The sequence below is a fragment of the Calonectris borealis genome, chromosome 17 (assembly GCF_964195595.1).
Source record: "Calonectris borealis chromosome 17, bCalBor7.hap1.2, whole genome shotgun sequence".
Lineage (NCBI taxonomy): Eukaryota > Metazoa > Chordata > Aves > Procellariiformes > Procellariidae > Calonectris > Calonectris borealis.
The window spans coordinates 3,703,312-3,843,876 of NC_134328.1; the positions used below are offsets into that span (position 1 = coordinate 3,703,312).

The window sequence follows — 140,565 nt, forward strand, 5'->3', positions numbered from 1 at the left end:
GAAGGTGCAGCCAAATGCAGGTTCAGCACAGCAGCTTCGTTTTCCACCAGCCGGTCCCACTGCCTCTCTCGCAGCCCGGCTCAGTGCTATTTATACCTCGCTCCACGGCCACTTCACGGTGCAGAAAGGCTTGGTGGAAAAGCTAAGGAAGTGAAATTACTTTGGGGAAGAAATGACACTACCCGTTTATAAATAACCGGGGTTTCATTGATCTTTTAGATGCTCTCTTGGCAGAGAGTCCAATGTCATCGCTCCAGCAATGCAGACAATACTTGGGCATTGTTTTATTCTCAGTTACAGGGAAAAGGACAGCACCAGCTGCCTTTCTATCTTTAGCCCATGAGAGCACCCTTCAATTGTTCTGCACTTCAAACAATAGGCACACGTGTGGGGGGTTTAAGATTGCTGGCCTTACCAGAGCATTTCGCATCGAAATGCGGCCTTAGAGACAATAGATTTCTTTCATGCCCTGGCTGAAGCTGGTATTTATACGACAGAGAAGCCAGGGTGCAAGAGCTCTGCCTTGTTTTTCTTGTGCATGATGGGCCAGCGAGCGGTTCGGCTCCCCAGGGAGCCCTCTGAACTCTCTTCCACGAAAATAGCCGTATTGTTCTCTCTTTATTTGGCTGGTGCTGAATTGCTGAACATCACATCATCCCCTCCGCTCACGGGGTCAAGTTAATGGCTTTGGTACCACTCCGTTGCAAAAATGAGTTTCTGCATTAATGCACAAATATCCTGAGATACAACAGCATTGGCTAAAACCTCAGACTTGGCTCTGTTGGTTTTGGAGCAAGTGAAGATTGGGGGATTTTTTTTGCCCCCATTACAGGGTACCGAGGATGCGAGCGCGCCTGCGTGCGGCTGATGAGCGATTCTTTGAAGGCACGGACGGGTAGCCAGGAACCCAGCTCTGCAACCGGCCCGTCAGCTGCAATGTATCAAATGCCCGTGCATAACTCGGCAGCGTCGTGGGCAAACAATCTGCTCGCTTTCTGGTGGCTCTGCCAGCGCGCTCGGTGCCGGGCTGCCTCTGCCCTGCAGGGCTGGGGGACCTGGGCTGTGCCATGGGCATGCCCCGTGCAGGATGTGGCTGAGTGGGGGACGTACCTGCTGCAAAGCTCCCATTCGTGTATCTGGCTCTGAAGAGTTAGAAAAGCAGGGTCTTGTCAGAACTATTTATTCTCCTCCGTCGTGGCTGATGTTGTATTGAGTTTCAATTGTCTGAGCCCTGGGTAGCCTTTGAAAGGGGATGCGACATCCCAAAGCCACAAAGCCCATCTTTGAAGGCTCTTTAACAGCCAGAGGAGAGGTTTACAAGTATAAAGTGCTTTTCTTTTAAACTTTGCAGGACTCTATTTTTAGCAAATAAAGATAATGTCCCAGTTGCTGTTGTTCATCTTTTGTTGCATGTAACATGCCAAATACTTACCATGTCTGCCATATTTTTTTATCATTTAACCTTCTCTGAGCTGCATTGCAGCTCTCTTACGCTATAGCAGAGATTATGGGCTATCTGCATGTACAAATCCATCCCGGGCTACTGGATTACTTTGAAAAGATCTCATTCTCCAGACTGAATTTGGAAAAAGGCAAGCCAGAGCTCTCTATAAAAAGAGTTTTCCCAGTCAGAGGAGGGTGTGTTCGTCCTGGGAGCTCCCGAGGACAGGGCAGCACTTTTTTCCAACTTACTTACAATGAAACTTGACTATTTTTTACAATGTTTTGCTTAGAAATTCAAGCTTTTTATTCCCTTTCTTACCCTCTCAGAGCAAATGGAGAGGAGAGGGGACCCAGGACCCTGCCAGGACCAAGGACTGAGAGGGGAAATGTTTCTGTTTGAGTAAACTCTGTCCTTCTGCATCATCATTAAAACTCTTGGACTTTGATCCTCACTTCCATCCCTCGACCAACACACGGGCGAACAGCCCTTGCCCCGTGGAGGGGTCTAAGCAGGCTCCCGGTGCAGGGCAGTTTTCCAGCGAGAAAAGACTGGATCTACCAGTCCACTTCCAAATTCACAGCCTGGATCTGTATTAACTGAGGTGTGAATCCACAGTTACTGATCAAAGGGACGGCAGAGAGGAAAGAGTAGGACTCCCGAGTCCAGAAAAGAGACACGGTGGGTGCATTAGAGAGCTATAATCACAGAGCTTTATTTCAGAGATAGATCTCTAAAAGCAGAGCTAAGAGGCTTGCAACAACCTGGACAACTCCTGGCACTGGAAATAGGATGAAGAGCCGGTTGTCTCTCGGCTTGGCCTGGTGACCAGTGATGATCCATCTGTGGAGGGCGATCGAGTGTAACAACAATGCTTGCTGGAGAAATCCCCCCACCACAGGCAGGCACGTCCCAGGGTGGGAGGCTGCCTTTGCACCCTCCTCTTAATGCATCCCACGCAGGGTCCCCCTGCCTGGGGCTTTCCCTTGCTGCCCCAGGGTATAGGCATGGATGAGGGCATGAGCAGCACACGTGTGAGCACAACATGTGTGTGTAAGCTTGGCACCCACCTCAGCTGTCATGCTCTAGGTTAATATATATGTCTGTATGTATATATATACAGTCTTAATCCACCCACAGCCTCTCTGCAGGTTAGATAGGTCAGGGACTCTCCTGCACAGACAGGCTCCAGGGTGAAGGGCTTGCTGCAGGGCTTGGTACTTGGTGCACTTCGAGACTTGGTGCTGCTTTTGGTGCTGGATAACAGTAGCTCTTAGGGCAGATGGGAAACTGAGGCAAAGGATAAAGTCACTTGCAAAAAGTCATCAAGTCAATGGCCAAGCAAGGACAGGATCTGCTCTTCCTCCCAGGCACTCCAGCGACGCATCTTACAGCCCTGGGACAGGTCACCAAGGAGATGGGGACGTCTCCATCCTGGGAAGTTTTCAAGGCTTGGCTGAGTAAAGCCACAGCCATTCTGATCTCGTGCTAGGGACGGTCCCACTGTGAGCAGGAGGTTGGATTAGAGACCAGCCCCTTCCCTCCCTGACTCCTTGACATGAGGAAATGTCCGAGCTAATGCCCGGTGGTAGAGCAGACAGAAGAAATTAGTATCCGCGGGCAGCACACTTAAGTCAATGAAATAATTCACAATTTCCCAGTTTTGTGATTGCAGGATCCAAGCATCATACATGGATTTACCTGTTCTGCTCCCAAAGCTGCATTAGTGAAAAATTAAGTCCAAATAAAGATGCAGATCTGGGGCTGGTGTTCAGCCCTTGTTCTGCTGGCTACACACAGGCGTCACACAACCCTCTCTTCACCAGCAATCGACGATTTCAAACGTTCATAATACAGGGCGCAAACCAAGTCCAGCCCCACTGCTTTTTCTGGAGCCTCACAGCTGTATCATAAATGCGCTGTGAAAATGCTTAAGTAATTATATTACTCCAGTATGTACACAAATGATTGCCTTGTGATGGCAATAAATCTTTTTTCTAGTTACGCTGTTGTGTGGATGGCACCTTACTGGCAAACGTGTTAAGGTTGTTTCATTTTATTACACTTATTGTAAGGGCACAGCGAGTTAGGACTGACAGTTCCTTTGTATATTTAAACAAAAAAGTAGGAAGGACCTGGTTTGGTTTGGATTTATTTACACATCAACAAATTTTATCTGTTCCTAATACAAACACGTTTCTGCAAAAATAACCCTCTTGATTTGTCACACTGCCATTTCGAGCCCTATTGCTGGGAAATCAATGTCCTGCAAGTATATGAAACTGTTCTGAAATCTGAGATTTACCAGATGTACTCGACTGAAGAGGCACAGAACATCCCCCAGCCTCGCATCTGTCTGAAACGAGAGCAGAGAGCAACCCTATCTCCTGATGAACCGAGACAAAGTGAGCGTAAATACACGTCTGAAGTGGGAGAAAAATATCAGCTTGCATTACGCCGCAGGGCGTCCCAAAGACCGCCGAGGACTCGGGAATCCTCCCTACCGTGTCACGGCACACAGCCGGGGATGTCACCCCTGGGGCACCCGGGTGCACTCAACAGCCTCTCTGGGAACAACAGGGGGACATCTGCGATGGGGGCTGCCAACGGGCTGGGCTGCATCGAGGTACCCCCGGCCAGCCCCTTTTCCAGGTCCTGTCGGTGCAGCGCAGCACAGAAGTTGTTGAAGAAATGGAAAACATGGAGGTGTTTCCAATACCAGTTCAGTTCGGGTTCTTTAATTTCCAAAGCCAGGCTTGCAGTTCCTCCGTCTTCCCCTGCCTGCAAAGGGCGAATTTCAGCCCCTGGCAGCACAGGGCGGTTTTCATTAGCTCGAGCCCCCTGCTGCGGGCGCGCACCCCCAGTGCCCACCTCCCCCGACCCACGGGAAGCCCCCGCCCTCGCCTGACATCACAGCATGACGTCACACCTCCCCGTGACGCACTCCCGCTCCGGGGTACCACGCCCCCCTTGCTCCAGGCACGCATGCGCGCTCTCAACTCCTCCCACCGCCCCCAGTCAGCTGCATTGGCACGCGGTCGTGTCCTCTCCCGTGCTGATAGGTCGGCTGCGCTGCCAATCCGTGTCCGAGGCGGGACGAGAGTGGGAGGCCTGTCCAATCGCGTGGTGGTGGGCGGGGCGGGCCGGAGCGGCGGGCCGGAGCGGCCGGGAGCAGGTAGGGGGCGGCGGGGCCGCTCTGGCCTCGGGGGCCAGGGCCCAGCGAGGGGCCAGGCCCGCTCCCCGCCGGGCAGGCCCGGTGCTGGGCCGGGCCCCGGCTGCCCCAGGGCGGGCCGGGCGGCGCTGGCGAGGGGGTGTCGCGGCCCGGCCCTGCGCAGGCCCGTGCCCTGCAGCGCCGCGAGGGTCCCGCACGGGCCTTCCTGAGGCGAGCCACGGCCTCAGGCGGTGGCAATCCGCGGTGCCGGCTCTGGAGGCAGAGCAGGGCTCGGGTTCGGCTGGGGGTGTGGAGGCGCCTTCATCCGGCGCGGGGCCCGTGTGCAGCCGGTGTGCGGTGCCTGAGCTGGGCAGCGAGGGTGGTGCTGAGCTCCGTGCTGCCCCGGCCCGCCCGTCCCCGCTGCGAGGGCAAGGCCAGGCTGCCTGTTGGGAAAGAAGGTGAGGCTCTGGGGGCCAGGTGGGTGACTTCTGCTCTGCCTCCTCAGCGCTGGCCATGGCTGCGCCGTGGGAAGACGTCCTGCGTAACGAGCCGGCCATCCAGGAGGCAGCGTCGGTGGCCGTGGACGCGGCGCTTCTGGAAGGCGTGCTGATGCGGACCGAGGGGGAGCCCAACGCCTCGGACGTGAGTGCCAGAGCGGAGTCACGGGACGTGTTTGATCCTGGCCAGGGTGTGAGTCAGCAAAGCGAGAGGAGCTCGGGGAGGAGCCGGCTGCCATCCCTGGGTTTGCTGAGCCCTCGTCAACGTGCGCTGCTTTGCAGTGAGCACCCAGCTTGCCTGGCTGAAGCACGACCGACCTGGGGGCTATAACTCACACCCCATCCTGCTGATGAGTGCATCTCCCCGAGAGACAGCCCTGCGATACAGCTCCCCTTTTCCAAGGAGAGGGAGAGATTTGGGAAGGTTTCGGAAGTTGCTGGGAGCCCTGCGTGTGTGCGGTGGTGGGAGTTCATCCCTCTCCCAGCCTCTCACCACCTGTATGATCCTTTGAACCAGGGGAGCGTCTCTCGGAGGGGCCTCTCTTTTTGGCGTGCTCCCAGCTACAAGTCAGCCTTCGCCCCATACCTGGGACAAGGCGACGGGCATGGCTGATGCGTGGGATTACCTCTGGTGAATCTCTTTGACACTGGCTGGGGCGGGGGCGCTGATGAGGGATTCGGCCCATTGGAGGGGGATGTGAGGGGTCGCGGAGGAAGAAGTACCCCTGTGCGACAAGGGTGGGACACCATCGGGGATGGGTCCCTGAGGAGCCTGCGGGCAAGCAGGCAGCTGTGCCGGGAGCTGGCAGAGGTACGAGGAGGGAGGTCTCCACCAAGGGGGCTGCTCCTTGATGTAAACCCCATGGTCAGGTCAGGGCTCTGAGGGAACCTCGAAGGGTGAGAGAAAGAGGGAGCCTGGGAGGAGAGGCCAAACATGCTGCCAGTGTCCCTTGTCTCATGTAAAAATCAAGGTGAATTGGGAACTTCTCTCTGGTGTAATATTTTGGCTTTGAAGGTGGCCCTCTGCCTGAGCTGTAGGGTGAACCAGGGGTCCAGAGTCAACCCTGGGACTCAGTGAGCAGGGATCAAAGGAAGCGACTCTGATGGCCAAAACCCAGGACTGGCAAATTCACCTTTTCTCTGAAACTGAGACATTTTGGAGACAGTGCTCTCCAGTTAAGGTGGAAACAGAGCATCCTTCAGAAGGAAGCACTCAGCCCAGCTTGAGCTCTGGAGCAGCTGCTCCTGCCTCCGCTCTGTGGACGGCTTGTAAAGCAAAGCCCTCAAAAGTCAGGGGTCAGCAGGGTTGAGGCCATGTGTCTGTCCAGGGTGAACTGGGGAGGGCTAGGGGTGGCTTCAGACAAGCAGAGGAAGCAATTCTTTAGCCCCACTTAAACTGCGTAGACCTGAGTGCTCTGCTGCTGCATCCTTGTTCACAGGTGGTGAATTATGCTCCCTTCACGCTGCTCCCGTCTGCAGTACCAAGTGTCCTGTTTGAACAAGCGTACGCTGTTCAGCAAGATTTTAACCTGCTGGTGGATGCTATTAGTCAAAACAGAGAATTCCTGGAGCATACTCTGGCCAGGTAATTTTATTGCAAGTTGCATTTTAATGAAATATTTTAAATGTAAAGCATTTATCACCTTTCAGGCATTTCTATCTTCCATCCATTCGTGTCCTTCAAGCTGAGGTGGGCACTCCTGTCCTCTGCAGAAATTGTCTCCTTTGCGGCATTATTTGTCCTAAGATTAATTTCCATTAATTTCCGTCTCTGTGTTTTGAGGTCTCCTTTGGGCCTCGGAAGATGGGACATCTGGCCAAGAGTTGACTCCCTGCAATGATCTTCAATTTTGCCAGTGTTTCAAACTTGTGAATTCTTACTTGTGAGCTTGTTGGCCCCTGGGCCTTAAATTCAAATTGCTGGAGTCTTCTTTGAGTCCTGGATTTAGCAGTCTCTTTTAGTCTTGTTTTGCATCTGCCTGTATCTATCCGATAACCACCAGCTCTGCTGCCTGCCCACAGTTATGAGGAGAAGGTGTTTGTTCCTTCCCCCACACCTACCTCTGATCAGTCACCCCGTGTCCCCTGCTTTCCCAGCCATGCCGGGAAGGTGACCCACAAGCTCTGGGTGCTGGAGGACTGGTCAGCTCTGGCTCGTGAGCTCTGCTGGATTTATCTGAGGCTGTTGCCCTGTGCTGGAGCAACCATCACTGACTGTGGCCCCCATAATCTGTAAGGCTGATGCTTCCACAAAACCCATTTCCCTTCCTGCTTCCCGTTCTGTGCTGCCTGTCTGCGCAGGTGCTGCTGGCCCTCTGGCACCAGGACAGAGCAAAGGAGACTGTTTCCCAGCGTCCTTTTTGTTTTGCTAAAGCCTGACCCCTCAGAGCTGTTTTAATGTTTGCGCCTGTCCCAGAGCTGGCTGCAACCAGAGTTTGTAGGGGCATGTTTATACCTGTGGTTAAGGAACGCAGCGCCTGTCCTGTGCCTTGGAGGTGCTGCTCACAATTAGCTCAGGGATTTGGGACCCTGAAGAAAAGCCAGACCTACTCTAGCAGGGCCACTGAAGCGCTTGGCACCACAGTGTGCGGGATTTGGAGCCCAACAGGACAGGGGGGATTTGATGAAGCTTATGAGGCTTATTCTATGAACTGTGTGTGCAGGCACAGAGAGAATTCTGATTTCTTTCATGTATCTGCAAAATTCTGCTGCATTTCTTTTCTTTTGCTTGTCCTGTCTCTCTGCCCTGCAAATGAAAGTCACCTCTGCACAGCGATGCTTTTTGTAGAGTGGCTGTGCTGAGCAAACTGGATTTGCGTTATGGTTATGCACTGTGGCCCATGATGAAGAGTGCATTCATGATGAGATGCTTAACAATGCTGTAGGACTTGGTCTAGCCACAGCTCTGCTATTTGTGCTGGAGAATGTCCCTCGTAAGGGTTTTTTTTCTGGTGAGGAATTAATTTTCTTGTTCCTATGTGACAGCGTAAGGGAGCTGATCTGGTCTGTCTTTCTCTCTAGCACCATCAAGGTAGATGACTTCACAGCTCGACTCTTCAGAATCCACATGCAAGTTTTGGAGGAAGGCTTGGCTCAGGTACCTTGGCAGGAGACCCCAGTGGTCAGCAGCTGCGCCCCTTTGCATTGCGGTGGGATTGCCTGGTCTCTGTCTGCAAGCTTGCTGCTGTGGGCTTTGAACTGTCCCGTGGTCAGGCTGGTCGCTCCCTACACTACGATGTCTCGGTTACAGCCTGTGAGCTCAGGACCTTGCCCTATTTGACAGTCATGCCCTTTGGTTAGTGCTGCTGGAAACAGTCAGGCCTTGACTGGGAGGATTTAATATGGTTTGTCTTTGTCCTCTGGGAGCCTCGGGAGAGTGCAAGGATGTGTGCCGTGTCGGGACCTGCGCCGGACAGGCTGTCCCTGCAGAAGCTCCTTTACTCTCGCGAGTGTTGTAAACTCCTCTGGAGTTTTGAGGAGGACTGTGCGCCCTGAGCAAGGGCCAAAGCACCCACGGGCATGTATTGCAGAGGTTTTTATCAAAATGAAAGTGACTGGATCTGCCCCAGGAGAATTTTGAGGTGAGGTCATCAAAGGGATTTGCAGTCAAAGGCAACAGGAGAACCCACTTCACCTCCCCTCTGTTTCAGTCTGTGTTTTTAGGCATAAACCGCTCTGATTACATGTTTGACTGCGGTGTGGATGGGACACCGGCTCTGAAGCAGATAGAAATAAACACCATTGCTGCCAGCTTTGGAGGCCTCACCTCCCGCACTGCAGCGGTCCATGGGTAAGGGAGCATCTCTGGCCCGTGCCACCAGGCGCTGCAGCAGCTGTACCGCATGGCCTGATGCACTCTGTGTCTGCGTGCTCTCCAAACTCCTGCTCCCTAGGTCCAGTCGGGGGCTGTCACAGCATTTACAGCTTTTTTTGTTCCACAGGCGGGTGTTGAAAGTGCTGGGAAAGTCTAAGGAGGCATCGCGCCTGCTGCCCAACAACCCTTCGATAGGGCTTGCCTTGGGTATTGCGAAAGCCTGGGAGCTCTACGGTTCTCAAAGGTAAGGAGAGAGGAGGTGCTAGAGGCTGGGTTATCTTGTCTCCCCTGGGACGCCCATGTTTGGTTTTGAAATTGCGCTTTCTGAAAGATGCTTGTTCGCTAGACAAGCTGCTCTCGAAAAGCCTGCGGCACCCTGGGAAGAGCAATGCGGTTGTCTGAGTCGCAAAGGCAGAGAGGTGCAGAGGGACCCTGGAGGAGTTGTGTGGTTCAACCACCCTGCACAGAGCTTGCTTTTTCTCCTGCCCTTGTGCTTATGCCCCGCACTGGTTTGGTAATTACGCAGGATCAGAACTGCTCTCCATTTGCATGCTGACCCTTAGAAACACTGGAGAAAACGAGCAGGAGCAGTGCAGGAAGCCTGAATCACAGAGTTCAAAAGTTGGGGATCCTGGGTGCATGTGGAGTGTTTCTGGGTTTAATGATGTCCTTGGTATCTCTTCCAGTGCTGTGGTGATGTTTCTGGTGGAGGAAGTCCAGAGGAACATTTTTGATCAGCGATGTGTAGAAAATGAGCTTTGGAACAGGTAAAGGTTGAATTTCCCTCCCTTCCTGATGGGAAGGGAAGGAGATGGTACAGTTTTGGAAAAGGGAAGCAGAGCAAACTGCTGCTAGATGATGGTGTTTCCCTCAAGGCAGCTTATGGGGTGTCTCCAGGCTCTCCAGCAGGCACAGCATGGTGGCAGGAGCGTAGGAGCAGGCCAGGGAAAGATGGAGATGTGCAGAATCCATTTGCTTTTCACTTTGTCACCTACTCAAGGATAAAGTCAAAACACTTTATAGTTTCTGGGACTGTGAGAGGGCATGTCTTGGTATGCAACAGGGCGCCTTTATCTTGGACTTATCTCTGTGGTCTGTTATGCAGCTCTCTTCAGCGTTCCTTGGGTGGCCTCCTGCCTAGCCTCAGCACCCACCTTCATCTTCTCACCAGCCTCCCAAAGCCTCTCACCAGCTCTTCGCTGGAAATACCAGCAGCCATCAAAGCCTCTGGTCTCCAGGGCTGATTCCTTGCTGATTTTGTGCCTGTGTAATCCTCAGAGCTGCACCAGTGGTAGCTTTGCTGTGGGCCAAGACTCTTAGAGTCAAGAAGGAGCAGGGCGGGGTTAATGAGGGTCCTGCTTGCTCTCTGACTTAGGATTGGGCACAGGGTATTTCATAAAAGCTTAATCAACGAAACTTCAAACCGATTGTGAAAGATCTGGGCAAAGTAAGCAACGCGGCAGTGGAGTAAAGGACTGGGGAGAAGGAGGTGTTTTGGTAAGGTCCCTGAGCCTGTGCTGGAGCAGTGGGAGGTGTGTCGATCAGCAAGTCCACACTGCCGCTGTGTGGTGGAACGACTATAAAGCGTGAAGGAGATAAAACATGCAGGAGGCCACTCGTCTGTCTGCAGCTCTTGGCTTTGAAGCCAACAGTGAGTGAATCTGTTCTGTAGGGATAAGAAAACCCAAAATATTGACTTCCCTTAGAAACACTTTAGGAGGTGAAAGGAGAAATGGAGAAATCCAGGGTGTTTAGGCACGTGTTCTGATTCCTACAGTAGTTGGGCTGGAAACGTAGGACAGATGCTAAAAACAGGGACTGTTTTGGACTGTAGGATTCCTCTGGCTCCACACTGCAAAGCTGGAGGTTATTTCTGAAGGAGCCTACAGATCCTCCTTGCTGGAGCCACCAGTTCCACCTGTGATTTCTCGCTCAAGTACTAAGGCCAGCCTGGTGACTCTCCCACTCCTCTCTTAACAGGAACATTCGGGTCATCAGGAAGCGATTCAGAGATGTGTTTGAGAAGGGGTCTCTGGATGATGCCAAGAGGCTGTATATGTGAGTATGAGCCCAGGTGCGCGTTCCTGGCTGTGTGTTGGGCACACAGGACTGTAAATGGGAATTTTCAGCCAAAGCTGGTGGTATGTTTTGAGTGTAAATAGTGACTTTCTGAGAAGGCAGTTCTCTTCCATGCTCCAGGCGGCTGTTGCTGCTTCCCCTTAGAGCTGAAATGATTTTGTTTTCACAGTGGTGAGATTTTGCATACATACATCAGTCCCTTTCAGCTGGAAACATAATTTCCCTCCTTCAAGCTGCAGCCTTCAGAGGACTGGGGGATCTTTACTTCCTCCACATACATCTGCTACGAAAAGTCCTGGCTATTTCGGAGGCTTCCACAAAGACGTTTCCTGTTTACTGTTCACGTGATGCTCTGCCGGTGGGAGTTGGGCTGGGTTATTAGTGCTAGAGGAGGAAGCATTACTTGTCCTTATGTTATCTGTTGGTTTTGAATGCACTCAGCGTCTTGCTCGCTCCCTGTGGAGGCCAGGACATGCGGGTCGCAGACTCCCAAGTGCTGGCAGTTGGTCCCAAGTGTGACGTTTGTCCTATTTCCAGGGTAATGTGCTTGGAGCTGTACGAGCCTAAAGGAAGATACGGTTTCATGCCAATGTTTTTTCTGTAGTTAGGCTAATTTTTCCATGGTTTGACCTTTGGTGCCTCTGCTGTGCTTAATTAACAAATACATTTGTCATCGCCAGACAGTTAAGGGGAAAGTGTATCCACTGTACTTCCTCCAGAGCATCCTCTCCTCTTACTGATGAATGCCTTTACAATTACGCTGCCTGGCTGCCAGCAGTTTCTGTGCTGCTTTCCCTGACCACACGCACAGTTTGTGTGGCCAAAGCTTGGGTGTGTGGTGCTGCAGGTATGCTGACAGCCCTGCCCTGGCAGGATGTTTTGGTGGCCTGGGCAGGTTGTTGAGTTGATGTCCTGCCTTGAATTGCCACCAGAGAAGGACCCTGTTTCCTCCCAGCTTCCACAATCTCCGAGGCTTTGCTCCCAGTGGCAAAAGCTATTAAAAAATTAGGTTCTTACCTCCCTGCTGGGCTGGGTGCCTGAATTATTGAGACTTTGATTAGTCAGGGCAGGGACCAGGTGTCAGCTCCCTGTGTCTCAGGACAGGGCAAGCCAGCTGGGGCTCCGAGGAGAGGAGCCAGGGCTTGCAGTCCTCAGCTTTCTCTGGCAGAGCCAGCCAGGAGCAGAACAGCCCAGGAGGCCACGGAGAAGGGACAAATGCTGTAACACGTTGCCTGCCTGACCCCGTTGCAACCCCCTTGGTGCTGGGGGGTCCGGGCAGAGGCAGGCAGGGGCTGGCCTGGTTCTGTGAATGCTTCTGGTTTCTATTCCAGGGACGGCCAGGAGGTAGCAGTGGTGTACTACAGAGAGGGCTACGTGCCAACGAACTACGACCAGCAGGTCAGTACTGACCGCTCTGCCCCAAGAAGCCACCCACGCTGTGGCCTTGCCCAGTGAGTTTGAAACGCCCCGTGATCCCAGGGGCATCTGTCCTGTCCTGGGTGGGTGATAGCGTTGGGAAGCTGTGACTCTGCAGTGCGTGTGGGTGTCCCGGGCACTCATGCAACAAGAAAAATGAGTGGCTTTCTTCTCCAATAACCACTCCTGGTGACCTCTTACCACAGCACTGAACTGCTTCTGTACAATAGGGGTTAACACAGGTATTAGCACCTGCTTAAAGGGTTTGGACTTGATCTACAGATCACACTCTGTCCTCTACTAGGACTATCAGGCTGCAGGTAGTAATAATACAGACCATATCTTGCTGTTGTCTGGAGGTGGCAGCACTGGACAAGCTGGGGAGGGGGTGCAGGCAAAGGCAGTGGACTAACCTGGCTGTGCTGTTTCCAGAGGTGGTGGGAAATCCATGTAGGCCTGTCTCTTGTCTCTGGAGTGCTGTTCCCTCTGGAGGCAGATCATATGTCAATAACTGAATAGAAAAGAGTGGAGAAAACCTTTTGGTCTTTTTGCTGACGGGATGGTTGCTCTCTTTCTGTCTCAGAACTGGGAGGCACGGTTGTTGCTGGAGAGATCAAGGGCAGTGAAGTGCCCCGACATCGCTACCCAACTCGCAGGCACCAAGAAGGTCCAGCAGGAGCTGAGCCGACCAGGGACGCTGGAGAGATTACTGCCCGGCCGCGCCGAGGCTGTGGCTCGAATAAGAGCAACGTTTGCTGGACTCTATTCCCTGGACATGGTGAGTGTGAGCGGGGCTGGAGCAGGAACGAACATGCAGGCTGTGCTTGGCCTGTGTGATGTTTCTCTTTGGTTAAGAAAATGAGAAGGCTTTATTGTGGTCCCTGGGGGGACCCTGTTGATCCTGCTCAGGGGGGTCTGTAGAGGAGGCCCTGCTCCTCCCTGATGCTTTGCTGTTGCCATCGTTTCCTGCCAGGGCGAAGAGGGTGACAAGATAGCTGCTACGGCTATCGCTGACCCCGACCGGTTTGTGCTGAAGCCGCAGCGAGAAGGTGGAGGTATGAGCTGGACTGGGTCCGTGCGGGTTTTCATTGCAGTTCATGCTCTTATCCAGGAGAGGCAGTAGCTCTGTGATGGCTCCTGGTCCTGCGCTAAGGGATAAAAGGTGGGGTGGGGTGGCTTGTAGCTACTTGTAGCCATGGGGACTAGTCATGGCAGTGAGGTGCTCCTGGAGGAGCTCCCTAGGCCCCAGAGCTGGGGTGCGGGGAGCCCAGGCAGCACATGGGGAGGCAAAGGCTGGGTCTGTTTGGGCTGCCGGGGCTGCACGGGATGGTTGCACAGCTGCGGCCAACGGCTTCTGCTGTGCTGGGAAGTGCTTGACTTGCTGGTTTTGTTGTCAGGGAACAACCTCTATGGTGAAGAGCTCAGGCAGGTTCTGGAGAAGATCAGAGACAGCCCTGAGAGAACCTCCTACATCTTGATGGATAAGATCAAACCACAGCCAGCAATTAATTACTTGCTGAGGGCTCACAGTCCCCTACAAGCGTCCGAGTGCATCTCAGAGCTCGGTATTTTTGGTGTCTACGTCAGGTGAGAAACGTGCTTGCGTTACGGGGTGGTTACCTGCTCCAGCCAGCGCTTGGGTTGGGAGCCTTCAGCAGTAGGGCAGATGCGCAGGGGACAGACGTGACCATTCAGTCCCTGTCCCCGTCAGCAGCTCTCTGAGCACTGTGTTCCGACGCTGAACTGCTGCTCTGTACCTGCTGCCAAACGAGTTGTTGAAAAACCGCAGAGCCGGTGCTGGCAGTTACTGGTGTAATGGCCACGTGGAACTGGTGCATCTCATCCCTGATTTCTGGGAGTACTTCTTAGATTCTGGATGCAGCCACATGCTTTTCTGAAGCCCTGGCGATCTCAGAAATATCTGAAGGCTTAATGCGGTCATGTTCAACCCTAAATAGCTGCTGCTTTTGTTTAAAACCCTCGTAGGCCTGTAGAAATGTTTCCATAGCTTATAAATTAAAGTCCTTGTCGTACAGTTTTAGAAACAAATGTACTCTGGCAGCGTTCAGAACTTGACACTGCCTGTGTGCAGAGCAATCAGACCAAAATGGCCTGGCTGAGAAAGGGCACTGTCGCTGGCAGGCACAAAAACAGGCGCAGCTCTGTGTCTGCAGACACCTCTGCATTAGCCCTGGGGCTTTTACGTCCTTGTTACCTGCCCTGCGCTGCGGCAGGGAACGTGCATCAAATTGCCAACGTGAAACGCCACAAGCTTTCTGCTCTGCATCTGCTCAGTTGCCCTTTTCTTTGCAGACAGGGCAAGGAGATGGTGATGAACAAGGCCGCCGGCCACCTCCTGCGGACGAAGGCGATTGAGCACGCAGACGGCGGGGTAGCGGCTGGGGTGGCAGTGCTGGACACTCCTTACTTGGTGTGAGGAGGCGATGCCCCATCCCCCTACCTTGCTCTGCTGCCTGAAGAGCTGATCTGCCACAGCGATGTTCTCCTTAGGGTGCACTTACCAAGGTCTGATGCGTTGGAGACGGTGAGGAGGGACTGTGTGGACGCAACTGCTCAAACGTCCTGCGTGCCAGCCCCAGCTTCTCCTCTGCAATTCCTCCTGCAGGAAGAAGGGGCTCCCTTGCTCTGCCCGCTCAGGGGACCCTGCCCCGTGCGCATCCCAGCTGCGACCTCGCAGGACGGCATTGCTCTGGGTGTTCCCCGGGGGTCTAGCCTGCAGGCAGGGGTACGTACAGCAAAGCTGAGGGGTGAATGTGCCACAACAGGCACTCACGCTGTTCCCAGTTTCGTGCTCCTTGATGCTGCATTACTTCTGGAGACGCACAAACCCAAAGCCTAGGGAATGGGAGGAGAAATGTGTATGTGCAAATAACAGCCTTCATCTCTGGGATTTGTGGCCCAGTGCCTCAGTGCTTACCACGTTAAAGAGGGGAGCCCAGCTCCACATGCCCATGGCCCCTCCAGCCCTCCTTCAGGTGCTGCTGCTGCCCCAATTTCTACTTTTCCCTGTGCCTGAGGATCCTCAGGGTTCCAGCACAAGCGACAGCTGCCCTGGTGTAATTTGCCCAAGGGCCTCTTGCTTGCTTTTGCTTTGCCCAACTCCTGCTTTGTTGGACTGCGTACTCATCCCAAATAGTGCCTCTATGCCTCACAAGGCAGGCAGCAGTGCAGAATGCATCTGGCAGGCCATGCCCTCCCCATGGGAGGGCTGCATCTGCTCCCGTTGCCTCCTGCAGCCTTGGCCAACAGATCCCCAGGGCTTGGCAGAATAATCCTTCAATGATGGTGGCAGATCCCAGCGCGATGCTGAACTGGAGCCTTGTGGGGGCTGTCTGTTGATAAACGCTGAATCCCCACGGGCTTGTGCCAGTGCATCCCACTACAAGTGACGCACCGAGCAGTTCCCGCCTGGTCTGCCGCTGCACCTACAGCCCACGAGCGGTGTCACAGAGCCCAACTTTGGTAATGGTCCTGCTGGGACATGGGGTGGGCTGAGACTGGGAGCTTTGCAGTGGGAAAGTGATGGAATTGCAGGAGAGGCTGCACGAGCATCACTCCAGCTGCCAAGCGCTTCACTCTGGGACCAGCACCAGCGGCTGATGAGCCGTGTCTCTCCCAGCTCATGTCTTTCATGGATCAGTGAGAACAATGCAGCAGTGGAGGGACAGAGAGGAGTGCAGGCTCTTCATCCCATGGGCTTTTGCCTCTTCCTCCAGCCCCTCTTCCTCCTCAGCCGAGCAGTTCAAGGAGAAACATAAGAGGCACCTTTCTGGCAGTGCCCTGGTAAAGCACCCAGGCAGCCTCACCTCTACCCTTCTAGTGACACCAAAGAGAAGCAGCATGAAGCCAGTTACTTCTGAAGAACGAACGTGCTGATTGACAGACCTGCACCCTGCCAGGTGCATTGGTGCTGTGCGGCAGCGCTGCATGCTTCAATTGTCAATCTTTTACCTTGGAAAGAGTTCAGTTCCGTAAGCGTGACCGATTCTGTGATTCCTGGGTGGTTGTTGGGGGGTGTTGATTACCCTCACCCAGAGATTAAAACGTGCACGCAATCTGAACACTGCTCTTGTGCCAATTTTGTCCGAGACTAGATGCGGAGGGGAGGTGTTGGCCTCCTCCCTGGCCAGGCATGGCTTCTGTACACCTGTGCATGGCCCTTTCATGTACCTTCACACTGGGGACAGCTAACGCCAACCCACCGCTGCACAGCACCGTGTTGGAGATGCGTCCTGGCACTTGGCTCTGCAGCGCTCGCCCAGCACAACCAGGGGATGGAGAGCTGGCGTTGAGGGGTGCCAGGTAAGAGAGGCTCCAGGCGGAAACGCTCTCAGCCTGGAGCTGTGACTGCAGTTTGCTGGAGCAGCAAGGGCCCAAGGTCAGATGCAGCTGTGAGGAGCAGGCAAGCACTGTAGCAGGGCCCCCGAGCTGCAGGTGACACTGGGGACCACAGAGCAGAGGCTGGTACCCATTGCTGTGCCTGGGTGAGGATCAGGCAGCTATCACAGCCCTGAGGTTCCTTGGCTGCTCACAGGGGTGCTTGTCTGTCTCCCTGGTGTTGGTCCTGCATGGGGGGCGTTGGTGACAGATGGGTGTCACGCTGTCTTGTGCTTTTCATGAGCCTTAGTAGAACAATGTTGGCTGGAGACCAGGGAGAAACTGAGGCACAGGCTGCAGCCCCGGAGCCAGAGCTTCTGCCCTTGCCCTCTTGCAGAGCAGCAGCACAGACTGAGTCACAGGCTGTAAATCCCAGTCCAGGAAAACGCATCACCCTGGCAGTAACCTGCCCCTCACCATCCCCAAAAGCCTACCCCGGTTACGGCATGGCCGAGCACCCCCCCATCTTCCCCAGCAGATAAGCACCTACAACCCATGCACATGCTCTAAGCCTGTTTCCATTTTGTTTCCTTGAACTTTATTCCATTTTGCATAAAATTCTAGCTGTTTCCAGCCAAAATTACATAGCAGACAAACAGTAACAGAGGAGGAGAGATGATGTAGGAATCCTTGTCAACAAGGTGGCACAAGCCAGTGGTACAGAGCCATGGGGGGCACATGGGACACTGGCACGCACTGAGGTTATAGATCACAGACAAGTGCTGTGCCAACGAGAGCAGCAGGTAAGAAGTGAGACTTGGGACTTGGACAACAGCCCACCAGCGCACCCGCAACACCTGCCCCGGGCAACCCGCCTCAGAGGGGCAGCTGCCTCATCCTTTGCAGCCCAGCCAAAAGTCAGCTCAGGTTGCAGGTAAAGCCTGTAGGTTGGCAGTTGCCAAAACAGCTGTTGTAGCCAGTTTTAAAGCCCATTTCTCCTTTGGTTTAAGTGCAAAATCAAACAGTTCACATGCAATTTTCATACAGACATTACAAAGGAGGTATCTCTCCCAGCTCAACCCAGGGCTGGAGTTAAGTGTAATTCATTTGAAGAACGGCTTTGGCAGTACCCTTGTGATGTTCGGGCTCTTGGGCTACGAGGTTTTGGGGTTTTTTCCCCTCTCATCATCATAAAGCCATGTCAGATTTAAGCAAAAGATAACTTTAAACATCTTCCACTGTTTTTTTTCCCCTGGTGAGAAAACATCTAGGACTAACGCAGCCCTGCCTGCCTTGGTTTCTTTGCTGTAGCAATGGTTGTGGCGCGCTATAACCCAGCGCCTGGTTTGCCTGCAATGGGAAAGGTGCATGGCTTTGTTTCCCCTCCATCCTTTGGTATCAACAGCACCCACTCCTACCCCAGGATGCAAAAGGAGCATCCATTTGCGCAGCCTCCGAGTCCAGCTGTGAGCTGGCGGCAGCAGAGCACGGTGGAAGCGGTGCACCATGGAGCACGTCAGACCAAGACCCTTCCTCCCAGACCACACATGGCTCCCTATCGTGTCCACGGCCAGTGAAGGACCCTGGATTGGGAAAAACCCATCAGCTGGCACCATGGTACAAAGCTGCTCTAAAAAAACCTGTTTAAAGCACAGAGCTCCGTTGCCCCACCCCCTTTCAGGCTAGGGGACCTCTGCTAGCAACAGGCTTGGACAGTGGACGCAAGACTAAAACTCAGCTATACAGTTATGATGTGAGGGTGTTTCTAAGTTCTCCCGCAGCTTGCAGCGCTCCAAGTAGAAAAGGAAGCTTAGCTGGGGTGTGGGCAGCAGCCGATGCACCTCCCTCGCCTGCCTGCATTGAGTAACTCCAGCACCACTTCCCCTCCAACCCCCGAAGTTCCTCCCCACTGTGCGCAAGGTGCCAGAGCCCCTCAATTACGTGAGGTTAATTAACACCCCCCCCACCCCCAAAAAATAAAATTAAACATCAAGAACCAGGTGCTCAAAAGGGAGGAGGACGAGTCCCTCTGTGCACGAGGCTGAACCTCAGATGTACGATACCCATCTGGAACACGATGCCCACACTCCTCCAAGGCATGGAGACGCTAGCGAGACATGGCCTCTCCTGAGCCAGCCTTTCCCTCGTTCGTAACGTTTGTACATTCAATTCAACAGGTGAAGGTTTCCTTCCCAGGGCAGGCAGCGGTTATTCAAGGGACCTGCTCATCGGGACAGTGCTGCTGCTACAGTTCTGCTCAGCAGGGACAGGTCATGCTGCTACTGTTTAGTGTCACATCTGCTGCTGAAAAGATGTTTTATGATGCCCGGGTTTGCCAAGGTGGAGATGTCCCCCAGATCTTGGTCATTTTTGGCAATCTTCCTTAATATCCGTCTGGTAATCTTTCCTGTAACGGCAGCCATGAAAGGAAAGCAGGAATCAGGATCTCTTCAGCATCCTTAGCAGGAGTGGGGAGTGCCCAGACCTGCGGTATCCTGCTTGCCCTGAAGTTGCTCCCCCCTGAATTTGAGTGGCCCCAGACAAGCCATGCAGGGCCGGCTTCCTTCCACTGGCAGAACTACTCAGTCCTCCCCAGCACTGTCACTGGGCCCCTTACCTGAGCGGGTTTTGGGCAGGCTAGGGGCATGCTGGATGTAATCAGGCGTTGCTATCGGTCCAATTTTTTCTCTGACTGCAAAAAAAAAGATTTTCATTGCAGGTACTAGGAGATACCACACACATCCTTTTCAGGCAGGGTGACCAAGTTAAGACATGCAGAGCCCAGCTGCATGGTAGGGCGGCGGCACCCCAGCCTCCTGTGGGAGGGGGCAGCCAGACCTGCAATGCCAACGGGGCTATAGGCACATCTTCCCAAAGGCAAGAGCACTCATTTTTTCATTCTCTCCGGCTTCAAGAGACCTCTATAATGGCTACACCAATCACCGATACTATTTTGACAGAGCAAGGACTGATTCAGCATTGGGTTCCTACAGCGGAGAAACTGCCATGGGTCCATTTCATGTATGAAATGCTGCAGTCTGTTGTGGCAATGAAAGAGCTCCCTTGAGACCAGAGCACAAACACCTAGAGCACTACCCCAAAGCAACCGAATGATCCTCACAGCAAGTCAAAATCTGCCAGGGAGAGCTAAGGGAGCCGTGCCCACGCAGGAGAGCACTCCTGCAAACGAAAGCCTGCCGGGTACCCCACTCCTTCACGCGGCTGCCAACTCCCAAGAGGTAGAGATGGCATCACATGAGCAGCCAAAGGCCAGGAGGACTAATTTTAGTCTTCACCAGCCGTGCTCTCTAATCAGAGGGGGCACCTTGTCGCAGTTGTCCACGCTGCATTCCCCAGACTACATGCACCCTCGTTCAAGCACCCAAGCCTTTAACCCCTCCATCACCTGCCCAGCACTGCCCTCCCTCTCCCTGCCACGTAACCTCCCAAATATCTAGCTGTTGCTACCTTGTTTTTTCAGCTCATCCGTCAGGTTCTTGGTGAACTCGTGGCCATCTCTCAAGGTCACGAAGCAGTAGAGGCACTCGCCTTTCAGGGGGTGTGGATGGCTGACCACCGCGGCCTCTGCAATGGCAGCATGCTCGAGCAAGGCTGACTCCACCTCTGCGGTGCTCAGCAAGTGGCCTGGAAGCAAGGAGAGGCAGTGCTTTACAGACCCGCACGGAGCTGGGGTCCTGCAGCCTCCCAGCAGCTGGGAGGAAGAGGTCTGCAGGTGTAAAAGGCCCTAAACAATAGGTTTGAGAGCATCGATTTAATTTGCTTGAGAAAAGACAACAGCTGGAGAGAGAAACTCGTTTCAGCAGTGCAGGGGCTGGGCGGCCCGAAGGCTGCCAGGTATCGCTCACCTGCAGAGCCAGGCCACCTCCCCTCGATGTTCTCCCTCCCACCTTTAAGCTTCTTTCTTTAACAGATCATGAACTGTTCACAGCCATGGGATTAAACAAAGCAGAGGCTGAGGAGGAGCTGGATTTGGTAAGAGGAGACCTGCCCACATGGTCAGCTGGAAGGTGCGGAGGAGGCTGGATCTGCAGAGCCCAGGAACCGGCCCTGCCATGCACTGCTCCAGCTCATCGCTGTGGGGAGATGAAACGACGCTCCACACCTCAGGGCAGGGGCACAACTCGCTCCTGTGCCCCTCTGCTCCTGTATCTGAGCTCTGACATTCCACCCTGGGACTGTTACAGAAAACCACAGGAAGGTGGTCAACTCCCAGAATGATCAGCTGGTGGAGGATCAAGTACTGCTGGTCAGATGAAAAGATCTAGTTTGATCCAGGGACAAGCACAGCAGCATCTCACAGCAGCAGTAAATACCCGAAGGCTACAGCCTCCAGGAAGGGAGGGAGGGAGCTATTAAACGCAGTATATGGAAAAGGAGGGGCTGAGAAGCAGCTGAATCTCAAAGACTCAGTCAAGAGAGGTGGAAGAATCTCCATCTCTGTAGACACAGCTCTGAGCAGCCTGATCCAGCTTCGAGGTTAGCCCTACATGGAGCAGCAGGTTGGATTAGGGACCACATGGTCCTGCCCAACCTCTGTGATTCTCTGTGGCCTTAAATCCTTCAGCACAGAGGCACCTTGGCTGGTTAAAGACCTCCTCTAAGAGGTTACAGAAGGTTCCTTCCCTCCAGTGCTTTGTCTCCAGAGAAAATGATGCAGAAAGTCACCAAGTCACAGACTCGTCTGTCTTGGAAATAACCCCGACCCAGCAAATAGATCCACTTTGAGGACAGGTTGCTGGGCAGAGTCACGGATGCAGAAGCACCCCCCATAAAGCAAGGTGGCTTTTTAACTAGTGTCAGAAACGGATGCAGAAGTGTCCCCCATAAAGCAAAGTGTCTCTTAACTAGTGTCAGAAAGCACATCGGTCCCCACTGAAGACAAAACTTGTTCTTACCAGAAACATTCAACATGTCATCAATTCGCCCTGTGATCCAGTAATAACCATCTTTATCTCTCCTGCAACCTAAAAATAGCCAGAATTGACAGTGTGAGGAAGCAGTGCCAGCCCTCGGAGCAACTGATAAGGGATTCTGAGGCCAGGACATGGCAAGATTTAAATTGCTCTCCCCAGGCCCCTGCAGCCGCCACACACTCCCCCGACAACCTTACCGTCGCCTGTCACATAGTACCCAGGGAACTTCTTGAAGTACGTGGTTTCAAATTGCTGGTGGTTTCCATACAGCGTGCGCATTATTCCTGGCCAGGGCTGCTTAAATACCTGATCGTGAAAAATGCAGACCTGAGTCAGTGAGAGCAATAACCCAGGCTTTGCACCACGGCCGCAGAGGCATGCAGTCTTTGCGTGCGGTGACAGAGATGCTAGAGAGACAGCCACGAGTGATGACACTCAGACACTTGCTGCCCACTGCTGATCTACTGGGAAAGTCTCGCCAGGCTTGGCATGGGGGAAGGAGCTTGGCTGAGAAGTTGTTCCCGTCCTCCTGGCTTGCCCATGTGTGCAAGTGCATTTAACGATCAGTTGAACAGTTTGTTTACAGCATAAAGCTCCCAGCGAGTTACAGCAGTGAAGGGAGTTCCTACCACCCAAGGGGGTCCCTTGTGTGGACCCAGAGTAAGCGGAGACGTGTGTATGCTACCAGGAAGGTCCCGGAGCTCACGGGGATCGGACAAAGGGTGGGTGGGGAAGATCAGCCCTTCTTTACCAGGTAGCCTTCTGCTTCTCCTTCCAGCTCTTCCCCCGACTCGTTCAAGATGGCAGGGACCACACCGAAGAAGGGGAACGTCTGCCATGGGGACCAGAGAGCAAGAAGACATGGAGGTGAGCCCACGCATTAAAACCCCATGAACCAGAGGGAGTGGGAGGCAGAGCGAGGGCAGCTTTGGAGAGGCTGCAGCACATGGGGCCCGTAAGCGCAGCTGCACGGGGCCAGGCCTGGGATTTTGGGTGGTGGCTACCTCCCTCCACGCATCACCGTCCCACGACCACCCTGGCAGGCTGATAACCACCAGGCCATGGTACAGACAGTGCCAGCTGCGGCTGCAGTGCCTTGCCCCCGGGGAGCCCTCCCTGCCCCTGGGGAGGAGAACAGAAGTACTCACGGCAGAGCCTGGCTTCATGGGGGTGGCGGCAGGAAGGGGTGTCAGCATGTGGCCGCCCTGCGAAGAGAGGCAAAAACAAGTCAGTTTGGGCCATGCCAGCCCGTCCCACAGCTGTATGCATCGGCTCTGGTCACATCACGTCCCAGCCAGAGGCAGGCTGCTCAGGGCAGTTGTGGAGACGGGGCCTTGGGACGGATACGGCAGGGGACAGGCAGCCTGTGTTTGGGCATGAAGCTTTGGAGCTGCTGGGGGAGAGAAAGAGGGGGAGGACAGCAGGGTCCAGAGCAGATCTTGGCAGGGACCCTTTGGAGAGGAAGGTCTCCCCTTGGATCCTGTTTGAGGTCCAGAAGAATGAGAAGAAGGGGAACCAACACTTGCAGGCTACGCCGGAGTCTCCTGGGCAAGCAAAACAACTACTCCACATAGAACCAAAGAAACGCTACGGCAAACCTGCAAAGACACCCTGCAGGGAGCACAAGGGAAAGAGAGGTCCCAGGGACACCCAGGCAAGGACTCACTGTCTCTGTCTGCCAGAACGTGTCCACAATGGGACACCTTTCTTCTCCCACTACGTGGTAGTACCACAGCCAGGCTTCGGGGTTGATGGGCTCGCCGACGCTCCCCAGCACCTTCAGAGACTTCCTGCTGTGCCTGCAGAGAGGAGGGGGCTGGCAGGGGCTCAGCAGGCCATGGAGAGCAGCAGCCATGAGCCTGCTGCACAGCAGAGCCTGCAGGAACCCCTGGGCCACCCAAAGTGTACTTGGGGCTTCCAGGCATGGTTCAGACCCTTCTCAGCCCTCTTCCACAGGGGAAGAAAGGAGACCTCTGTGATTTTGGTGTCTCCCACTCCAAGCTCCCACTTGGCTCTGCTCCTTCCTGTCCTTGGGCCAAGGAGCAGCACACAGAGGGGCTCTCTGCCCAGCACACCTCTGTGAGCTTTGGGTCAGGAGCAGGGAGAACCTGCAATCTCTGAGCTTAGCTGCAGCTTACGGGGAAAGGGGAGGACCTGCTCAGAAGTGTCATAATGAAGTTAGTTCTGGGAGTGCAGGAACATGGCCGTGCCTATTGCTGCACAGAAGGCAGAAGATCCTGGTCTGTTCAGAAAACAGACTGGGAAAGCTGCTGCTCAGCGAGGAAGCTGGGGCCCCTGGTCCCCCATTGGGAGCCTCTGGCTGTGCCAGAGCCAGGGATCCCCATGCCACTGGGGACTGGCACTCACTTTTTGACGGGCTCTTCCCCGTGCTTCATCAGCAGCCGGATGGCTGTGGGTGCTGTGTAGAACTTGGTCACCTTGTACTTGTCAACGATGCTCCACATTCGCCCGACATCCGGGTAGGTGGGGACACCTTCAAACTGAGCAGGAAACAGGGCAGTGACGCAGCCGTTCCTTACTGCTACTGACCTGCAGCGCTTTCCCAAGCAGGAGGAGCCGAGAGCAACAGGGAATAGCAGCTGGATCCCAGCGTGTCCTTATAGAAATGCCGGGGCACCACGCAGTGAAACCAACCCAGGCCAGGAACCTCTCTTACTGCTTCCTTGGGATGGATTTGGCATCACCCCACCCCAAGTGTCCTAGCAAACGTCCCCCGAAACACCCTAGCAGCACAGGCACTTGGGTGGCTACCACAGTGAGACGCTGCCACCAGCCCAAGTGACCCTGCCCATAGGGTAAAGGGCAAGCGGTCCAAACACAGTGACAGAACCACAACCAAAAGTACCAAGAACCCCAAAAAGGACTCCCCCAATGTGACAGTGATTTTCCTGCTTGCATTTCCTCAGGGAGTCTTGGACACAGGCCTCTGGCTCCCTGATCTGTATACAAGTTACAGCCGTACACTGCCAAGGGAGATACAGGCACAGGAGTTAAAGGCAGGTTGTCAAATCAGCATCAGCAGTGAAAACATCACTCCCTGCTCCTGATCCAGCTTTCGCATTACCCCGCAGCAGCCCTGGCTCCCCCGGTACACAAGGCTTGTACTTCTAAGGGAAAGAAACAGGGGAGCATTTGAAAAATTAAGCACCCAAAAGCCACACACGAACTAGCCCCCCTGTCTGCCACCGAGCAGTCACCCATACCCTCTCCCTGGGGACTGCCACTCTTCCTCGCAGAGCCCAGGGCACTGCACGCAAGTGAGAAGCACGCTCATCACAGAGCAATGCAGAGATGCAGCTCAGCACCACGATCTCCACTTTCTTGGAGTAAAAGCACCCAGCTGCCATCCAGCACTTACTAACACACTAGTTGCTCCGTTTGCCAAGGGTCCATAAGTGAGGTAGGAATGGCCCGTTATCCATCCAATGTCAGCTGTGCACCAGTAGACATCCTCAGGTTGGTAATCAAACACATATTTAAATGAGGTGGCAGCAAAAAGCATGTATCCACCCACCGTATGCAGCACACCCTACAAGGAGAAGGCACGCAACTGTCAGGGCAAGCTCCCACCATGGCCCTCACCCTCCCAGGCCTCACCAATCCACTGAGCTCGAACAGCAGCTGACCAGCAATGACCAGCACAGCCCCTTTCCCAAGACCTCCATAGCTCCTGTTCTTACTGGGGCCTCCCAACGTGACCCTCACCAGTTCCCACAGCTGAGGTCTTACTGCAGTTCAGCCCAGCCCCGTGGGCGGTGAGCTGGGAAGCATACCTTGGGTTTCCCAGTTGAGCCGCTTGTGTAGAGGATGAAGAGTTCGTCCTCCGAGTCGCACCACTCAGGCTCGCACTCTGTGCTGGCACTGCTCATCAGCTCGTGCCACCACATATCCATGGCTGGGTTCCAGGGGGTCTGAGAAAAGCAGAAGATTAGAAACAGGCCCACCCAAAAGCAAGAGAGGGGGGAACGAGGGGTGCAGCCCCAACCTCATCCCCCTCATGGACCATCGAGGCAGATGTTCACAGCACAGCTTCAGCCGCAGAGCTGTTTGCTGCAAACCACGCACCAAAGTTGCAGCTCCCACTCCAGAAGCTCCTTTTCTCAGCCCACAGCCATGAGGAAAACCTTTAAACACGGTCTGGCTGCAAGACCTGAAGCAGATTGTCCAAACCACTGGCAATGCTGATAAATCCCTCTCAGCAGCAGCAGCCAGGAGAGGGCCTGCAGCAGCAGCTGCTCTGCGCTCTCACGGCAAACAGGCTCCTCCTGCCCCGTTGGGCTGCCCCGAGCTGCAGTCGAACAGCAAAGCAGCAAGCCTCACTTAGCACAGCCACACACCCACCAGCCCCACACACCTCGCAGGGACCCCTACGGCAGCATGGCCCGAGACAAAGAGGAACATGGTGGGCTCACACTGCTTGGCCCTGCAGACCCGAAAAAAAATCTGTTATCTGGAATTTAAGGTAATTACTCTGGTAAGAAGTGACTGCTCCAACACAGAACCACCCAGCACTGGCCGCCCGAAGGACTTGCTTGAGGATGCTAGAGCTGTAACACAGCCACCAACGCCTGTGGCTGATGGGCAGAGATCACCCCGAGAGCTGTGCTGGCTGGCCACCTCTCCGGGGTGGCACAGTTCAGTGCACGACCTAACTCCACCTGACCTTCTCGCCTTTCCTCAGCGGAGCTTGGGGGCAGCTGAGCAAGACTCCCCAGCCTCAGCACAGACCTCCACTTTCCACATCTCTGCGAGGGCAGGCACGCTGACCCAGAGCCTTGCAGCTCCCTGCTGGGGCACATCTCCTCCTCGCAGAGCTAGAGCCCAATGCGCAGGCACAGCCTGCACAGTCCCCCACAGCTCCCTCAGCTGGGGTGCAGGGGGGCATGAAGAGCAGCCACAGGGTCACACAGTGACTCTCTGCAGCTCTAAAGATGTTCGTGTGCCATTTGGAGGCACTGGGACGCCATGGCCCAGCACGCAGCTCCTGCAGGAACACTAGCTGCTTGACAGCCCAGCATAACCGAGGCCACCTGGAAAGCTCTCACAGATCCCCAGGGCTCCTGGCTTTACCCGGGAAGCAGTTTCCACAAGTCTGTCCCACCAGCAAGCTCCCAGCAAGGCACCAGGTCAAACAAGCCCAAGGTAGGCTCACACCAGCCCATCCAACAGCTGCTTTCTTGCATCTCTCCTTCAAGGATAACTCCATTTTAGCACCCAACTTCCACTGCCCCACAGAGGAGGTCAGACCCATGGCACAGCACGCAGCCCCTGAGGCCGGGCCTGCCTCTGCCTGCCTGCTCATGGGGTCCTGAGGCCGCAGCTCCTTGGCTGGGGCGGGCAGAGTCCGCACGTTCGGTCTGGAGCTCCAGGTTTTCTGCCTGCAGCATGCCGCCGCAGCCAGGAAGCCGCAGGCGATCCCTGCCAGCCTCACTGTAAAGGCGAGTGCATTGCAAGAGCTGCTTTTAAAAGACAGAGAGATGAACCGTCATCCGAACGCTGACAGCGCATCCCAATGGTTCTGCATTCCCCCCCGTCAGCACGCTGACGTGCACTCGGGTTTTTGTGGATGCAGATTTGTTTCCAGCAGCAAAGTTGGTGGCACGGCATTCACCCCGAAACCGTGGGGAGCTCTGGCCAAGCAGCAAGTGGTATCTACCACTAACATGCAACTGCTGGTAACCCGGTTAGGAAGGCACGTGTGGCCGTGCAGTCAGAGCGGTTAGGAAGGTGGAGCGCCGGAGGGGGAAGCGGAGGGAAGGTGCCATGAGGAGGAAGGCAGTGCTGTGTGTAAATACCTTGGGATGGAGTCTCTGTGAGCTCTCAGTCTTTTTTTCCTGTTAAAAATCCACAAAGAGCGTGTGAAAGTCAAGAAGCAGAGGATCCACACCGGGCAGGCAGGGAGCTGGAAGCCCACAGGCCCGGATGCTGGGAAACCATCCCAGCAGGCTGGAGAGCGCTCGGATCCAGGGCCGGGCCAGGAGATGCCCTCTGAGCAAAACCCTGCCTGTTTCCATCACCTTCCCTGGGTACCCGCTGCCTCTGCAGCAGGTCGCAGAGGCCACCCCCTGCACACAGCCAGCTGGGTACAGAAGCACAGAGCCGGCGTACAGCCCACGGACCGTCCGATAGTGTTACACAAGCCAACGGCATGGTAAAAATGCACTCACAAGGGAAAGCAATCTTTAATGAAGTGTCTGAACAAGTAGAGCAGCAAAAGCCAAAGGGTAAGAGACCCCCTCCAGCCTCCTCCTCCCTTCTCCTGGGACATTCTGCACAATAACCTCACCTCACCAACAGCGACCAGCACAGGCACAGGCTTCTCCGCAACCGCCGTTCTCCCACCCCTTTGCAGCTACCCTGCCCTTGCAAGAGAAGGGGCAGAGGAGGCCAACGTAATACAGCCAGGCTGGCAAACACTAAGCAACACCCAATAAAACTCACACAGCTGAACAAGGAAAATTAACTCAAAGATACAGAATCTGCTGGACTTCTTGTTCCAGGGATGTGCACAGACCATCCCTTCTGAAAGCAGAGCCCAAAGCTCAAACGCGCTCCCCAAATACAACCCATTTCTGAGCAAGTAGCAGCCTGGGGATAACCCAATGCAAATAATCTCCAAACACATAGGGACAGAAGACACCATTGCAAGACATGGAGCTGTTAGGTAGTTGAAAGCAATCTGCCTTTTAAGCGGATGAAGGCAGCAGGTAGCTGCCGGGCGCAGCAGGACTGCACACCAGCCTCAGGAGCTCAGCAGGCAGCCACGGCTCCACGACACCTTCTCCTCCTTCCACCCCCGTCTCGCCACATGCCTCTGGCCCACATCCTTTCATCTGGTTTCAGTTGCAAGGGAAAGCCCCAGCCCCGACAGCTGACACAGTTCCTGTGCCAGCTACACAGAGACTGCACTATTCTCAGCGTATGATTGTTGTCATGTTGGGGGGCTGTGTTGAACCCACGCCACGAGCACCGATCTCCTGGTTTTCCTCTCCTCTTTCCACAGTCACAACTACAGTGCAGAAAGGCATTGGTCTTTGCACAAAAGGGGAGATAGATACAGGGTTAGGAAGGAAAAGTCCTTCACAGGGCAGAGGAAAACAGGCATCTTGTCCTTGTCCTCGTGGCTTTGGAAGACATACCCTGCTGTGCTCTCAGGGGTCCTGTGGGCTGGCAGCTAGCAATGGTGTTAAAGGAAGCCGCAAGGAGAGGATCTTGGCAAGGCAAAGGAACCATTTAAGACCACTCGCAATGCAGCAACAGCAAGGAGGGGAGAAAACAGGAACAGAAGTCAGAACAGGAGCATCCAGTGAAGCACTGCAATGGTTTTGCACCGATTGATTTGCTGGGCTCAGGCCCATAGCAATGAAACCCCCCCTTCTCATCCCCCCAGTAGCGTACCTGTACATCCTGGCACAGCCTTTTGAGAGGGGGAGACTTGCTGCATGTCCCGTCCACCGCTATCTCTTCCCTCCCCAGGTGCTTCACCACAATGCACTTTCTCAAAGGGGAGCCCCTGTAAAAGGCAGGAGCTGTCAGATCAGGCTGTTCAGGCAGGGGGCAAGCCTGCCCTTCATGGGCTATACAGGCAGGGCAGGGGCCTGAGCCGCTTTTGTTGAGCTAGAGCGTATGCCGCCATGCACACCATGAATTGCCAAGGGACACCAGCGACAGGAACAGAGCTCGGAGAATAGGCAAGGTCTGTGCACAGCTTACTGGGGATTTATCAGGTGCAATTCCTATGGAGGAAGCGGGGATCCCACAAGCATCTCTCACAGGTCACTGCTGGGGAGATTCCTTGCAAATCCCAAATTTGCCTGCCTGTGATCATGAACAAGACCTCCCACAGCAGCCAGGAGATATTAGGTGGCTGCTCCCATCCCTAGGCATGGCCAACTGTTCGATTCAGAAGGAGGAAAGATTTCCAAAGCCAGATTATACATCAAGGAAGAGTGGGCATTTGTCCCCTCATGAGGGCCAACACAGCCTACCTATAACGCAAACAAAATGATCTTATCTCCCTTCAGCCCTGTCAGGGTACCAACACACTGTCTCCATCAGTTAATTCCCAACTTCAGGATCACTTCTGTCCTCCTAGGTACCTACTTTTACAGGCATATAAACTTGTATTTTCAAGTTTGAGAGTTTTAAATGCTTTTAAAGAGTTTGAATTTCTAACATGCAGACTATCTGCTCTAAATTTTCGTGTTTGATATATCTTACAAGACCACACTCAGTCTCATACAAGCTACGCAGACACTGTGTCTGTAAGCTTGGCAACGTCATTTCGCCATGATTATTTCCCTTTCTATAAAATCGATGATAGATCTGTCTATCTCTTTATGGATTACAGTATCTCAGTGAAGATGCTTAAAAAAATAAAGCAGCTTCACCATATACTTGTGCGCAGTCAGGCCCTGATCCTGTGCACATGTTGGTGCACGTCAGCTGGAGTGCCTGTTCCTGTTTACACAGCCATTTCCCAAACTTGAATCGTTTCTGGTTTATTTCATTATTGTTGAATTAGTGGCTTTGGAGCAAGACTTAAGCCTCATCTTGACGTGCCCCACAGCACTGTGTCCAACTGTTCACAACTGGTATGGCGGTACATTATTCCCTCCCACTCCAAGAGCTGCTGCTGCAGAACTGGGAGATCTGCCATAGGCCATAACGATGGTGGATCAGTCTGTCTCCCCCAAATCCCCCCATCCAATATGTGGGCCTTCAGGTCAGAATAGACAGGAGGAAAGTTAAAAGAAAATATTTTTAAGACGAGGGAGTCAAAGCATGTATTACTTCTGAAAGGCTCACGAATGTAGTGCAGCTCATGACTGACCTGCTGCAGTCTGCCCACCTATGAAAACATCCATTTCCATTTGTGCAGGAGCAGATTCTGGCAGCAATGCCCTTCTTACAGGGGAATCCGAACTTACTTGTCTTTACATTTCTGGAGGGCTTCATCTGCAATCTGCTTCAAGTTGATCAGCTTGTCCCCTCGATAAAAGGCATCTGCAAAATGGTAAGGAAAACATTAGAGGGGCTTCACAGCCAAGGCAGCCTGGGACAGCTGGAAGCAACAAGCAGTTTCAGGAGGGCAGAGCAGAGCTCATGCACTGGAGTGACAGAAAGCAGACAGGCAGCTGATGGGAAAGGTTTCCTAATATGCCCTTTTAGCCTAGAGAAACAGATGCCAAGAGAAATGGTGAAATTCCTTCCCTGGGAGAGGTTCCAATTTGACCCGACAAGTCTCTTGGGAATATTCTGTGGGGAATAATCCAACGCAGCCAGGACACAGATTGCAAAGTTTAGTGGGTCCTTTCCATACCGTGGACCTATTAATAAAAACACTATTTTTTACACTATTGGAAAAAAACAGTTGGGGAAATGCAGCGGGCTTACATGCAAACACTACTCCTCTCTTGATCCCTTGCTTTACAAGACGATAGTTGCAACAGAAATTTCCTTGAAATTGGGAAGGGAGGGAATTCTCATATTAGGACTGCCTCATGAATGATACATCTTGCAAACATCTGACTGATTTTGAAGAGGAACATGGATGAGAAGCCTTTGGAAACATGTTATTATCAGCTGGTGACACCATGCTTTACAGGACAAAGTGGGCGGGCTGCTTAGATGCTGCACTGTATGTTCAAAGTGGAAAACAGTACTCAAGCACAGCTACAAGCAGCGCATCCGCCTTGCGGCAGCTCAGCTGAAGCACTGCCCCTTCCTCTTCCAATTCCAAGTGCATTTGGCTTTTAAAATAAAGAGCTTCCAGACAAGCAACAGTAATGGCTCAGGGGCACAGAAGCGCGTTTTACCTGCTGTGATGAGGAGAGAACAACCGCAGTCGAGAATCCGCTCACAGAGAGAGTCTGCCGAGAAACCTGCAAACTGACAAAGATCACAAAACCAAGTCAGCAAGGACACAAAAAACCCAAGCAACCCAAAAAACCCCAGCAGCGACTGTGCAGTTCACCCATGGTAAACGATACCACCAGGCACTGATGGAGAGAGCTAAAGGCGCTCATTCTATAGTTAATACAGAAGTGGGCTAGGAAACAGGATCTTAATTTAGCTTCCATCCCTTTCACAGTCAGCACCCATCTTTCCAGCTCCTCTCCCTCACTCTCCCAAAAACAAGAGCTGCTCCCTCCCAATAGCTCAGAACTGCAAAGGGCTTGTTCCTACCACAATGGAGTGCAGAGCTCCAATCCTGGCACAGGCGAGCATGGCTACAACCAGCTCCAGGATCATCGGCAGGTAAATGGAAATTCGGTCTCCTTTTTTCACGCCTGTGGAGGGAAAATGAACACGGCATTTGTCAAAATGAACACATCACATGTCAGAAGAACAGGATATAGAAAGAAATTAATGCTTTTAAAATCAACATTTACATGCACACAATAAAATTTCAGCTGGAGTTAGAGCTGAACCAGCCTCGGGTTTTGCCTTTCAAGCCCTATGGCTCTTGTAAGATGACTGCAATGAACACTCCATGCTCTCATCAGACACAGCTCTTGAAGGAGGCAGAAATTTAACCGCTGACCACTGCTACTGTAAAACCCCAGAGCAGGAAGTTTTAAGCGCAGATTTCTTCCTTGTGACATGACCAGTATTGATTAGCTTTCACAGACAGAGCCAGAGATGAATCTCCAAAAGTTTGCTGCAGAGCAAATCTGCATCCACCCTGCTTTAAAACTATAGAAGCAGACAGAAAAGTGAAGCATTTTGCACAGAATTACTCAACAGACTGGCAACCATGCAAAAAATGACCCAATCTCTAAAACCCTTCCCAGTATCCAACACTACTATTGCTTCAGTCGTCATGTACCTTGGCTGCGGAGGACATTGGCAAACTGACAGACTTTGTGCAGCAACTCGCTGTATGTGATTTTCGCAGAATCCCCAGGTTCGTTCCCTTCCCTGGAAAAGCAAGGTAGTATTTGTTACAGTACAAGCATTACAAGGTAACAGTGATGCTGCAAATTCAGAGGTTCTTACTGCTCTGGACAACACATGTCCTCACCTGCCCTTCCGAGCACAGAGTAACCACACCCCAGAAATCCAATCCTGGACTAAAGTTCTCCATCAGTAGGAAAATTTAGTCCAAAGTCCTCATCCCTCTGTAGATCACTACACCTGAAAGCAATTGAATGCATGCAGTGGAAATACATGGTACTTTCAGAGAGGCAAGAAGGGTCCAACAAAACCAAAACTAAGAGTGCACACGCTCAAGAGCAAGCCGGGATTTATGGCATGGCACCCTGGCTCACATGCACTTATGCCTGCAGATACGTCTGCATGAAACATTGGCCAACATTGTCATGCAGCATGTCACCCAGCCCTTAAATACCTACCATCTGATGGACTGGGATGGGGTGCCAAGGGCTGTCTTGTTTTCCAAGGTCATATATAAATATACTCATGTATATTTGTTCAGTGCCATGCCTGTTCTGCATTATTTTCTCTGTGATCCTCTATGAGCCAGCTCTGGGCTCCTGCAGCGCAGGTGCCAGTTCAGTGGGACCTTGCCATTAGACACACCAGTGGGAAGAAAAGCCAAGAGCTGCACCCGGAGATGGAACATCCCCAGAGAAATGGTTTGCTACCACAGTAAAAACCAGCTAATTTTACTGTGACACAACGCTTCAGCCGTGCAAACGAGGTGGTGCTCCCAACAGATCAGGAGATTAACGAAGAATTTGAAATGACTTCGCACTTGGCTGAGCAGCAGTCTCCCACACCTGAGAAGGAGGGAGACGCTTTCCCAGGTCTCTCCCCAAGGCAGCCAGCACAGAAACATTAGTGGTCCATGAAAGAATGGGGGTATCACTCTCAGCTGATAGTCCCCCTGGAAAAGCGTCCCCTTGAGTATGTGCAGCCAAATGAAAAACACCACCGGTGCTGGGGAGAAGCCAGGAATCACCTCCATGCCGTGTCCTCCCGTAGGACTGCAGCCAGGTTCCGTCTAACTCGGGAACAGAAACCTCCCTTTAACATCTCAAACAGTCCAGAGCATACAAAAAACATGTACTGAATTCTACCTAAAACTAACCACTGCTCCCCCTTCCCCCACCAACGCAAACAGAAGGAGGGTGCCTGTGATGCAGAAAGGCATGAAGAAACACCTTCATTTGTCACGTAATTCTACGCCATTCCGTGTCAGCACAACAGTGACCACGTGCTCCAGTGGCAGACACGGTCCTGGTGGCAACAGCATAAGAGTTGGGAGAGCCCCACTGATACAAGCTCTGCGCCTCCCATCCCGTGTAGGGCAGGGCTTTCAGAACTGGTGGTTACACTTGGATCATCCCATGCAAAATGGATCTGCTGCTTACAAACTTGACTTATCCCTCTTGATACCTAGTTATACTCCTGGCTTCCGCAGCACTCTGCAGCAATCAGGTCCATCGATACCTGCACTGATGTGCACAGGGCAGTGTATCTTCCCACCAGTGGCTCCTGAAAGGGGATTCCCTGCTTGATCCTTTATGCAAGTTCAGCCCCTTTTAAGTGCGAAGAGGAGAGAAACAAGAATACAAAGAAAAAGAAAAGCGTGGGAATGAGAACCAGTGCCCAGGGCAGGTGGCTCAGTCCTGGCATCCCAGCGGTTTTCTCTCCTTTCCTCATCATAACCAAGAGCATTACTTTGAGCTAAATGACATGTGAAACTGTTAGATGAGGTCCATTACAGCAGGGCTCTCAGCTAGTAAAGAGAAATGAGGAAATCGGAGAGTTTTGGTTTTTATTTTATTACTTGAGGGTCAAAGATCCAAGAGCTGATTTCAGTGCTGGACTGAGCAGCTGTAAGTGATCTGGCTCAAAGGGAAGAGCATCTGCTTCTGTTGTGTCTGGCTGCACGCTGAGTGCCTTCCCTCGCTGTGCAGAGGTTTTCCTTGGTGCATCTACACCACAGGTGCAGCAACATCAAGGCTAGCGCTGTGCAAACCTGCTTGGGTCCAGATGGGCAGTATCGCTGCGTGTGCAGCTCTGCCCCTCAGCAATGAGCCTTGCTACAAAATATCTTTTAAATACAATTATAATGCTTCCAAATGCAAGCTGGAGTATCTCAGCCCACTAATCCCTCACCTGAAGATCTCTACACTGGGGTCTGCTGAGCACTGCGGGCAGGTCCTGTGCAACCCAGCCCCCAGCCCAGCATAAACCTGCAGAACAGGGGAGGGAGGAGGGACATCCCTTTGCCCATGCTCTGCTGCAGCACAGGAGCTAGTTACAACCTTTACTAAGAGAGAAACACGTTAGGAAGAAAGACTAGCACAGGCTGTCCCACCTGGAAGGCTTCCCACATAAGGCAGGTAGGCAGCCCGCGGCCGTGTGTGCTATCTGGGGGTTCGGCTGGGCGCTGTAGGTGAAGCGCTGTTTTGGCTGGTGGCAGACTTAGCCAAGGACACAGAAGAAAGCGCGTTGATTCCCCGTGCCAGGGAAATCAGGTTTGCCCATCAACTCAGTGTGCGATACCTACCTAAGAAGGGAGAGGAAGGCTCTGCTTTGCGTGCAAAACTTGGGAGTCCTCCGACAGAAGCCCTGCAATCCCGCGCTCCAGGAAGGCTCAGCTCCCTTCCTTGAGCCTTCACTGGCTGCATTTTTAATGCGTCTCCTTAACAGTTTCCAACAGAGCCTGGCCGTGCCCCGCTCTGCAAGCAGGTCTCTGCAGGCGCTGATTTGCTGCAGGCTGAGGTGGTCGCTGCTGCCGCAAGATGGGCTGATGGTGAGATGGAGACAGAGCCTATGTAAAAGGCTGTGCTGAGCACCCTACGCTTGCCTGGCAGCCGAGGGAACACGGCAGCCAGGCCATACCAAACTGTGGCTTCTGGGGTGAGCAGCCCTGCACAACCCCTCTGGGCAGAGCTACGCTGCCTCCCGCACATGGTACCCACGAGGGACAGGGACCTGCCCTGCCCTGAGCCACCTAGGTGCAAGGCACCCCTCGAACATCCCTGCTCTCCCTGCACACAAGAAGCGCATCTCAAATACGCCAGGTCCTCCTCCTCACCAGGCTTCGGGAGGGAAATTCAGGCCAGGGAATGCACCCAGGCTTGTCCTCAAAGCCAGCATGCACAGGGCACCACGGGAGAAACACAGAGCAAAGTCAAAGAGAAGTTAAAACTTTTGCAAAGATTTTCAGAGGGCTTTCAAAGTCGTTTCCATTCATTCGCGTGACTGTGAAAGAGCTCCACTAGCATCAGCGGGGGAAACCTCAGGCTTCAGATTTTAAGACAATCTTGTGCTTAATGGGAAATGAGTCACGTCCACGTTTCTACAGGACAAGACGCCTCCTTTCACCGCATCTGCAGCAAAGGCCTCCGAGCAGTCTCTCAAGAGCAGGCAATTGCTTTAAGTCTCCCTGCATCTGAAAATAGTTTGGAGTGCCCACAGCTACACTCAGCAGGCTACAGCAGCACTCAGATTGCTTTGTCCTCTTCTCTGGTACAAAAGCCCAGAGATTTATGTATTTTAGACGAGGCATTTAAAGGAATGCCCAGTCGCATGCTACCAAGTACTCTGTGCGTCAAAAATGAGCCTGTAAATTCCTGGCAGCAAAGTTCTGCGAGCGGCATTTTCCCTTTGGTACCCATCGGATAAAAGCAAGAGCTGTCAGTCCTGAGCCTCTCACATGGACTCGCTTGTCCAAATTAAACTGAAAAAGAAATAAAAAATAAATAAAATTCTTTTTTAAGAACTGGTGATGAAAATAGTCGGCAGCGGCACTGCTGCGATTGCTAGTGTGCGATCTTTGATCTAACAGCAAGCCTTCTTCTGAAAGGAAAAGCCAATTTTCAGCTCCCCAAACTTCCCAGATACATCATTAGATAAAATACATGGCAAAACACAGTTTGAGCCTGACGTTTTTCCAATCTCCCTCAGAGTCCTGCATTTAGCAACTAGTAATCCAAAATTTTACACTATCATCTGGGTCACAGCAGGAATGTATCTGAGTTTTTTAGCACTTGAGAAACCCATGTTTTACATACTGCATGTTGTGTGCACACTCAGACTGGAGAAAGGCATTTTTTGGCCATATGGTCTCAGCTGAACCACCCATCGACTAAGTAAATGCAAGTCCTTTAAGCTAAACACACAGATGCACAACTGGGGACCTTCCGAGGCAGGCTTTCTCCTAGAATTCAGTGCTGTGTTGAAAAAGTCAGGTTTCATGCAAAGATGATAGCTTTCTAGCTGCCTACAGCCATTCACTGCCAGGACCAGATAGCTCAAGGGCTTCAGGGACCGTCACCACAGCGGTGTGCAGGACAGTGGTGCCAAGGTCTGCACAAAATAGGTCCCTGTCAACATATTAGAGGAAGCACAGGCTCTGCAGAGCACTTATCATACTGCTCCCTTCTGCCAGCAGTTAAAATAACAGGCTCTCCACTTCTGAACAGGCACCAAGATGCACACAAGCCCCACGGCACACACCTCCGGTGGCCCTACCAGCATCTCAGCAAGAAATGACCACGTGGAGAAGTCACCCTGGCCAGGGGAGGAAGAAAACTTCAGGTGGGAAACCTGAACACTTATCACCTCTGTGGCAAAGCCACACTCCACAGGAGTGATGCACAGGAGGATCACGGACTGACTGCCTGCTCAGCCGGGGGTTTGACCTTGGAGATGCAGAGCTGCACACCTATTTGACCTGGTGCCTATGTAGCTAAATCAAGGTTAACCTTCCCTGCACAAATGACCACATCGGCTAAGCAAAAGATTTAGGGCTGCACATAAATTGCGCAGTAGGGAAAATGGTTTGTAGGAGCAGGCAAGGATTACTTGAGAGACATGTTAACTCGAGTATTGACCCTGTGGAGCAGTCATGGATGCGGAGCAGCAGCATGGGAGAGGGAAGCTGTGGCCAGATGCACTTGTGGGTATTTGCACCAAAGCAGGTTAAGAAGTTACTGTGCTCCACCAAGCATTAGGGCTGACTACAGGACTTTCAAAGCACTGGTCTGCTTCAACCACTCATCACATAACCAAGTGAGCCTTATGTTGCCCATCCAAGCAAGCTGAGCCCATCTCAGCTGTAGGATAACAAGCAGTAGGGAAGGGTCGTAACTTCTTAATCTGCTACAGCTCGGTGCCCAAGAGGATGCACACTTCCCAGAGCACCCAAACGGATCAAGCAAAACTGACCGAAAATGAATCAGCAATGCTGTTTGGTTTCTCTCTTTCACCAGATTTCTCAGTAACAATTATTTGCATTATCTGTTTGAGTAACGGATGAATACAGCTTCCCTGTGCAACGCTGCCTCAGCACTTGCACGGAGCAGCAGGAAGCACAGGTTGTATCAGTGGAATTATGATTTTCAAGGTAATTGCCAATGATAATTGTGCTTTGCAAGGGTTATAAACGCCATTAAGAGAAGCTGGTGTACAGGAGAAAATGATGAAATAAAGCCAAGCAAGTGAAGTGCTACAGGTTTTCAAGATCTGCCAGACCATCTGCAGATCCGCAGGCAGTCAGAAACAGAAAAATCACAGACCAAAGCAAACTAGGGCACAAAGCCAGTGCCCTTCTAACCCCTGTAAACACTCCCACTGAGGACCAAAGGGGCTGAAGATCATTTAAGTTTCTCCTCTAAGCCCCCGCGACCACATCACCCTCAAATAAAAGCATTGACCCAAAGCCACCAAGCACAGCTGAGGTGTGGGGCACCTGGAAGGTAAGTTTTCTGAGGTGGTTTGCTTTGCTCTAAGCCACCAGGTTTCATTCCCTGACCGGTAGAGAGGCAATGGCAGCCCACAGAGCAGTTTTGCCTAATGCAGGAAAAAGGCTCTGCTTTTTAGCTCATGGAAAGCACCCTCAAAGAAACAGGGACTCCCAGTTTGAAAACAGTGGTGGGAGAGGGAAAGGACCCTTTTTCAGATGATGCAATGTCACAGGGAGAATTTGCACAGTGCGGAACTGCAGAAAGCCTCCAGTAGAGCAGAGACAGAGACTGTGGGAATGTCAGCCCTAAAACGTCTCTGGTGCCATCTAAACTAAAACATGCTCAGAGCCCAAAACCCCTCCTAAGCATGGGACCAAGCAGGTGCATGAGAGGCATGGGATGGAGACAGCAAGTTCTCCAGCTCCTGCTCCACCAGCAGCTTGTCCCCAGAGCGTGGTACGAGAAGGAAGGAGCTTTCCTCTACCACAGGCTCCTGCACGGTGGCACGTCTTCACGTGCAAGGTCACTGGGGACAGGCAGACGGGCTCACGGCTTCCCGATCCGCCCCACATCCAGAATTAGAGCAGCCGAAATGCCAGGCAGAGCTTGGCGGAGATGAGCTCCTGCCATCTGGGGAACAGGCTCACGTGCACGCTGCATGGGCAGCGAGAGCCCTGGGCCTTTCCGACGCCTGTGCTAGCACGCACGGGCTGCGTGCTCAGCTACCATGGCTATCAGCTGCTCACAAACCTCCTGCTGCCATTTGGCCTTGGCTGTTCTCAGGAGACCCAGGAAACCTGCAGCCTGAAGAAGGGTCTGTCTGAAGCCCGCTTGATCATTTGGGAACAACAGCCTCCAAGACTGAAAAAATACGATTTCTCCCTCCACCCCCAGCCTTGCTTACCCCATCTGACACAGGAACGGCGCTCAAGTAGAGAGAGCCCTTTAAAATTTGTCTTTGAGAAAACAGATTACGTTGAAATGTGAAGTTTGGAGAGACCAGCTCTGCAAGATAATCAGAAAAAGACACCATTTCATCAGAAAAAAATGTTTGTATTTGCATGGATAGTTCAATATGGAAATGCGCCTAGAGATACTGCCCAAAGCAGAAGGCTCTCCAGCAGGGTCTGCACCACTGACTCCAGGAAGGAGCCAGGGATGGGGGCTGAAATGGCAGAAAACCTTCACGAGAACATTTCATAATAACGGGGCAGACTGCCCAGCCCTGCTTATGCTTTCCATCACCTATCTCCCACCACAGTAATGCATGGCAGCAAATACCCAAAGGAGTTCTGGAAAGGCTGAGTAAAAGGTTTAGCAGAAAGCTCAGCCTCTATGGTCCCTGCAGTCACGCTCAAATCCTGTTGCATCATGACAAGGATCAAGAAAGAAGCTGTGTAAACAATGGAGCGTAGCCTGGGAGGGGCTGGTGAAAAGGTTTTCCCAGCACATTCAGAAATATTTGGCAGAGCTGAGAGAACACCATTGAGTAAATCTGGCAACAGAAATCCCAGGGAAAAGAAAAATCTTACCAATTTAACAGCATCACCTTCTAAAACCATACAGTTAACTCTGAGACCTGCATTAAAACCACCCTATGATTTTCCCCTCCAGTGCCCCCATACACGTAGGTAGGGCCTAACAACGCTCCACTGTCAAATCCATCTCTGAGCCAAACCATCTCAACTAAAAGTTCATCATGTACCTAGGATGAATGGGTTTCTATTGCTGTAAAGAAACCCAAACCAGGCTGGCAAACAGCGCTGTGCCGTGCCAAAGCAGAAGCCCTGTGCTCTGCAGAGCACGATGCGCTGTGTCCAGCCCCCAACGCCCATCCTCTCCAGCCCAACTGATTCAAATGCATTACTGTGCCTGTATTTTACAAATGAGCTAAAATGGAGTGTATTTCTAAAGGGACACTGGGCCACCATCTGCTCTACGATCAGGGAATCAGTCTTCTAATCACCTTTAAAAATAGCCATATGGAAACAGCCTACAAAGAAAACACCCGACACCCTGCATGGTTGCTAGTGTCCCATAGGAAAATCCGCATCAATCTTTCTGTCCTTCCTTCTCATTAAATACATTCTCAGCTACTCTTTCTATTTGCAGCCTTTCAGATCCTAAACAAGTACCAGAGGCATTTAAAGAAATAATATTTATCTTGTGCTGTCCAACCACTGTTCACCATACCCTGAGCGATGCCTACAGCACAGAGCCCAGCTGGCAGTGGACACTGCCCCCAAAATCACTCGTTTATTTATTGACCCTCCAGAATTCTCTCCAATTTTCCCACTCACCTGCCAGGCTACGCCCTAAAATCTACCTCAAGCCCCTTTCTCTAGACTGTGGGATGCTCAGACATCCCTAAAGGAACCGACACCTCCCAGCTTACACTGCTGCTGGTTAATCAGCCAACATAAGCAAGCGAGTAAAGTCAATGCAATGGGGTTTGCACAGCCTGCGTTCACACCTGAGAGCCAGAACACTCAAGGGTAACAGTTTTAGAGAAGATAGGATCGACAGCATTCAGCAAGCCCATCTTCAAGGGAAATCTACTATTATTTTGCCACATTTGACAAAATAAGGCAGTTTACAAGTAATACAGACCACACGTAAATACCCCGGTGACGGCGTCAGCAGCCACTTCGCACTGACGGGTATCTGCTCAGCAGCAAGGGGAATTCTGCTCCTCTGTGGCTTCACATTTTTCCTACTCACTTGATAATGAGTAACCATCAAGTCAAGAGGATATGCATTAACTCATAAGTATTTTACAAAACAGGAGAACAGCCAATGAAGAAAAATGATAGCTTTTTACCTATTTTGTTTAGAGGAAAGTTTAAGATTTTTAAACAAAAAAATGTTAAAGTTTTTTTTTTAAAAAAATGATTACGTAGTGTTGCAACAGAGCTCATATGCAAGACTTACACAGTAGGTCACCGAGTTTGGCTGACCTCAGCCAGCACTTCTAACCCTGCGAGCCAAATCCACAGAACGTGGTAAAAGAATGTGAGAGTTTGACACGAGAGGAAACATTTTAGTTGTTTACCATAAGTAATATTTTCAGAGGAGCATGGATTATTTTTACCAGTCCAACAGGACGAGAGCTTACTTCCAGCGCAACACAGCTGATTCACTGGTTAAACAATTTGCAGTTGGGGCACGAAACGTATCCTGGACAAAGCTTCTATAAGTAAAATAGTCAACAAGCCGCCTGCAGCTGGGAAATGCCCTGTTTTGGGAAATACTGCATCTCTGGATGAAGCATACTAACAAATTTTCAAAACCTTCTAGAAATACCGAAAGCCAGGCAAGCTGATTTCAATGGAGGCTCAAACAATATCCATCAAGGCTGTGATAGGAAATTAAACTTTTCATTAGATGTTTGGTGGACATTTCAACGTCCTCTACAGGTGATGGCCAGATGTCACCTGCTGGAATGTCATTTCATTCCATACTAGGAACATCTCTTAGAAGATGGTCAGTGGCAACAGGAATGCAAAACATGCTTCACTATCAGGTACCCAAGTGTGAAAAAGTAAACAGGAAGGCCATCGATCTCCTTGAGGGATTCCCCTAAAGAACGGAGGTGACATCTGCAAAAATGATGGGCTTTGAATTTTCGGAGAACTGCCATTTACAACAAGCGATGTGCAGAAATGCAAAGAGAGAACTGAAACCCTGCTCCAGCCGTGCACAACAGCTCTGACGCAGGGCTGGGCACAGGAGGAAAAGGCAAGCTCGTTGCGCTGGTGGGAGTCAAGAGATCTCGTCAAAGGATTAGCAATCAATACTACAGCCTAACAGCTCTGGGCACAGAAAGCCCACCAGGCACAACAAATGCAACCACCCATGCAAAAATGCCATGCTTGGAACAAGCACCCACTCACACCTCTTTTGGCAAAGCCCGATCACTTTGTCCCCTGTAAATGCCACTACTCGGAGCAAGTCTCATCCACATCGAGCCCGAGTCCTTGTCCATTTCTGCTCCATTCACACCAGGGTGCCAGGGGAGAACACACAAGCCGTTCATACAGCTAAACTAAAATAATCAGATTTTCTAGTCCAGTGAGCAAACTGAAGGCTCTGATCGTCCACCTCCTGAATCCGTACAGGAGTTCACCATCCTCTCTGTCCATGAACTCCATTTAGCCACCCCAAGTTTCAACTCTCCTGCCAACATTCACAATATGCCATCATTGCATAACCGCGGTGCCCCTCCCAACAGTAAGCAAACTATTCTTAAAACATATCAAGGTGCCTGTAATATCTGCCAGGGTTACAAGATACAAGTTTCATAGACGTGAGAAAATCCGGGAGCTATTTTCTGTGCACACACACCCCTCGCTACTCCCCCAGTTAAATTATTGTGCAACCACACACCCAGAACCATGCAGAAAGGTGGCTTTGGACAGGGTATAAGCCAACATTTTAAGACAGGGGTGTAAGAAGCAATTCGTGAAAAATTATTAAATCCCTTGTGGTGAATCAACAGCGCCAGACCCTCTATCAGAGCAATGAGCAGCACGAGGAAAAAATACTAAATAAGAACATAAAAGCCGCCACAGGTCTCATTTACACGGCTGTATTGCACTTCAGCACTGGGACGTTCACAGCAGCTCAGCCAAGAGCCTCTTGGAATAAAACAAAATACCATGCTGGGTCAGATCCAGGGTCCAGTGTTTTGTCTCCAGGAGCAGCAGCAGGAGATGCTGTTCATGGAGGGCACATGAGCCTGGCCACCATCAGCAGTTCAGTTTCACACTGATCCTTGGGGGACCTGCTGCTGGTCCTGAAAAGTGACCATTAAAAGCAAGGAAGCAAAGGGTAAGGCTATACCAGCTCCACAGAAAGATCTTTGTTCCATTCACAGTTAAATTACTTTCTTGAACAACCTTTTGTGGGAAACCTCACGAAAGTGGTCTGAAAACAGCTGTATCTGAGTGCTCAGTGCCACCCACCTTGCACTCCAGCAGGTCTGCCAGCAGGACTTCACTTCACAGCAGCTCCATCACCTTTCCCAGCAGACTGCACTGGTTCATGCACACAGTGACCCCATTCCACTGTACCACTAGGGATGCAAGTTGGATTTACCGGTTCCCAGGACCCCCTCTATTGCCCTCTCTAAACGGAGTGGGGCTGGCAACCTCCCAGTCCTTGGCATGGCAGCCCTTAGCAATAACACAGAGCGTACCCTGGCCAGCAGCTCTGCAATTTCATATTCAAGTTCCTGCAGTCCTCTGGGGCGCATGCCATTTAATCCTGGGCACTTACTGACATCCAACTTGTTTATCTGGTCAAATACTTCCTGGATATACCCTTGTATTTATATAGACAGATGCTGTATCCCTGCCAGTAGCAGCTACCAAGGGTTTCAGAGCAAAAGGTTGGGAGCAAACAGCTCCAACACAACCCAAATGAAAGCTGCTCCCTTGATTCAAGGCGACTGCCGGTGTGCGTTCCCAAGCAGGAGAGCTTACACAAGTCCTCTCCTTATTGCTCAGCCATGGAGCAACCACACAAGTGCTGCCCAAGTGCCTTCTTTCTTTACAGACTTGACTTAACAGAGAAGAAAAGTCCCATTCTGCCTACAAGAGCAGGATTACATGTTATTCGAGCTCAGTATTCCAGTGAAAATCTTCAGTAATGCTGAATGCCCTCCCACAGAGGCACAAGTCCAGGGGTGCTTCTGAATGGGCAAAACCACAGGCACTGTGTAATCAAGTGGTCACCAACCTTTACTACTGGTCCCCTTCCTTCGTTGCACTGCAGAGCAGAACAGCAAGAGGCTGAGAGCACTTGCCAGCTCTGTGCTCCTGCTCTGCATCCTATGACAGAAAAGGCTCTGCAGAGCAAGAACAGGGCTTGAGATCTCTGAAACATCAAACCAACCATCCTTCCCGGCACCTCCCTGCAAACCAGCATGCATACCGGACAGGGATGAGTCAAGCTCAGCTTCCGAGTCAGCCCTCAGAAGGGAAAAACAATTTCAAGTGACTCCGTGCCTGCCAGCTGTCTCAGTAACGTGACGCTCAAAACCCTGACTCTCAGCATCCAGGAAAGCACGCCCCACACACTGGAAGCCCACAGGACAGTACCTGCCTGAAAAAGGTATTTTGCTGCTCTCACATATTTAGTTCATCCCTTTGGCACAACCGCTCACCTGGTAACTATCTCAGAGATTTCACTAGTAATAAAGAGGACATAGGATGCAGCACACAAGTGCAAGCCATTAACAGAAACACATGGGACAGAAGAATCTCGAGATATGACAGGAAAAAACTGGTGGATGCCAGGTCTCAGCACACACATATAGCCTTTGGAAACAAGCTTCAGGCCAAGATCCCTGTGTTTTCCAGCCCCTCAGGCCAAACCAAGAATCTCCAAACCCTTAAGCAGGCATGACCATGCTGCCCTGGGGCAACACCATTTTCATATCTCACCTACAACCGAACCCACAGTAGGACAGTCAGACTGATTACATGAAATCAGTTAATTTTCAGACCAGCATGGCCTTGCTCTAAACAGCCCACAACTGAAGATGGAGACTCCATCCACCAGCAGAGAAAAGCCAGGGAGCTACGTCTGAGGACAAGCTACAAGTCCCTCCTGTCCCAGTTTGCACTTACATACGAGCATCCGAACACAGCGGCTGTTTGCATTACGGCCACAGCACTAACCATACTGGTTGGTGACTGTCCCAGAACTGGGAGAGGAAGAATTCCACCAAAGAAATCAGGAAAGCACATGACCTGAATGTGTCTGAGATACAACAGCTACTCCCTTTACTCCTTGTTTTAATACCAGGTTTCTGTTGATGCTCCCACCATTCCCACTCTTGCACTACCCACGCAGCTCAGAGTCAGAGAGGGCCCACAAAGCAAAGATGTTCTCATTTGGAGGTACAAGAAACACTGCTATAAAGCATTCAGGCAGATGCAGCCAGTTTTGTAAACCCCCTCCCAGGCTGGAAAATTTCACAAAATCCACCAGAAGACAGCTATGCTTTCTGTGATGGACAGCTACAACTATCATTGCCCTTGAAGAAGGGTTCAAGATCTATAACTTAATAAAATACAAGTACATTCAACGTATTTTATTACCTACTTTCGGTGCACCTAGTCTGCCTGATTTCCAGAAGCAGAGCATTGTACTGCCCAGGAATGCTTTCAAAATAATTAGTATCTGCCAAGACCACCGATCTATCACTCCACTCTCAGCACACGCAATGGGGAAGAGGATATGGATTGCTGAGGCTGCACCCCAGAAAGCCTCTCTTATTTTCCGAGCTCAGTGGGGCCACCCCCTTTCCCATGGAGAATCCCCATCAGGGAAAGGAGCTGTGCTGAGCCTTGTAGCGCTGTAAGCATAAACCAAACACATGGTAACTTTTCCGTAATGCTTCTCACTGCTGTAGAGCTTACTTGGATTCCCCTATGGAATTAATCCCTCCACAGTAGCAACGGTGGAACAGCAGCATTGGGTATGGCTCTTTGGTAGCACCTGCAACATAGCTTTGACCGCTCTCAGCAGCCTGCAGGCATGTGCCTACAAATGTGTATCAGTAAACACAATCATCCCAGGGGTGAATTTTTGTTCTTTAAACAAGCTGCGTTATTTAGGGATGCACTTTCACTATCAGAACAGTGTTGAAAGAGGCTGCATCACTGGAAGTATGACAAGTCGTCCAGGAAGTTTCCACAGAAATGAAGAGTCAGTTTGGCACAGGATGCTCCAAAGTCCTGAAGCCAGTGGGAGTAGCAGAGCTGAGTGCATTGTGTAGAAGCTGGCTACAATTAAGCACTTCTGAAAGTCTTGATGTTAACAGCCAGCATCCTCAGTCACAGCATCTGTGCACATGACTAATGGAAGACTGATACCTGCGAAGGCATCTAAAGAGAAAAACAAAACACAGTGCTGATCTGGATTGTGGAGACCAAGCACTTCGTTCTCATCAATTTAAGGCAAGATTACTTCTGCAAACAGAAGAGGTCCAGACCTTTACAGCAGAAATACAACCGAAACACAGCTTCATCTGGCTTCATTCTCAACTCTGGGATGGCACATCCCAGAATGAAGCACTCCATGGTGAGGGACAGCCACCAGATCAAGATGCACTGGCAGCCCGCAGGGGGCCCACGAACCAGCAGGCGTGGTCTTGTCCCATTTGGCCCCAGCAGCACATTTAGGCCAAACCAGTACTTGACAATCTGTATCCTCTCTGGAGGGCTGCTGTCCAAAAAGTATTTCCAGTTTCCTAATAAAAACCTCCATAAGTGCTCCTGGGCAGTGCCCTGCTTTTTCTTTTTCCCCCTCCTTTTTTTTTTAAAACATGTTGTATAGTTGTTGCTTTTTTCCTTACAGAAAGATTTATTGGAAGAAATCTCACAGCTACAAGCCCCTAAATCCTTTATTATATTTAAAAAAAATAAAAACCAAACACACCATCTCCATTTTATCTTTGCATGTCATTGTTCTAGGCCCAGAATGGGAACGATAGGCATTTATTCTTTTGTTTAAACAAAGCTCCAGTAAGCTCTGGCAGCCTTTACTATCTTTGTTTCCCCTTTCTAGATGTGTTATTTCATATGCAAGCATAAGACAGCTGAAAATGGATACGCTCTTCCAAAGATGGCAGAAGCCAGCAGCACCCTGCTAAGCCCACGCACCTAGGCTACAGGGAGGCTAAAAATTGCATGCCGAGCTCTACCTCCTGCCCCTGCCCCCTGGTCCCACCAGGCACCACCAGTACTGCAGCTGGGCTGACTGGTTTGAAAAACAAAGGCAAGAACTTAGTGCTTCAGCTATGCACAGGTTACACAGAGAAGAGGCTTCATCCAAGTTCCTTCACACCACGGAAGGTCTAATTAGAGGGAGTTTTGTAATAAGTGTTTTGGTTTTTGAATTCCCACCTGGTTATATTTTTACCTCCACAAGCTGCCCAGGCTGATGTTTATATGACATTATTAACAGGCACTTCAGCACAGAACTAAGGGTTTGTCCATATGACGCAGGTATGCCTACAGCACGGTGAAGGCATACTGTGCTCCTGCTCTAATTAATGCTACCCACTGCAGATGAAGTCCTCAGCACTGCTTCAAGTCCCCTGCAAGTGCCCTCAGCGTCCCAGCTAGTTTGTCCAGCGCATTTCACCTGCAAGGCTCACAAAAGCCAGTGTAGGTATTTACCTGTACAGTAACCACAGCGTTATTTACTTCAGCCTTTTCCACACAAGTGAAAGATTTCACTTTTGAGAGCAGCACTTTATCAGAAACATTTCCTGAAGCTTCTGTTCCTTTTTAGGCCACATCAGCAATACCAAACAGTGAAAGAGGAATCAAAAGCAGCAGGGACAGAAACACTTGTAACGTTCACAAGCAGCAAGAGATATCATAGTGAAACAGGCATCAGGGAAAATGCAAGTGTTTCCCACTGACTCAGGATGGTCAGTTTGAACTATAATCCTAACAGCACCAAGAGGATGATACTGCAACAGTAAACGTCACCTATGTACAAGTTCTGCAGCATGAAGCAATCCCATGTACTGCCCTTTGTGCTGAAAAAGCAATCCCACGTGGCTTGGGATTAGACCCTCTGAGAGCAGATTTGGGCAGTCCTGGACCAGCAGCAATGCAGCAACCTTCAGAGCAGCTTGGCCATAACAGATCCAGATGAACCGCTTCAGTTCCTTCCAGTCCATGCAAAACTCGAGACAGCCACAGCCAGCAGCGCACAGCAGCTCTGGGTTTTGTCAGGACCCATCTCTTCTCAGAGACACTCAGTAATGCCTGGAAACATTATTCACTTTTTCCCCAATTTCTCCCTCTGAAAGCAAAAATCTTGTATCTTTTCAAAGCTCTCAGAGCCACGCAGTCACTGACACCTTGGTATAATCTCAGCACCCTTTGCCATCTAGCAAACTATAGACTTCTTAGAAGCAAGAAATTGGCCAAGGTATTTAAAATATCCAAGTTTTTCCTAGGAATCCTCTTTGACTTTCGGAGGCTCTCATTTCTTTTTCTACCTTTCACACAGTGTGGCAAGTCTCAAGTATTTTAGGAAAGCAGGCTTGTTCCATAGAGTGTTAAACGCAAAATGTGAAAGGACAAGAAGACAGCAATTAACATTCTGTTATTGAAGAAAAGCATGTGTCCAGAGAGGCATGTGCATGCTCCTAGAAGAGTAATTTTACGAGTTGCAACCCTTAGCTCCGCTTCCTCAAGACCTCAGTGCCAGAAGCTCGCAGGTCAGTACCACACACGTCACATTCGGCATGCCTCTTCTATCCCTCCCACCCACATTCCCAGCTGACAGCTCCAGACACCCCAGTGCCAGGTCACCTGTGACAGAACCATGCTAGGACAGTTTATCCCAAAACAGTCAGGGAAAACTGTCTGCTAAGGAGGAAGAGACACCTTATTTTTCAGCACTGTGAACACCATGACTGACTGACAGACACCCACCATTTTAATATCAACTGCAAGTTTTGCTCGGCATCACAAATACCCCCACAAAGGCTGCCGGAAAAACAAACAAGAAAAACCTTCATCAAGACCAAATTTAAGCTGTAGGCTGCTGCCTAACTGTCACCCAAAGATCTACATGCAAGAACGATGCACGCACTCCCTCCATAAATCCCAGCACAGCTGCCAGCCCTGGCCTGCTAAATGGCTTTGTTTGCTGGCACACCTTTACCTGAATGAGCTTACAAAGGAGTTTTCATTCAGAAGCTGCAGTCATTTTACATCTGAGTGAGTAAGAGAACGTACTTAATTAGCAAGGAAGTAAATACTTTCCACCATTTCACCTGCATCTTATCAGTATCATTATTTGCTATGCAATGAGTGTAATTCTTTTACTGAAGCTGTAGATGTATGGATAGAAACTCTAGTATGAGCCCAATTTTACAGTCGCAGCCAGAACCACACTGGTGTAAACATGTTCCTTTCTGTAGCAGGGTAGCCCCTAGTCACCTTTACATCAGCCACACATGGGGGGACTCTTCAGCTGCACAAAATCACTCAGAGCAGCACAGTTGTTCATCATTAGAGCATCCGGTATTTTTATTGCAATGACAGTAAGACTTCTCCAGCTGCTCCGCTGAAGGGACTCACCATAACCCAACAAGTTACTGCATCCTAACAAGCGGTACATTTAATTTTGCTTCTGTACTGCCACATACAGTCATACCCATGCAACATAAATGCATGCTAGTTCAAGGGAAACAGCAAAATGCACAGGTGGGCAAGGCACTGTTCTCAGTTTGGGGACACAGCTGTGGTGCCAGCTGAGCTAGTTCTGCAGGGGAGCATTAGTTCTGGATCTTGGACACCACTGGTGAAACCTGTTTTGCATCAATATGAAAATTTCAAGTTTCACATGCACTAGTAACTACTCTGATAAAAAAATACAAACATACTTCAGATAAGGCTGGAAGTTAACTTTTCTTCCCAAAGGTAGCATAGAGAAGCCAGCCTTTGAGAGTGCCACAGCATTATGCACGTTCAAGTGCAAGGAATCAACATACAAGCACAGGTTTTAGAAGAACCTTTCTGCCACAGGAGTGGAAACTTGCCAGACCCACAAAACATGAAAACAGGAGATCTGGGGTTAATTTGATTTTTGCTGTTGGATGTTACCTGTTCCTCATCCTGTGTCCCTACCTACATCTACCTACTTCACAAGGGAATTGTGGCACCTGCCTCAACACATTCTGACTGCTCTTAGCTTTTAGCAGATAAAACTGCAAAGGCAGAGCTGGAAGTCAAAAGTGCCTTGCTGCTGCGCTGGGCCACTTCAGTACATCCCAGGATGGGCAGAGAAGCTCCACTGCACAGCTCTTCTCAAACACACAGAAAGCAAACACCTGCTATACATGTAAAGATTAAAGCCTCTCGGGTTTTACCATGTTTTAATGCACCTCAGCAGAAATCAACACCATTTGTACACTTTGGCATGATATTTACACACATCCCATACCACAATAAAAACAGAAATTTACCAGTAAAAAGCAATTTTGTCCCCAAGTTTCTTCTCGTTGACATTTCTGTCCAGGAGGTTGTAGCAGATGTTGGTGGTCGCCCCTTTCATCCACTCAATGAAGATCTTCCCCTTCGTCACATCGAAGTTGTACTTCAGAAAGGGCCCCGCGTGCTGACTCTTCCAGTAAAACTCTTTAGCAATGTCACCCCAAAATTCTGCAAAGGTAACGGCCACTCGTGACCCAGAAACAGGCACGGAGAAGGAAGACAACGCTTTAAGGAACAATACGGGCAGCCCCCACACTCCTGCACCCCACGCGTGGGGGGCTCGCCGCGGCACAGAGGCCCCAACGCCCCCGCAGCCCAGCCACCGCCTCCTGCCCGCCCGGCAGCCCCAGCACCGCTCCCCTCCCACCCTGCGAGCAGCTCCCGGAGGAACCGGCGGCGCCTTGCGGGAACCGCTCCCCCGCCGCCCGCCGGCCTCCCGCGGCCCTCCCCCGGGGGGAGCGGGCAGGGAGGGGGCTCCCGCCGGCGGCGCTCACCGTGCGGCTCCTCCACGGAGCGCTGGTAGAGGCGCTCGTAGTGGGGCAGCGAGGGGACGTGCGCCGCCGGCAGCAGCTCGGGCCGCGGCCGGTACAGCCGGGCCTGCTCCTCGGGCAGCACCATGGCGGGGCGCCGGCGGCTCTGGGCGGGCGGGCGGCCGCCGAGCCCGCTTCAAAGCGGCGCGGAGCCGGGGGCGGGGACGGTGGAGGCGGCGGCCCGCCCTCACGGTCGGCGGCGGGGCAGCGCCGCCCCGGAGCGCCAGAGCCGGCCCGCCCGCCGCGGCGGGGCCCGCTGAGCCCGGAAGGCCGCCCCGGGGCCGGAGCAGGCGCGGGCAGGCAGGGCCTCGCTAGCACGCGGCTGGGGGCGGCGGGCGGTCAGCGGTGTCAGCGGTGCGGTCCTGTCAGCCATGTCACCGCGTCAGCCATGACCCCCCTCCCCGTCAGACATGTTTCCCGCCACCCGCCATGCCCCCCGTCAGCCGTGTCCCCCCGGCCAGTGGTGTCCCCCTGTCAGCCATGTCCCTTCTGTCAGTGGTGTCCCCTGTCAGCCATGACCTCTCTGCCACTGGTGTCTCCTCCTGTCAGGCACGTCCCTCTGTCAGCCATGTCCCCCCCCATTAGTGGTGTCTCCCCTGTCAGCCATGTCCTCTCCGTCAGTGGTGTCCCCTTGTCAGCCCATGTCCCTCTGTCATCCATGTCCTCTCCATCAGTGGTGTCCCCTGTCAGCCCATGTTCCCCCATGCAGCAGTGTTCCCCTATGCAGCAGTGCTGCCCCATCAGCCATGTCTCCCTCATCAGCGGTGTCCCCCATAAGCCATGTCCCCTCAGGGCCAGTCCCCGTCACTTTGCCAGATGCATGCAAGGCAAGGCCCAGGCCAGGTCGCCATTGGTGAGATCCTCCTTCCCTAGCCCCAAAACAGGCCCAGCGGTCATGGCCACGCTTGGTGCCTGGCACTCTGCAGAAAACAACCTTCATTTTGACTCAAGACACTATTTCCCCACCACTGGCTGGCTGGGTGCCTACAGTGAGCCACATCAGTTCCCCGAGCACCTTTCCCCCTGCAAAAAATTCTACAGATCTTGTGTAGTTAGTGAGAAATTAAACAATTTTTTCACCAAGAAGGCAGTCAACTGCTGGAACAGGGGCCCAGAGTGGCATTAGGGTCTCAGCCCTTGGAGATAGTCAAAACTCAACCAGACAAGTCCCCAAGCAACTGGCCCTGTTGGAGCAGGAGGTTGGACCTAGGGTCTCCCAAGGGACCAACATGATTCCGTAAGTCTCTGGTCTTAGAGGCAGGAGCTGCCTACGGTGGTACCTCCTGCAGCAGACCCATTCTCAGCTCAATCCTTAACATTTCCTGCTTTGAGCTGGGCTACCCCGATGGCATTGCCTAGGCAGGCTGCTGAAACCTTGAACGTCTCTTCTGCACTGGCGAATGTCACCCCTTTGAGCGAAGCTCCGCTGTGCCCAGGGAGCCACTTGCTCTGGAGCCATAGGCGATTTTTGTGGTGGTTTGGGCTGGGGCCAAGGAGCACTCAAAAGATAAAAGTCCATAACCTTGAACTTGGCACAGTATTCCTCAGGCTGGAGAGCAGTAGCCTGATGTCAGTGTCCAGGTACAGCCTATTCCGGGATCCTTGGTGTTTTCCATGGTTTAATGCACTTCCTGGGAGCATTGCTGCAGGAGCTGTAAACCTGTGGACTGGTGAGCATCGTCTGCCACTCCATGCAATGTTCTCATCAGCAAAGAGGCCAGAAACTTCTTCTACAGACAAAAGTGGCTGGTGCTGGTGTGTAGTTTCTATTAAGGATGCTCCCTAGTTTTGAAAGGCACATCTATGCTGCAGCTCCCTGCTCTGGTGTTAGTCTGCTGGCTGCCCACACTGCTTGAGGGCAAAGTTTCTTCTGTGACTCCATTCAGGAGGACATAGCTGGTTTCTTCCAAGATGAAACCCAGGAGTAGTTCAGATGATACCTCCCTTCATGGGCTGTATTCTGCGGGCAGCATCACTCCAGAGATGCTCTCTACACCTCTCCAACATGACCTCAGCAGGCTTTGCACCCCAAATAGGTCAGCCACCCTCACACCACACTGTAGCACATGTAACAAAGCTTCCTTAGCCATATGCTATGAAATCACCGTCCTTGGAAGCTGCAGCGTGGCCTATTATTCATTTGTTATTAACCAAAAGATCACAGGAAAGAATAATTAGATCTTAGGGCGCAGGGACTCAACCTCTACTAGTAAACGACACGAATGTAGGCAAAGTCTCCAACACAAGTCCACATCCATCCAGATGCCCAATTTTAGCACATTCCTTGTTGGAGTTTCAGCCTGGGACCACCACGCTCCGAGCCCAGGCTCGCTCCATGGGCAGTCGCAGTATGGATACAGCCAAACCCTGCAAAGTGTTTCTCTCCTCCAATTTCCCTATTACAAAAAAGACATTTTTGAAGAAAAAGTCGATTTGGTCCTGTAGCCTGGGCTTCCTGGCATGGGTAGTTTTGAAGGTCCCCAGGAGCTATGGGAGTTGCACTCCTCCAGCACTCCCCTTGGAGTCATGGTCCAGGCACAAGCCCGTGATTTTTGGGGTACACGTGGCACATTGTTTAACAACCCCAACTGGAAAGTGCACTGATCCTCTTCTGCGAAGGGGGACAAACCCAACACTTCTAGAGTCCTTCAGAAGCCACCTCACACTGAACATTTTCTATTACAAGTTGCCAGCCCTCAGTTTTAGCAGCCTCCATCTCAAGGATTTTGCATTTACAGGCGGGGCTTGGCAGCTCCCTAACAAATCTTCTGCCTCCCCACGTGCCAGGCAGGGCCCTGTAATTCACCCCAATGCTGGTAAAGTGCTTTGCCGCTCTCCCTGCCATGGGATGGGTGCCCCAGCACCAACAAAGAGGTGGTTTGCAGATCTGGAAGGCACCTTGTGGTTTCCTTTTCATTGGCCTTTTGCTTTCAGTGATTCGTCCAGCTGAAATTCTCCACCAGGCTCAGTGACAGCATGATTTCTCTCCAGCAACTGTTGCCTGCTGTGGGCAGAACATACCGAGCCACAAGGCCAGGGCAGCACTATGTCCCATCAGCTGTCCCCTGTCCAGCATTGCCCAGTATAGGCTGCCGTGGCCGAGGGTTTTGTTGTTGTGCTTCAGCTATCCACAGCTGTGGCCCAGGAAGCTGCCTGATGGGGAGCATCTCTCACAATGCACCTGCAAAGGGGAAAACTCAGAATAGCCTCCCGGATGCATTTTCCCATGCTCTATCTCCTTGCAGGACTCTGATAACCGTCAAAGCGCCCGTGTACAGTGCTGCGAACCACATAGTTGGTACCATCAGTCAGACCCCCCCCCATGGCACAAACATAGCCCTTCTCAAACTTTCATTTCAGTGGTCCACAGCTGAAATATGGACATGTCCAGGTCTCCCTTCAGTGATTTTATAGGCTCCAGGGAAAGGACTCTTGCTGTGTGACCATGCTGTGCTACTCCAGCTCCCTCCACCCCAGGGCAACTTGCATCCAGCTGGGCTCCTGCCTCAGGAGCTGGTGCATGGTGGAACTGGATGCTGCAGGGTTTGCTCCAAGCTTGGCTCCCAGCTCTCCTCCTGACTTACCAGGCAGCCCTGGAAAATCAGCTGCATTTTGGGCCCTTCATTTCCTCTTCCTGTAAAGGAATAAAACTACGTAAAGGGGACACATTAATGTATATTAAGGTCTCTTGTAGAAACTCAGAGGGTAAAAAAAAGATACTGGCCAGGATATGTGATGCCTTGCTCACACTGTCTGCTTGGGGTAGTTGGCCAGGATATGTGATGCCTTGCTCACACTGTCTGCTGTTCTGGAAACAGCCTTTCTAACGCAGCACCTGCAGCCATGGTGGGACTCTTCACTGCACCTTCCCTGACCTGCAAGACCTCGGTCCTAGAGATGCTGGGGGTGGAGGAAAGAAACTGGAAAATCAGAAACAGTCCGTGTGTCTCTGGCCTTCTGTAAGGTGGGGTGAGTGGGAGGCAGACTTGCACGGGAAACTTGTGTTAATTTGGGCAAAGCACTGCTCCAGTAGAGTGGCTGACTTACCTGGGGGGCTCCAACTGGGGTCACAGGGCATTCCCTTCTGACTGGCCTTATTGCCAAAAAATGTGTGTGAATCACATCCCTTTTCATGCAAATAACTGAGCATATCAGATATGTGGTAGCTTGAAACAAGCAGACCTCTTCTCCCTCCACCTGCCTCCCCCACCCTGCTCACTTGATCCAAACTCCCATCCACTCTAAAATCCATTTGCTGATAAATGCGTTTGCTGATAAATCCATGTGAGTTGAGCGGTTAAAACCTCCATGCCCCGCTGAGTGCACGCTGCCAATGCACCTTGAAGGGTCTCCCCATGCTCCTTACCATCTCTACCACCACAGGAACCCTGCTGAGACATGTCCCAGGCATGCTGTGGCATGGCCCTCCCATGGGAGCACACGTCCGGGTCGCCAGGCTGTACCCAGTTTGCCTGGGATGAGGCTCCGCTGAGCATGGGCTCTGTGTAGAGGATAATTTGTGTCAGCTCTTGGTGCTCTCAGTGCCAGCTGCTTTTGGGACCAGCTCTGAGCAAAACCCGTGGAAGGGGCTCTTCTGCAGCTGAATGTCTTTTCTTCTTTGCCAAAATTTGGGTGTGCAGGATGCAGCACGGCAGGAAGGAAGCAACACACAGCAGTGGAGGAAGCAACCCAGGAAGGCACAGAAGTGTCTGAGCAACACTGAGGTCGGTGTGATGGCTCCTCATGTGCTTGCATGGAGGGGGAGGACAACAACCCATGTCCTCTCCCACTGCCCATCCACTTATCCCAGAACATCTTCTAGACAGGGCAGCGTGGACCTGGGTTTGGTGAGGCTGTGACAGGTCTGGCCAGGCAGGTTCAATAGCTCGGTAATGCGGCTGTCACTGATGGTAATCAGAGAAGACATCTTTTTAGCATGGACCCAACCCCTGGTGAATATGTCACAGCACAACCAAGCTTATGTCTTGCACGGAGATGCCAGAGGCAGTGGGAGGCTTTATCAGAAAATCCTGCAGTGGGAAGGGAAAGTTTTCTTGGACAACTATGGATAACTGCAAGGGCAGGGAATCGAGGGGCAGAATGAAGGAGCAAAGGACCTGGAAGGAATCCCAAGTGACACCAGCAAACGCTCCTGGGACCTGCAGAGCAGGGGTGAGAGAGGGAGCAGGGTGGGCATCTGACAGCAAGAGTCAGCTTACGGCCCGGCCAGTGCTGCCAAAGGGATGTGCTCAAGGTTAGCTAGACTAAAACGGGCCTGCGATGCTCATGCCCCTGGTAGCCACCTTGCTGGCCCTTGTGTGGGAGATGGCACTGGAGGCGAGCAGCAGGACTGCTAGCAGAGAGCTCGAGGCTGGCCAGTGCTGCAGGCTCTGACCTACCTTGCAGGGACAGAAGGGAAGGCACCGTGCAGCACCACGACCACCCTTGGGCTACCCCACCAGCATCCCCCTTCTCCCACACGTGATGGTGCTGCGTGGACTCAAGCAGTATGGATCCCCAAAGCAGCATCCTGGGAGCTGTGAGGCCACAGTGAGCCAGAGGAGATGGGGTGGGAGGATGTGACCTGGCTGTGGATCTTCCTGCTGGGGTTTTTTATGCTAATTTTCAGCACATGGCCAGGCTGGGCAGCCCTTCACTTGTACTGAATGAATCAGCACATAGCGGCAGCGGGGTTAAACACCGGATTGCATACGTCTCCCCACTGATGACACTCCTCCTCTGCGTTGGCTGCAGAGGAAATTTTAATCAGCGCCATGATAACATGGTGCATGTTATTTCAGTCCTGCTGGGAGTTATCAGCTCCTTTGTTTGTAAATGTAACTGCTCAATACCAATACAGCTCTGGGCTCCGGCACACAATGGCTCGCACCACAGCCCTTTGGCTCAAGCAGCCTCCCTCCCCTCCGGCCGCTGCTCCCAGCTATCGGGGTATCGGGGTGTTAAAACAGGCCAGGTTGTGATCAAGCCTGAGCCGTCTCATTCCTGCCTCTGCTGTCACTGGGAGAGAGACCTCTGAATTTCAGGCTGTTTTAAGCTTCAAAGAGTAGCTGATGAATATCAGAGCCTGGTAATTTAGCCCTCTGCAGAGTAGAGACAATATATTCATAATCATTTTACATGTAGATGAGCTAGTAACGCAAGCAGGGTTATAAATCAAACCCGGGAGACATGTTACTGCTGTTTGCCTGAGCTTTTTGAGCAATCTAGCCACAAGAAAATGTCTGTCTGTCTCCTAGATGGGGCCAATTAACCTTATAAAGATGCACTCTCCTCTCGCAGCGGCTCATTTGTTTACTTGGGCTCTGCCGGCTGCTGCTATTTTCATTCTGGAAGAGGGGGCCAGGTCGGTAAGAGATTTGGCAGAGGCCCGGGTGGCAGAGGAAGGGAAACTGGGCTCAGGAGAAAAGGTGCCTTGATCAGCGGCACGTTAGAGAGGTTGAGAGTTTAATAACTGGCTTCCCCATGTGGCTTCATAGCTGTCCCCAGGCTTCAGAGAGTGTCCTTGCCCACCTATAAATGTAGCCGCCTTCTTTTGTCTCTGTTTTATTGAGCAGTCAGCGATAGCTGGCGCTCTGGGGCACTCAGTGACTGCAGCCCATGGAGCAGCCATGTCCTGCAGGCTCCTGCCTGCACCTTGAGTAGCACAGGCCCACGCAGCCTGGGCGGGCAGGCAGCAGCAGCATGCCCTCTGCTGATGAGCTGCCAGCCATGCAGGTCTGCTGTGGCAGGGCCTGCAGTGCCAGCCGTGCAGGGTCCTCAGCATCAGCAATGCAGAGTTTGCAGTGCCAGTGGTGCAGGGTCTGCAGTGCCAGCAATGCAGGGTATGCAGTGGCAGCCATGTGGGGTCTGCAGTGCCAGCAATGCAGGGTATGCAGTGGCAGCCATGTGGGGTCTGCAGTGGCAGCCATGTGAGGTCTGCGATGCTGGCAATGCGGGGTCCACAATGCCAGCAATGCCGGGCACATGGTGCCAGTGATGTGGGGTCTGAGGTGGCAGCAGTGCAGGGTCTGTGGTGGCAATGATGCAGTGACCGAGGTGCCAGCAAAGCAGGCTGTAAAGTGCCAGTGATGGAGGATTCATGTCTCATGGTGCAGCACATAGGCTGGCAGTGCTGGATCTCATCCCAGCCATGGGGTCGGGGCACACACATCACTGCACTGTCCCCTGGCACCATCTGCTTTGCCCTGCCCAGAGCCTGAAGCAGCCAGGAGCTGAGCTGCACGGGGATGCTTCTCCGGTACCCAACAGCAAGAAAGCCATTACCTATCTGCACAGGGGGGGCCTGGGGCTGTTGCCCAGCCCCACACCCCGCTACCTCGCTTGGACATGAAGCTCAGGCAAAGGCAAGGGCTTATATGTTGGCACAGGAACACGGCCCACACTCAGTCAGCTTAGGGGGTAGGACTGCACCGGTGCTTGGTGGGACTGCGAGGGCTGATGACAGCACCCAACAAAGCGGGTCTGCTTTGCTCTTGCTTTGTTTCCTTCTGGCTTGGCCATGCCTGCCCCAAACCATGTGGGGATGTCCGTATGCTGGGAGCTGGATGGGGCCTGCTTTGAGTGAGCAGGATTTGGGGTGGTGCAAGGATGCACTGGTAGCCAGGCAGACCTGGGAGCAAAGGGACATGGCTGGAGCAGGGCTGGCACGGAGCTGCGGTCGGTGCTGACGCCAGAGGGTGATGTGGTCTCATGCATCCCCAGCACCAAACCTTCTGAGCTGCTGAGGCCTCGGGGCTGCGATTTGGCCCAGGGACCGGCCGTTTGCTGCGAAAACATGTTGGACCTTGCAGCGCCACGGGCCAGGGTAAAAGGCAGTGGGTAACTCATCCGGGAGCTGCCTCCAGATTCAGTGGGGACAGGCAGCAGCCTGTCCCACCGCAGCCATACCCTCAGTACCCAGGACCCCAAAACTGGGCTCCAGGCATTGCTCATCCGTGGTCTTGGCTGTGTCCTGCCTGGGGGCGGTGGGGGGTGGCACAACCTCTGGGGACCCAAGGGAACCACTGACAAATACCCCATGCTGCCACGCACCAGGGGCTTGGGCTCTCCACAGAGTCATGCAGATGCTGCAAGACGGGGGCTGTTTCCTTCATCGCCCAGGGTATTACAAAACCACAGGAGCTGCATCTTCACCATAGTTGGTGTCCCCAGTGGCTGTGGCAGGCAGGGGACAGGCAGGGCTGGGAACAGGAAAGCCACCACTGGAGACACATCACTGCTTTGTCATATTTGTAAGAAAAGGACTTTGAGCTTTTATTTATTTTTTCATAGAGATTTTTTAATGTTTATTTTTTAACAGACTTGGTTTAAATTTTTGTTTTCTACAGTAATTCAATGTAAAAATCCCAGTACAATATACAACAGTTTTAACATTTGGAATAAGAAATCCAGCTTGGGGAGACACATAAGGTCAGCTAGTTTCTAACACAGGTAGCAAATTCCCTCCACCCTTCCCCAAATTCATTAGCCAGGAAGGCATGTGGATAGGAATGCTTTACAAATGTCACCCCCACCCTGTCAAGACACTGGCTGCCCTGTCCCTGCCCGTATTGCAGTGGGATGGTCCCTCAGACACATCAATTTGGTAAGGGCAGGGTCCCCTCCATGGCATGGCTGGGAGCCTCCAACATTGCAAGGCAAAGTCTGCAGTCAAGCGGGGCTGGCTGGCCCTTGTGCGTGTGATCTGGGATGCTTTGAATGGACCCTGTGTGCAGGTCCCTCAGGGTATGGGGCTTCTTTGCGATGGAGAAGAGACCTGTCCTCCCCTTGGCAGCAGTGCCAGCAGCCCTGTGCCCTGGAGCAGCCATAAGGTCGTTGGAAGGGGATGGCCATGTCCCTGCATGGCCTAGCCCGAGGGAAGGAAAACAAAGATGATGCAAGGGTCCCTGGCTCTAGGGTCTGAGGGGTCATCTCAGGGATAACTCACTGGCCTGGGATCTGGCAGTCTTTCAGGAAGCCACTTTAGCCTGGCCCATGGTACTCAAGCAGCCTGGGATGGTCCTGCTTGAACAGCTTGGAGTGGTCCTGCTCAAGCTAAATGGGGTGGTCCTGATTGAGCAACATGGGAAGGTTCTGCTCAAGCTACATTGGATGACCCTGCTCAAGCAGCCTGGAGAGGTCCTGCTCGAGCAGCATGGGGTGTTCCTGCTCAAGCAACATGGGATGGTTCTGCTTGAGCAGCATTAGGGTGGTCCTGCTCAAGCAACCTGGAGTCGTTCTGGTCGAGCAGCATGGAATGGTCCTGCTGGAGTAGCACAGGGTGGTCCTGCTCGAATTGCATGGAGTGGTCCTGCTCAAGCAGGGTGATGTGGTCCTGCTCAAGAAACATAGGGTGGCTTGCTTGAGCAGTGTGGGATGGTCCTGCTTGAGCAGCATGGGGTGATCTTGCTTGAGCACCATGGAGCAGCTGCAAGTGGCAGGGGTGGTTCCTCATGTCCTGCAGCATCCCAAGCACTGCATTCAAAGCCATGTCTGGCCTTTCTTGCCCCCGTTGGAAATCCTCCACTGCTTGGAGAAGTCTCCCAAAGATGTGTGTGCTTGAAAGGATTCCAGGGGGCTCTGGCTGAGCTCTGTGTTCCAAAATAGTTATTGCTGATGCTAAATCAGGACATTGGTGACTTTGTCTAGCTGAGTTTTGAAACCTTCCGAGGGCACTTCCCCAGTGATCAGTTCCAGCTGCACCAGCCCTAGGGAGAAGTGTTTCCTGATGTCCAGCATGAATCTCCCAGCCTGCAAGCTGTGGCCATTACCTCTACTATGAAAGTGCCTTGAGTAGTGGGGATGGGGTGGGAAGCTGGTTCTCCATCTAACCTAGCCACACATCCCATCCCCAACAGTAAGGGCCCTTCCTGCTTGCATCAGGGATGGCTGTGTTGGAGGTGGCTTTCCTGGGTTGGTAAGGGATGGGATGCAAGGCAGGGGAAGGAGGAAGAGAAGGAGAAAATAACAGTAGGAGTCAGATGTGCTGGGAGTAAAAGAGTGCAGGGAGGATGGAGAGGAAGAATTGGAGAGGTCAGGCTGGGAGAAGATGGGAGGTCAGGATGGATTTGGGAGGTGAAGGAGAATGAAAGGACAGTGAGAGAGGGAGGTGTGAAGTAAGGGAAGATGATTGGAGGTAAGGGAGGATGGTTGGAGGTCAGGAAGGGGTGGAGGGGAAATCTGTGAGGTAGGTGGGACACTTGGAGGATAAGGAGGGATGGAGAGATGCAGAGAGATGGAGGAGCATGAGGAGAAACAGGGAGACTGTGGGAGGCGAACGACAAGGGATGGTGAGATAGCCAGAGGTCAGGTATGAGGAGAGACAGGGCAAGAAGTGAAAGAGCATGAAAAAGGATGGGCACAATGGGAGGTGGAGGTTCACAGGAGGGATAAAGAGACTGAGGTGGAGGAAGAAGAGGCATGAGATGGAGGAGGAGGGAGAAGGTATGGGAGATGGTGGAAAGTGGACAATGAAGAGGAAAAGAGAGGTTGGAGGAGGATGAGGAGGACTGGGCAGATGATAGGAAGCGGAGGATGAGGAAGAAAAAGGCAAATAGTGGGTGGTGCTGGGGCATGGGGAAGGATGGGGGACAGTGGGAGGTGGAGGAGGATGAAGAAGGTGGGCAAAATGATGGGCAGTAGAGGGAAACAAGGAGAGATGAGATAGCAGGTGGTAGAGGACAAGGAGGGAGGGGGACGTGGAGATGAAGAAAGAAGAGGAGGGATGAGGAGACAGTGGGAGATGGACAAGGATGACAGGAGGGATGGAGAGACATTTAGGGGTTAGAGGAAGATGAAGATTGGTGGGCAATGGAGGAGGATGGATGAGGAGATTGTGGGAAATGGAGAAGCACAAGGCGGGGAGGATTCGAAATATGGGGGTGGAGGTGGAGGAGGCACCTGTTGGCAGGTGGAGGGATGGGGCAATGGTGGGAGGTGAGGGTGGATTTTGGGATGGGGGAAGTGAAGAAGTATGAGGGGGATGAGGAGATAGGAGGAGGTAGAAGAGGATGAAGAAATATGGGGAAAAGATGAGAAGTGGAGGGCATTGAAATGGGTTGGGGTGATGGTGGGAGCGAACGGACGATGAGCAGGGATAAGAAGATGGTAAGATGTAGAGGAGGATGGTGAGAGCTGATGGAGGATGAGAAGGCATGGTGAGACATTGACATGAGGAATATGAAAAGAAAAGAGAAACTGGAGGCAACGACGGATGAGGATGGATGAGACAGGATGGAGGTGGAGAAGGAAGAGAAGACATGAGGAGATGGTGGGAGGTGCATGAGGGCAATGGGATGTGGTAGATGAAGGAGGAGCAGGTGAGAGGGATGGGATGCAAGTGTGACAGAAAGACAGGAAGGTGGGATACGAAGGGCAATGGAGGAGTACAGGAAGGAGGGATGGGAGGTGGTGGGTGATGGAAGAGCGCAGGAAGAAGGGATGGGGTGTGGTGGGTGATGGAGAACAAGAAGGAGGGATAGGACATAATGTGGGATGCAGGAGCACAGGAAAGCGGGAGGGGACATGGTGGGTAATGGAGAAGCATTGCACGGCAAGGAGGGATGGGACACTGGATGACAGAGCAGCACACTCTGGAAGGAGTGTGGAAGAAGGGATGTGATATTAAGGGGTGAAGGAGAACAGGGAGGGATGGAAGATGATGGGTGACGGTGGAGCACAAGAAAGGATAGGACATGATGGAGGATGCAGGAGCACAGGAAGGAGGGACAGGACATAGTGGCCAATGGAGGAACACAGAACGGAAGGATGGGACTTGGTGGGTGACGGAAGACATTGGCAGGGAGGGATGGGACACAGTGGGTTACAGGAGCAAAGGAAGGAGACATGGGATGGGTGGATAACGGAAGAGCAGCAGAAGGAGGGGTGGGACATGAAAGATGGAGGTGCACAAGAAAAGGGATGGGATATGGTGGGTAATGGAGCATGGAAGGAGGAATGGAATGGGTGGGTGATGGAGGGGCACAGGAAGGAGGGATGGGATGAGTTAGGTGGGTGGTGAAAAGGCAGGATAAAGAAGGATGGGACATGGTGGGCAATGGAAGAACACATGAAGGAAGGAAGGGATGTGATTGAGGATGGAGGATAACAAGAAGGAAGGATGGGACATGGGGGATCAAAGAGCAGGGACGAAATGGATGGGACATGAAGGATGATGGAGGAGCAAAAGGCGGGGTGGGTCACGGTGGGCAATGGAGGACCTCAGGAAGGGACAGTATAATGTAGTGAGCCTGGAGGAGGCTGGGACCTGCAGGTGATGAGGGGCACAAGCGCAAGAAGCCATGGGCAGCGATGGGAAAGGGGATACGGGGTCTGCGTGCAGGCTGGGGAGGATGGGATGGGACAGGGGAGGTGTAAGAAGCACCAGGATCACAAGAACAATGCGGAGCCGAGAGGAGCCCCGTGCAGGGTGACACAGCCCTGGCAGCGAGGCTGTGGGGGACCCACGGGCGATGACAGGGAGCCATGGTGGTATGGCACAGCCGGGGTCAGCACATGGGGATGGGGTCGGGGAGAGGATGGCGGGCGAGAAGATGACGGGACACTGTGTATGGGCTGGGCAGCTGGTGGGATGGAGAGACAGGAACTAGGTGCATCTCCCCACCCATGGGTGCCCCAGCCACCCCGCACCCCCCTCCACAGTGGCACCGGATCCCCAGACAGGACAGGCATCACCACCCCCCCACCGCAGCCCGGGAAGGCAGCACCGAGCGCGTGGGTGAGGGGTTGCAGGGCCTTTATTCATCACACGACAAGCAGGCATGGTACAGGGGTGCAGGACGGGGCGGGCAGGGGGCCCGTCATCGGGGCAGAAGGTGCCCTTCATGCGACCTTGGCATGGGCTGGCAAGAGGAAGCAGGAGGACAGGGCAGGGAAGCGTGGCTTTGCCCAAAGCCTGGCTTTGCCGGGCGCTGGTGTGCGGAGAGGATGGGGGCAGAGGCTGCGCGGGGGCAAGGGCCAAATGAGCCACCTCCACACCTCAAGCAAATTTTCCCCGTCGCCTTTGTGAATCCCCTGCCGGCCCCTGGCCCCGCGGGTAGTGCCCAGCACCGCTATTTACAGAGTAAGACAGAACTGACCAATATTACAAATAATTAAAAGGCAGTTGTAAAAATGAGAAACCACATTCCAAAAGTAGAGAGTCTTTAAAAAAAAAAAAAAAAACCCAAACAAAACCAAAACCCCAGTTATCAATGAAAATGCTAAAAACCACCCCAAAAGGATCTATGTACAGCAGCAGACTGCCTGCGGCAGCGCTGTGCCTGCCCGGGTGCAGGGACCCGACCTCTCCGTGGCAGGCAGGGATGCTGCCTGGCCCCGGCTGCTGGTGAGGGTGGGCAGCGCTTGCCCCGCGCGTCCCGCACCCGGGTGACGAGGGTCCCCGTGGGGCTGGCCAGGCGCCGCAGGAGCAAAAGGCCATCGGTGCTGGGCCTGCTGGGCCCTGGCTGATGCTGGTGTGTCCGGAGACACAGGCAGTGAGCGGCTGTCGCGGAGATGCTGACGGAGGCTGCGACGTGGCAGTGATGCAGCCTGCCTGCTGCGGGCAGCGTGCGGCTGGACGGGAGGGGGCAGCAGCTTCGGCAGCAGGAGCATTTTTTAAGCGAAGCTGCAAGATGACAGCAACGTGCAGAGCCCCTGGAGCAGTATACGGAGCCCCAGAGCAATGCACAGAGGTCCTGGAGCAGTGTACAGAGCCCCAGAGCAATGCACAGAACCCCTGGAGCAGCATACAAAGCCCCTGGAGCAGTGTACAGAGACCGAGTAATGCACAGAGGTCCTGGAGCAGTGTACAGAGCCCCAGAGCAACGCGCAGAGCCCCTGGAGCAATGTATAGAGCCCCCAGAGCAAGGTACACAGCCCCTGAGCAACGCACAGAGCCCCAGGAGGCGCAGGCACCTGCAGGCAGCTCCATCTGGGTGAATCCCTGCCTGGCCCCTGGCAGGCAGCTTGAAAATAGGTCAGGCAGCCTCCTCTAAAATTGCTGTTCTCTTCTGCGGCTGCACAGGGGCACCAACGCTGCTCTGCGTGGGGCTGGGATGCAGGTCCCCAGCCCCAGGAGCTCTGCACCGCCGTGGGGACTGCGGCCATTGCCCCCCTCCCTCCCAGGATAAGGCTTTTTCTGGTGGTGACCGAGGGACCCGTCGCGCAGACCGCAGGCCACGCTGCAGCCTCCCAACCCACAATCTCTTAATCCAATTGGTGCATCTCCAATATAGCTCATTTCGGTATTTTTAAAATGCACTTGGTTTTACATTGCAGGCTGTCCGGAGTCGGGCAGAGCCAAAAGTGGAGGGGAAAAAAAAAAAAGAAAAAAAAAAAAAAAAGAGAAATATGTATATTCTGTATATTCAGCACTTGGAGGAGCAAATAACTACAAGTGGCCCCAGGCAGGGAAGTGGGTGCAATGCAGGGGGGTGCACAGCCGTGGCCCCTTGGGATGGTGGCAGGAGATACGCACGCACGCGAGTGCGCGCACACACACGCTGTCTCTCCCCATGCTGTGCACCCGGCAGCCCCGTTTCTGCAGCTGGAGGAGCCAGGGGGACCGCCCGGACCCTTCCCAGTGGTGAAAGACCTCAGAGGCCCCCCTGAAAAGGGTGGCCAGGGAGGGCCCCCACACCCAGCCCAGCCTGGGTGACCGCAGGGACCCTCCCCGCCTCCTTCCTGCCCGGGGAAGCACGTGCAGCCCCGCGGCTGATGCAACCGCGACGCAATCGGGGCTGGCAGGGATGCGCTGGAGCTCGGGCAGGGCGGGCAGCGCTGGCAGCGGCCGCAGGGGCCAGAGCCAGCACCCTCCACCCACGGGGGCCAACACAGCATCACGCCTCTGTCCATCGCACCCACACGGCGTCCCTGCCGCGCTTCGCCCCAGCCCTGCCCTATCTACATGAGCAGCCTCCCCTGGTAGCTCTCCCCTTCTTGGGGCCCCGGCGAGCCCTCAGCATGACGGGGTCTCAGCTGACATGCCCGGGGCGGTGGGCACTGGCGAGGACCCCCCAGTGCCGGCAGCGGCTCCGAGGGAGCGGATCTCCGCACAAGCAGCCGCCCCGGCGGGATGTTCCCACACACCCCGGGGCTGCCGGCCGGCTCCACATCTGCTTCGTAAGCGTCCCCGGGGGCGAGGGGACGGTTAGGAGACAGATGCGCCCGCGCCGCCTCCGAGAGGGGCCCCCGCGGGGCGTCAGCGCGGGCGCTCTTCCAGCAGGAGAGTGGGTAGCAGGCACGCTGCGTCCCCTGGCCCCCCGTCCTCACTCACTCGAGGGTCCCGGCTTCTCCTCCGCCCTGGGGGGGTCTGTGGGGTGCAGTTTGCACTTGGAGGGGGAATGGCGGACGGTGGAGCGGGATGGCCGGGCAAAGCAGGAGGTGAGGGACTGGGAGCTGCAGTCACACGCCGTGTCCTGCAAAGATAGACAGGGCACAGCAGGGTTAGAGGGGTTGGGTACCCCGTCCCCCGCCATGGCGGGACACCCCGGGGGGCACCCTGCCTCGTTACCTCGCTGGCTATGGCCGAGATGAGGTCGGGGTCCCGCAGGGCTGCGTCCTTACTCCCCTGGCCGGGGGATGAGGGCTTGGGGTCCTCGCAGCTGCTCTGCTTGAGGATTTTCTTGTTCAAGACTCGGGAGATGTTTTCGGCTGGGTGGTGGGTGGCTGGGCTGGGGTGCTCGGCTCTCTTGCTGCCCTCCTCCCCAGTGGCCTCCTTCTTCTCCGGGGGGGCGGTGGGACTCTGCGCCCGCCCGCAGACGTTCCTGAAGAACTCCTGCACGAGTCCATACTTGGGTGCTTCGGGCTTGGCCCGGCTGCTCTCAGGGCAGCCCGGCTTCCAGATGGACTCGGTGCTGCCCGCGTGCTCCACCACGCTGAACAAGCTGGACAAGCCGTCGTTGATATTGCTGAGGACGGGGCTGTCGCGGGTGGTGGTGGAGCGGGCCCAGGCAGAGCCGTTCTGCTTGCTCTGGTGCAGGTTCCAGAGGCTCCTGTCCTTGGATGCGTCCAGCTTGGAGGAAGACCTCCTCTGGAGCTTTGGAGAGCCGTATTTTGGGGAGCAGCATGGCCGCTCGATCCTGGAGTGGACCTTATCCAGGGAGGAGGAGATCTGCTTGCTGCGCACAGACACAAGGGAGGAGCTGCGTGGGGACCAGCTCTTGCCGTGCACGCCGCTGCCGCGCGGCAGGTCAGTCTGCAGGCCGACGCTCACCGTCTGGATGGTCTGCGTGCCCACGTGGGCCAGCCCCACTGTCTGGCTGGAGGTGCTTTTCACCTTCCTCTCCAGGGAGCTGGAGCGGATGGCCTGCCGCACGCAGTTGGTGATCTCCTTCATGTCGTCGCTCATGTTGCCGGAGATCTCCAGGTCATGCAGCGATGGGGGAAAGTGGGGCACCGGTGGCACCACGCTCTCCACCGTGCCACTGTCCAGCAGCTCCCGCTGCTGCTTGGAGAAGTTGCACAGCCACTGGCTGTAGGTGCTCTCAGCGCTGGCCGACTCCTCCGGCTCCTTCGGCTTGGCCATGGTGAACAAGAAACCGGGTTCGATCATGATCTTCCCCTCCTTGCTGTGCACCAGAGGTGCCTCCAGCCGCCGCACCACTGGTGGGCTGTAGTAGATGCGGATCCCCGTCTTGTCGGGCGCCGTGTAGCTCCTCTGCATTTGCTTCTGGGCTGGGTCGTGCCCGGAGAGGCTGCTTGCCCGCGAGTAGTCCCAGGAGGAGATGCCCAGCTTCTCCTTGGCCAGGCTGTCAGGAGCAGGTTGCTCAATATTCACATATGTACAGTTTGAGGGAGGAAGGCCAGCACTGTCCCGGATCCCATTGGGCAGCAGCTGGGTGGCCGCGGATGCCTTTTTGCCCCGGGAATGGTCGCCCAGCCCCGGCGCGGTCTTTCCAGGGAGGTAGGGAGAACAGTCGAGCAAGCTTTCAAACTCTGACATGGAGGAAACAGACTTGGTCCTGTGGGAGGAGAGAGGACAGGGCTCACAAGGGGACAGGGCAGCGGGTTGGGAGGCAGCTGGATGCACCCCGCTCCCACCCCAACGGGACCCTTCTGGGCACCCAGTCCAGCTCCTCATGGGAGCCATTGGCCTCTGGGACAATCCTGGACCATGGCTGCATCTCCCCCCGGCTGCCGGGGCTGCCAAGCCCGGGGACAGCCCCGCACAGCGTCCTCTGTGCCCTGGGGACCGTGCAGGCACCAGTGCACTCACCTTTTGAGGTTGGTTCCCTTGGCTTCTGCTTCAGAGATTGTCTCTTTGTCTGTGATTTTTTCATTGAGAGCCTAGGAGGACACAGAAGAAAGCTGCGGTGTCAGCAAGCACAGGACCAAAGTACACAGATGGGCTGGAGCAGGGGTTGCACCCTGTTCCTCTCCAGCACTATCACCTTCCCCCATGCACCCAGGCCTGGCATCCCATTCCCAGGGCTACATGGGGCTCACTGTGCCCACATCTATTTTAAATCAACTTTTTATAAGCCCACTGAAGCCCTTGGGGTTCAGCCACGCTCTCCACCCTCTCATGCTCCCCAATCCCCGGTGCTCCCCCTTGCAGTCTCATTTGCTGTTCAAGAGGGTGTTATTTGGGGTTCACACGACCTCCCATCTAACCCTTAGGATAGACCTGAGCCCAATGAGCACTCTGAGAGCCCTCCACCTTCTCTTGCCCACCTCTTTCCAGTTGCTGCCGTGCTTCTCCATTTCAGAGTGCTTCAATGCCCATGGGTTGGCTCCTTTCTGCAACTGGAGAACGTATCCGTCACTCAACGTGTGCAACACATGCCCCTCTGGGCAAGCAAAAGCATTTGCTGCTTGCCCCGGTGCATGCCCTGAGAGCGTTTGCATGCTCTTGGGGTACACAGAGGGGTCAAGTGGCAGAGGCTGGAGGACACGTTCACAATGGGGGGACACCATACCTGGTTGATTTTGTTCTGCAGGTCCTTCGCTTGCTGCTCTGCCTGCTGCTGCTCCTCCTTGAAGCGGGCCAGCAGCTCCACTTTCTCCTGGTTCCAGTTCTTCTCGCTGATCTGCAGCTGCTTGGTGAGGTCCATGACGGCGCTGTAGGACTCGGCTAGGAGATGCTGGTGCTCCTCACGCTCCCTCTTCAACGCCACCTTCCAGTCCGGCAGCGTGCGCTCCGCTATCCCTTTGCCTGCCTTCGACTCCAGCTGTGGGGACACGTTGGTGGCTTTGGGGGGTCCATGGCTCCAACATGGTGCTGGACATCCCCAACAAAGGGGCAAGGCTGTGGGCATCCCGGTTCCCAGGGCAGGTCCCATGCTGCCCAGGTGGGGCAATAAGCATGTCCCGAAGGCCGTGTTGCACAGCACAGCTCGCCCGTGGGCAGAGCAGAGCTGCAGCCGACCCTGGCTTGCAGCCATGTCACGCCAGACGGCCCGGCAGACGGTCACCCGGTGGGACACGGGCTGAATGTCCTGCCTGCTCGGCTGTGCTCTGCCTGCAATCCTGCCTGCTGGCCCCGGCTCCTGGAGAGGGGCATCACCACCTGCAGGGCTGGCAGAGCGGACCCTGAGGATGCTGCTGCTGGCAGCCAGGCAGGCACCTGAAACTGGGGTGCTGCCGCCACGGCAGCAATGCTCTCTGTTCGGGGGGAGGGAGGGGAACTGGGGACCACAGCTGAGCTCTGCCTGGAGAAATCCTGCCTGGAAGGTGCTGGCACCCGCTCTGGGGAGTGGAGCTGATGTACGGCCATGGGCTGCTGCCAGCACAGTGCGAGGGAGCAGAAAACCCTCATCACTGTGAGGGCAGGGCTGGGGGACTGCTGGGACGGCCTCTGCAGGCAGGAGCTTCCCCCAGTGCCGAGGCTGCCCTCCCTCCACCTCCTGCCCTCCCGCAGCCATGCATCCCTCCTGCAGCACCCGTGGGGGTGCAGAGCCCCCACCCACGAGGGGAGGAGAGGAGGGCTCTGATGCCGCTCCCAGATGCCCGTCCTGGGGAGGGATGCTGAGCCCCGGTACCATCCCGCCCGCCCCAGACAAACCCAGCGGAGGAATAAAGAGCATCCTCTGCTGCTCCACAGTCAGATTTTCGTGCCAGCCCCGTTGCCATAGAAACTCGCCTGCCGGAGCGGCTGCTAATTGAGATTCCCACAGTGCCACCCTGCCTCCCAGCCCTGCCCAACAAGCCAGCGCTTGGCACACGGTGCAGGCAGCCCCCCAGCCCCACGTCCCCACCAGGCAAGGGGGAGCTCCACCAGCCCGCAGGGTGCCTGGGGCTCCCACCTGGGCGATGTGGCACTTGAGCTCGGCGCGCTCCATCTCCCAGGCAGCCTTGGCCTTGGTGAACTGCTGCTGCAGCTCGCTGGCGCCGCGCCGCTCCTCCCGCAGCTCCGTGCACAGCTCCTTCAGGGTGACCTTCATGTCCGCCAGCGTCTTGATGCACTCGTTGGGCTGACGGGGGATCGGGGGTGAGCGGAGGGAGCTGGGGCCCTGCACCGGAGGGGACCCAACGGGGTGGGACCCCGTGGGAGCTTCCCTCTCTGCATCCCAGCCCCGCAGGCTGCCCAGCCCCAGGGTGAGGGACAGGGGTGCCACCAAGGCAGGGGACCGTCCCTGGGGGTGACATGCCAGCGGGAAGCATCCCATCCCAGCCATGCACCCCGAGAGGAGCTGCTACCCCATGCCACGCAGCCGCAGCGGGGGCTGATCTTGCCCACCCCCTGGGCTCGTGGGGATCCCACTCACCGTGTTGGGGGTCCAGGCGTCTCCAGTGCACGTCTTGTTGTCTGCCTGCTGCTGCGGGGCGAGCTCCTCCTCCTCCAGCAGCAGGTACAGCTCCTTCATGCTGTTCACCTGCGGGAGACACCACAACTGGGGTGATGAGGGGACCCACAGCCTACGGCCACGGATGGGGGACACCCAGGCAGCCCTGGGTGGGACATCAGGCACGAGGGACAGCCCCGGGGATGCCCGACAGCATGGTCCCCCCTCCACGGCAGCCAAGGTAGGAGCCCCTCAGCCCAAAGTACCTCCAAAAAGTCCTCGCTCTCACTGTGCACCATCTTGCCCTGGCGCCAGCGCTTGAGGAACCACTTGAGCTTCATGAAGAGCAGGAGGAAGCTCTGCCTGAACTGCTGCGACTCCTGCACCAGCAGGTTCTTCTCCTGGCTCCAGAACTTCTGCTCCAGCCGCCTCTGCAGGTTCAGGCTCTGCAGCTCGAACTCCCGCCGCAGCAGTGCTTTCTGGTGGTCCTCCTTCAGCTGTGGAGAGATGCGCGGGCTCCAGGACAGGGGCTGGTGGCAGCGATGTGGTGCCTTCGCCCCAGAGTCCAGGCTGAGCCTGGTGCTGGCCCCATATTTAACACCCTTGGGGAGCTCCAATGCCCTGGCAGTGTGCTGGGGACAGCAGGGCCATCGAGGCATCGCCATGGATGGAAGCCCTGCATGGCTGCATGCCCCACGTGCAAGGAGGAATGTGCTCACCACCTGTGCCCCTTGAAGATGGGATACGCTGTGTGTGGTCCCAGGTGAAACCTGGGTCCCCAAGTGGGTCATCAGCCTGGGGCTGGAGGTGGCACGGCCGTGGGTGTGGGGACATCTGTCTCTCAGGGATCGGGGCTGCTGCCTACTCACCTGGCAGATCTTCTGTGAGAAATTGTCCACCTCGTCCTTCCTCAGCTGCCTCTCCTGCGAGAGCTGCTCCTGCAGTCCCCGCAGGCTCTCGTTGGCCTCCGACAGCACCAGCTGCAGCTCCTTCATCTGCAACGGCCCGGGGAGGGGATGGGGACGGTGGGCTGCGCCTGGCCGTGCCTCCCCGTGTCCCTCCCCGATGGGGCTCTACAGCTTCCCTTGTCCCCGGCTCTCAAGAGGGACAGCCCCGTCCCCGCAGCCCTGTCCCCAACCCCGCTGGCCAAGGGGACACAGCTCCCTGCCTGCGTCGTACCTCGGTGGCGTAGGAGTCGTTCTCCTCAGGCCGGCAGGTTTTGTAGCTCCGGGGATGCGTGGGGTCCGTGTCCTTGGCGTGGGGGATGCGGTAAGGGTCGGCGTCCCTAAAATCAGGCTGCTGCATGCGTGGGCAAGTTAATGAGAACAAACCAAAAGAGCGGGAAGAAAAAAAAGCCAGAAAACAAAACAATGGGTCTCCGAAACAGTAAAGAACTACAAGACAACAAAAAGGATGAGGAGGAGAAGGAGCTTCATCACCATGGCGGGAGACAATGCGGAAACTAAAAGGAAACACAGGATGAGGAGACACGTGGCCTGGATTGTTTGGGGAAAGGGGAAAAAAGAGAGAAAGAGGGAAAAAATGTGCAAACACCAGTTACGGTGCCATGCAGTGACTGGGGCAGACTGGGACCTGGGGCTGGTCGGACCACATGCAGAAAAATAGGACTCTGAACAAGCGAGTGTGCTCCAGAAAGGGGCTTATGCCCGCGGCCCCAACCACCGTTGACATCGCTGGCCCCCGGCACGAGCTGGACCCCCCGGAGAGGAGGGGGACGGCAGGGCGAGAGCTGCTCTCCGCTGCTCCCAAGGTTTGGGATGGAGATTTGCCCTGGAGCCCTTGCTCTCCAAATTACCCTGCCTGGGTACCACTGGGGGCTGAGGCTTCTTGCAACTGGGGTCCCCGCAATTTGGGCTGCTTTTGGGAGGCTGCAGGCTGCTCTCCTCCCACCCACCTCGTCCCCAGCAAACAAAAAGCTTCCGAGCTGGGGATGTTGGGCTGAGCCGGGGGAGAGCAGCCAAAAAGTCGGCCCCGCTAAGGTGGGATCGCACCCAAGAGCCTCTGGCTATGGGCAGGGCAGCCTCGGCACGACCAGCCCGTGCCGGGATGCACCAGGATGCCCACCGCCTCCTGCCCTGGGCACACTCTGTTGGAGCAGAGTCCTACCTTGTCCCCGGTGCCACTGGCATGCAGCGAGGTGTTAGTTTGGGTTTTGCTCTGGAGAGGCAGGAGGGAGGTTACGTTGGGGATCGGGGTTTGCTCTGTTAAAGCGGGAGGAAACGGGGGCGGCAAATAAAGCGGCAGCAGCTGCGGGGGACGTGGGAAGAAGCCCGTACCTGGAAGTCGGAGGCATGCTCCTTCTGCAGCCCCTCTTTGGTGGCATCGTGGCTGCTGGGGCCAGAGAAGGGGAAAGAGTCCGTGTGCTCCTTGAGGCCGCCAGTGAGGTGGTCCACCTTCCTCGTGAAGCAGCCCAGGTCCTGCTGGAGCACACCCAGCCGCATGAGGAGCACGTTCATCAGCTTGGCATCGCTGGGGCTCTCGCCGCCGCTACCCATCGCCTCGCCCAGCAGCCCCTCCGCGCACTCGTTGTCCAAGCAAGCCTTCAGCCCGGAGGTGAAGCCGTTGGCATCCGAAATCAAGACATCGATCGCTTTGCTGACAAGCATCGCCTGGTCCCGGATGCCCAGCAAAGTCTCCAGGTCCTTGGGCTTGAGCAGCTTGGCGGGACCATCGGGCACCTTCCCACCGCCGGGCACCCTGTCCTGCCCGTCAGCTTCGGTGCTGCCCATCCCGTCCCTCCAGCCGGCGGTGGGGATGCACTGTGCCGAGTCGCCGGCCTCGGCGTCGGTCTCCAGCATGGGCCGGGTGGTCTGGCAGGAGGCCAGGTCGCAGCGCTGGAGGTTGGAGAGCAGCACGCGGTTCTCGTACTGCAGCTTCTTCACCTTGCCGCTCAGCTCGCTGATCTGCACCTTGGCCGTGGCCAGCTCCTCCTGCGAGGGCTCGCTGACCACCGAGCAGCTGTCCTCCGACAGCGTCACGTCCAGCTCATGGTCCGACCTGTATTTGGTCAGCTCGTTCAGGAGGAGCTTGTTCTGGTCCTCCAGCTCCAGCAGCGAGCGCCTCAGCAGCTCGGCCTCCTCCTCCACGAACTGCAGGTGCCGGCGCAGCTCCGCCACCGTGTCCCCCGCGTCCCCACAACCAGAAACGCCCGCCAGGAACCGTGCGTCCTGCCCCGGCAGCTCTCTGTCCCCCTGGCCCTTCATGTCGTCCATCTCCGCCCGCAGCCCGCGGTTTTCCACCTCCAGCTCCACTATCCTCCGGCTGAGGATGTTGGCTTCCTCCTCCACCAGCTTGAGGTGGACCTTCAACTCGGCCTCCCGGGAATGGGGAGAGTCGGCCAGCTCCTCCACAGAGAGGGAGCTGTCGAGGTCCCCATACAGGGACCTGTACTTCAGCAGCTCCTCCTTCATGCCGTCGTTCTCCTTGGCCAGCTTGGTCAGCTTCTTGCACATCAGGGCCGACTCCTCCTTGGCAAAATGCAGCTGGCACTTCAGGTCCGCGCTGTCCTCCTGGGGACCGAGAGGGCACGGGCATTAGAAAAGCGTTCCCAGGGGCCACGGTGGCTCCGAGCGAGCTCTGGGGACATGCCGCCCTCCCACCCCGGTGATCCCGGGGAAGCTGCAGCCCCTGCTCATGGAGGGGGAAAAAAAACTTTGAGATCCATCCTGGAGGCTTTCAGGGAGAGCCCGGACACAGGGCAGGATGCCTGGGCAAGGACACCCATGGCTCCAGCCCCAGGAAGGACATCGAGCCACCGCCGGGGATGCAGGGACCGAGCCCAGCCCTGCCGCAGCCCAATCCACCGCGGGGAGGAGGGGGATGGAAAGCTGTCAGACTCCGCAGAGCAGAATAAAAGCCACCAACAAGGTTTCCTCCCAAAAGCTGGCAAGCACTTAAACAACTGGCGCTGCTGCCGCTGCAACCCCCCCGCCGGGGCTCTGCTCCTCCCGCTCAGCCCCAAACGCTCCATCACGGGGTGGAGAAGCAGTGGTTTCAGCTGGAAACCTCCCGAAGTCCCAGCCCTTGCCCAGCGCTCGTCCTTGCTGCCACCACCTTGCCAGGGGACAGAAAAGCCAGGCAAACCCCCCGCATCAGCTCGCTGGTCCCTTTCCAAGCCCCTTTGCTTCTTGGGACCTTTCCTCCATGTGGGTTTTTTTTTTAAATTTAGCATTTAGGATCTCGGCTATTTGCCCAGGCAGACCGTTTCTCTGCTTTGGAAAGCTTTTTGGATGGAGGACCAGGATTTCCTGACGTCCAGCTTGCGGCTTCCCGTGCCGCGGGGTCACTCGAGTGCTCTGAGCTCTGGTGCGGCGACTGCCAGGAGGGGCCTGGCCGGGCTGCGACCCTCACCCCGTGGCACCCGCTGGAGCCCCGGGCGGGTGCTGGAGGTGGCCGAGCCCTTTGGCTGGGTGGCTGCTGGCCGTGGCATCCCTCTGCCTGCCTGAACTCATCCCCTTTCCTATTTTCCTTGGCTGGCAGAAACAAGCTGTCCCCCTCTTTGGGTGCTCCTGACCCCCCACGGCCCCCCAGCCATGCCCACGCTCACACCCCCCAAACCCCGCAGCAGTTATTTACTCTGCGAACTTCCCGGGCTGCTCATATCGAGACCAGGGTGAGGGGGGGGATGTCCCATGAGTTTGGGGTGCTGTTTTATCCCCCAAACGCCCTGCCGTGACCATACAAACCACCCTGGCGCTCTTCTGCGCTCGCACTCAGAGACATGGCCTCGCTAAGGCGCATTAAAGCTGTGCCCCCCCTAATTAGCTGCGGAGATTAGGGGAGGGCCGGCGCAGGCAGCTCTCCCCGCCGAGGCAGACATGACCTCAGTTCCTGTTTTTCCAGGGAAAAAAAAAAAAAAGGCAGCAGCCCGGCGTGTCCCTCTGCCCCTGGGCATCGCTGGAGGGACACACACGTCCCCAAGACCACCTCAAGTGGTCCTGGGGTCCGGGGCAGACCTCAGTGTTGAGTCTGTCGCCCCCCAACCTCCATTCTCGGTGAGCACCGATGCTCACCCAGCACGGCCGGGCAGGAAAGGGGCCCAGGAAGCCACCGATGAGTCACGAGCATCTGTGCCCGCGGGGCCACCCGGCCACGGCTGCACGGGAGAGGGAGCAGCCGGGGGGGGGGGCCATGTCCAGGGGCATTTGCACCCGGGGAAGCTTGGGGTTCGCTTTCCAGCACTGGCTCCTTCCTGGAGCATTGGTCCCACTGCAGAGCTGGGGCCACATCCAGCCCCGTGTCCCCAGGCTGAGGGGTCTCAGCTCTGCAGGGATGTGGGAAGCAGAGGGGGGTTTTACTGCAGCCCAGGGGGAGGAGGCAGAGGAGGGGCTGTACTTCAGCCTCAGGAAGGGGGGTGATGGAAGGGCTCCCGGGCAGCCCCCTCGGCTCGGGGCACAGCCGGGTGTACGTGCAAAGCCACGTTCTGCTCTTTGGGGAAATGGGGGCAGGACTCTGGGACCATCAGCTGGCCTGGAAGGGCTCTCAACAATGGAGTTAAAGGGAGATGATCAATAAAAGACCGAAGGGGAAAGTCTCTGAGGGCCTGGGGATCCCCGTCCCGCGGCTGCACAGAGTGGGCAGTGCCAGCAATGACACGGGTCACCCGCAAACCCTCGGGGTGCTCGGGGTCCCCGCCATGAGATGCTCTCAGCAGCGCGCGGCAGGAGTGTCTTGACAGGGTCTCCCCTCCCTGCCCCGGCTTTGGGGGAGCAGATCTACTCCCCAAAATACACCTGTCAGGTCTTTTGCCTTTGAAAGCGGATTTTTCCAGCATTAAAACACATGCATTTCTATTCCCGCGACAGCAGCTCTGCCCCACCGAGCGTCGGTAACAGCATTAGCGAGTCACAGCGGCTCAGCCCAACAGCAAGTGACAGCTGAAATCCTGCTGCTGCCGGCAAATCCCCCCTCCCCTGCTCTGCCCCGGCAGCCCAGCGTGGGGCAGGGGCAGGGCGGCCTCGCGCCGTTCCCCACGGGGACCCTCAGCTCCCCCAAACCCCAGGCCATCCTCAAGCAGAGCTGCTGGCGCAGGCAGGAGGGACGCAGGCTGCAACAGCCACAACCCAAGAGCAGAAGCAGCTTTGCGATGTAAAAGCCAAAGTCCTTCAGCTCCTTACTGCAGCCCCGACACACGGAAAGGGTTAAAGCCACCAACCGGCCACTGATGCTCCATTGATAAATGAGACAAGGGAGCGGTTGAGGACAATGAGGATGGCCCAGCACATCAATCCCTCCCTTATGCAGGGTCTCTGAAAGGCAGGAAAGCCCTGCAAGCGAGGGGATGGCGCTGCCATGCCCAGATTTACTTCTGGGCCAGGCGTAGTCTCCAGCTGGCACCACGACCTGGGGTGCTGGTGGCGTAACCCGGACGCGCCGGCACCGATACCTGCACCGATGGTTTCTTTTCAGTCTTCCCGATGGAACGAGACCCCCGCTTCTTCAGTGAATTCTGCAGAAAGAAGGGAGAGCTGTTACCCGCAGCAATGGCACGGCACCCCGGCGCGGACAGACAGAGCCAGCGTGGATGGACATCGACGCTGACATCTCCAGCTGCTTGTGAACCCCAGGAAAACACCAGAACCCCGGTGGGCTGAGGCCCTCTGCTTTGGGGGAGCTGGACTGGCAAGCATCATGTCATGAGGTTTGGCCAGAAATTCCCCCTGGAGGCAAGCGAGCAGCGAGAGAGCAGGAGTGAGCAGGAAATGAGCCGTGGAGAGGCTGAGTCACGGTCCAGGTCCCGTCAGGGCTGGATGGAGCGGGGAATCCAGCCCCCAGGCCAGGGGATGGCTCTCAGGGCATCCCAGTGTGGGAGCAGCAGGTGATGACGTTCCCCATCGCCTCTTCCCCAAGCAAGGGACATGTCCTGGTTGCTCAGTTATGGGGTGGGCTCCTCAGCAGGACGATGCTGACTCTGCCCTCAGGGACTCTGGGGACACAAGGGACGATCTCCAGGCTAGCGAGGACGGCTGGGAGATGGGGAGGCCAGACAGAGCAATAAAAGAGACCAGAAGGAGGCAAAAAAGCGGGTGCCCAGAGCAGGGCCAGTTATCTGGGGAGGGGAGCTGGGGGAAAACCCTCAAGAACATCCACGCAGCCCCCCATGAGCGCCGGCCGATCCATGCGGCTGCCCTGGACCTACTTCCAAGCTGGCGCTGAGGCCCAGCAGCCAAAGAAAGCAGCTGTGAAATGTAAGCTGCTGCCTGTGCCAAGGTGCCGGGCTCCAGGCTTTCCTATTAAGGCCAGGACCATCGCTGGAGCTGCTGCTGCTGCAGAGCCTCTCCCGGGGGCTGGCTGTGCCACGTCGGCATCCCTCGCCCCAACCGCGCTGGGGACTGGGGCTGGCAAAGGGCATCGCCCGGCCCCAAGCACAGCACCCTGGGTCAGATGGCAGCTGACATTGCTCCACCTTGGGTGCATCTCTTGGGGCGGCCGTGCCTAAGGGTCTCGTCGCGGCCGAGCTCGATGCAGCAGGCTTGGCACGGGGAAGCTGGACCGGTCCCCACTTTTCTCCTGCCCCCCAGGAGATGCCACGGAGGGGCAGAGTTGGAGGGGCAAATGCATGCGCCTTTGGGGATGATCTGCCCATCCCAACAATTATCCAATTATGGGAGAAACCTCTTGGAAGGTAGAAATAATCAGCCCTGAGGGGTGAGCCCAGCCCTGCGCAGCCTCCGCTCCATGTTGGCTTGGCTGCTAACAAGCTCTGCCATGCTCTGCGCCCTCCAGCAGCAGGGAGGAGGTGGAGGAGGGCTGTTAACTCACTCGTTTGTCTAATTAGCGCTCTGCAATCAGTGAGTAACCCCAATGCCCTTGCTAGCCTGGGGACACGCCATCCGGAGCTCGGGGAGCTGTGCTCTGAGCTGTGCTGGGTCTCGTGCCAGCCAGCAGCGTCCCCTTTGGGCTCACGCAGCTGCAGAGAAGGGCCGGATCCTGTCCCACGCTCTTTTGCCAGGGCAAGGCAGCAGCTGGCGCTCAGGTCTCCCTGCACGCTGACCACGCAACCATTTTCTCTGCCTGTTTTTCAAGTGCGAGAGTCTTCCAGCCCAGCTCCTGCTGCTGCCATTTGTTATTCAGCCCGCGCTCGCCGGCTGCAGGGAAACCCATTTCACGCCTGTTAGCGGAGGCTGTGCAGCGGAGGGACAAGACACCCGGTCTGGGGTGACACTGCTCCCTGCCACCCTGCGAGAAGGTGGCTACAGAGGGCTGCAACTGTGGCCGGGTCCTGCTGTTCACTAGGAGCTGGCCCCGCCGTTAACCGGAGCCGGCCGCGGAGATGCCAAGCCGTGTGCTGGCTCCCTGCCCTGCCGCGCAGGGGAGCACGGCTGGGGGCAGAGAGAGCCCTCCCTGCGTCGTGTCCCCGTCCTCGGTGGGAGCAGGGCCCGAGCTCTGCCACAGCACGTCTCCTCCCACGTGCTGCCTTGATGGATCAGCCAGCGATGCTTCCCAAGGCTCCCCGGGGACCAAAGGCATCCCGGGCAGTAGGGAAGTGGGTTACAAGTGCTGCGACGGATCACAAGCCCACGCTGTCACCGGGATGCCTTTCCTGTCACTGAGGATGACATCGCTCCTGGCCGGGAGCTGGAGCCAAACCCGGCATGGCACGGAGCGCCCTGGACCTGTGCGTATGGGTACATGCGTGGCACATGGCTTCCCAGGACACAGATGGGATTGTGCACCCTCCCAGCTCCGCAGGACCGCAGGGACACGACCGGGACATTGCTGGGACGTTGCTGCCATGCAGCCCCGCGGCTCAGCTCAATTTGAACCAGCGGCATGCAGTCAGGGTACAGCCAGCACCGGGCACTGTGCCAGGGACTCGGCGGACTCCACACATCGTGCAGAGCTTTGGCCGGTGGGAGTTGGGCATGGCCCATGGCTGAGCAAGTGGCCGAGGACACATAAAGTGGCTCTAGTACAGGGGGGAAGTCCCGTAGCCCCCCCTGGGACTGGGTAGAGCCATCCCGTGCCCGCAGGGTGGGATGAAGCATGCCTCGCCGAGGGCAAGCGCTGCTCAGGTTTCGCAACCATCTGCAGCACGGTTTGGGTTTCAGCAACGCGAGCAGGGATGGGGGATCCCGCGGTGCAGGGCGAGGACACCTGCTACGGGCAGAGCCTTGGGGACGCCTCCCGGTCCCCCCTCCCATGTCCCCCTCACCTCTCGGAGCTTGTCCATCTCGTTCTGCACCACCTGCTTGGCCAGCTCCGTCTCGATGAGCCGCTGGCGCAGGTCCTCATTCTCCTCCTCCAGCCTGATCCTCTTCTTCTCCACTGCCTCCAGCTCATTGTGGAGCCGCACAGAGACATCCTTGGCCACCTGGGGACACAACCGAGCTGTCATCAGGCTGGGTGCAGCGTGCACAGGGCTGGGACCACAGCGCCTGGGCAGCTACAATCCTCATGCAGCACCCACGGAGATCGTCAGGCTGTTACTGAGACCCTTAGGAGCAGACACCGTGCTGGCCCCCATGTGTGTCCCCTCCATCGGGTGCCATGACCGCCGTTCTCCCTTTGCCAGCTGCATCCCCACCCCCTGGCCAAACCCCACCTTCCCCAACCTTAACACCATGCCACGGGATGCTCATCGCCTTTTCCTACTTTTTTCCCACACCGTGAAGCTGGAAAAGCCCCCGTGAGGCTGGAAAAGCCAGCGGGCAGGACCAGAGCAGGCAGCCTCTCGCCGCGGGCAGCAGCTGTGCCGGTTGGGAGAAAGGCGAGCTGCTGCATCATGTTACGGAAAAAAAACGGCAGCTGCCCCCGGGGTGAAGGGTGCCTCCATCCATCCCGGGCACGGCCCAGAGCCCCCCCTCTGGATCCCTGCATGAGGGCAGCCCCCTGCATAAAGGGAGCTTAACAGCACAGAGAGTTCGCTCCTGCATCTGCAGGAAGGGAAAAATTGTCCCCAAGCCCCCTGGTCCCCTGCCCAGCCGCGGGTACGAGCGCTGCGGAGGCAGCAGCAAGCCCCGCTGCAGGGCTGGGGGGCTCAGGCCATGGGGTCGGGCTCCCGTCCCCGTTGAGGCTGGGCTGCGCTTTATTTCCCAGAAAGGGAGAGGCTGGAGGGGGGCGTTTTTGGCAGCAGCACCCCAAGCCGGGGGCTGCCGGGCGGTTTGGGTAGGGGGCCGGGCCCCCGGCAAGGACGGGCAGGGCAAGGCGGGTTTGCAGCCCCGCACTTGTGGCACGTCTCAGCTCTGGGACCGGCTCAAAAAACGAAGTCACTCCTTGAGCTGTTGTCCGTCCCCGCCGAGCCGTCTCTGGCTGCCACCACACCCCACTCCTGGCAGCGGCCGCGTCGGCGAGAGCACTCAGCAAACACTCACCGGCACCGGCGGCTCCTCACCGGCGGGCGAGGGCGAGGCAATGTCACCCTGCAGAAATGCCCTTGTCCCTGCCCCAGCCCGGTGTGCCGCGATGCCCAGGGCTCTGCAAGGTTTCCCTGACGGCCAAGAGGAGCAGCTCCCAGGTCCCCAGGGTCCTGGTCCACCCCGCTCCCACCCTGCGTGCTGCTCCAGCCCGCGGCGGTGGCCCTGTCCCCATCACTGCAGGACAAGGGAGTTTGACCCCAGGGCACAGTGCTGGGCTGGGCACCAGCCCGCACAGGATGAATCCCACGTATGGTACTGTAAGATGCCCATCCTTGGGCAATGCTGGCCCTCTCCGCTCCCAGGATCACCCAAAAGCCCCCATGCCCAAACCACCTGTGAGCTGAAAGCACTGCTCCCCACTTCTCGTATCACTGCCGCTAGCGGGGAATCGTGATGCCCCCATTAACGGCCCCATAAACAGCACAACCCCGCGGAGCTCCCCGCACCCCAACATCCCCTGCCACCCCCTCGTGCCTCACCAGCCACGTGAGATGGTGAGATGTCCACATCTCACCAAAAACCACTTTGGGGGACCTGGGGACCGCCCGGATGGGGACGTCGCCCTCCCGGCCTCACCTTGACGTCCTGCTCGAGGCTGTGGATGAGCTCCCCGTCCACCTGGCCCGTCTGTGCCACGCGCAGGCTGCGGCGCTCGGCCTTGCGCAGCCGGTACTGCAGGATGCGGCAGGTCTTGCTGGCCTGGTCCAGCTGCTGCCGGAGCTCCTGCAGCTGGTAGACATCCTCCTCCATGTAGACATCCCTCATCTCCAGCATCTCGGCGCGCAGCTCCTCGATCTCATCCTGCGGGGAGATGTGTGTTAGAGGGGACAGACCCCATGCTTGCTCTCTCCTCTTTTCCCCCTGGGACACCCTCTCACCGTGGCTCCCCTGCCCTCCTCCATCCCACGAGCCATTTTCACAGACCTTCAACCCCTCGGGTCAAGCCCCATCCTTGCAGGAAAAGGGCTCGGAGCCAGCTGGGCACCATCACCCACCGGCGAGCCAGCCACCCCGGGGGGGACAGCCAACACGGGCGCCTATAAATATTTGTGGTAAAAGAAAGAGGAAGGTGGGGGAGGGAGAGGAGCTGCAGGAGCAGCACAGGCGGCGGCCGCGGCAAGAAGAATGTAGGTTGTCTTTGGAAAAGATGTGTCAGGGAGGCAGGCGAGGGAAGGAGGAGACGGCAAGCGAGGACAGGAGAGGCAACGTGGGGACACGAGCGAGATGCCGCCAGCACTGGGGACCGGACGTTGCCCCTTTTTTTGCCACCAAGCAGCAATCGCTGGGCTGGGTCCCTCTTCCTGGTCTCATCAACTCTCATGGTGACAAACCTCTCCCAGCCCAGCGGAGCCTCCGGTGCGGGGCCATGGCGTCACTGTCACAGCTGGTCTCACAGGGGCACCAGCGCTGACCCAAAGCCTCCTCCAGGTTTGCAGCACACGGCTGTTGTGGGACCCCCTGCAACAGCCGCAGCCCCAGTGCCACCTCCCCGCCCGGCGCAGAGCTATGGCCACTGGGGATGCTCAAGGACTGTCCCCTCTGGTCCCTGGGGACCCACACAGGCTGCCCAAAGCTCTTTTCAGGTCCCCATGAACCTCAACCCTCAACCCAAATCCTCCAAGCAAACGCTCCAGCCGTCGCATCGGCTCTCCTCCTCCTCGATAAGACCTGGTGGACCCAGCCCGCTCCTGGGAAGGGATCATGCATCCACCTTTCCACCGAAAAACCCCCGCCACTAAACACCTCCCGTCACTGCCAAATGCAATCGCCACTTGAGGGGCTCACGCTGCCGCCTTGCACCGCGGCACGGCCTGGGAAGGGACAAGATGAGGATCTGGCACAGGCAGCGGGGATGCACAGCCCCGATTCACCCCAGGCAGAGGGGGACAGGACCCCGCTGCTCCCAACACCGCCCGTGACAGTGACCTACAGCCCGAGACAGCGGCACCGCGCCGGCTCTGCCAGGCGCTGGCACGCTCGCTGCCGCGCTCGCCCGGCCCGGACAAAGCCCCAGCTGCAAGAATTCCCCCGAAAGGCGAAGCCGAGCCCGGGGAGGGGAGGCGGCAGCTGCGGGGACCAAGTCACAGTTGCTCACTGTTGGCTTTAAACACTACGTGACAAATAAGGAACGTCAATTAGACAATCCCGGATTATCCCCTGGCCCAGGCTGCCGGAGTGTCCTGCCACCCTCCGCCGTTCTGCTTCTTGCGGGGGGTCTTGAGAGCAACGGCAGGGCAGAAACAGCCCCGAGGCACCGAGATGGGCAGCGGGGTATCCCAGGGACACCCGGCCGGGCTGCTCGAGGGACAGCCGGAGACCGTCCCATGAAGGGGCATCACTGCAGGGACATTTCAGAAACACCCCCCAGACAGCTCAGGCGTGAAACCCCCCAGGGACGAACCACACGTGCTGGCAGACAGCCCTGCGATGGCTGCAATGCACCCCGGGGCGACGACCCCGATGGAAACCCACCGCCAGCACTGCCCACCCCACACAGCAGTGTCACCGCCCCAGGGACACCAGCAAAACCCCCGGCAGCCAAACCAGCCCAGGGAGTTGGTTTATGGGATCTATTCCTTGGGAGCTTTCATGGGAAAAAACGCATTATGCATCGCAGGTGAGCAGGCGCTCTGCAACGGGGTGGTGGAAAACAACCTTTCACCACTAAAGTCACGCGAATCGTGGCTTGAATACGATTGCAGAGGCAGGCGGGGCTGCCTCCATCCCACCCCAACGCTGACCGTGCCGGCTCCCGTTTGCCATGCGGCTTCCCCAGGCAGGACCCGGGCAGGGCAGGGACTAAGGACCTTGGCAAAAACCCAACCAAACCTTGCATTTGCTGGAAGGAAGCCTGGGCTCGCTGTGCTAAGAGCTCCTGCTTGTTTATACCTCGGGTTGTAGCAACCGTTATTTTAACGGGAGGCTGTGTCCAGCGCAAGCCGCTGCCTGGGTGAAGCCCGGCGGCACAGCCCTGAGCCGCTCCTTCGTAGGGTGCTCCCGTGGGGAGCGGGGCTGGGGGGTTTGCAGCAGGGCTGGCACTGGGGGGGCTGGGAAAGTGGTGCCTCCCTTCGCTCCCGTGGCAGAAATTCATCCGCAGCCTGTAACACCAATAAACCCGCACAGCAGCCGCAGCCCAGCAGCTGCATAGCCCGCCCTGAGCTTGCCCCTCGGAGGCAAGCCGTGCCGCTAAGCCATAATAACTGGATTAGGATCGGAGAGTAGAAAAATGCCAGCAAACTGGAAGAGAGCTTAGGATGACAAAGGTGACCCCCTCGGCGGCCGGGCTGCGGCGGGCAGAAGAGCCCCGCGGCTCCTGGAGGCAGCGCGTGGGGTGCACAGAGGTCACCCCATGGCTTCGGGGGTCCATGACAGCCACTGAGCCTAACCCTTTGCATCTGCACTTTTTCTGGAGTTGATGCCCAACTTAGCAAAATGAAAGCAAAAAATCCATTTGGATAAAGGTGAGAGCAGAGCCAGGAGCGGGGAGGAATCCCCTAGAAACATCCCGAATTCAGGGGTGGCATTGCAAGCATGAAGGACCATAAGTGATGCTAAATAAAGTGTGAAACGGAGACGAGGTGGGCAACACTGAGGATGAGATAAATTCCTTCTTTCCAACACAACTGCCCGTGGGAGCTGCCAGGCTCGGCCACTTGTCCCGTAAACAAAAAGGCACCCACCCCTACGTGGAGTGACAGCCTCCCAGCACCCGTGGGCTGCTCACCCCCTCCATCCTCCAGGATTATCCACCACTGAATCTGTGCTCACCCCATTTCTGCAGCAGCAAAGGGTACATGGTTTTTTTAGGCCAGAAGTCACCTGCCTTGGAAAAGACGCTGGGGATTTGCAGTCCAGGGAGACTTGTTTCAACGCCCAAGGGATGATGGTGTGCAGAAGCAAACACCCCACTTGTGTTTGCAGGAGCCAGGTTACGCTCAATGGAGGAACTCAAGAGACAACATACACCTTCAACCTTCTCCACGCAAACGTCGGAGAAACTGTCTCTCCCTCGGGAGATTATTAAGGAAACTAAGAAGCAGCAAGGTGGGATGCAAACTGCCTGGTCCCAGTTCAGACAAAACCCCATGCATTTTCAGGGCAGGAGAAGGTAGCAGCTACAGCCGTGTCTGCACGCCCTGTGCAGGACATCAGCTCCTCCAGGAAGGGCAAGACCTGGAAGGGGCTGAGTTTAGGGTGGTGGCCCTGAACGGTGGCATGGCAGGAGGGGGATCAGTGGAGATGGCAGAACACACCTCAAAATGCTGATCAGACCCATCACAGGTTGCAGCAGAAGAGTTAAACCCTCGGATCTCCTGCCCAAGGGGAGTTGCACGCTGGCTTAGGCACTTGCAAGAATGCAGCAAGCTCAGACCAGACCAGGGGACTCGCGCTGTGCAACTCTCGCAGCTCCTCAGCAGGATCCACTATCTTTTAGAAGCAGAAAGCAGCAACGGATACAAGACAGGATCATGCAAATAATGACATGGCTGGCTGTCGTGCTGCTGACAGCACATACACCCTCAGCTTTGGCAGCCCCAGGCTCTGGGGCGCAGCCAAGCAGCAGCCGCCTGCCCGTGGGGGACAGGCAGCCCTCCGGGGAGCACAGCCCTGCCTGCATTCACAGCCTCCACCCGCACCCCCAAACCTCAGCGCGAGATGCAAAGGAGGAAAAAGGGTGGAAACTGCCTGTATGTTTTGCATCGACGCCTTTGTGCGGAGCTCGGGACCACGCTGGCAGCGGGTGCACCTGCGGGAGAGCCTGCGATACCTCGTGGAAAGGTGGGGATTACCGTCCAGGAGCAACAAGCACCGCTTCCTCTGAGATTACAGGACAAAAGCAGCAGCTTTCAATTAACTCTGAGTGGTCGCCAGACAGAAGAGGGAATTATGGTAGAATTTGCCAGGGAAAAAATAAGGAAATTGCCCGGGGTGCCCAGGCATGTCCCCTGCCAGTGAGGGGGTCCCAGCAAATGCAGCTCACGCCGAGCCCATGCTGGGGTGCAATGGGTCAAAGGATGGGTAAGGAACACCCATGTGTCACACACAGGGGCTTCTTTAGGTGCATTAACACCAGCTCTAGCCCAACTCCAACAGTAAACATCAGCCATCCTTCCCTCCATGTCAGGCTGGAGCTCAGCGCAGCAGCCTGCACGCTGCACCCTGCTGCGTCCTGCCCCTGGCCGGCACGCCAGCTCCCGCTCGGCAGAGAGCACAGCACATTGGCGAGGGAAAAATCAACATTTCTCAGCTTTACACCTGCCCCCATAAATTAACAGACAAACAGCTGGGGGCTGTCTGCAGCGCAACCCGCGTCGTGCAGCATCCAAAAAAGCAAGAGGCTGCAAAGCCCCTTCCAGGGTGGCTGCTGATGGGGCGATACGTGGCAGAGCCCTGTGCCCCGGCTCTACCTGTGGTCACCAGGACCCCTGGGCATGGTTCCTGCCCCCGTGGCCTGGCAGGATCTGAGCAGCAGCAGAGCTGGGACCCAGTGCCCACCAGGCTGCCCAGACACAACCTCTGGGTCCCCCATGCAGCCCCAGGTGCCCCTGCGGGATGCTCTCAGCGAGCCCTCGCTGGTGGCATGCACCGGTCCCCAGCTGCCTCCGGGGAAATGAGGCACCCACCCACCCTACATATTTCTCCACAGAGCTGGGAAAAACACGCAAACCCCGAGGGACGCAGGGCGATGCAGGGCAGGGAGCAGGCAGCAGGAAGGGGCAGGCAGGATTGCACTCCCAGCGTGACGTGGCTCTCTCCTAAGCCCCTTCCCACGGAGAGGAGAGGGTTTGCAGGCATCCCCTCCCCTCGCTCCAAACCCTCTCCCATGCCCACTCTTTGTCTGCCTGTCCCTCCGCAGCTGCCGCCGTATTGCATCTCACATTTTCCAGCCCGCTGAGCAGGGCCAGGAGCTGCTCTCCACCGTACGGCTCAGCAACAGCGAGATGGGGCAAGGACACCCGTGACACCTCCTCCCTCACTGGGCTGCCAACCTGCGCACGAGAAACAGCCCTTTTTTGGGGAAATGTTTGAAATAACCCATTTATGGGGGGTCACGGCAGGTGCACGCACCCGAGAGCAGGGGCAAGAGGAGACACCATCCCGCTGTGCGCAGAGCAGGAGGAGGAAGGTAGAGCCTTGCAAAAATCTGGGTTGCAAAGAGAAATGGGTGAAGTGTGCTTAAACACGTACATTTTATTATGGCAGCCGAGGAAAGATGCAACGTGAGCTGGCACTGCTACAGAGGGCTGCGATGTGCTCACAACAGCTCTGCTGGGAAGCTCCAAAACCCAGCGTGCATCACACGGGTGTAGTAGCACCACGCACGTCTGGCCCGTGCCAAAACGTCGCCAAAACCCTCCCACCCCAAAAATCCTTGTTTCTCTTTAAAAATGCACCAGGCGCTGATGAATAAATAAAAAAAAATATTCATTTGCAGCTATTTGGGTGAGTCCTAGGAAATAAGTCACCTCTGATAAGTCTGATTCATCCATACCCGAGGGGAGGGGAGCTGCCGAGGCCAGAGGCCACCTCTGCAAGGTCCCTGCACGCTGCTCTCCAACCTGGGCTGCATGGCAGGGTGGGTGATGCTGATTGCTCGGGTTAGGGTTTTATTTTTGCCGTAAGGCCCCAGATCCCCAAATTTTTAGCAGAGACAGCACAAGCCAGCACCCTGCTGCAGCCCAGCACAGTTTTCTCTTGCTGGAGAAACTGGGCAAATCTTCCCTCTTTTTTTAGAGCACAAGGTGTGTGTTTGTCCAGCTGCAGCCAGGGTACCACCCCGGCAATCTCCTGCTCAAGTTTCAGGACGCGTGAGCTACAACACCAAAACATGGTTATACCAGGATGCACACGCCAGGGAGGTGTAACAGAAGGACCCACTGGCATGAGCACACATAGGAGATGCTGCGGCGAAGAAGGGAGGATGTCACCAGCATCCCCATGGCACTTCTTGGTGCACGCCTCCAGCAGCTCTCTGCTTTCCCCACCGCTCCTGGCCGGGGGATTTGAGTTGCCATCCCTCATGACAGGTAAAATACCCGCACCCCGCACGCCTGCAGCTTGCCAGGAAGAAGATCACATGGAAACAGAGGAAGCAATAGCGCGGTCCGCAGGAACGGCAGCGTTTGCACGCGTGTTCTTGGAAACCGGAGGGGCCTCATCTGTATTTTTCCAGCTCTCAGTAAATCAAAGCCCTTAAGCTCTTGCTGCTAATTCTGGCAGGAGTTGGGACACCAGCTGTGAACCGGGGCTCTGCTAACGGACAAAGGGCCTGATTGAGCATCTTCAAGCGCGTCACCCAATGCCTAGCTCCCACCTCGTAGCTATAATCCCGACGCATTTACAAACTTTGGCACCAGCCGTTGAGAGCTGGCCAGATTTCCAACCTGCGACATCTGAGGAGCAGCCAGCGAGATGCGGTACCTACCCCTGAGCCCCCCAGCAGGTGGGTGCCCAAGCATTTCAGCCAGAGCTCCACCCTGAAGAAGAGCAGAGGGTGCAAAATGCCTGCAGCCCACCGGTACTGGTGGGTGTTTGTGCCCTCCCTGCAGCAGGCAGCATGTGCCAGGGTGCATCAGGTTCCACGCCCCTGTCCCCACGCAACACATCTGCCCTGGCTTTACCATGTGCCCGTGAACCAGGCAGCTACACCGCACGCCTGGAAAAAGGCTCCCGGGAGCACAGGAACCGGCGGAAAGAAGCAAGCTGGAAAATCTCCCCAGGGTCTGGCAGCGTCAGCAGGCAGGGAGGGCAGCGGGGAGCATCCCACCCTGTGCCAGGCCAAGCTGTGCAGGGTCAGGTCGTGCCATGCTGTGTCCCAGGATGCCAAACCAGGCTGAGCCAAACTGTGCCATGCTCAGCCATGCCAAGCTGGGCTGAGCACAGCCATGCCACGCCGAGCTGTGCCTTGCTAAGCTGTGCCAGCCCAGGCTGTGCTGAGCCTAGCCGTGCCAAGCTGGGCCATGCTGAGCCATGCTGTGCTGAGCCTAGCTGCACCCGTCTATGCCATGCCAGGGCAATCCATGCCCAGCTACGCAATACCAGGCTAAGTTGGCCCATGGTATGCCAACATATGCCCTGTGCCAAAGTGTGCCGTGCTATGCTGAGCCAAGCAGTGCCCCGCCATGCCACACCATGCTAGACCATACCCAGCTGGGCCATGCTGTGCCAAGCTGAGCTTTGCCGTATGCCCAGTTCGGCCATGCTGGGCTTAGCCGAGCCATGCCCTACATCCAGCCACACCACACTGTGCCGAGCTGAGCCAAGCCCAGCCATGCCTTCCAGGCCAACCCCAGCTGTGCCATGCTGTGCTGAGCCCAGCTATACCATGCCAGGCCATGCTCAGTGATGCCATGCTGGGCTGAGCCAAGCTGTGCTCTGTGCCCACCCATGCCCAGGGATGCCACACTGTGCCATGCTGTGCCCAGGGATGCTGAGCCATACTTTGGGATGCTGCACCATGCCCTGCCCAGGGATGTTGGGCCATGCTAGGCCAGAAATACTGTGCCATGCTGAGCCATGCCCTGGCATGCCACCTCATGCCCTGGGATGCTGAGCCATGCCATGCTGTACCATGCCATGGCATGGCATGCCCAGGGATGCTAAGCCACACTATGGCCAGTGATGCTGTGCCATGCTGACCCATGCCTGGGGATGCCATGCCACGCTGAGCCATGTCCTGGAATGCCACGCCGTGCCACACTATGGCCAGGGATGCTGTGCCGTGCTAAGCCATGCCCTGGGATGCTGAGCCATGCCATGCTGTGCCATGCCATAGCATGGCATACCCAGAGATGCTAAGCCACACTATGGCCAGCGATGCTGTGCCATGCTGACCCATGCCCGGGGATGCTGAGCCACGCTAAGATCATGGATGCCGTGCCATACTAAGCCATGCTCTGGGATGCCACACTGTGTCCAGGGATGCTGTGCCATGCTGATCCATGCCCTGGGATGCTGCACTGTGCCATGCCATGCCATGCCATGCCATGCCCAGGGATGCTGACCCATGCTATGGCCAAGGATACCGTGCCATGCTGACCCATGCCCTGCGATGCCCACCCAGCCACGCTACGCTGGGCTGCCGTACCCAGCGCCGCCCTGCCGTGCCCACCTTGAGATAGTCGTTCTCGGAGCGCAGGTCCTCCAGCTCGCGGAGCAGCCCGTCGGTGCCGGCGTCCAGCAGCTCCTCGGTGAGGTCGGAGAAGGCGAGCGAGGTGCTGAGCTGCAGCCGGCTGCTGGCCATGGAGGCGGCCGAGGGCTCCTCGGGCAGCGGCGAGGCCTCGCCGGCCGAGGGCGGCGGTGGTGGGGCGCTGCCCGGGGACTCGCCGTCGCTGCCGCTGAGCTCCAGCGAGAGCAGCTTCGCCTCCTCCGAGGCGCTGCAGTCCGATACCTCCGAGCTGCTGTCGGTCAGGCTGGCCCCCGGCACCGACCCGGGCACCGGCCCCGCTCCCGCTGCCGGCCGCCGCGCCCCGGTCGCCGCCGTCTCCGCCCCGCGGCACCGCCCCTTCGCCCGCGCCGCGCCGCGCCCCGCCAGCCCCTTGCCGCCGGCCCGGGCCGCCGCCGCCGCCCGCTTCTCGGGGCGCCCCTCCTTGCCGCCGCCCGCCCGCCGCGGGTGCGGGTGCGCGCCGCCCGCCGCCAGCCGCGGGGCCGCGCCCGGGTGCCCCCCGCCGCCGCCGCGCCGGCTCTTGGCCAGCGACCAGCCGGGCACCTCCTTGGGGCGGGCGGGCGACGGCGCCCGCTGCGGCTTCTTCTTCTTCTCCGGGAGCGGCGGCGGCGGCGGCGGCGGCGGCGCGGGGGGGCCCTGCTCCGCCGGCGCGGCCTCCATGTCCCGCTGCGCTGCGCTGGGCTCGGCCCCGGCTGCGGCTGCGGCTGCGGCTGCGGCCCCGGCTCCGCCCGCCCCGCCGCCGGGCGGGGACGCGCGCGGGCGGCGAACAAAAGGCGGCGGAGGGGGGGGGCGGGGGGGGGCGGCCGTGCTGGCGGCAACAGCGACCCCTCCGCCCACCCAGCGCCGCGCCGCCCGCTCCCACCCGCCCCCCGGCGCGTCCCTGATGGCGGGGGGGCACCCCCGTGGGTAAGGGGTGCCTCGGGCATCCTTAGCAGCACAAGTCCTTGGGGGTGGCCTTGTGAGCGGAGGTCCCCCCAGCGCACCCCTGTGGGTGAGGGTCCCTGAGGCATCCCTGGGGACAGGGGTGTCCCCTCGTGTGTCCCCTGCAGAGCAGGTCGCTGGGGCACCCCTGCGGGGGAGGGTTACCCCGGGGCATCCCAGTGGCTGGGGGTCCCTGAGACACCCCTGAGGGTAAGGGTCCCCCAGGGCAGGTCTGGGGAAGGTGGTCCCCAGGGTGTCCTCAGCAGCGCAGGTCCCCCAGGGCAGCCTCGGAGGTGAGGGTCCCCAGGGTACCCTGTGGGTAAGGGTCCCTGGGGCCCCCCGGTGGGTGGGGGTCCCCCAGAGCACCACTGTAAGTGCAGGACCTCAGAGGCAGAGGTCCCCCATGTACCCTGTGGGTGGGGGGTCCCCGGGGCCCCCTCTTGGTGAGGATCCCCTGAGGCACCCCGATGGGTGGGGGTCCCCTGGGGCCCCCCACCACACTGCCCAGGGCAGGCTCCAGCTGCCTGCCAAGCTGTCGGGGCGTGCACAGCCCCGCACAGTGCCTCTCCGGGGGGAAGCCTTCAACGGCGACTGCCTGTGCGAGTCTGCTCCCACCCACCAGCCCGCGTCTCTCATACGTTAACAACCCGGCCCCAAACCCACTGCGAGCATCCAAAAGCTGGGTTTGAAAAATGCTCCTCCGTGCCTGCCCCTGCGGCAGCGCGGCCGGCCGCGGCCTCGCAGCGGGAAGTGATGCTCTGCCGCCTCGTGCAGAGCCCCCGTGCCCCCGCGCTGCTCAGATTCGGCTTTTCATGCTGGGCAGCACAACCCCAAGGCAACAGCTTCTTTTCTCCAGGGGCAAACGCGAGCCTGGCCGAGGTGCAGAGCCCACCGCACGTTTCGGTCGGCTTCTGCCTGAGATAAACACATGTGAGGTTTATTAGAGCACTGCTTGACACCCCTCCCTGCTCTACACACAGCCCCCTGCCCTCCCTGGGGAGCCTCCCCAAGCACTGGGCACCCTCTGGGACATGGGGTGGGATTGCACCCCCCCGCTCCGCCCTAAACCAGCTGTGCATCCGGCATAGGAAAATCAGGATTGTACAACAAACCCAGGCTTTTATTGCAGAAATAGCTCCACGCTGCTCGTGGCTTGAGCAAGCACTATAAATCGGGGGGGTGCCTCTGGCCACAGCTTGTTGAGCCCCTCCTGCGGCTCTGCGAATCCCTAGGTGGTGGCTCCAGCCGGTCAACAGCTGATGACCGTGACAAGGGGGATGTGGGTGGAATAAGGGACCCCAGGAAGATGAGGGGGCCCTCCGTGGCCCCAGCCCTGTGCTGCAGCACAGCCACTGCACTGGGACAAGGTCCCTGGGCACTCCTGCCCCTTCACAACCACAGACTTTGTTTTCCAGGCTCTGGCACATCACCTTCCTGGAAAGCAGGTCGAGCTGTCGCAAGGCCCATCCCGCAGCTCGGGGCACAACGGATGGACCGAGGTGGAGCCACCTTTCTGTACATGCTGCAGAGCAACACGCGCCCGGAGCTAACGGGAAGGCTGCTCTCTCCCCATCCCTTGCAGCATCATTAGCGGAGTTATGATTCAGCCCTGCTGCGTGACTGCACATGCCCCTGCGCAGACGTCAGGCCCTGACCAACAAGTGCCGCGCTCGTTAATGAAGATCATTATTTTTCCTGTGAGCAGTGGTTAATTGCGTAACGCAAGGCATGCCGTGGGCTGCCCTCGTGGAGCTGCACAGCAGCAGGGGAACGAGGGACGGAGGCAGCCTGTCCTCAGCCTCATCATCCTTGGGGACAGCCCCCCAGGATGCCATAAGGATGAGGCACACGTGCCCCCAAAACTGCTCAGGGCTGAGCACAGAGTAAAATGACTTTCCTGGAGAGCAGCCTCCTTCAAGAGAACCCTTTTCCCAGGATCTGGCTGGTCTCGTCACCCACTACCTGCTTGCTGGAGCTGGGGACACATCCCTGCACTTCTAGCCTGGATCTGGCGTGTCCCCGCTCCTGTCCAGGTGGCCTCAGGTTGTTGCACCCAATGGTGGACATGGATCTCATCACAGTAGGGCATGCATCCAGCAGTGCCTGTGCATCCAATTGCAGGCTTGTTGCATCTCGCCACCATTGCAGCACAGCGAGCTGGCAACAGGCTTTGGAGGCAGGCGAGGGCTGAGCCCCGTTCTGGGACTGCTGCCTGAGGGATAACTGCTCAAAGGCAGAAACAGGTTTGGGGTGGAAGCAGGAGGGATATTAACAGACCTCAAAATATCCCCTGGGGCTGGAGGCAATGCAGGCAGCCAGGTTTAGAGCTGAGCCAACGTTGCCCTGGGCCAAGCGCCTGGTCCTGCGCTCACCATCCCCTTGGCACGGCCACGGAGATGCGCTGGAGGACACAGAGCTCTCCATGGCCGGGGCCGTGCCAACTGATCTCATTGATAATCTGTTGTAGTATCTGGTCTTGAACTAGTTGTTCCCAGGAGAATTATTCAATAAATTTGAATTAAATGCGGGCGGGCGGCTTTCTGAAGCCTCTGAAAGGAAAAGCAATGAGCTTAACCAGCCCCCTGGGCCCTCGGGAGGTCTGGCCGGCAGCCAGCCGGAGCCAGGATTCAGCGCATCCCTGAGCAGCGCAGAGGGAAAGGTCTGCTCTGCTGGAGACAGGGCTCGGGCAAGGCAGGAGTCCCCCTGGCCCTCCTGGGGGCCACCAGAGACTGGAAGAGGGGACACTGGCAAGATGGCCAGAGGGAACATCACCCCACAGAGTCCCTAGTGGGTGCTGGCTGCTGGCACAGGGACACCAACCCTGCAGATCCCAGCCACCACCTCCTGGGCCACCACCTCAGAGGGGTTGCACTGGAGTCGGTCCCAGCATGCTTGGTGTGGACAAGGACAGAAGCACCCCAGGGGTTCCGGGGGACATATCCCTAAATATGTGTCCTGAGTGCAAAGGGCAGAGCCCAGGTGAGCCCCGGGAAGCAGCAGCAGGTCTTCACACCTGAACGCCTTTCTGGATCAGGCCCTGGGCTCTGCACGCTGTCTGCTCCTTCTCCTCTGACTCTCAGTGGCAGCGCTGGCTTCGCTCCAAACCTCTGATGAGGCTGTCAGGTGCATTTTGGGTTAAGATGCTAAAAACCTTGTAGCAAAGAGCTATAAAGCAAAGAGCAGCGAGCCCTGGAGAGTGGCAGGGGGCAGAGCCTGAGCCCTCAACCTTCAAGGGTGCAGCAGGACCCAGTGAACCTACACGCTGGCCCAAACCGTATTGACCAAAGCTGAGAAAACCCCATAAATTGATGATCCTGTAATTTCTTAGGGAAAAAAGATTTAGAAATGGTTGTAATGCTTAGCCAATATTCAGCATCCCCCTTGTTCAAACAATGTTTGAATCTGGTATTAAGCACTTTTTGTATATATATACACACACACTATTTGAGTGACAAATATTCTGATTGCGTTATTTTTAAACACCTGCATGCATTGCTTAGTGTAAGTGCCATGCTTCCCTCTCCCCAGCACTGCTTTCACTGATGGGGTTTTTGCTGACAGGGAGGGTCCTGGATAGGGACAAGGATGGGGACACACAGCCAAGGGCACAGCCAGCATCCCAGGGGAGGCCATGGGAGAGGAGGGGACGGTGTGTGTGGCCTGCCATGCCATGCTCACACCTGGGGGAATCGCTTTGCTTTCCAGCTGCGGCACATCTGCTTGCAGAGCTGCTTGACATGATGTTGCATCGAGGACTGTCTGCGGCAACCATAGCAACAGGACTGCCTTGGTTTTCCACCTTTCCCAGCAGAAATGATACAGATTTCTCCCAAATTTGCTGCTGACTGAGAGATACCAGCAAAAACCTCTGGCCAGGCAGGAGAGAGGGGCTGATCTGCCCCCGGGGAAGGTACCCAGGTTGGGGATCTGCTGTCCCGTGTCAGGTGAGGACTCCGGTGTCGGGCTCAGAGAGCAGCTCTGCAGGCTCCAGGCACTCCCACCTCCACCAGCCCCAGCCTCTGCAGAGCCCTGAGCCGCATCCCAAACCCTGGCTCTCTCCATCCAGCATCAGCAGGGTGGGAAGCACTGCCTACCTGCACCAGCAGCTTGGATCCCGCAAGAGGAAGGAGAAAGAGAGAGTAAGAACCGAGCATCCAAACATCTCTGGGGTCAGCAGCAACCTGTAAGCAGACAGCAGTGCCAGCACAGCATTGTACGACAGAGCACGATGGTGTTGCTCACTGAAATGGCTATTGGGGTTTGGAGATGGGGGCCCTGCATCCAGGAATGGTCACAGGGATTTAGGGTGTCAGAGTGGCCCTCCCAGATGCTGAGGGCACCCTGGGATCAGAGCAGCACCCGGTTTCCATGGCACACCACCAGCATCTCACTGACCTGCAGTAAGGTATTAAAAAATGCAAAGATGAACAAAACACCAGACGGACCCTGGACTCCCCTTCCCTGGCCCTGAGCTGCACCCACTCCTGTGCCAACCAGTGTCAGGGTTGCTGCAGCACCCACTGGTCCGGCACCAGCTGAGCCTGGCCAGCAGCCCTGCAGCCTCTCCCTGAGCCAATCCCACCTTCCAGCATTGTAGACTTTGCAGCTCATGCTCTCCTATCATCACTGGTAATGCCCGTGGTTCCTCACCCTCAGTGCAGGTCCCAGGGCTGCACAGAGCCCCCCCAGCCTGCCCTCCCCTTAAGGCATGGTCCAGGGGGGCTCTGGGCTGTTTTGCTGGTGCTCAGTGCTCCCCTTCTCTCTGCAGCAGTGCTCTCAGGACCTGCTTTTTAGGGTGGCTTTTGCTCTTGGGGTACCAAGCCACCACACTCAGGTCCAGGTGACGCTCCCCTTGCACAGTTTTCTTCTCCCACGCGCTGAGCAATCTGGCTCTGCAACAGCAGCCGTGCAGGAGTGTAAGGTCAGGTCCTGGGCCAGGTACAGGCAGCACACTGAGCTCCCCAGCCTGGCTGTCCCCAACACTGCTGACACTGCAGTGTGGCAGGATGGGGGTGTTTGTGACAAGCAACAGGGAGAAGTTTGCTCCAGAAACCCAACACAGCACTTCACCCATCTCACCCACGTTCACCCCGTGGGCACCAGGGGAAGTGCCACTGCACTGTGACCCAGGACCTCAGCAGGCAGCCTGGCTCTCTCAGGCTGCCTTGGTGCAGGAATGGTCACGGGGATTTAGGGCATCACTGGCTCTCCAAGATGCTGAGGGCATCTCCCAGGCTGCCCGCTCCCCCAGCTCAACTTCACTGGAGCTGCTCTGTTTGAGACAGGGGTAAGGACAGCACCATGGGCCAGGTGGGTCCTCCCACCCATGAGTCTTCTCCTGGCCCCGCACCCAAAAGCCCAAAGCAAACCAAGCACAGAGTTCTGCAATAAACGTCAAAATCTGTGTTTTCTGCCCCATTTCTCAGCGGGCTGCTGGCCGACGGAGCTGCGTGCCTGCATTGCCACCTGGCGACCCTGTGGAGCAGCGCAGTTGCCTTGGAGCTGCGGCTAGCAGCGCTTCGAGGAGAGCGGCTTCCCGGCTGCGAAATGAGTTCCTTAAAAACTGGAACGCTTTTCAAAACTCTGCAGAGACAGGAGTACTTCTACATCATTATACACAGAAATGTTATTATGTTTGTATTTATACATAAATGTGATACGAAGTTGCTTCAGTCTTCATCCGGCTTTTTAATTTGTATTTTGCATCCCCCTGCCTGGTACCTTTGGTGCTTTTGGCCTTTCCCTGGGAGCAGTGAGGGGCAGAGGCCACAGCTCTGCTAAAGCACTGCCCAGGGCACTACCTTCCCATTTTGGGCACTACCAGCAACATGTTAGCAAGAGAAAAAGTCTTCCTTTTGCTCCCATCTCACTGATGGGGATGTGGTAGGGAAACAGTGACACTGCAAAGACTAGGGCTGGTATTTAACGGATGCTAATTATTCTTTTTTTTTTTTCTGGATATCCAGCAAAACATTTAGCAACATTACACATATAAACCCAGTCAGGGCAGCCCAAAGGCTGAGCTGAGAGCACAGGTGAGGGCAGTGGTCCAGCTCCTCTACAGCCACCAAAGACAACTATGGTCTAAGCTGGGGAGGGAGGAAGGACAGCAGCTCCATGGTTCAACCAAAGGCTCAAGAATACATAAGGAAAAACCTAAACAAATTCTTCTCATTTCTTAACTTGGCCACTGAGAAACTATCACCTCCTGCTATATGAAAGTTTTCGGGGTTGGACAGTTACATTGATGTGCTGACCACAAATTGGATTTTAAGAATCCTTCCGTATGTATATCTACCTTTTTAAAAAATATATCTAGTAGAAAGGAAAAAAAGAAACCTAGCAAAGCCTGAAGCCACAGCAGTGTTCAGAGCTTGAAACTTTGACCCTGGTGCAACCCCAGCTATATTTGCACTCGCCCTTTAGAGAAGGCTTTGTGGCCAGAAGCCCAGGGCAGGTGTTGAACAGTAAGAAGGAAGAGAATTACAGAAGCCATCAACACTTTTCCTAGGGAAGGTCTCCTAAGAAAGGCTAAAACTACTTTCTGTAGCTTTGAAAATAGGTAACGCCAGGCCAACATTTAGTAGCAGGATAAGACAGCAAGTGAACACAAAGAAGAAAAACCACTTATGTTTAATCTTTTCTTTTGTGTCTCTCAATATACCTTACCCAATATTCTCTCTCAGCTGAGCTAGAAGGAGCTCATCATGGGGCCTCAACTCACCCAAGCAGCATCTCTGCTTAACCAGCTACTGCCAGGGTGCCCTGAGTGCACTAATAAGCCTGAACCCCTGATAAGCCCCACCTGGGACCCCACTCACACCTCCACCTGTGGTCCTGGAGCTCCATTTAAGCTCAGACCCAGGCCCCTCTCAGTTCTTAGCCGTGGCACTTCCTGGGACAGCCTCTCTCTTGTAGCTTCTCAAACAGTAGAAGGGAATTTTTGCTGCAGTCCTGATCTACTTCTGCTGCCCTCCTAGAAGATGGTAAGTGTGAGATCTGTTACAACAGCTCTGTAATCTGGTAGCTGGCCTGTGAACAGCCACCTTTGCGTACAGAGGAAATGTTTGTGGCTGCCAGCCCTAAGGAAGTGCATGGCTGTATTATTTCTGTTAGGGGTGGGGACCCCAGAGAAGACCTGCATTGCAAGGAGCATTTTTCCTAGTAGGAGGTATAGCCCTTCAGGGGATACTTTCAGTGATTGCTGTGCTGCTGCTCCCCTGTTTAGCGAGCCCTGTGACATGTTGGGGTCTGTACCCTGCGGCTCTGGCATGTGGCTGTGACACATCCTTGGGCAGCTCATCCTGGTTGCTTTGGCTTGGTCTCCTAAGAAAGGCTAAAACTACTTTTTGTAGCTTTGAAAATAGGTAACATCAGGCCAACATTTAGGAACAGGATAAGACAGCAAGTGAACACAAAGAAGAAAAAAGCACTTATGTTTAATCTTTTCTTCTGGGTGACTTGAAACCTTGCTCAGCATAACCTTCCTCTAGGGAAAATCTGGATACAAATTCTAAGGGTTTGGAAGAAGCAGCAAATGGTTCTGCATGTTTTTTCTGTGCATGGGGCCTGTTGTGTTAATGTTGGCTGGTTGCTCGCACCTTCCGGTGTGAAGCCGTTTGCTCAGGCAGCTCTTGCTGTTCAGGCTCAATGAAGAAACTTTCTGTCCTCCTGTGGGAAGGGAAAAGGGCTGGGAATGAAGACTGGGGCAGCACATTCCTGCAAGGAAGAAGAGGAGTGGGGGTGTCCACAAGTGAGGAAGATGACTGGCTATATGTGAAAAACAAGCCAACAACTTTAAATGAGTTTTAAATTTTAAATATGGTAAGAAGGCTGCTTTGAACAACTGAGGAAGCCTTTCACCACTCCATCCCCTATGCCCTAGATTTACCATTTCCTCCTCATCTTTCATATCTGTTTCATGTGCTGTTTAAAGACTACTTCTAATTAGCAGAGTGGAGCTCAGGCTGCAAAATCCAGAGGAGAGCCAGTGCCGAGACCAAGCCCTCAAAGTTCAAGGGGATTTAGTTCAGCCAAAGGAGAATGGCCCACTTACAAAATCCCCCTGAATTCAAGTTTTGAACAGCCTCAGTGTCCAAAAGCGCTTGCATTCAGAGTATGAGGAAGGCTTCATCTTTAGCAATTTGAGTTGTGCCTCCTCTCTCTCTCCTCTGTACCGGGTGGGTAGTGCAGCTCTGTAGGAGCGGTGCTAGAAATGCTGCTGTCCCTGTGTCTCTTTGACCTATGCACTCAGCTTCTCTCTCCCAAGCTCAGCAGCTTTGTGTCAGGTCAGTATTAAATAGGGGAGTTAGGATTTCTTTAGATGAGTGTCTCTTCACAAATAAAACTTACAAAGGCATCACTTTTCCTTGAAAGCTTGAACAAAATGTTTTGGTTTTTTTTTCAAGATTTAGTCATTGCAAAGCCTTCAGAGCACACCATATCAGTAAAATCAAACCAACTTTTAAGTAGTGGATGCTGTGAAGAAGAATCCTATTGAGTAAGAAACAAATACGTAATATAAGTATATTCCCAGTTCACTTACAGCCTAAACCCTAGATTGCTGTCTCAGTTATGTTACTCTATCCTGTCTGCCTGGCACCCTTCCTCTGCAGTGTGGGAAATGTTACGGTGATGTTGGTGACAGAGGAGGGACGAGGTAAGGTGCCTTCGGTGCTGCCTGTGCTGAAGATAGTAAATAAAGCCCTGAAATGACTTGGCCAGTGCACAAGAGCAAAGCTACCATTTTCGAATGGAATTGGAGTTGCTTGGCTCTGAGCAGCAGCCCTAATTACTGCTCATTAATGGAAAACCTACTTCAGTTTAATTGCTGAGAATTTGTGCTTCTGAAATAGAGGGTCTCATCTCTAATCTCGCCTCTGCTATAAAGTTCTAAGCAAGTCCTACAGTCTAGGTAGAAATTTTAGTCTCCCACCTGATCACAGCAGACTTTGAAATGTGATTGAAGCTTTTCCATGTTGGGCTTGAATTCCCAAGCATCTGGATGCTGATAGCAAATCCTTTCCATCTTTGCCTCTTAGCTGCTTTTCCCACAAAACAAAGCATGAGCCAGGCCTGATTATACTGTGGGTTTGAAGTATGAAAGCACTGGGGAGATAATGGGCTGATAGTATGATAAACAGGTTAATGAATGTTGGAGAAAGTCTATGAGAGTGGACTCTCGGGATGTTTTGGGAGGTTTAATCTTGCAGCTGACTCCCTGTACACGCAGGTCAGCCTTTCCTGGGTGGCAGGGAGCACAAAATGCTGAGAAGAAAATGTGTGCTAAACAGGCTCCAGGACATGAAATAATGGAACCTTACTGCAAGGGCTGGTTCATTAAGGGGGTGGACAAAGCAGCAGGGTGAACCTCAGTTTCTGCCCTGCTAAGCTCCACAGGGCTGGACTTGCAGTGGTCGTGAGTCACTGCAGTGCAAAGAGCATCTAGTGAAGAAGGTGAGGATGGATAAAGCCACCGACAACTCTTCTGTCTGCTGGCTCCATCTTCAGAGAGGTCTAAACGGGCAGATGAAGGTGCTTGCCCTGCTGCCTGTACCTGATGCTGGCTGTGGGACCAGCGTGCACAGTGCTTTCCCCATCACCAAGATCTCACTTGCTCTGTTTGGAAACATAAATCAACCTGGATGTTAGCTCAGCAGGATACCTGAAAGCTTAATGGATGCCTGACACACCACATTTCCAATGTGCTGGTATAAATCGAGCACATTAATAACCCTTTGGGGCTGGTATCTAAAGAATCACTGAGCTCCTACAGTTGCAAGCCGGCAGCTAAATTCTAGTTTTGGGTACGTGTGTGGGAGACGTGGCCAAACATCTGGGTCTCCTGCCTTTGTGTGCAGACTGCTGCTTACCGAACGGGATTCCCAGCACACGGCTGAGGGCGATGCGCTGCTGAGTTGTGTAGGTAGGAGGCATTAGCTACTGAGTTGTAGAGCTAATTTGATATGCTTTATGTCAAATGTTTGTAGCAGATAGCAGCTGTTTGCTACTCCTACTATTTTCTCACTGGAGTGCTGGCTAGGAAGGGTGATAGTTTTATTAAAAAGGCAACAGAAGATGTTTCTGCGGGGAGGAGAGTTGGTGTGGATGCCCGTCAGGAAAAGCAGTGCCATTGAGATGCTTTAGGTGATGCTTTTCTGGAAGGTGGAAAGCATTGGGTGTCTCTGTGCCCCAAGGTAGGACCCAGCTGGTGGCCTGCAGACCCAAGCCTGGGAGCGCTGTGTCCTCTGGTTTTCCCCGTATCCCAGCAAATCATATGCAGCTGCAGGCAAACGCCTAAGACAGGATAAGTCATGCTTTTTCCATAAAACTAGGCAGAAAATAAGTCAAACTGTTTCATTATTTTTCTCTGATGAGGGATGGTAATTCCACCCTCCAAGATGCTCTCCAGGAAGCCTCGGGAGGAAGGACAGGCCCCCAGTCTAAGCCAGACCCAGCCTCTGGGCAGGAGCCTCACCTGCATCCGCTGAGCCTGGTTCCCCTCTGCCTTGGCACACAGCAGGCCTGTTGTGGGAAATATTTTAAATGTAGGGGAAATCACTCAAGCAACAGCTGGTCCACTTCAATTACAGACTCCAAGCAAGAGAACCAGGAATATAAATATTTTCTGGAGATGAAAAATTCCTCTGGTCCAGGCTTCTTTTATATCCCTGAAATGTAGGCTTTTGGGTCCACTGTAAGGTCTCCCAGACTGCCCAAAGAGAGGTTTTATAAAACCTCTTTATAGCTTTGGGGAGACTTTTCAGGGATATTTGACTGGAGCTTGAGGAAGGTAGTTGCAGCCAGGGAGTTGAAGGCTTTGCCAACTGTTGGACATGACCGCATGAGATGGAGGCTTGTGTGGCTCTTCCTCCCGCTGATCCTGAGAGCTGAGCGGGCATCACTTGAAGGTCTTCTGTGGAGGAAAGAGAATTGCAATAGATGGGCTAAATAGTTGCTGCACTTCTGCTCCTGCTCTGAGCCTTGACCCTTGCCAGCGCATTAAAGGGCATGGCTTTTGCAACGCGATGCAGGATGCTTTGCTTCCTCCTGGAAAAATAAGCTTGTGGTGAGGCTGGGCCATGTTGGGGCTCCCTGTCACTCCTTGCTAGTTTAGTTGCACTCAGGAGGCAGTGCAAGCCCTGCAAAGCTGCAGCGCTGCTCCTGCTGTGCCCGGGCAGCTTCTTGCAGGGATTTGCAGCTGTGAGAAGGGCGACAGAACTTTGGAAGTGGATTTAATCCAAGTTGGTGGTTTTGCTGGTGGGTTTTTTCTGCAGTTTCCCACGAGATGGTGCTGTGGGATAGGGGACACTGCCACTGAGACATGACGACAGGGCCCTCGCTGCAGCTTTGTGGCACTGGGTGTAACAGAAAATTAATTTGTGGCTTCAGTAGAGGAACTGAGGATTTCTCACAGTGTCTTTGCAAGGGTCTCTTCAGGGAGCACAGATGGGGAGTGAGCAACATCGGCTGCAACTGGGAGAGTCTGCTCCGCAGGAAAATCCAGTCGGAGGGAAAGCAGTCACCTAATCCCGTTAAACAATACATAAATGACAACTTGTGCTGAGCCCTTTTTCACTCAGTAATTAATGCTGCTGATGTTATGCTCAAAATCTTTATGGCCAAAAAGGAAGCACCCCTTATGTGTAAGTAAAGGCAAGAACATATTGCTGGTATTGCAATATCTTAAGAGTTTAATCATTATTAAACAAGACAGGTTGTTGCAGAAAAAGAAATAAGGTAATTAAAGCTGTTATACATGCACTTAGTTTCTACCCCTTTTTTGGGTGGTTATGCTCATCTCTGCCTTGCTCTCCTGACTCCTAGAGTTGGTGGTTTCCTTCTGGTAGCAATGGGGGATGTTAAAGCAAGTTGTCAGTGTCTGAGTCCTTTGGTAAGAATACGGTGTTCTTGGTGGTGATTTCTGTTTGCTTGCTCTAGGATCCCCTTCGTGTCATTTCTTTATTTGCTAACATGACTTTATCCCTTTGCTCTTTCTTCATTTGTCTACAGCTCTGTGTTATGTTCAAATTTATCATATGTGGTGCCCTCTTCATATATTAGATTCTGCTTCTGTGTTCTTTGTCACACCTAAAACCAACTTTGCCCAGCTTCAGGTCTGCATTTCTTTAATTGACCATTAGCTGTGGGGTTCCCACTGCCAGCCTGTGCCCCAGCTCTTATCACCCCACACCTGCATGTCTCTGTGCTGCCTCCCGTGTCTCCACTTCAGTCCTGAGGTTTGGCAAGCTTGGTACAAAGCTTATGGTCTGCTGTACCATGGTGATGTACTTATGGTGATGGCAGTACCGTATTGCAGGGTATGTGGTTACCCCGGCCGTGTAGGCGCGGGAGAGCAGGCGTGGGATTCCTGTCCCGCAGCCCTTTCGGTGCCTTTCCCCTCCAGTTAGGATGCTTGGCACACAGGAGGGCTCTTTGGGGCATTTTTTTTATGCCAAGCGGCTGATCTCTGAGAGTCTTGTTAGGGGAAAAAATGTTTTTTCTGAACGTGTTCTGTCAAATGATGTTCTTCATTAATAATGATACCTTTGATCAGTGTCATGGAAAATGTGGATGGTTCTTAGAAGATTTGGTATTTTACAAAGAAACTGAAAGAAAGTGAATGAATGAACAAATATTTGCCACAGGGATCCTTCTTTCTTTTCAAGCAAACACCTGGGTTATTCCAATTGCAAAAAGGTATTATAGAAAATACAAAAAGATCCAGGAATCAATGTCAACCTGTGTTTTAATTTTAATTTCAGAGCCTCTCCATTTAGAAATAAAAGTATTACTGGGGTTTGATCTGGAGTCTTCTGAAGTCAAAGGAAGATTTTTCCTCAAAGTGATGCAGTAACAGTTAATACTGGACTGAGAGAGGCTAAATAATTTAGTCAAAAATTCCCACTGCTGGGTGTTTGCTATCCAAACATGCTGTGAGTCAAAGGGTGCGCCGAGGTGTCCACGAATACAGAGATCTTCTCAACTTCCAATACACAGTCTGGGTCCAGCAGCAGCTGAGTCTGCCTGGCTCCTTAAAACCTTCATTTGTGGCAGCTGCTGGGTTTTGCCCATGTTCCACCAAATCCATGTGGGATTTGTCCCACTCGGGTGTGGATAGGTGATGAACAGAGGTGTGTGCTCTTGCCCAGTGATGCTTGTGTGTCTGTACCCCAGGAGAGCTATCAGGGACTGCCAGAGGCAATGTGGCTTCACTGGGTTGCATTGGTGCAATTAGTTAATTTAGTTCATTGAATTTGTCTTTTTCTGTTTGTTTTTATTCTCAGGAATAGGTCAGCCAGGTTACAAGCATAACACAAGTTGCAATCTGTTTCTGTAACACGCCAAAACAAAAATGATCCTGGTTTGGGTTTTTTCCTGCTACCTGTTGATCAGCAGGACCCTTCGTTACTGTCCAAACAACGATTTTGAGCTCTACAGTAGTAAGAAAGATGATCAGGTTTTTTTCACCAAAGTATTGTTTCATCTTAATTTTTCTAACCCAATCACTCAGGCGTAATCTTCCCCCAGAACTTTTTTAATGAACTGTTATGTGATATTATGCATGTCTGCTCTAAGACTACAGCGACACGTTACTGTTCTTGGAGTGATGTGGTCGTGCTGGGCTCTTGTTCTTCGCTTGGGGTTATTTGGCAACATCATGACCCGGGGCCAAGGCTGCAATGCGGTATTGTCCTCTCTGACTTTCTGCGGCAATGACACCCACCTCTGACTCACATGTTCTTCTCCTTAGGCCTTACCTGGCAATAACCTCTTCTGCAAAGAAATAGTCAGCTCCTGATTTTGTACTGATGAATCTTATCTCTGCCTGATCGCTCCAGTCCTGTTTCCTTCTGTCCATTTGAAAATCTCAGCCTGTCTTTTGAATGTCCTCTGGAGATGCAACCATCAGGTCAACCTCCACATGGCTGAAAGAGCTTCCAGTCTCTTCCTCATGCTCTTCCCTCCATCTTCCTCCTGGATCTGCTGCCAATACCATAATTATCATTCAGGTCAGCTCTCTGTTGCTGTCTTTGACTCAGATTTCCCTCTGGGTTCTGATGTAGAAGCCACTTCTAAATTTTGCAGACTTTCTGCCTAACATTTCTATAATTCAACCCTTCTGATCCATCTGTGCAGGTAGGGTGCCCGTGCCTGTTAGCTTATCTAGGGCTCGTGTGTTCTTTCAGTGCTACCAGGTGTACACAGAGCAGGGGGAGGTATTAAAGACTTTCATAGCCACCGTGGGTCTGGAGCTTGACCAACTTATCGCAGGTTTGCTGGAGATTTCCTTTGTGCATAAGCACACTTGTGGATACCTTTAAGCCAACCCCAATTACTTCTTTAACTGAGCTTCCAGAGTAATAGGAAACCTGGAAAAGTGCCATGAGTCCTGTTTTTCTTCGCTTCACCAAGATTTTTTTCATTCAGGTGAAAAAAAAACCCCACAACTAGGTAAACCCAGACATGCCAGAAACTTGGGAATGTGACTTCATCTCTCACCGCCCTGCCCTTGCCGTGGGCCACAGCAAAGTAGGGCCTGCCCTACTCTGCTCAGTTAAAACACTTCTCTGAGAACCTTGTTTTTACCAATTTGCTGTGACCACCTCTGCTCTGCCTGCACCCCTGCTACTCCCCTTCCCTCTCACAGCACTGAAGTGCCAGTAATGCTGTGGTCTTCACCCTTCAAGGCTCTTCAGGTGTATCCCTTCCCTGATGCCAATCTACCCTCTTGACCAGCATCTCTGCACTTCTCCTGAGCAGCCTCCCACAGCTGGACAAACTGCCTGTGAAGACCTGCTAGATTCCTCATGATGATCCTTTACTTTCTTCCTTTAACAATTCTAGTGTTTTGCACCCTCCAATCTTGACACCAGGTAGTCCACTGACATGGGATTTTTGACCATGGGGCTGCTCAGCATCGTCTCCCTGACTCCTTATTGCTTCTCTTGTCTTACTGAGACATCACAGGGGAATGAGTGATGTACAGGAGGTCAGACTAGCTCCCTGCCCTTTGCCTCTTGCTGCTCCCAGTCCAGGGACTGGAGGTCTGCTCCCAGGGACTGGAGGTCTGCTCCCAATTCCCTCTGCCATCCCATCAGCTTTGCATGTGTTACCTTCATCACCTAAGGAAGAGACTTCTTTGCTCTGTGCACTGAGTGTCTGGAACAACTGAGTCATAGGCCAGTTTTTACAGACATTAGTGCAAATACTTGCATCCCAGAGAAAAGTGGCTGTCTCCTATTCTTCCGCAGGCAGAAGTCTCTCAGGTCAGTATGCAGGGAGAAATCGGGTGTGCTGGACAGGGGGGCCATGGCCCAGATCTCTCTGGTGTGCCTTGTCTGTGCATCTAATAGGCTTTGTTATTAGTGCTAAGTCACGATGCCTTTGGTCACAACAAATGCAAAGCGGAACGGTTCAGACTATGGAAACTGGGTCAAATTGCTAAGGAGGAATACAAAAGGCTAGTGTGTGAGCCTGGGAGGACAGAACCAAAAGGCCAAGGCACAAAATGATGAGGGAACTAGGAAGGATAGAGAGGATGAGAAGAAGCTACTGCACAAGTATATTAGTTGCCAGAGGAAGATGGGGAAGTGTTGGTCGGGTCCTCAGTGAAGAAGGAAGGTTGTAGATGAGCAATGCCCAGCACATCAGTGTGTTTCATGTTGAATTGTTTCAGCTTCAACTAAAATGTGCAGCTGCCACCAGGCAGCCAAGGTAGAAGAATGCAAGAAAAAGAATGTGGATTGTTGTTCTCAGATCAGGTAGGTGCAGTGAAAAATCACCGTAGGGTGTGTAGACAAAAGCCTGGAGCAAACTCAGAGCTGTTCACCACTATTTTTGAGACTTTATGAAGAATGGGTGATGTCTCCTGGCAAAGATAAAAAAATAATTCTCTTTCAAATGGGGGTAAGGAAGCTCTATGTACAGACCAGCAGTTTAATTTTAGCTGCCAGGAAAATATGGGAACAAATAATGAAACTGTTGGCACATAATGAGGAGGTCAGCAGCATCCCATGGGCTTTGTCTAGAACAAATGGCTTTCAAAACATTTTGATTTTTCTCCTGTGACAGTATAATCCAGTTTTATGGTCAAAAGAAAAGCAGTGAATATTGTATAACTTGACATTAATAAAGCTTTTTATTTTCTCCAATTCTGTTTTCATAATCAAGGTAGAGAAACCTCATTAGAAGAAAATTTTCATTTGGTGGTTGCAAAACTGGTTGGAAAGCCATGCTAGAAATTTGTTTCTTATCAAAACAGAAGATTTAGCAAAGTGGGGTTCTGCAAAGGTTTATCCTGGGTTTACTGTCAATCAGTATTTTCATTAACGATCTCAAGGATGAGATAGAGATTGTTTTTATTAAATTTGCAAATGAGGTCAAACAGAAGGTCTCAGCTGCAAATATGTCAGAGAAGGATTAGGATTTAAAACTATTTTGAACAAAGAGGTGAAGAATAAAATGCTCTCCGTGCCCACTATTTGTGGGAGAAGTAGTCATGGTTTTAGGTCTCATCTATGTAGACCATTGAGTACAACTTTCCAACAGGAAGGTTTATCAAGTACTGGTATCGCTTGCCCCAGGGTAGCGTGAAAGCTTCAGCACAAGCATGATGTAAGAAAAGGAAATTAAGATATGGTTTGTGTAAAGGTGATCCTTCCCCAGTGTAGAGGGCTGGCCTGTTGAGGTCTCTTCCCTTGTTTCTGGTCTGTAAGGCAGGAGAGGGTTGCTCGGTTGCTGTCTGTGATCACCACAAGCAGTCAGGAACCAGCCCTGTATATGGGTGCTGAAAGGCAATAATGTGCATGTTCCCCTGCCACTGACTTTCATATCTTTTCTTGTTTTATAGAGCATCTTCTACTAACTTGCAGATCACCAGAGTATTCAAAAACACTGCTTTTGCTGTTTCTCCAAATTTCTTTAGCTGCGGGGTGAATATGGGAATTCATAATGTGACTTCTCATCTACACAAGTTAGTAATGTGTATCTTGTGTAATTTGGACCACTACCAAAGAATGAATCAATGATGCATAGATATCCCAAGTTCACTGTATTCCCAGAAGTAAAACTCCTCCAAAACTTAGCTGTATCTGGAATAGCATTATCTTATAACTTACACTTGTGTTTCTATTTCTGCACTGATACAGCTCACAACATTTTTTTTTCATTTCCAGTTTTGAACTTGAAAAAGGCATCAAAATGAAAAACTGAATTTGGTAAACAGGGACTTTCATTTTGGATTCTATAGACAGAACAAAATTTTCTGTGCGTGGAAACACTTTCTGGTCTGAAGTATTTAATTTACCTTTGTCTTCAGGACACATGACATCAGATTGCACCAAAGTGTGTTATTAAGTCGAGATGGATCAAGACCTGATATCCCCCAACTTTGGGTTCACTCGGCAGCTGGGTTAGACTTCTGCAGTAGGAGAAGTCCTTCCCAGAGCCAAGCAAGACCCATGGGGCTTTCCCAAAACCTTGGGTTAAGTCAGTTTTTTGAACCTGGGCCTGACCTGGTTCCTCAGTTTGCATCTCACTTTTTTTTTTGTGAGGAGAAAACTCTGTGTAAAGGGAATCTATAGGCAAGGAACATATTGTGCTACATTGTAATAAGATTTGAGTTTCATCAATATTCAGTACTAGTACGTGCTGGGTGGTGTTAGGGACTGAGCAGATATTGCTAGCACCAGCTGTCGCTTTATGGCAGTTTTTCATGCTTAACAGTAGGAGACTAAACTATAGCATCATGCAAAATGGCAAGCTATCATGAGCTGCAAGCAGCACGGCAAAATTCATGCAAATCCCCCTTTGCTCATTAATGGGTGTTTGTGATTGTACTGAGGAAGGACAGCCTGGCCGTCCGGGGCTGTAAGGAACACGGTGGTTTCCCTGCTCTGTCAGAGTTTCTGTGCAACCTTGGGCAAGTCTCTAAGGCATAATTATTTTAAGATACTGAGGTCCACAGAAGCCTTTACTTTCAGGTTGACTAACGCATTATAATATCTTTTAAAACTCTGGCCCTTAGACTTTTTAAAGATGAGTCATCTGACTAACAGCATCTGTCCATGTCTTATTCCCTCGCACTATGGGAGGGTCTCTAGTTCTCTGGGCCTTTAGCTGGTGGCACACACTTCCCCAGGGTCTTGTCACTGTATCCACCAGTGGCACCAAGGAAAAGTGTCTTCAGGGTAGGTGCAAGCAACCTGCCCAACGTGCCTTCTGTGCCTCTGCATGCATCCATTTATCTTTCTTAATTCTCAATCCTCTGCAAAATGACCTTGTAGATATTTTTGTCCTTTTTGCAGGTACTTTGAAAAAAGATATTGCAGGTCTCCTTGACTTACAAGAACCCCCAAAACCCCCAACAAGGTCTTTGGGGTTTAAAAGTACCAAAGGCAGAGGCTTTACTTTCTTCTGCAGTGAAGCCCAACCAAAGACCTGTGGCTGGCACACAGGCTGTCCTGGGACCACCACCAGCACACCACAGTTGGCATGGGAAAAAGTAGGTCCAATGCCACCAAGATATTCCATAATTGTGTTGGTGACTTCTTGAATGACCTTGGCCGAGCCATCCAGCTCCTCCAGGTCTATCTCTTTATGTAAAGTAACAGTTCTCATTTTTCCACTTGCTGTCTGCCTTGAGTAGTCAAATAGAGATGTCCAGTCCTGAGATGTTCTTTATTTCTTTCTGTGATTGATCTATCACATAGGGGAAGCTCAAACCTTGGTGGTAGTCAGTGCAATTTTACAGCTACTGGGGATAAAGTGCTGGGACTAATGCCTGGAGAAGAGGATTTTTGGTCCTTTAAAATCCAAGCACAGCTAGTAATCCTCTTTCAGATTTATATTTACCAAGCATATATGGTAACTTATGAAATGCTCTTTTGACTAGGAGTAGATGATGCTCTGAGGTTAGAATCTGCTTTGGTTATAAGTCTGTAGTGTATGGTCAGAAATCCCATTCTTGAATGATTAACACATGTTCCCCCAAACACCTTATTGTTATTGTTAATGGCAGCTTCTTGCCATGATACAGAATTTCAATTTATGGAAACATTTTTTTGAGAGCAGGTCTCCATGCTGAATGCCTTTAGGCTAATTGAACTGATGCATCAAATTACAATTAAATCAGAGCTCAAAAATTATTGTAATTAGGACTCTTTAAGTGTTAGTATTACTACTTTTTGTAAATCAAGATATAAGAGTGTACTTCTAATATAACTAAGTTTTACTTTTTGTTGATTTTCCTTTACCAAAAGACTAACTTGAAAATCATTGGATCTTATTTCTGATTTCCGAGCGTGAGGGAGGTGGCATCAAACAGCAATTTGCGTACTCTCTGGTCAAATGACAAGATGGTGCCTCTGCAGGAACGGGAACATACTGGGTTATGTGCCATTTGCCAGGGGAGGAAGCAATTTCCCGTGGTGACTAAAGGCTTCTGTTCCCCTACCAAGGTCAGCAGAAGCATTCGCTGCCTTTGGCTACATCATAATTGCATTAATAAAGACTGCGGCTCCCAGGGGCAAAGGCTGCAATTAGAAGCAGTATCAGAGGTTTCATCACTGTCTCTGCAGTGTTCCCCTGCAAGCAGATAGGCTCTGTCTGAATATATTGATGCCATTCCCTGCCTTTGAATAAGCGGCTCCCACTGTGCTTTTGCCACCTGGCAAATCTCTCTACACTTGGAAATAGGCGCTGGGGGTGCTAATGTGGAAATCCTCACAGTCTTCAGCTGAGGGGAGACGGCAGGAGCTACCCCCAGTACAGCAACGAAAACCAAAACATTTGGAGGATCAGCTGGTTCTTATTAGGAAGGGGCTGATGAAGATCACCATGTTTTGGCTGGCTGACTATGTGGGGTGTCTTGGTGTAACTTCTGACTGCTCTGCCTACCTTGGCTGCTCTTTCAAGTTCAAGATACAAAAATCGCAATACCTGCACAGGCGATACTGCAAGGGACAGCTGTGCCTCCACTGCACCCACTTAGGTGACAATCACTTGGCAAACCTTAGCTGGGTTGACTGCAAATGGCTCTGCATTTTATGGCAAAATTGTTGAATGCAATGTTTGAAGACCCACGTTCCGTAATATTGACTGAAATATTACGAATGTGTGTCTGTATAGACACACACATATAGCTGCATACACACATATGGAGAAAGAGGCATAAGCCCAAATCAGCATTCATGCTGGGACTGTCAGCGACCTGGCAGCCGCTCTACCAAGGCTCCTGCCATCCATCTAGCAGGCAAGCTCTCCAGGGGAGCTTCTGCCTGGCAGAGCGAGGCAGAGCTGCTGCTGAGCTTTTCTCTTCTGAAAAGTCACTGCTGTATGCTACTGCCTGCTTAGTAGCTTATTAATTTTCTCCAAAAGGTGAAGGTACTGGGAAGGTCTTAAATAGCTTCTTGGCCTCCTCATTGCACTTTGTGGAGTTGTTGCTCTTTAACATTTCAACTTAAGTAAAACTTCTTTTAAAGAGAAAGGATAGGAGTAAAGTAGCGTGGTAGTTTACTCACTCTTTCCACGTGGGAAGTGTGGCTAGAGGTCTGAGTGGAGCAACATGCAGGAGAACTGATGGGCTCATATGTTCGTTAGCAGTCCCCTTGTAGCCTCCAATGAGGAGGGGCATAGGATGAACATGTAGGAGACTTAGACTTGACCCATAGCTGGAGTAAACCAGCCAGGTCCTGTCTTGGCTTCAGTGGATAGAAGATTTTCTACCTTCTGTTCCAATAACAGGAATATATATTTATATCCAAGAGTATCAAGCACTTAGTCTGTAATGCTGTTTCATTCTACGTCATACTCCACAAAGCTAGGAAAATGCTACCGTTTCCTCCCCCCTCCACATCACCACCCACCAACCTGCTGCAACACACCATTCCTCTCTCCCTTTTCCCCTTGCCAGTCTGAGGAACTTTAAATTGGAAAAAAAAAAAAAATCATAAACCACCATCTGGTTCCCACAAACATGATCAGATCTTGGGCCATTTCCTCAGCATATGCTGGCATGGTTCCATCCTCCACAGCAGATCAACTCATCTTGCTCTAGCTTCGGGTTTGGTCCCATATGGTCAGTGCCCAAATTATTTATATTATTTATACAACTGTTGTGCTTCATGTCCAGGACCTTTTTGTGGTAACTACTGTGCAGAATCAAACAAAATCAGTCCCTGCACTGGGGACTAAGACATGTTAGTACTAATTATGCTCAATACCTGGCTGTATTTTTTAGGTAATGTCCCAGGAGCTTCATACACTTTCTGTAGTCAATCACTGTGGCTCATAGCTTTTCTTCTGCAATGTTTGACCATTTTCTTCAGTCCCAGATGGAGTCATGTGCTTATATGAAAATTGCTGCTTTTAAAAAAGGAAACTGAAGTTTGTATCACCATAATTTTTGCTATGAAAACTTAACCTCCTAAAGACTCAAACCCCGGTGGGTCCAGCTAACGGAATGGATTTCTTCTTCAAGGTTAAGAAGATGTTGACTTTGGCAATCTCGGGCTGAGATGAGAATCGGGATTAATAATCATAATTATATTCCAAGAAGGTCTGGTAATTCATAACAGAGTTATTCACATTTTTTTAAACTGTGTTTTCTTATTTACCTGGTAATTGAAAAAAAAAAAGGATTAAATTATGTTCTTCAAATTAGGTATCTAGAGCATTTTTCCCCTGCAGTAGTCAATGAATGAGCAATTGGAAATGACTTCTCACTAATCCAGTTGGGCACTCAGGCTGTGGTGTGTCTGTTCTTTCAAGATGTCAGCAATAAAGTCATCTGGACCAGTGGAAATGAAATGTGAAAGTGTTTCTACCCTTTTGATGGAAGCCTGGGACCTTCTGGTGGCTACTGCCATAACTCATGATTGCCTCTCACAGGTCAATATAACCAAACACAGAAAGCACAGAAGGAGCTGTTTTACCTCTAGTAACGATGTTAGAAAGATTGATGTTTCACTTCAGCTACTTCTGAAGAATCTTGCTGACCATATCCAGAACTCACAACCAGAGTTGTCTTCTACATTTGGAAGCTGGGAGATATTAATGGATAGTACTCACGATAATGAAGAAGCCAAAGCCAAGTAGAAGCTGCTCTAGAGCTAAGCGAAGTCTCCACAGGCATTTGGGTATGGAAAAGTTAAGTCTGGAGTGCAGGGGTAAAAGGCATTGCTGGAAAAAAAGCTTCTCAAAAGTTTTTTGTTTTGGTGGAATGACCGAATTTTTAGTGGAGTCAAACAGGGTTTCCAGCCTCCGAAGGCAGCAAAATAACTTCAAATAACCTTTGATTTTTAAACAAACACTAATAATAATGGATCAATGTTTGAAAGTCAATTACAGTTCAATTAAGCTGTGACCTTTAAAACCTCCCTGAATTGCTCTGCTGTTTTCTCCAGTGACACATCAGAGCTCCCAGGTCTGCTCAGAGTGGGAAGCATCTTCATTTCTAAAAAGTGCACTTATCTCCTTAAAAACAGAAGAATACAGTCCTCATCCTGGTGAACCATGCAACTCCGTTATCTCTCTAACTTTTGAGTCTTGAAGAATTTTGTGACTGTTTTAGAAGACGTCAGGGTTGGGGGGCTGTGTGCCTTGGGGAGGACTGATGTGTACGGTGCATCTGTAGGGAACTGCAGTTACAGTTACAGTGAGCCGGCAAGTGCAGTGATATTTTCACGTATTCAGATGCTGAACTTTATGTACTAGTTGGGGGTAGATATGGATGTAGAAAAGTAGTAGCATGTTACAGTTTGACAGTAGTTAGGCTCAGTAAACAATTATTTCTCAGCCTGTAAGTGTTCCGGGTTTGTTTTGCTGGGAGTGATGAAGTTGTCACCTTCCCTGCAGACTGCATTAGGTAAAATGGAGGCATCGCTTCATGTGTGGGTAGGGCTCGTCTTGGTGACCATCTCTGATGCCTTTCATGATGAAGGGAAGAGAAGGAAGAGCTGTCTCTAACTCTGAAAGAGTTAATCCATTAAGGTCCTTTTAACTATGCTGCTGCCAATCAGGATGTGGGTGAGTATGTCTGTGCACCTTGATCACACTGATGTACTAATGAACCTGGGATGCTTTTTATGTAGTGGAAAAAGAAGCTTCTGGAAAATGTATCTGCTGAGGCTTTCCAATTACCGCTGCCCTTTTTGTGCTTTGTTCCTTTTGCGTTAATTTAGATGAGTTCAGAGATATCAGGTTAGCCAGGATGATAAATAAATTAACCTTTATTAATTAGACTATTTAGAACTGATTCATTTATTTTGTTTCAGTATTTGTGATTCACTAGTGCTATTTTCTGCTCTGTCTCTCTGCCTCACAATCTGTTTGTCTTGAATTTCAGTTTATTGTTGCATCTGTTTGGGATCTTTTAGTACAGGAGAGAGCTATGATTTAAAGATTATAAACACATATAAACAATGCATGAATAAATTGAGAGGCTTGGCGTATTACCTTGGGCTCCATGCCACGCTAACATGACTATTAGGATTATCTGGTCTAGACCTGTCTCGTATCTGTCTGCTTTGGAGAGGAGATGGTGATAACAGGCAGCTGTCTGCATCTGTCCATGCGGATACACTTTGAGCATGACAGCATCCTTGACACCACTTTGGGTCCCGAAGTACCAGGCTGAATGATTCCTCCCTGCCAAAACTAGAGAGTACTCCCTGCTGAAGCACCAATAGTGCAGGATATAACACACAGTTACCTTTCAATGACCAGATTTTGAAACTTTATTTTTTTGTTTGACAGGCACACATCATGCGGTTTGTTTGTTGGACACCTGACACTGAGCAGAATGTTCCTGCCTCCCAATTTTGCAGAATTGGACTGAGGATGGTCTGAACTATATTCCTACTCTGATAAGAAGACTACAGATCTGATGTCCTCTGTCTGGTCACCATCCAAACACCCCAGTAGATAGAAACCAGCACAAGGTTACCGTTATAGTTCTTGCCTTGCCTTACCCAGTCTCGGTGGCCAGTAGAAGCAAGACAAGGCTTTGATAGTTGTATTTGCATTTCTCTGAACTCCAAGTTTATGCTCTTTCAATTTTCCCTTCTTGATGAGTCGGAAGAATAGCAGAAGTTGACGTGTTTCTAGGACAGCGCTTGCCCATGCCCTGAAATGCTTCATTTAATTGTAGAAAAACTACTCAGGAGAGGAATTTATGGAAGGAAAAAGAAGCAGTTCTGGGATGTGCAGCTTGTTCTCTTCAGGGCAGCGGCATTTCCAGGGGTGTTTGCGTACATTTCCCTTCTGAAGTGAAAAGATTCCTGGCTTACACAGACTCATTTATTCTCAGGAGTCTGATTTAGCGCTGGCCATGCTCCTGAGTACACCGCGGTCGAACCCTGCAGATGCTCGCTCTGCTCTCCCTGCAGGCAGTGCCCGCGTTGCCTGGGTGAGGATGGCTCAGTGGGTGCTCCTCTCCCCTACGCTGAAGTGCCTGGGGATGCTGCATGCAAGCAAGTCAGGTAAGACACGGTGTTGGTGCTCAAAGGGAAAATTCATGCTGTAGGAGTCCATAGAAGCTTAAAACCCCAGCTGAGCTGCTGCTTTGAGAGCTGAAACTACCGTGGCCCCCGCAGCGGCTCCCCATGAGGACACATCCAGCACTGACAGCGGCGTGCACCCAGAAGGCTCTGCCGCCTCTTTATCTTACTGCTGGGGTTGAACCTATCATTACACACAGGTTCTTTATCACAGACGGTGAAGCAATGTCTTCAGCATGGGATCAGGTTTATGCTTTGACAGGCCCTAATAAAGCCATTTTTCTTTCGCAACCTCGACCAGGCAGGTCTGCTCTGGATGCTGATCAACAATTTAGCTTTACTTGGATGACTTGGAACAATCCTGACTCTTTCAAGGCTGAGTGGAAAAATGTTCCCAGCATGTCTAGGGGAAGATCTCAAAGATTTGTCTATAGTTCTTATGGCTGGTGCATCCCACTGCGCATTTGATTCCCATGTTTAAATTCTGAGCAGATACAGTTAGCCTTCACCAGAATACTTTTTTGCAACCCCATCAGCATATCAGAGAGCAATATTAATGCTTTAAAGTGCAAGTCCCAGACAGCCCAGCTCTGCTAAGAGCAAGCAGCAGGCTAAAACATCCAGTGGTAAATAAGTTTAGCCACATTGGAATAAAATGTGTATCCATTTGCCTTTGCAAATTTGCTAGAAAGAGACATACATGGTTTGCACATAGCACTTTTTGTTTGTAGTTTGCATCTCTCTGGTTTTCTGGTTTGCTTATATCAATGTTTGTTTGTCTAATACAAGATGTATTATATTTCCCCACAAAACTTGCCCCTCATTCTTCAGACAGCAATGGGTGCCGATGTATCACCACAATCCAAACAGACACTCAAATTTTGTACGGCTTTAGACATACAAATGTCTCTCTTCAGACATTCCTTTAAATAAACAGGAATAAATATCAGAAGCTACCTCTGTGTAGGGAGCAACTGGGCATACAATGCAAATTTCATAATATGCTACTGGGATGGGCATACCTATTCCTTCCGACAGTGAATGGAATTAATTCCTTTTCGGTAATGATAGCTGCTGGGCTTTAGTGCAAACAATGACTCTATCTCAAGCTTTGAAGTGTCCATTTCTTATTAAAAAAATATCATTAGGATACAGCTAGAGTGAAGTTCTCGGAAACCTAACCTTGGAAACAGATAGCTTGCTTTCCTGGAGAACACGATGAATTCACAGTTGTTTTCGTTTGAATGGATAACATAAAAATAAATTTTAAAAAACCAGTCTTGACTCTAAACTGTTTTTAAAATTGCTTGTAGGATGTCAAGGTTGCCTATTGTCAGGATAGGCTGGTGAGGCACGAGCTTGTATCAGTCACATTTTGTAGTTTTTGAGTAGGTGAGAGGGTAAAAAACACATATAATAGAGGTAGTTTTGGCAGATTAGTTAATGGGACCAATAACTTCCCTCCACCCCCTCATCCCCTCCCTTCAGGCTCTTGCAGGCAAAAGTCACAAAAACAAGATTTTTTTTTTTCTCATTTTGCCTGTCCTTTACAACTAACTTTGAGCTGTGAAGCCATCTGGATTCGTAAGACAAAGAGCAAATCCTCATCAGAGCTCCTTTGCTTCTGTACGTGTCATTTTTATGGGCAAAAAATTAATTTGAAAAACAAAGGTGATAGTTACAAAAATATTTGCTGGCAGGTTTGGTTCTTTTCCAGCAGCCTTTGCTTTATGCTACAGGACTCAAATAGCAGAGATTGCTCCTCTCCTGAAATAGCCACAGCAAAACATGCCTAAGGTGTTTTAGCAGTAACGTTGAGGAGGAATTGCTAATACAATTTTTCATCTTGACAGTGAGTAGCCTCTGTTGTAAATACCCTGCAATTAAAAGGGAAAGGGAGAGGGACTTGAAAGGGAAAGGAGAGACCTTGTATGAAGTTTGAATCCTCAAACTTAAGGCACTGCCACGCGTCCCTGTTAACCGTTCTTCCGCTGCAGCTGCTTATGGATTCAAATGAAGTTTTCTGATGAAGAACTTAAACTGACCGAGCAGAGACACAAACATATGTCACAATGCGAAAGAGCTCTGTTTTGCAGCTTCTCCCTCTCCAGAAATATGGGCTACTGAAAGAACGAACGAGATTTTGATATGCTAATTTCTAGTATCATTAAAATATTATGCTTGCCTGTCCTTTATCAACAAGCTTGTTCATCTCTGAGGTTCAGCCTGTCGTGCCTAATCATGTGCTGTATCAGCTGTCCTCTGAGGCCACGGAATGAGGGTGGATATTAAGACCAGACAGCCAGTGTTAGCTAACCACATTCACTTGGCTCTCTAATATCTCCGCCTGTGCCAGAAAGGACGTTATTGCAGTGCTTTTGAGGCTAATGTTGGGGAGTAGCATCAGGGGCCTTGTGAAATGTCCTCTAGGGACACTTTTGGGACTTGCTGCTCTCTGACTTGCTAATCTGATTTCAGTGCATTGCTCCTGGCTTGGCTGGAGCTGCTCTGATTTTTACCTGTTAAAATCAGATCAAACTCCAGCACTGCTTTTGCCTCCCTTATTTGATTTATCTACCCCAATGTTTCAGAAGGACCAGCTCCATTCTTGCAGACGGGCATAGATGTGTAATTGCAGAGAAATTCCATCAGTGTAACTGGAGTTAGCACCGGGAGAGGAGAGCAGGGTAGATAGTACTGGTCTCTAAGTTTGTAAAGATTCTGGATTTTTGAGCTATTTGTCATCTGTAGGTACACAAGAGCAATGTAATAACGTTTTTATTTCTTATTTCATCTTTTTTTAAAGAGGTCACAATTGCCTTATTCCTACCTCTGTACTTCCCTGCTTGTCTAGTGCTGTTTGGAGTCAGACGACCCTGGCGTTCAGGAACTCGTCTGCCAATTTGCAAAACTGAAGCCGGCGTCAGCAGCACCCAGTGACCCCGCGCTGGAGCTGCCAGGTGCTGCCTCACTTCCATCCCCAGCACTTGTCCGTATAACCTCCATCCAGGTAGGTTGAGCGTATTTTCTGTTCAGCATGGAGTACGTTTACAAGATTTCACCCATAGCAAAGGCTTTGAATTGAGTGTTTGCTACAAAACGCTGTGAGTTCGCTCCTGACCTGACCATCCCGAAGCCCATGGAGTTCCCTTAGCATGAACCTGGACCAAAAACATTTCATGTGCACGTGGATATCTCGCCATAAAATAATCAGAGGCAAATGACCCAGAAATATAGGGCGAATAGTGATGTCTGTATTCACTTAGTTTTGCATCCTATAAAAATGAGTGGAGAGTGGATGGAGCTCCAGCCCTTCTTTATTTCGCAGTGGGTAGACCCCAGTTACTTTATTTCTGCCCATACAAATATCAGTGATTAAAACCATCAGCTAACCACATTAGTGCCACACCAGATCTCATAAATTTCTGATCTTGCAGAGGGATCTGTCATCTAAGAAATTCCTCTAAAAAGATTTTTCAGTGTTGATCTTTCTCGCACGTAACAGCTTCCAGTCTCCGACACCACATACCTTAGGGAAGACTCGATTTCACATTATTCTCCCACCATAACCATTACTTATACTTTCCTCTGGCCTCTGCTGAGATGCAGCGTCTGTATCACGTGATGGCATAGAAGTAATTTATTTTACTAAACTCATCCATTTGTGGCTACACAAAGCAAATCAGAAGCTTAAACTTTTCAAACCACAGGCAGATGTGATTTGCAAAGCAGCACATTCACCTGCCGCCGGTGCTCCAGAGGGCACCACGGAGATGATGCTTGGCTGATTTTATCTGCCAAGCTGGATTATTGAAACAGCAAGATAAAGGGAAAGAAAGGGTTCAAAACATGTTCATTGTCCTATAGATACACGTTGTCAATTTGCAATGAGTGTGTAGAAGTGGGATTATTTTAGCTCATATACAGCAAGATTTCCAGCTCCACATTTTCTCCATGCGCTCGGTACCGATATACCCGGCAACACTCACGTCCTCTCTCTCCTATTTATCTCCATCCAGGCAAAAGGCCACACATGCTGCGGTGAGTTGGTGGCATCGCTGCACAAATGCCTGGCTGGACACCAGGAGCTACACGCAAGCAAGCAGCCGTGAGCCAGGAAGCAAATACCGTCTTGCTGGGCCTTATCCTTCACTTCTTCGCTGGCGGGTAGGTCAAGCAAAAAGCCCTGGCTAGTAAAACAAATGCTTTCTGGGGAGTAGCATGTTGTGCAGGTCTGGCTTGGTACAAAGTGATATTGATCCTGCGTTAAGGCATTTAAGAATGTCTGCAATACAAAGAAATAAATGTCACACTCATAAATAAGAGTTGAACTAATTTAAATTACCCCTGCAAGATAATTAGAAGCTATTACAGCTCTGGATCCATGCACTCCCTGCTTGAAATATATAATTTGGCAAGGAGATAGCCCCTTCTGCTCTATTTGTATTTTTTGCAGCCTTTCAAGGGGCATAGCAGTAATATTAGATGGAAATGGGAAAGATGCTTATAGCATGAATTGTGCTTTCCTATAATGCACCCAGAAAAAACTCTTTCCTCATTCTGTATCCATAAAAAAAGCTAAAGATAGAGGGCAGAGAAACAGAGCCTTAAGCTTTTAGAAGCTAGCCTTCTAAACTTGCTATCCCATACTGCTTTTTAAATTAAAAATTTATCCTCCAAATTACTTCTGGTTTCCCATCCAAATTTGGCTTTCATTTACCTTTCAGACTGTGGGAACGCTGGCATCGATTTTAGCAAGTACAGCAGCACAGAGAGGGGTGGGGGGGTCGGTCTCGCGATCAGCATGCGTCTTCCCTGTTTACCTACATCCTTTCATCTCAGTCCTCTGCAGCATATGCTGAGTATCTGGCTGCTAACCAAACATGTTTGACTGCTGTCTACAAATAACATGATTCCAAATATAAAATATTTTGTGACTCACATTAATTACAAAAAGAAAAAGAACAAAAAAAAAAGGGGGGTTCTAATGAACTGGAAGTTTTCCTGGGAAGATGAAGCGATCTATCTGATTGCCATGAGCCAACTAAAAAAAAAAAAATAAATCCACAGAGGAGAAGAGAAGTCTCAATTATAGTATAAAAGGCAGTGCGCTATGAATTTTAGATAATAGATTTAAAATTATACTGAGTCAGCCTCAGTAACTGCAAAACAGCTGGGGTTGTAGCCTCAGCCACCACAGAGCTGTAATCAGGGGGGTTTAAGAAAGAGATGTGAAGATGCTCTTCTGACAGCCGCGTGCTGCCGAGGCACCCTCAGCCCACCCCGATGCGGGGAAGCGTTACACGTCCCCGTTACGTTTGCTGTGGGGATCGCTGAGCACCATTGCAAGGAGCCACGGTTTACAGCAGTCTCTGGTCACATCCCACCTTGCCTCGCTCTGTGCCCTTTACCAAAGCTGAGAATAAGCTCAATTTATTTGCTGGCATTTGGCAATCTAGATATTAACTCGTTTTAAATTTATTTTGTGCACCCACATTTCTTAAAGGGTCAAATTACTGCAGCTGCCCTTTCTTCTGCGCTCCCAGGTTAGAAATGGGGACTTTTCTCTGGCACCCAAAAACATGCCCTCTCCCGAGACTGGCTGGGCTACTTGTTTTTGCAGGGAGGTCCGAAACCCCCATAGAAAAGCTGCTCAGTGTTTGGCACATGGAGAAGGTCACACTTGATGAGATAAGAAATGTTATTTTTCAAGCTTATAGTCAAGTATTGCAAATAATTACAAAATAGAGCTCTATATTTATGTAGCTTAGTGTTTTTTTAACTTGCATTGATCAATGCTTGCTTTCAATCTACTGCATGAAGAATTCTATCAAGGATAATGCTTATGCAGTGCGGATCTCGGTTAGAAATAGATCCTCAGGTGATACACCCATGATGAGCCATTTTAAAGAGGGTATTATATGTGTCTCAAAGACTTTCGGGAGGGAGGAGGAAAAAAGTACTTTGAAACAATAGCAAGCTGATTCAATAGCTGCACATGAGAAAGGCAGGATCACGGTGCAGCCTTTGCAATACAAGCCGAGCATCGCAGCGCTTTTATGAAATGCAAATGATTTAGATGAAATGAGAAGAAGAACTAAGAGAAACTAAGGACAGGCTCAGCAAAGGCCAATTAAATCGAGATGGATGCAAATCTTCGCAGGAATTTGGAAGGAGACTAGGACTGAACTGTTCTATCACTGCTGCTGCTTGCAGAGTTGTTTGCTTTCAGATTGTCAGCTGGGACAGGTAGCTGGAGTGTTGATCTCTTCTAAAAAATGCATGTTTTTGTGGTCTCTCTGGGACTGTTTAACAGACCTACAAGGCTGCATGAAGCAGAGACATGTCTTCCAAATCAGGTACTTGATCAGGTTTTCTCTATAAACACTGGCAGTCCTCAGTTAACGGCCTTTAGCCAAGACGGTAACATCTGAAAGGTGTCTTTCACCCCTTTCTTAAAAATGATGGTCAAAATACAGCACGGGCAAGTGATTTGCTTTAAAAGATCATGCTCGCGTCTCATCTGTATCACACAATCCTTTCTGCCTGAGCTATTGCAAGTGAAAAGCTAATTGCAAGTGAAAGCAATTAAACGTGCATCCAGATGTTACACCGCCCAAAATACCATCCATGAATGACAGTGCTACACAGAGGGGTGGCACAGCTGATGTGCAAAAACACGAGGACATTTGGGGGGCTCAGTCCAGCTGCTGGGTCTCCATCCTCAGCCCTGCACAACATCTGCCCTGGACACTGCAAATGTCCTCCCAGAACAAACCAGCTGTGGAAACCCTCCCCTTGGGTTAATCATCACTGAATGAAAGCAATATTTTTCCTGAATGCCCTTTGCTATTAAAGCAGTTCATGACTAGGAGGGGGTGAGACAGCGAGGATATAATTAGAAGTGCATTCATCACTCCTGCTGGTAATTGTTTTCTAAGAACACATAAAAAGAGAACCGATTGCTTTCTGAAGTGCCCGATCATGCTGCAGGTACCAGTCACAAATCACATGAAGCTGGTGAGGCCAGCCCGGTCCCTGGCAGTGGTCATCTCCATGACAGACCCCACTGCTCCGTGTCCACAGGGGATGTGGGAGCAATGGCAAGAAAAATGAGAGCCCATCGAGAGAGATTTATGGGGCTGGGAGGAAAACACCTGCGGTCGCAGCCTGGCCCCAGTGCTTCCAGCTGCTTTCTGAACTGCTGAAACTCGGGACATCTGCAAAGTGAAAAAGAAAAGGAAAAGAACAGAAAATGAAGCAAATTAGTTTCCTCAGATTTGGGATTCAGCCTCCACCTTCATTGCGACAGCATGCATCAAAACAAATTTATTTTAGATAACTGTGACTGCAAATGATACATTTCTTGATCTGGCAGGGAAGGGTTTAAGTCTCCCTGTAAAAATGAGGCCAGTTGATCTGTGCCTTGGCTGTTTATTACACAAAATCAAAGCTGGGTATAAAATGCTACTGAATCAAAATGGCAACACTCGCTACCAGCTGCAGAGTGCCTCTTATCAGTGCCACAATGCTCACGCCTGCGCTGAAGTTTATCTTCTACTGGGTGGCCCAAAATGGGCCGCAGATGTGGTCTGGTAGTGACCAAGAAAGGGATAAGTTCTTCCTTTGATTTGCTCCTGTTCCTGTGGCCACAGCAGGGATTCCCAGTCAGGGCCTTTACAGGTTTCTTTCAGATCAATAATAAAGATATTAGAGGGAGCAGGATCGGCCCATCCATCCCCTGTCCATCCTCCCCCATGTGATGGGGTCCCACCAGCACTCACCTGCTTACTGGCTGCAAAAGCCCCTACGAGCCACCAGAAATTATTAAAAGCACCACTCTGGATTGATTTAAGGACAAAAAACCCCACTTCTATAAATAAATAAAGAGCATCCTCTTCCCCAAGCAAATCAGAGCAAAAATCAAACCAGGACAAACAACTAAACTAACACCACCCTCCCCAAAAAATGCTAGGAATCCCCTGCCCTGCAAAGCCCCTGCCTATGTAATACATTAAAGACCCACAAAGCAACTGTCAAGAAAAGTACAAGGATTGTCAAATGTAATCAAAAGTCATCGCTCATAGATTTGAAGGCATGGAAAGATTTTGCTCCCGGATGGGGGGTTGCACGTTGCAAGGTTTCCGTCTGACTCTTGCTGTCACTTTGTCCCCATGCAGCACCTGGGTGTGGGTGTTGGTGGGGGACAGGGGACCCTGCTTGGTGTGGGTGGCTGTGGTGGCCGGCTGGGGGGGATGAACAGCCACCCTGATGACCATCAGCCTGCACCCCCCTGCCTGCCTGGCCAGAAGCGTGGACCGCAACCTCATAACTTGTTCTTGCCTTCGTCCTGCTCTCGCGCTCTGGAGAAAAGTCGGGTTTTCTGAGAAATTGGGGTATCTGTTAAAAAAACGCCTGGGGAGGAGCAGCTCCAGCAAGCAAGTGCTTCTGCTCACAGGCTGAGGGCAGGTCGCTCTGCACAGCCTGGTGATGATGGACCCAGCCCTTGGGCCATGCGAATCGCTGTTTTTATAGAAGTTCTTTTGTAGAGAGCTAACATAGTGCAGGATAACACGTTCCTCTGCTGCTATTCAAACATGTTACTTCCACTGAAAAATGCAAGCCAGTGTTTTGTTTTATGAGCCTTTCAATCAGCTGCACAGTCCATAATGCGTATTATTGTACCCTGGAAATTAACTTTATTGTGGTATTCCACCACGTGCAATTAGGAGGGGCTTGCTGTATCCCTGTAGTGCTGAGTTTTGCACGTGGTGTAAGTGCTGAATAGAAGAATCCATTCCTCTGTGAGGTTTCCTTCCTAGTAAACTCTAATAAGCTATTGAACAACATTCAGTGCAACAGTCAAGAAACCTGACTGTAATAACGGCCCCTTTAGTGAACCCCAGACATGTCGATAACGGATAATCCTGCAACACACAACAGTAGATGGTGCTCTTGGTTTGCATGAGCTGCCTGCAGACACAGCATGAAGAGATCGTCCACTCTTAAGCTTGTCCCTAGTGAGACAGTCCTTCAGAAAGCAAAGCTGGAGGTGCCCGAGCATTTTATTAGCCTCACTAAGTCTCATGATGGCCACAGCCCCCAAATCCCCATGTACAAAGTCCTCTGACATACCCTTCAAGAAGGTGCTGAGGCCAAGTATGCATATAGGCAACAAACCAGCTTTTCCACAGCTCTTCGCAACCCTAGAAAGCGCTGTCTCCTGGAGAGGTCCCTCTGCAAAAGAAAGCTGAAGCCTCAAGAAAACACACCCAGTGCTTGGCCACGTCTGGGGGCTGGCGTTGCAGCTCTGCAGGAGCACCGGCTCCTCCGGTCAGCCAGCATGGCATCTACAGCTCCGCAAAACCCTTCTCAGCTCGAGCCAGTTCGTATTCTTGACAGGAGGAATAAAGCAACACTTGTGTTTTACGGTGTCCTCTTTGTAGGAAGTGGCAAGCCAGTGGAGATGGGGCTGGGGAAGTTTGAGGTGGTGGTGGACACGCACCCACCGCTGGGGCAGCGCACTCCTGGCACAGGCAGCGGGTGCAGGTTCGGTGCTCGTGTCCTCGTCCCATCGGTCTGGGTGAGGTGGCTGCTCTACCACTTTGCTTTGTCCAGCTACACATTTTAAATCATAGCAGCTCCATGTTTTAGGTTTCACTTCCATGAGGGGCTGCGTGGGAGCTGCTGACACTTTGTACCTGAGAGGATGTATCAGTGGGTAGACAAGGTAAAGCCTCAAAAATACTTTCCGAAAGGATAAACACCCATGTGAAGTCGTCTCTGGGGACTGTTGCAGTTCAGGATGAGAATTTGATAAGGCGTTAAAAAGCAAGGCATGCTATAAAAGGCTTGGGTGCCCAGCGCTCGTATAAACAACTCCTTTTCAGTCTAAACATGTACTTCAAACCAAAATGTGCTCTGTGAGAGTTATTGATTTAACCAGTTTAAGATTATATATAATCTATAAAAATATTTCTACTTAAGCAAGTGGTGCTCCATCATAAAACAGAACAGCTGTGCATGGATATAAAGGAGAAGAACAGCGACGATTATACACACGCAGACGTATGTGTCTGTATGTGCCTGCGTGCTTGTGCACAGGCACAACTGGCGTCTTTTAAATACGCCCCGTTGCCTGGACATTAAAAGGCTTGAAAAAAAAAGAAAGAAAAAAATGAATGCTTCTGCAGCTTCCTCTGCACTAATTGAATTTCTGTCCATAACATTTACAGACTTTAAGAAGAGCCCACATAATTACCTTTTCTCTTGTTTTTTTTTCTCCTCTCCGTTTAAAACTCATTGTATTGTGTCATTTTATAGGCGCCAGGAATAAATCTTTTGTCAACTCTATTGCATTATTATGCAAACTACACAAAAAGTATAGGAATAAAACAGCCTGAGAGAAGCCGAATGCTGTTCCTTTCAGTCCTCCCATTCTGCCCCAGCAGCAAGCCTCCAAGTTTGCTAACACAATCTTTTTCTCAGAGAAACTTCCTCACCCGCGGCCATTGATTGCAAAGAGTTCACTTGACCATGCTAATGCTGGCTACGAGGAAGCGTATTTACTGAGAGAAGAAAGACTTGATGAAGGAGCCATCAATTATCTCTGCAGAATTGATCCTGGGAGGGTGAAGGAGCTGCTGGGCACCGGCAGGATTTCTTGGCGGAGGAGAGAGGTCAGCTGCAATAAACTCCCTTCTCCCTCGGGGATGGAGACGCGTCCCAAGAAGAAACGTTCTAGGGAAAACCAAAATCACTGACATTCAAAAACATTCCGAAGGGCAAAGCTCAAGGTACGTGGGAACTTGTCAGCTCCTTCAGGTGTTCTCGGCAGGCTGTGATTAATCTGAGGAGCTCGGAGCGAGAGCTGAGGTGTGGGAAGAGGGACCTTAACCCGAGGCTGACCCTGCCCCGTTCCGCCGCCGCAAAGTACAAGCCAGGTAAAGCTCCGAGTCAGAACTCATTTAAACACATTAGTGCGTGCTTTAACTTCTAACCCCGGCTCGTTAACATTGTTGGAACAGAGCTTTGCTCCCACAATGTATCCACGAAATGGAATTAAGCAACTTAATTAGGCTGGGTAAAACACAAAGAGGGATTTAAGAGCGGGGGACTTGGTGTCTCTCCGCAAGGTGACGTCAGGGGCCGCTGGAAAAGCTCATCCACCCAACTCCAACCCTGGGAATTTCCTCCGCTGGACGAGTGGTGGGGTAGGATGTTTGCTCATGATTTGTTTGGGTTGGGTTGGGTTTTTTCTGTCCTACCATAAAACACTGCAGAGACCTAGACTCATAGTATGAGAAAGCCCTGGCACTCCTGCCACCCATTTCTTTTCCCCTTCTTGTTTCACCTTATATAAATAACGGCCCTTTGCTTAGGAGAAGAAAAGTACAGCTACTGACTCTGCTGGTGAAGAAAAGGAAAATTAAGGGAGAAAAGAGTCGGAATGGATACAATAGTAAACTTGTACTTTCTTGGACGTATTTGATTAATGTATGGTCACTTGGGGAGCTGGCTCCAGGGGGTTACCCAAATTTATCCACTCGCATCTAGCTACTATTGTCAATTTTTTTCAGTTGGCAACACGAAGATTGCAATATGGTGGGAGAAATCCTTAGCTCCCATGTCAAACTGAAAAGTCTGAAATACTTTATTCTTCGTTGTTTCCTTACTCAAGTCCATCTTCAGACAAAAGGTTGAGTGCTCTGCACTGGCCTCCTGGAGCCATCTGCTGGCATGGGCTGGTGTGGAGCCCCTTTTTGGTGGACCACAGGCTCCACCATTAGAAGATCCTGCTTTGTGCCTGGAGGGTCCATCTGAGCAGCCAGGTGTGAGGTCCTGGGAGCCTGGAGCAGCCGGTGTTGTTCTGGTCGGCTGTGCAATGACTTATATCTGCTTCAGAGGTGCCAAAGCACTGTGGGAAAGGTGGAAGAGTTGCCAAGAGAGATGCCTGGCTCTATTTCTTGGAAAAATTCAATGCTTCTGGAAGTTCAGATAGAGACACGCATCCCTGGGAAATGTTTATCATTGTTGCTGGCATTAATCTCCCAGAGACGTTGTGTTGGGGAGTGCGACGGTTGGGTTGACTTGCCCTTCCTTGGCACAAGCTGGGCGCTTCTCCCAGTCCCACAGGGACCCTTACCATGAGCCCAGCTTGCTCCTGCCCTGCCCCACACACCGGGGAGCCACAGCTGTCCATGGCCCAAACCTGCTCTGCTCCTCCTGCAAAGCCTCCTGCCCTGAGGAGCTGTTTTATGCACTCTCTCCTTAAATATCATAATGTTTCAATGGATATTTTTTCTACCTCTATGGCTTAACTGAAGATTTTTCATTATTTTCTTTCATCACCTCAAGCTACTCTTTTGCCTTCAGTCAAGCCCCTTATAAATAATGTCACCCTCACTGCACTTTTGGCTCAGGTATCCTGGGATCCTAGATTGTACTAATAAAACACACATCCCATCTGCAGATCTGAAAAAAGGAAAAAAAACCCAAACTTTTAAGAAAGCTGATGAATATAGCCTCATGACATTACCTTAAGATGTGTGACTTTAACAGGCAGATCACCACATTGCAAGTCCTGAGCGTTCACACAAAGCTGAACTCTATATCCTTTAAAATACTAACGAGATCGGACTAATCACGCTTCTTTGTAATGGGAAAATATTTGTTGCTGTGCCTTATCTTGCCCCTTTCAGTACAACTGGTTGCAACTATTTGCTCCGCTTTCAGGCTGCTGTTTGCAAATAGGGACGGCAAAGGGTATGTGAGCATCATTGCACAAACAGCTTTCTGTTTGCGTAGCTGTTTGAGAACGGCTGTGCTGTGCACGAATGCCAGGATGAGCAGAAACAAGTATTTATGAATTATTTACATTTCTTTAGTTGCTGTTCATCATTTGTTATTTTTCTGTTTAAACAATTTGTCCTCTGTTCCAGGAGCAGAAGGAAAGCCAAAATGACTGCAGTGACAACTCAAATATCCCACAGAATGACTAGTAAGTAGTCAAAGTAAACAACTTATGAAGAAAATACAGCCTGAAATATTATTCATCCTATCCACACAACAAGTTTGTCAGAAAAAGGTATTTCTGTTCTACAGAAGACTCTCGAACTAAAAACCAAATAGAAGAAAAATTGTTTACTTTTTCCATATAATAAAAATTTTACAAAAAATAAAATAAAATTTGTGATATTATTATGGTTCTTTGTTTCTAAAATGTGAGAACATCAGAATCACTTGGAAAAGTAAAGAATTGAATTGAGTCAGCTAAGGAGATGATGTGATGTTTTTTCCTTATCAAAATGAGAGAGAAGCACTTTATTTTGACTTTTCCCCATCAAAAATGTTGTGGAAATCAGCGGTTTCCTGTGCAACATTTTGATGAAGATGAAAACCACATTTGCTAACGAATCACCACTCCAGCGACAGCTCTAGTGACTGCTTGCAAGTTATGGGCCTGATCCTGATACCAGTTTCCTCTCGGCAGAAGTCTGTTGAGTCAACTGGAGCTACTCTTGATCTACAAAAGGCTCCGTCAGCTTGGAAATACCTCACAGAGGCTTCCTGAGCCAGGAAGGGGCTAATTTATTCCCCACTTCTTGTCATTGCTTTGCCACACATGTTTCTGTCATACACCGCATTTGGTTTTATCACTGAAACCTCGAAACTGGAGATGGAAAGAGCGTAACGTGGGTTCCCATCCCCTGGCCAGAAATATTCCCCGCACTGCCGGTGCAGCGTGCAGCACTGCCGGGATGGAAATGAGCCTGGCCTCAGCGGCAGCACTACAGCAACTCAGGGCTTACGTCTGCAATATATCCCCTGAAACCAAGAAGGCAAACATGGGTCGTGGAGAGCTATGACATTATTGGGTTTGAATATTTGTATTTTAGCTGAGGGGTTTACCGCAAAAAAATAATAACTTGTTTCTAAGCATAGGAGAGATATAGACATAGATAAAATTGCATTTTTATGTAAATAAAAAATGCAGAGAAAAATCTGTTCTTCCTCTGCTCAGCTTAAATATGAGAATAGACTGTAGGGTTTATTTTCCAGGTGAATTGTTGGAGCTTTAACTCTATAAATAAGCCTAGCTCCATTGATCTCAATGGCACGAAGCTGATTGACACCTACTGAGGATACATGCATAAGAATTTTTCATAATGAGCTCCTTCTGAGCCCACGATTGCCAATTGATGTGGCAATTATATAATACGTGTGACTGTGCACAATCAAACTGGGCTAGAAGGGATGCAACCTTTTGTTTTTAAAAATTAATAAAATATTTATTGCAATCAGCTCATATCTCCCAATTTGTTGCCAATTAACTAAAGTGTTTAGTGTGCAGCTGATTGAGGCTGCAGCCAGAGGGCTGCACTAGGGGAACAAATTGGAGGTTTCTTGCACTGAATTTCTCTCTGTTTCATTCTCTCCAGGTAGGAGTAGAACAGCAGGAACTGGGAAATGGTAAGGACTTTCCTCTCCAGGGAAAGACATCTCCAGTCATCAAGAGGAGATGAAGCTAGCAGAGAGCTAAAACACCCCACAGATTAAAACTCGAAAGTGCATTAGGCTAAACTTCTGTTGATGAAGACCAGAGATTTTGGCCAATGAGTTGAAGCAGACTTTTAAAAATATGGGGTTTTTTTTTCCAGGAATATTGATTAAATGGGGAGAAGGGGAAGAGTGTTGCAACACAGAATGACACCAAGTTTTGAAACATGTTTGCTATGGAAATGCAAATCTTGATTTTTAACTGGTTTGGTATATGGTGTATGTTAATCTAATATTCAGGGATCCTGGTATTATGGGACCTCAAGACATGGCAGAATATATACATACTTATACAGCGGCCAAAAAAGGACAGGAAAAGTATTGGAGATGATGTCTTTGACTAGTAGAGGGCCTTCCCAGCTGCTGTAGGCTACACCAATGCTGCTGGAAAGATGAATTAGCTGCTTGGCCAGCAAGTGCAGGCTTTAGTGGTGATGTAGCAGCTCCTCTGGAAGTCAGTGACAACAGGGTTGCTTTGAATAGGAGCCTTTAATGAACATCTACCCCTGTCCAATGCTTTGCTCCTGGTCCTTTCTGAGTGTGCCTTTCTCCCGGGCGTTAGTAGGAAGAGCACAGCTGCTGTCCCTGTGTGCAAGCCAAAAAAACCCCCCAAAACCCCAAAGCCTAAGTTCTTCCAATATATGAATTCTCACTTGCATCCCATAGAAGTTGGTTATTTAAATTACATTCACAGCCTTAATGCCTTGATGACTCCTATTCAGAGCGTTTTCTTCCCACTTGTATACTTTTAATTTAAACTAATGAGCTGTTCCTGCATTCCTTCCTCCGTGTCAGAGAGCAGGACAGGTTCGTTAGAACTCCAGCAAGTTCTGGAAATGAGCTTATAAAATCTTTACTTGGGATGTTTCAGATGAGCACAAGCCTGCCGGGGGAAGAGCCAGGTTCTGTGCCGAGAGAAAGAGCAACCCCTGGGTTTTTTTATGTTTTTTGTTCAGCTTGTTCGAAGTCTATAATGAGAGACTGTCTCTTCATCAAATCTCTTTAATGGGATCTTTGATCTCCATTAGGAACTGGAGCTCAGTGAGGAGAGAATCAGCATCAGTAACGCATTTCATCTGAACCTCCCCGCTCTGATACGAAAATGGTGATTCATCCCCCAAGTAGGCCATTTTTTTCAATGAGCTTGCCATTCATGGGAATTAGGTCTAGTTCATGCTGCTGTAGCTCACATAATTATTAATAAACTGAATGTCTGCATCTAAAATAAAATCAGATCGCATCTTCTTTTCTAAGAATGGCTGAGCAGAGCAAAGCTGACTTTGTTCTAGCTAAGGAATAATAAGAGCAGCCAAGCCCCAGCAATGTGAACGTTTAACGTGGGCTCACACAAGCAGAGTGTGAGGGGACACGGGACATGGGAGGTGTCAGCACTGTCACAGCTTCTCCACTTGCACCCTTGTCGGAGCTGAACTGCGCTGCGTTGAACCGAGCTGGACCTGCCTTTTGTAGCATCCTCCAGGGTCAAGGCGTCTTCTTGGAGCTACACAAGTGTTTGTTATGAACATGGAAAGAGGGGTGATGGTTAGAGAACTGGAAGAGGACCGAGAATGATGCCTGTAAATCTCCCCTCTTTTTCTTACAGTGATCCAATTTCATCAGCCCTGTGATCGAGCCTCTCTCTTTTGGGGAGATTAGCACCGCATCATCTCTATACAGAAGACTATGGCCAACAGCCACGAGTACCCCCTTAGCACAGGCCTAAGATCTTTTTAGGTGATTCAGGTTCAGGTGAAGCTGAGCAGTTTCAGCCCTATCCCTCAACAGCCTTCCTAAGGGTGCTGCAGACGTCGGAGCCTGGACCAGCGCCTGCGGCGTGGCTGGAGAGTTCACCCAGCCCGGAGTTTAACAGGCTCTAAATCCACGCACGCAGCCTCGCTCTCCCTGGAAATGGGCACCGATTGGGTTCGCGACAGCAAAATTTATTGCAGCGTGAACAGAGGGGCAGAGTGGAGAAAGAACCTTGGGAAAGAAACCTCTGGCTGAATATCTTGATCTGCCTCTTTCTATTATTTCATTGCAGTGTGTATACTGCTGAGGCAAACAATTCTTGCAGAAAAACAAGGAAAAAAAGAGTATTTCCATCATTTCACAACTGTTGGTGGAAATTCAGGGAGTAGACAAAATCCTGCTCTACTGCAGGCATCATTTAAATAAAGTCACTGCTGAAGTTTTGACTGATTAACTGGTTCGGAGCCAAGCAGCTTCATTATCAGGTATGGATCACTCTGCAGCACTGAGCGCTTGGGAAACCATCCCTCTGGAGCTGTAAATGGGGCAAATATGATAAAAGATAGCAACCATGGAATTCCTTGGTGCCATTTTTTACAAAGTCGCGTTTCAGAGTAGAAACATATTTCCCGTGATCTTTATAGTTTTGAAGAGCTACACTGCTTGCGTGACAGCTCTGCCAGTAAATGTACTGAGAAAAGCAATACGAGTATTTAATGTTCAGCAAACTATCACCAGGTGTATGCTTTTACAGTCCATTGCAATCAAAAGTAGAAGAGAGTTTTTTTTCACCTAGGGGTAAAAATAAGTACATCTGACACAAACTATAGTATAAGAGGAGGAGCTCAGAGTTTCTTTAAGGAAACAAAGAGGTAGCACATAAAAATAGTCACGTGCAAACATGGTATTGAAGCAGATACTTGCTGCTTCGCTCTATCAGGGTGCAACCCTTTGTATACTTCCCACTGCAACATCATTTCTGATAAATTATTGAGATAGGAAAGATATTTTACCCTCCCAACCAGCTCAGGCAAATCATTAAGTGCATCAAACCCTCTACTATTTTATCGAACCTGAAAACATTTTTTAAAATGAGAGAGGCATGTCTGCTTTTAACACAGATTTTATCTTTTTTACATTCTTTCCAAAGCCCTCTCAGGACTTGGGGAATTTTCTCCATTGTTCAGGGGCTTTGGGTTGGGGTTTTTTTTAAGACAACGTTGAATTATTGAAAAACAGTAAAATATTTATTATCTGATCAATAATACATTGGATGTTCTTCTACTTATTTTTATTATTGACAGAAGAAACTTCGCTGCCTGAGATGAGAATACACTAAGATGAGGCAGATGTTGCTGTAATCAAGGCAACAGGGAATTGGATATGAGGTGGCCACGGGCTGGGCTATGGACATCCTTCCGCACTGGTGAATATTCAATCTCTCTGGAAAGAGGTGCTTCATCTCCTGCGGAGGAAAGTGTTGCAACATGGGGTATGTACATCCTAGCATCAGGCTATATGTTACAGCTAAAACAGCCTCTTGTCAGGCAGTAAGAGGCTGTCATGGAGTGACATTCCTGATACACATCTTTGTGAGAGTGCTGTTTTGAGATGGAGATGTCCTGGCTAGCTCAGAGAATTCCATCTCGCAGGTGGCACAGCTCAAGGGACATCCCTTTTGCTGAACAAAACTGCGTTTGCATTTTGATGGATGCCTCTGTGCAAGTACACGGGTTTGCGCAGGGATACACGGTAGAATATACGATGTGTATGTCTGGTTAGAGGATCCTGATTTGGTTTAGAGCTGCTTTAAAACACAAATGAAAAGAGAGCAATAAATTAAAAAAAAAAAAAAAAGGTAGAAGGCAAATTAAGGAAATCCTTGGAAAATTTAAAACCCACTTAGCATATCACTAAGATAAGTGATATGCATCCCAGGATGACAAAGGAACTACCAGATGGAGTCACTTACTTGCCTTGACTTATTTCTGAGAAACTATAGGTATCTGAGGAGCACCAGAAGAGGGGAGAAATGCAAATATTGACCTACTCATCAGAAAACCAGAGAAAGAATGACACAGTCAGTTACCATACACTGAATTCCTAAATCTGAAACAAATATTAGGAGATAAATATTTCTTTGAGGGTGGGTTTGTACAGAAAAAAATAATAATCTTGCAGACAAATTCAATATCTTATTAAAATAGAATTACAGTTACTAGCTGAAGGGATGTGGTGGGCGTAGTCTATTTGAATTTTAGAAAAGCATCTGATGCAATCTCTCATAAAATTTTAATCTCAAAATAAATTAAAACTGGCTTTGATATAAGCACAGCTACACAGATCCATAACTGGCTAAAGAATCATAAAAGTAAGAATGAAAAGTGGCGTTTACATTGCACTGGAGGAAGTAGTCTTTCTTAATGAAACTCCGATAAGAATAATTGGCCTTATTTATTATCTCCCTAGCATAGAGAATAGGAAGCATAACGGCATAACTGCTAGCCTAAACAGGAAGGCATATAATGGACACAAACATTGGGAAAGAAGGAATACGGTGTGTTTCTGCCCATGGTGGACACTTACAGCAGGCAGATAAGGTGCTTTAAATTCATGGCTTTGCTTACTCAGAGGTACCTTGGGCAGGCAGAGACTAGCGCTGCAGTCAGCTCTTCTATTTTAAACCAACCAGCACGCAGGAAAGTTAAATGCTTGTCTTCCATGAACAGTAATGTATGTGATATTCCTGATATTAACATAGTTATTGGTGTTTTCCCTTAAATTGGTATAGCCTGCAATGTGACTCATTAGGAGATCCGGAGGGACTGGTGCCCTGTTGTGGCTTGGAGCTGGACTGCCTTTCAGCCATCGCCTTTTGGGGGAAGCTAAACTATTCTCCCCTTTTGGTGAGTCCAAGCCAGGTGGGACTAGAGCTGTCAGTGACCTGCCTCATAAAGAAGATGTATGGACCAAGGTGCGAAAAGGTATAGGTGAGTTACCGTGATTCTGGGATTTGGGACTTGTTTTAAAACTCCTTCCATACTTCATCCATACAAACTTCATCCATATGCACAACAGAGGGATCCCTTGCTAGTTTTCCTGGGAAAGAAGAAAAAAGAAGCTTCAGAAAGCTCTGGGGATAGCAAAAATTGAGCTGGAGAGTCCAGATGAGACAGAAGTTGGTATCACCGCTGCACAGTGGTAATTGACTTTGAAGACACTATTCATCTGAATTACTGAGTTCACAAGGATTCCCATCCTCTCCATCTTCACAGAGGAATTCGATAAATTCAAGAGTGAAGATGTGCAAAGAAGCAATTTTTCTGTCTGTTGCACAACCTGAATAAGGAAATGTAAAAGGAAATCATTTCACATTAACCTGAAGCGACTTATAAAATTCATTTAGTGAAATTAAAGTAAAAAATCTTTCTCATGAAATGAAAGACTTTCATTATCCATTTTTTAATTCTTTTAAAATAAAATAGATGTCTTACTGTTATATAACTTAAAAATGCTTTGTTCAAAGACATCAAGAATAAATACCCTAGTTCAGATTTTTTTTCCTAAGGATTTCTTTTTCCGAAACAATTTCTCAAACCAAAATACATTCGCAAAATCTTTTCTTCAACTAGTATCTTCATCTTTCTCATGGGAAATGTTCAGAGGAAAGTCTCCCCCAACTTCAGTTGATTCTGGGGGCTCCCAGGTGCTTTCTTTACTTCGTACAACATGATGTACATGGATGGGCACCGCTTTCTCGGAGCTATTTCTTCTGTAAAGCCGCAGCCTCCCCAGCGCCGAGGAGGGGGCAGGACCACCGAGGCAGGCGGTGGTGACCCCCAGTGGTCTACGCGGCAGCACCTCCCCTAGAAGCGAGGGCTCCCGGCAGTACCGCTGCGTGGCGGGAGCTAATCCTGCACCCGCCCGAGGCTGGCGGGTACTGTCACTGACCCTCCTTCCACATGGCTTCTGGGGATGTGTCTATAGATATATATTGCCTGTATATAGATATATATTCTCTATCTCCGCCAGAGAAGCCGCCACAAGATGCTGCTGATGATAATCCTTCCTTGCGTGCTGTTTTATCTTCTTTTTCTTCTTTTGTTTATTATTATTATTGTTATTATTATTATTATTATTATCATCAATAATTGAGCTCACTTTGGGTGAGCTGCATGGTGCAGAGAGAGTTTGGAGAGTCAATCACAGAAAAGGTCTCCGCGGTGGAGATGTTTCAGAGCCCGGCTGTAGCTGAAGTCTACTTCAAATTCATAGAGACCTTCACAGAGGTCCCATCTCTTCTCCACCATCCTCTTAAGCCTTCCAGGCTGAGGCTCCCATTGCAACTTGGACAAAAGCTGAGCTCATTAGCACTCACAGGGAACAAGTTCGTTAGCTCATGTTCAGCTCGATGGAAAGCAGGGCCCTGGTTCCTGCGAGCAAGCCCGTATCTGGTGTGACACCACAGCCACGTGTCTGGTGCTCCATCTTCCTGCACCATAAAGCACCGCTTGTCACATCTGGAGCTCCCTGCTCCAGCAGCCTTTACTGCATTCTTCATTTTGATGCCTTGTTCCAGGTTTTAAATAGCTGCGAGTCCCCTATTGCTCATTAGCAGGCTCAGAGAAATGGCTTTTATAGACCCATGTATTAAACAAATAAAAGACGTCAAGGAAACTTAAAAACACATCCAGCTGCTCACAAATTTACTGCATGAACATTAAACTCTCATTAAATGTACTTTTATAAAGGGTGGCTTTATTTTTTGAATCTGAATACCTGTGACAGCGGGAAGTGGGGTTATCGAAATATACTGGCTAAATGAGAACATTTACCGGCGTAAAGTTTATTGGCCACATCTCAGTGACAATGCAGAGCACGCCGGGTGTTTTGTGGGCTGTCACACAGGAAGGCACTCTCGGCCTTGCTAACAGGGAGTTTATGAAGCAAATAGACATTTTCTTGCTGTCTGGCTTCCTTGCTTCCCCCCACCCTCTTTTTGTCTCCTAAGAAGGGACGCTAAAAATTTCAGGACACTAAGAATTTCACTATTTTATCAAGAGGATGTCTTCATACATCATGAAATAACCTTGTCTCAAATCCCACATTTTGAATTTTGAAGTGGGTGAAATAGCGACTCGACACCCCACCGCACGCAGGGGCACAGCCCTGGAGCCGGGGTATCGCCGCTGTGGTGCGAGCCGCGGGACCACCAGCAGCTCCCGCCAGTCCTGCACAGAAATGCCTTGAAACCAGACATTTCTGCCTCTCGTCCTTATTTCAGCCAAGGCCAAAGGTGCCCCATGAGAAGGTTTGCAGAAGGGCTGGCTGCTACCTGGCTCCGACAGCCTGCTGTGCTGGCAGAGGTCTTTATGGACACTCACTACAAGACACAGCAGTGACACCCGTGTTCGCACCCCTCCTTCGCTCTCACTACCGAGATGCAAAGGCAGAAAAGGGAATCTGCTCACTGTGGCATATTTACTCATCAGACGCTATATTGATACAGACAAATGTGAGCAAACAGAATTGGTTTATTCTATATTTGAATTTTTATCTGCAAGAATAATCCATTTATTAGTGAATAATCCAGGCTATTAAATACTAAAATCCCTTCTTTGACTCTGAAAGTCACTGAGCCATGGAGTACAGGCAGCTGGGAGAGGATGCTGGACAAGCCCTGGGGTGTGCTGGTCTTCTTCGTCCCTCCAGCTGGGAGAGATGTGGTGAGACTGGGGACAGACCTGCACTCTGACCTGATGTGGCCATACTCATTTCGTGATAATAATATTTTTTCTAATATAACTCATATATTCCATTTCTTGTTGCAGAAGTAAAAAGTGATTTGATAGCAGAAGACAGGGTTTATGTCTTTGGGACCCAATTTTCTGAATATTGCACAAAAATGTACATGCAATTCTTGGCAGCAATCTAGATTTTGTATGCAAATTGGGTCGCTGTGTGTGTAATTGCCCTTTCAATGCATAATTGCCCATGGGCAGGTTTTGCAGAAGATCATATCAACTGCATGTGCAGATAAGTCCTACATTTTTATTCACTTCAGGAAACATGCACAAGCAGGAATTTAAAACCAGACACCCAAGAGGGATGAGGACTTCTTAGCGGTCTGGAAACAATGAACGTTCACGCTGTAATTAGCAGGCAGGATTTTGTGAAGATTATGAACCTGAGAAATGGAGAAAATATTTGTGATGCCCGTTCAGGATATCCCGTAGCAGAGACAGGCACCTGGACGGGGACAGCAGGAGCCAACCTCAGATAGCGATTGTTGTGCTTGGACTTCACGGCTCATATTAACCCTTCCCTCTTCTGCCCGGTGCAAGCCAAATGATGTGCAGAAGACGAGGAAAAGTCAAATACTCCTCTTGGGTTCTCATTCTTTGTGTGAATACCGAGATGGGGAGGGGCTGAAGCAGTTTCCTTCAAGCGGCACGGATTTCGGAGGACTCAATGTCTTCAGGCCTGCGGGACATTGCAGCACCCTGCCCTTTCTGGGACGGATCTGAATTTCAGACTACCCTGTGCAGAGCCCTTTACTAATGAACACCCCTTAACCACTTCGCAGGGAGGATGACATTTGGACAAGCGCATCCCGTTTCTCAGCTCTCACAGAAGTCTGCTTCTCCATTCACGGCAGAGACCAGAGCCTGCAGAGAATTAAGCACATGCTTAACTTTAAGCACATTTGTTTTCTGTTCCAATTAATACAAATGCTCATTACTTAAGAGCTTTGCTGAAATGGATCCAAAGCGCCAGAATGACAAAGATGGGAGAGGCATTTTGGTATCACAATTAGAGAAAACCTGCTCCAGTGCCTTGAAGGAATTTTCACGTAAGTTTTGTGAGTTTTCACCAAAACTTCAAACCATTTTCCTCTTCCACAATCCTTCTACCTAACTTTTAAAGGCACTTTTACTGAAGATTTACTGATAGAAAGCTTCTACTGAGTGCATTTGATTGTTCCATATTTCAGAAACAATGTGGGAATGGAAAAATCTCTCTCTTTAGGCTCCATTATCTTAGACTCCTATTGTCGGCATAAAGTTATAAAGAACCAATACTACCCTTAAAACACTGAATAGCTTAACTGCTCAAAACATAAAATGAAAGCACTAAACATATCAGTTTTGTGTAAAAAACGTGCACCTTTTCCCTTGTAATAAACAAATAGATATATAACAGCAACCAAAATAAAACAGGTAAATGCTTTGGCTCCTCTCCTCGGAGTGCCGAGCTCTAACTGCCTGCTGTATGAAAATACATCACTTGCGTTGACTTTAGCCTCCGTACGGGGAACGAGAGTCGCCATCTATTCACAGCCTCCGGTGGCAGAGTGGGTCATTTCAAGGGGTAGCAGTGCAGGAAATATTGTCTCTGAAATTAGGGTCCCCTCGACAAGTGAGCGCGTCCAGCAGAGCTGCCGGGGAGCTCAGCCCGCTCTCCAATTTTCTGTTGCAGTCACGATCATCCTGTTGACGATTAAACTCTTCTGGGCAAACCGTGCCCGTTTGTGATAAAATTGATAAGATAAATGATTTTTCTAGACAAAGGAAATGTAAGATATCTCATCTATCTGGACCGAAGACATCATTTGATATAGTGCCACATGGGAAATTATCAGCTCAACCGAAAGTGCTGAGAATTTATACAGGAACTGTAAAGTGGGTACGGCGCTGGCTAAAGGGAAGCCACTGACAGGGAACACCGAAAGGGGAATTATCGCTCTGAAGTCAGGTTACCAGTAAACATCCCTGAGGATCAGGAGTGGGACTGAACATATTTCATTTCTGTATTGACCTTGGAAGGGAACGTATGAGCGTGCCAATGACACAGCTCATGCGATGGTAGGAGCATCGTCAATGAAAACCAGGATGGGGCTATTAACTGAGGACTGACCTTGAAAACTGAAGTAATAGAAAAGGGGTAAAATACAATAATATATAATGTATGGACAAGTACTTACGGAGCAGTAGTGAGAATTTCAGCTATTTGTTAGAAATGACTGAGGATGAGAAAGACCCGAGTGCACTTGGACATCACAGGTTAACTATTAAGTGCCAATTATATGGTCTCAAGACAAAAAATTATCAGATATACCCAAGTAGGATTTTCAGTGAAGGCTAGAAGTCTAGGGAAGCACTAATTCCATTTTGCAAAGGTTGGCCTGCCCTCATCAGAATAGTGTGCACAGTTCTCTTCCCCTAAGTGTGAGAGTGAAGAATTCAAACAGTAAATGGTCCAGTAAGGGGATTTAGGATAATCAGAGGAATGCAAGGACTATTCATCTGAGAGAGGAAAAAAGCACTCAGTTTCGTTAGGTAAAGACTGGGAATGGAACGTAGGGGGAAGCAAACACCCAAAGGAGAAAATTACTACTGAAAAGAAATAACAGTGATGGGCATGAGGACAAGTAGTTTAAATAAGCCAGGAGTTAATTTAGACTTGAAATTAGAGGAAGTCTATATAGCAAGAAGAGGGGGCAAAACCCTTTAGCAGCCATGTCAGGTGAAGCGTGAATGGTGTATTTATTTATTTAATGGAGCTGCAAGAGGCCAACAGGACCTGGGAACATGTTCCTATGTGATGTTTTTGGGAAGGACCGGGCACCCTGAGCATTGTGGGCCGG

At 52.1% G+C, this 140,565-nt stretch overlaps 3 protein-coding genes across 8 annotated transcripts; 1 reads left to right on the forward strand and 2 right to left on the reverse strand.

Moving 5' to 3' along the window:
* Window positions 1-4,574: 4,574 nt before the first annotated feature.
* GSS (glutathione synthetase) lies at window positions 4,575-16,480 on the forward strand. 2 transcript variants are annotated; one of them, XM_075166318.1, is made up of 14 exons: window positions 4,575-4,616; window positions 5,098-5,234; window positions 6,529-6,674; window positions 7,187-7,321; window positions 8,111-8,186; window positions 8,740-8,879; window positions 9,031-9,147; window positions 9,590-9,670; window positions 10,884-10,961; window positions 12,314-12,380; window positions 12,982-13,176; window positions 13,372-13,453; window positions 13,796-13,985; window positions 14,712-16,480. In XM_075166318.1, the coding sequence occupies exons 2-14, from the start codon at window positions 5,106-5,108 to the stop codon at window positions 14,833-14,835; spliced, it is 1,560 nt and encodes a 519-aa protein (XP_075022419.1). In that variant the 5' UTR covers window positions 4,575-4,616; window positions 5,098-5,105; the 3' UTR covers window positions 14,836-16,480. The 2 variants fall into 2 exon arrangements, with proteins under 2 accessions (XP_075022419.1, XP_075022420.1); XM_075166319.1 differs by lacking the exon at window positions 7,187-7,321.
* Window positions 16,481-17,317: 837 nt separating this feature from the next.
* ACSS2 (acyl-CoA synthetase short chain family member 2) lies at window positions 17,318-51,080 on the reverse strand. 3 transcript variants are annotated; one of them, XM_075166314.1, is made up of 19 exons: window positions 50,885-51,049; window positions 50,363-50,558; window positions 32,523-32,614; window positions 31,880-31,983; window positions 31,510-31,582; window positions 30,622-30,697; window positions 29,090-29,204; window positions 27,487-27,525; window positions 25,465-25,602; window positions 25,050-25,220; window positions 24,038-24,171; window positions 23,337-23,469; window positions 22,819-22,875; window positions 22,422-22,502; window positions 21,868-21,976; window positions 21,653-21,721; window positions 20,205-20,381; window positions 19,354-19,428; window positions 17,318-19,143 (listed from the first exon to the last, which is right to left on the reverse strand). In XM_075166314.1, exons 1-19 carry the CDS (start codon window positions 51,006-51,008, stop codon window positions 19,016-19,018), a joined length of 2,091 nt encoding a protein of 696 aa, XP_075022415.1. In that variant the 5' UTR covers window positions 51,009-51,049; the 3' UTR covers window positions 17,318-19,015. The 3 variants fall into 3 exon arrangements, with proteins under 3 accessions (XP_075022415.1, XP_075022417.1, XP_075022418.1); XM_075166316.1 differs by lacking the exon at window positions 27,487-27,525 and having other exon boundaries at window positions 50,885-51,080; XM_075166317.1 differs by lacking the exon at window positions 19,354-19,428.
* A 7,680-nt stretch (window positions 51,081-58,760) lies between these two features.
* MTCL2 (microtubule crosslinking factor 2) lies at window positions 58,761-90,535 on the reverse strand. Of its 3 annotated transcripts, XM_075166322.1 has the most exons (16): window positions 90,136-90,535; window positions 81,600-81,824; window positions 79,820-79,978; window positions 77,051-77,113; window positions 72,942-74,174; window positions 71,824-71,943; window positions 71,514-71,639; window positions 70,911-71,141; window positions 70,627-70,734; window positions 70,165-70,332; window positions 68,839-69,090; window positions 68,594-68,665; window positions 68,136-68,206; window positions 66,432-67,881; window positions 66,195-66,336; window positions 58,761-60,510 (listed from the first exon to the last, which is right to left on the reverse strand). In XM_075166322.1, the coding sequence occupies exons 1-16, from the start codon at window positions 90,265-90,267 to the stop codon at window positions 60,401-60,403; spliced, it is 4,662 nt and encodes a 1,553-aa protein (XP_075022423.1). In that variant the 5' UTR covers window positions 90,268-90,535; the 3' UTR covers window positions 58,761-60,400. The 3 variants fall into 3 exon arrangements, with proteins under 3 accessions (XP_075022423.1, XP_075022421.1, XP_075022422.1); XM_075166320.1 differs by lacking the exon at window positions 58,761-60,510 and having other exon boundaries at window positions 65,258-66,336; window positions 90,136-90,534; XM_075166321.1 differs by lacking the exon at window positions 58,761-60,510 and having other exon boundaries at window positions 65,258-66,336; window positions 71,824-71,940; window positions 90,136-90,343.
* Between the last annotated feature and the right edge of the window lie 50,030 nt (window positions 90,536-140,565).

Excerpts from the sequence above, each read along its gene's own strand:
- GSS (XM_075166318.1), top strand. The coding sequence starts at position 5,106 with ATGGCTGCGCCGTGGGAAGACGTCCTGCGTAACGAGCCGGCCATCCAG. Across the intron at positions 7,322-8,110 it reads GACTGTGGCCCCCATAATCT|CACCATCAAGGTAGATGACT; the intron begins GTAAGGCTGATG and ends CTTTCTCTCTAG. Across the intron at positions 10,962-12,313 it reads GATGCCAAGAGGCTGTATAT|GGACGGCCAGGAGGTAGCAG; the intron begins GTGAGTATGAGC and ends TTTCTATTCCAG.
- ACSS2 (XM_075166314.1), bottom strand. The coding sequence starts at position 51,008 with ATGGTGCTGCCCGAGGAGCAGGCCCGGCTGTACCGGCCGCGGCCCGAG. Across the intron at positions 22,503-22,818 it reads CCATGAAGCCAGGCTCTGCC|ACGTTCCCCTTCTTCGGTGT; the intron begins GTGAGTACTTCT and ends TCCCCATGGCAG. Across the intron at positions 19,429-20,204 it reads GGATGAGCTGAAAAAACAAG|TCAGAGAAAAAATTGGACCG; the intron begins GTAGCAACAGCT and ends TTTTTTTTGCAG.
- MTCL2 (XM_075166322.1), bottom strand. The coding sequence starts at position 90,267 with ATGGCCAGCAGCCGGCTGCAGCTCAGCACCTCGCTCGCCTTCTCCGAC. Across the intron at positions 70,333-70,626 it reads ACGCCTGGACCCCCAACACG|CCCAACGAGTGCATCAAGAC; the intron begins GTGAGTGGGATC and ends ATCCCCCGTCAG. Across the intron at positions 68,207-68,593 it reads ACGGCAGCAACTGGAAAGAG|GCTCTCAATGAAAAAATCAC; the intron begins GTGGGCAAGAGA and ends GTGTCCTCCTAG.